Consider the following 121896-nt stretch of genomic DNA (forward strand, 5'->3'; position numbering starts at 1 on the left):
CAAAGAGACACATCTCAACATTAACTGTCCAAAGGAGACTGAGAAGCAAGCCTTTATAGCTGAACTGCAGCAACCAAAAGAGACTTGGTTTGGGTCAAGCAACCAAAGAACTGGACATTAGATTAGTGGAAATCCATACTGTGGCCTGATGAGTCAAACTTTAAGATTTTTGGTACCAACCGCCATGCCTTTGAAAGATGCAGAAAGGATTGGATGGTTTCTGAATGTGTGGTGCCCACAGTGAAGCAAAGAGAGGGAGGAGTAATGGTGTGGGAGTGCTTGGCTGGTGACACTGCTGGTGAATTTTCCAAATTCAAGGCACACTTACTCAGCATGGCCACAACAGCATGCTACAACAACCTGCAATAACATCTGGTATACATTTTGTGGGATCAAAATTTGTGTTACAACAGGAAAATGACTTAAAAACACACCTCCAAGCTATGTAGCCAAGAGAGAGGGATGTAGTGCTGCATCAGAGGACATGGCATCTCCCATCACACAGCCTTAGCCCAACTGAAATGGTTTGGGATGATTTGGACTGCATAGTGAAGGCAAAGCAGCCAACATGTGCGTAGCACCTCTGGCAACTTCTTAATGCTGTTGGAAAGCCATTCCACGTGACTACCTGATGAAGCCGTTTGAAAGAATGCCTAGGAATGCACAAAAACGTTATGACATTTCAAGATGTTTTACGCCAGGTTTGAGTTATAAACACATTGATGAATGGAGCCTTTTTGTTGTTGGTAGATCCAAGATTTATGAGCTTTTAAGTTACAAAATCCTGCGCTCCTTCAGTCCTGGGAAACATTAATCGGATAGCTTGGTTTTGAACAGTCCAATTATTTTGTTCCCTTGCTAGGATGATGATTGGTCCTAGGCTCAATGTCTGAAAAATGCTCACCAACTCATGCTGAAATCACAGATCAGTTTTTTTCCTCATATGTGAAAAATGGTCAGTGTTTTTTTCAGGGTGCTGGACCAATTTTCATTCCATGTGTCAGCTTTTATAATCCTTGTTGCATCTGATTTTCCCTTAAGAAAAAAAAAACATTTTTTAGTTTCGCCTGCCCTTGAAATAGTAAAATACAGACATTACAGAGATGACAGATTAACCGCTCTTTTTTTTTTCAAGGGGCCACTGACTTGCGTTGGCGAGTTTCATTTTGTACAACCTATTTACAATCCTAAGTAGTGTAGCAATGCAAGGTAGGCTAGCGTTAAATCCTAGCTCTGCAGGCTTTGATTAGTACACCTGGCTAGCTCTGCATATAAACAGGCTAAGGCCACAGGCCCCACTATCAGTATTTGGTATTTTTTCTCTGGAGTGGGAGCACAGGCTGTTGGCACCAAACTGCAAGTATCAGTGGTTGCTATGGATGTAGCAGCTTTGTTTAACCGAACTGGGGATAGCTCAGCGGTTTCTCAAGTAGTCAGGGTCTATATTGTTTAGTTAGCACATGGGCAAGGCTAGGGATTTATGATTATGAGTTTGCTTTGGTGTTGTGGAAAACAATAACAACTGCACATTTGGACCAAAACTGCATTGCTTGTGTGAATGCTACCTAAGGCCTAATGCCTACCAGAGAGAGTAAATCCCTACAGTAGGTTAAGCGTGATTTCCAGCCGGCCCTCTATCTAAACATTATGTTTTCTGGTTTTAGTTTTTGTTTTTTTATCAACATAATTTTTATTTGATTTTTCGAGACACAAATACATAACATACATCAAATCTGGTACATAGTGAGGTTAAAGTGCCGTACGCAGACTGGGTCTATAACAACTCTATTCACATATTTAATTGGAATAACAGATATGACAAACATCAAAATGAATTAGTTGACAGTATGTCTTATATCTCATTGAAGCCATCATGGATAACTAATGCATTTATATCTATGCCAGAAGTCCTGGCCCATTGATTGTTCTCCTCACCTTTCTCTTCTTCATTTTAAGTTAAACGAAGTGGACCTAAGTTGTTTTTGAGATCTTCCAGTATATACCATGCTGTAGATGTAACGGGTTCTACCATTTTCCTTTTGTCCTCTATTGAACAGCAATTTATAATAAACTGTTTCCATTTTAGAAGGAATTTGCCTGCTTGCTTCTCTTTATTACGTAGGGCATCTTGTTCTACCTCCATGTAATGCTTCATTTGTGCTATTAGTTCCGCAATGGGTGGGATATTGGGATCTAGCCAATGTTTTAGGAGCTGTTTTTTCGCCAGTATAAGCCAGGTATGTAGTAACTTGGGGGGACTCCCCATTAATTTGTTAGGGTTATTTAAGTTAATCCAAAAATGCAGCAAGGCTAAACATGGAGAAAGGACATATCCTGGTCCCCATGTGGTGTTAATCATGTCAGCTACCTGGTCCCAATAGGAAACCAATGCAGCACAGGACCAAAAGCCGTGTAGGAGGTCAGAGTGTGGATGTTGGCACTTGGGACACCCAATTAGTCCATTAGAAAGTGGGTCTTTTTTTGGTAGATTAAAGGCGTATATCGCACCATGCATGATTTGGAACTGAGTTTCTCTCCACGATTCATTTATATGTTTCCTGAATAACCTCCAACCCGTTATAATCTTCTCGGGGATATCTATATAATCAAATTGTTGTTTCCAGTACTTAAAAGGTATCTGGGTGTGTTTCCACAAGGTTAGGTTTCATTGATGAATATAGTCTAGATATTGAGGGGGTACCTATTGGAGATGACAAGATATTATCCAGCTCGTTTCGGGAAGTTTCAAAGGTAACATCCCTTAAGTTAGCCACGACGGAGAGTTTGATCTGTTCATATTGGAAATAGTGCTGTGGGGGTAGTTAATATTTTCCCAAAGTTTCTGCACATGTTAGCCATCTCTGTTTAATTGGGTGAAGAAGGTGAGATACAGTCATATGAAAAAGTTTGGGCACCCCTATTAATCTTAAGCTTAATGTTTTATAAAAATTGGTGTTTTTGCAACAGCTATTTCAGTTTGATATATGTAATAACTGTTGGACACAGTAATGTTTCTGCCTTGAAATGAGGTTTATTGTACTAACAGAAAATGTGCAATCTGCATTCAAACAAAATTTGAAAGGTGCATAAGTATGGGCACCCTTATCATTTTCTTGTTTTAAATACTCCTACCTACTTTTTACTGACTTACTAAAGCACTTTTTTTGGTTTTGTAACCTCATGGAGCTTTGAACTTTATAGCCAGGTGTATGCAATCATGAGAAAAGCTACTTAAAGTGGCCACTTGCAAGTTGTTCTCCTGTTTGAATCTCCTCTGAAGAGTGGCATCATGTGCTCCTCAAAACAACTGTCAAATGATCTGAAAACAAAGATTATTCAACATAGTTGTTCAGGGGAAGCATACAAAAAGCTGTCTCAGAGATTTAACCTGTCAGTTTCCACTGTGAGGAACATAGTAAGGAAATGGAAGAACACAGGGACAGTTCTTGTTAAGGCCAGAAGTGGCAGGCCAAGAAAAACATCAGAAAGGCAGAGAAGAAGAATGGTGAGATCAGTCAAGGACAATCCTCAGACCACCTCCAGAGAGCTGCAGCATCAACTTGCTGCAGATGGTGTCACTGTGCATCGGTCAACTATACAAGGCACTTTGCACAAGGAGAAGCTGTATGGGAGAGTGATGCGAAAGAAGCCGTTTCTGCAAGCACGCCACAAACAGAGTTGGCTGAGGTATGCAAAAGCACATTTGGAGAAGCCAATTTCTTTTTGGAAGAAGGTCCTGTGGACTGATGAAATCAAGATTGAGTTGTTTGGTCATACAAAAAGGCGTTATGCATGGCGGCAAAAAAACACAGCATTCCAAGAAAAACACTTGCTACCCACAGTAAAATTTGGTGGAGGTTCCATCATGCTTTGGGGCTGTGTGGTCAATGCTGGCACTGGGAATCTTGTTAAAGTTGAGGGACGCATGGATTCCACTCAGTATCAGCAGATTCTTGACAATAGTGTTCAAGAATCAGTGATAAATATGAAGTTACAAAGTGGATGGATCTTTCAGCAAGACAATGATCCAAAACACCGCTCCAAATCTACTCAGGCATTCATGCAGAGGAACAATTACAATGTTCTGGAATGGCCATCCCAGTCCCCAGACCTGAATATCATTGAACATCTGTGGGATCATTTGAAGAGGGCTGTCCATGCTCGGCGACCATCAAACTTAACTGAACTGGAATTGTTTTGTAAAGAGGAATGGTCAAAAATATCTTCATCCAGGATCCAGGAACTCATTAAAAGCTACAGGAAGCGACTAGAGGCAAAAGGAGGATCTACTAAATATTAATGTCACTTTTCTGGTGGGGTGCCCATACTTATGCACCTGTCAAATTTTGTTTGAATGCAGATTGCACATTTTCTGTTAGTACAATGAACCTCATTTCAAGGCAGAAACATTACTGTGTCCAACAGTTATTACATAGATCAAACTGAAATAGCTGTTGCAAAAACACCAATTTTTATAGAACATTAAGCTTAAGATTAATAGGGGTGCCCAAACTTTTTCATATGACTGTATGTTCACAACACCTGCTTGTTGCCATTTTATAAAGAATTTATTTTCACTACCTTGGGGGAATTCTGGGTTGTGCCATAACAGAAAGTGTTTTGAGATTCTGAATGAAAGGCCATATTTTTTCCTGACTGCTTTCCATGTAGAGATAGTATCTCTAAAGATCACTGATTTCTTGATTACTAATGGTAGCGAGGTAAAACGTGAGTGGAGGAGAGCTGTTAAGTTGTAGGGGGATGCATAGTCAGAATCTAGCGAGTAGTCCGAATATGTATGTCTTTTATGAAGCCAATCTATTATATATCAAAAAAGGCAAGCTAGGTTGTAACTTCTAATACATGGAAAGTTGATGCCTCCCTCTTCCTTGGAGGCTATGAGTTTATTCATACTAATTCTAGGACGTTTTCCCTTCCAGATGAACTGACTAAAAGCTCTATTAAGTATAGTAACGTCCGAGTGTTTTAAAAGTAATGGTAAGGTTTGTAGATGATACATGAGCTTTGACGTACTTATCATCTTCACCAAGTGTGCCCTACCCATAAAGGATAAGGCTGAGTTCACACGATGCGTATTTAATGCGTTTCCGCTGCGTTTTTGCAGTTGCGTAAACACCGCGGAAATGCATGAAAAACGCATGGTAGAAGGGCAGCAATGTTCCCCAATTGAAATCCGCATGTGCTGTGCCCATGATGCGGATTTTTCTGCAGCGTAAACGCTGCGATCAAAAATCCGCAGCATGTCAATTAATTTTGCGTAAATGCGGCGTTTTCGCCGCCATTGACTTGCATTAGAACGCGCCAATTCCGCAAGACTGCATCTGTACTTGCGTTATTGGCGCGTTCTAATGTGCGGATGGTACCCGAGTGTGGAGAAGAGGAGAGTCTCCTCCACACCCAAGTACCATTAAAAAAGCTGTAAAACAAGAATAAAATAAAAAATATATATATACTTACCACCTGTCGGCCCGCGCAGCGCTCCTGCTTGGTTCCCGGCACTTGCAGTGAGTTGAAGGACCTGCGCTGACGTCAGAGTCATGTGACGGGTCACGTGACGCTGACGTCGGCAGGTCTTTCAATTCAAAGTTGCCGGCAGCCGGGAGAACGGAGTGTAAAGCAGGACAGCGCGGGCCATCGGAGGTAAGTATATACACTCTCTCGGGTCACACTATATAAATCCATGCTGTTTGCATGGATTTATATAGTGTGACCTAGTTGTCAAGCACTTTCCAGGTGATGCTAAAATCGCCTGTAAAGCGCTTGTCAATCTGCATGCGGAAACGCATGTGAATCCGCATGTGGATCCGCATGTATTCTGCAGGAAAAACGCATGCACAATCTGCATGCGTTTTTTCTGCCAGGGAGATGCAGAAATGATGCAGACATTTTCTGCTTCATTTCTGCATCGTGTGCGCACATACCCTAAGGGTAGATCTTGTCAGGCCTTTAGCTGATTAATAATTTTCTTAATAAGGGGGGGATAGTTTAGAGTGTATAAAGACGAGGGCGAGCGACCTATCTTGATACCCAAGTATGTAATATATGAGGGGGCTAACGTTATGCCACCGAAAGATCCACTTGGGAATAATTTTATTCGTCTCTCGGTTAGGGGGAGTATTTTGCATTTTTTGACATTTATTTTAAACCCGGAGTAAGTGCCGAAGATTTTAAGTAGTTTGAGAACTTTAGGCAAATGCTGAAAGGGATCAGACATAAATAAAATTACGTCGTCAGCAAAAAAGGCTGCCTGTATTGATCTTGTGAACTGTATGCCCGAAAAGGTGTATGGATCTGATAATATGTGGACTAAGGGTTCCAGAGCTAAACTGAACAGGAGGGGGGACAATGGACAGCCTTGTCTCGTTCCCTTTTCAAGGGGAAAGGGAGTGGACAAAAAGCTTGGAGTATAAACCTGAGCCTTTGGAGATGCGTATAAATTACATACGTAGTTAAAGAAGGGGCCTGTTAATGACATTTTTGTTAGTACCTTATATAGCCATTCCCAATTTATGTTGTCAAAGGCCTTTTCCGCGTCTAATGAGATGATTGCTGGGGAATTTTTTAAGTTAGGTGAGGTGTGGATTTTATCTAGAACCAATAGTACTTTTCTTATATTCAAAGTAGCCGAGTGGCCCTTAATAAAACCCGCTTGAGCAGGACATATCAGGTTGGGCAATATGGAGGCCAGTCTATCGGCCATTATTTTGGACATGATTTTGATATCCGAATTAATGAGAGAAATTGTCCTATAAGAACTGGAGGACAAAGGGTCTTTTTCTGGCTTTAATAATAGTTTAATGTATGCCATGTTTGCTGAAGGAAAAATGGGATCACCTTGATATATTTTATTAAAGATCGGCAGCAACATTGGGGAGACTTCTACCACCAGCGATTTAAAGAATTCATTAGTATAGCCATCAGGGCCGGGGGCTTTGTTTAGACTCAAGTTTTTAATTGTATTGGTGACCTCCTCTGAGGATATAGGTTTATTCAACATGCACCTTTGTTCCTCTGAGAAGGTGGGCAGCTTAACCTTTTCCAGGAGTGTAAGGCTATGTGCCCACGATGCAGAAATGCTCTGGATTTTTCCTGAGCGTTTCTGCATCTCCCTGGCAGAAAAAACGCATGCGGATTGTACATGCGGATTGTACATGCGTTTTTCTGCGGGGACAAGCGGATGTGAAGCGTTCTTCACATGCATTTCCGCATGCGGGTTATCAAGCGCTTTCCAAGCGATTTTAGCATCACTTGGAAAAGTGCTTGACAACTTGGTCACACTATATAAATCCATGCAACCAGCATGGATTTATATAGTGTGGCCGTAAAAGAATGGTAAAAAATAAAAAATAAATATTATACTGACGTCATGGCAGGTCCTTTAGTGTACCGCGAGCTGCCGGCAAGCCAAGACAGATCGGATAAGGACACTGGGGGCCATCAGAAGGTAAGTATAATGTATATTTTTTATTTTATTCTTTTTTTTACAGGTACTATGGTACCCAGGTCTGGAGGAGAGTCTCCTCTTCTCCAAACCAAGGTACCATCCGCACATTGAACCGCATGATATCCGCATGTGCACATGTAGTGATGCGGATGTCATGTGGTCCAATGTAAGTCAATGGCGGCGAATACGCCGGGATTCTGCAAAATAATTGGTAGTGCTGCGGATTTTTCCGCAATGATAAATCGCTGCAGAAATCTCCGCAGCATGTGCACAGCACATGCGGATTATCATTGGGGAACATGGCAGACCTTCTACCAAGCGTTTTTTAACCATTTTTGCAGCGGAATTGCTGCTGCGGAAATGCTTAAAAAACGCATAGTGGGCTCACAGACTAACTGTGGAAGAGGGGGTTTGTTTTGCGTTTTTGTATAGGTCTTTATAAAACGAGCCTAAGATCTCATTTATTGTTTTAGGGTTGGTGTGAATCTCTCCTTTTGAGTTTCTTAGCTGGAATATTCCTTGTGGTTTCCTCATTCCTTTAGCTAAATTAGCCAGCATCCGTCCTGGCTTATTTCCAAATCTATAGAAGTGGGTTTCTGATTTAGAAAGATAAAATGTTTCCCTCAAATCTGCATAGAGATTAAATTCTGTTTGTTTTTGTGACCAATGTTCCTTATTTATGAGGGATGGGTCAAGTAAGAATTTGGTGTAGGCCTGTTTTATTTCAGTGGAGAGTTCCCTATAATTTTTAAGCATTTTTTTTTTTCTGAGAAAATGTATATGCCAGAATTTTCCCCCGAAGTACCGCCTTCGCCGTCTCCCATAAAAGTATAGGGTCATCCTGGTGCACTGAGTTATCCGAGAAGATCTCCTGCCACCATAGTTTGTGAGAAAAGATGAACGATTCATCTTTGCAAAAGTAGTTAGGAAATCTCCAAAGAAAGTCAGAGCCCCGGGGGAAGGTCTTGGATAACTCTATAGTTACTGGGGCATGATATGATTTGACTATGTCATTAATATGTACCATAATTAATTTGGATACCATAGAGGGGGAGACAAGTATATAGTCGATCCGGGACCATGAATCATTTGCGTGTGAAAAGTGAGTATATTCTCTGTTACTAGGGTTGAGAAGTCTCCAGGAATCCGTCAGCTGACAGGCAGACATAAGGGGCAAAAGCTCTTTGTCATGCATAGTTATTGTTTGAGGGGCACCTGTGATATTTTTCCTATCTTCAGGAACTGAGGCCACCGAGTTGAAGTCGCCTCCACTATTTTATTAGGGTTAGAATCCAGTAGGAGTCTAGTCTCCAGTTGTTTAAAAAAAGATTTGTTCCCTGCATTGGGGGCATAAATGTTGTAGATAGAGAAAACTCCCTCCGGCGTAGATATTATTAGGTGGGCCAGTCTACCCTCACTGTCCGTTTGTTGGCTAATGATTTGGTGTGTGTAATGTTTATTAATGAGGATTAGGACCCCAGCCTTTCTGTCCACTGAAGGGGAACCATAGACACTACCCACCCACAGTTTCTTCATCCTGGGGAAATCAACTTCCGGAAGGTGTGTCTCCTGTAGGAGGGCTATGTCAGGTTTTAGGCGTTTTAAATGCCGAAGGATTTTCATGCGTTTTTGGGGGGATCTCAGTCCTTTAACATTCCAAGTCACAATAGTCATATTCAGAGTTGAAGTAGATAAGCATAACTGAAGAGACAATCATATGGCGATGATGGCATGTAGTTAGATTACATAAAAGAAAGCAAAATCGAACAAGAAAACGGACATAGAATTCAACCTTATATACTAAATTTTAACAGTAAGTAGCGTTTATAACACAACATATTAGTCCCAGCAAGAGCGGGAACATCTTGCTCCGACTCTCCGGGAAGGACCTTTTTCCTGGGCTTCTCTTCTGCCCGACCATGTGTATATAACTACTAGTAATTCCGTCCTTTCCATTATGTTCTATTTCTTTTCTTTCCTTTGTCCACGTTTTTGCCTCACCCTCACCTCTCCCCCTTCCACCAAATGCAATATGTCAGCAAAGCCCCAAAAATTCGGAGATGAAGGAGACGAAAGTTCAGATAATCTCTGGTTTTAGTTTTACCAATTTGTGTTTAAAAAAAAGATTATGACTAGTGTTGAGCGATACCTTCCGATATCGGGAAATATCGGATCGGATTGGATCGGACCGATACCGAAAAAGTATCGGATATCGCCGATTCCGATACCGGAAACCAATGCAAGTCAATGGGACATAAATATCGGAATTAAAATAAACCCTTTCTTTCCTTGTAGGTTATTTCTACATGAAGGAAAACAACTAAGAATAATGTAGAATGTATTGGGGGAGGTGGGGGAGACAATAAAGGCATAGAGGTTTAGCCCAGTCAAATGGAATAGCAGGAATTAATATTTTTTTATTATGTTCTGAGTTACGGAAATATTAACTATGTTAAGTATTTTTATATTTTGTCAGATATTTATGTTTCACTACTTCCATGCTCTTCACCTTCTTTTTTACTTCTCCCACACTTTCTCCTTCATCATCCTCAGCATCTTTTTCATCCACTTCTTCTTCACCTTCTTCTTCTTCACCTTCTTCGTATTATTCTTTTTTTTACATTCTTCATATTCTACTTCTTCATCTTCTTCATATTCTTCTTCTTCATCATATTCTTATTTGTGACAGGCATTCCTGTAGTTGTTATCTATAAAAGGTTGGACATTACACCTTTCGTTCTGCCCGTCACAAAAGATTTACAACAGGATTTGTCCGCGTTCAGTTTGGCCTGCAGCAGCAGGTCTTTTCCAGGGGCACCACGAGGAGGAACGGACTCACCCCCATACACTGCTTAGTCATCTTCTGCTTATAATTTAGATATTATCTTTTGCTCTGATTTTTAGTCTTATGCTTAATGTTCTTCCGCTTTTTGTTCTGCAGCTTCTTGTATTTCTGCTTCTTGGTTTTCTGTCTCTTGTTTTTCTGTATCTTGGTGCTTGTCTTCTCTTCTTTGTCTTCTTGGTCAACTTCTTCAGGGTCATCTTCTTGGTCTTCTTCGGGGTGGTCTTCAGGGTCGTCGTCTTCGGGGGTCCTCGTCTTCGGGGTCCTCGTCTTCTTCGGGTTGGTCTTCTGGGTCCTCGTCTTCGGGGTCCTCGTCTTCTTCGGGGTGGTCTTCAGGGTCCTCGTCTTCTTCGGGGTGGTCTTCAGGGTCCTCGTCTTCTTCGGGGTGGTCTTCAGGGTCCTCGTCTTCAGGGTCATTGTCTTCGGGGTCCTCGTCTTCTTAGGGTTGGTCTTCAGGGTCCTCGTCTTCAGGGTCCTCGTCAGGGAGATCCAGAGTGATTACCAAGAACCATTTCAAAAAGCTTGAACTTGGAAATGTAGCAGAAGGTACAAGAAAGCTGAGGAACTACCGAGGACCAGCTGACGGTACTGGAACCCGGATGGATAGCAGAAGGTACAAGAGCCAATGGAACTACCGAGGACCAGCTGATGTTACTGGAACTCGGTTACTAAGCAGGAGGTACCTGTGCCAGAAAGCACTACCAAGGACCAGCAGACGTTGGTGGAACTTGGATACCGAGAAGGAGGCACCTAATCCAAAGGCACTGCCGAGAACCAGCTGACGGTACTGGAACCCGGATGGGTAGCAGAAGGTACAAGAGCCAATGGAACTACCGAGGACCAGCTGATGTTACTGGAACCCGGATGGGTAGCAGAAGGTACAAGAGCCAATGGAACTACCGAGGACCAGCTGATGTTACTGGAACTCGGTTACTAAGCAGGAGGTACCTGTGCCAGAAAGCACTACCAAGGACCAGCAGACGTTGGTGGAACTTGGATACCGAGAAGGAGGCACCTAATCCAAAGGCACTGCCGAGAACCAGCTGACGGTACTGGAACCCGGATGGGTAGCAGAAGGTACCCATGTAAAAAAAAAGTTCAAGGCCGCGAGCCGGCCGCAGTTACCAAAACCCACAGTCCTACAGAGGGTGCTTGTCCTATTGGCACTATGGAACCAGCCTTCATTGCCAGATCCCGCAGCCCACATAGGAGTCACCTAAACTGCAGGCACCATAGAGTCGGCTAACCCGACCGCAACACGACAGGACAACGCATTGGAGGCAAAGTGACGTTGACACTACCCGGAAACAGCTGGCGTGCTGGAACCAGGCTGGGCAGGAGGGAGTACCCGTGCCAAAGACACTGCCGAGAACCAGCTGACGGTACTGGAACCCGGATGGGTAGCAGAAGATACAAGAGCAAATGGAACTACCGAGGACCAGCTGACGGTACTGGAACCCGGATGGGTAGCAGAAGGTACAAGAGCCAATGGAACTACCGAGGACCAGCTGATGTTACTGGAACTCGGTTACTAAGCAGGAGGTACCTGTGCCAGAAAGCACTACCAAGGACCAGCAGACGTTGGTGGAACTTGGATACCGAGAAGGAGGCACCTAATCCAAAGGCACTGCCGAGAACCAGCTGACGGTACTGGAACCCGGATGGGTAGCAGAAGGTACCCATGTAAAAAAAAAGTTCAAGGCCGCGAGCCGGCCGCAGTTACCAAAACCCACAGTCCTACAGAGGGTGCTTGTCCTATTGGCACTATGGAACCAGCCTTCATTGCCAGATCCCGCAGCCCACATAGGAGTCACCTAAACTGCAGGCACCATAGAGTCGGCTAACCCGACCGCAACACGACAGGACAACGCATTGGAGGCAAAGTGACGTTGACACTACCCGGAAACAGCTGGCGTGCTGGAACCAGGCTGGGCAGGAGGGAGTACCCGTGCCAAAGACACTGCCGAGAACCAGCTGACGGTACTGGAACCCGGATGGGTAGCAGAAGGTACAAGAGCCAATGGAACTGCCGAGAACCAGCTGGCGGTGCTGGAGCCCAGGGTAAATACTAAAAACAGAAGAGCCAGAGGTGTATTTGGAGGAGGTTTTAAATCCGTACTACAGTGGATGTGGACAAAGCAGGAGAATTTGCCGGACACACAGCTGGGGATCAGCTGACGTTACTGAATCCCAATAACACTGGAGCAAGCGTTGACTGTGCAGACGGCACTTCTGAGCAGCAACTAGCGGTATTGGAGCCCAGGGTAAATACTAAAAACGGAGGAGCCAGAGGTGTAATTGGAGCAAGTTTTAAATAAGTAGCACAGTGAATATGGACAGAGCAGGAGAAATTGCCGTGAACACAGCAGGGGAACAGCTGACGTTACCGAACCCCAATAACACCGCAGCAAGTGTTGACTGTGCAGACGGCACTTCCGAGCGCCAACTGGCGGTGCTGGAGCCCAGGGATAAGAATGAAAACAGAGGAGCCAGAGGTGTAATTGGAGCAACTTTAAAATCTGTAGTAGTGAGAATGTGGACAGAGCAGGAGAAATTGCCGTCCGCACAGCAGGGGAACAGCTGACGTTACTGAACCCCAATAACATGGTAGCAAGTGTTGACTGTGCAGACAGCACTTCCGAGCGCCAACTGGCGGTGCTGGAGCCCAGGGATAAGAATGAAAACAGAGGAGCCAGAGGTGTAATTCGAGCAACTTTAAAATCTGTAGTAGTGAGAATGTGGACAGAGCAGGAGAAATTGCCGTCCGCACAGCAGGGGAACAGCTGACGTTACTGAACCCCAATAACACGGCAGCAAGTGTTGACTGTGCAGACAGCACTTCCGAGCGCCAACTGGCGGTGTTGGAGCCCAGGGTAAATACTAAAAACGGAGGAGCCAGAGGTGTAATTGGAGCAAGTTTTAAATAAGTAGCACAGTGAATATGGACAGAGCAGGAGAAATTGCCGTGAACACAGCAGGGGAACAGCTGACGTTACTGAACCCCAATAACATGGTAGCAAGTGTTGACTGTGCAGACGGCACTTCCGAGCGCCAACTGGCGGTGCTGGAGCCCAGGGATAAGAATGAAAACAGAGGAGCCAGAGGTGTAATTCGAGCAACTTTAAAATGTGTAGTACAGTGGATGTGGACAAAGCAGGAGAAATTGCCGTCCGCACAGCAGGAGAACAGCTGACGTTACTGAACCCCAATAACACGGCAGCAAGTGTTGACTGTGCAGACGGCACTTCCGAGCGCCAACTGGCGGTGCTGGAGCCCAGGGATAAGAATGAAAACAGAGGAGCCAGAGGTGTAATTCGAGCAACTTTAAAATGTGTAGTACAGTGGATTTGGACAAAGCAGGAGAAATTGCCGTCCGCACAGCAGGAGAACAGCTGACGTTACTGAACCCCAATAACACGGCAGCAAGTGTTGACTGTGCAGACGGCACTTCCGTGCGCCAACTGGCGGTGTTGGAGCTCAGGGATAATACTGAAAACAGAGGAGCCAGAGGTGTAATTGGAGCAACTTTAAAATCTGTAGTAGTGAGAATGTGGACAGAGCAGGAGAAATTGCCGTCCGCACAGCAGGGGAACAGCTGACGTTACTGAACCCCAATAACATGGTAGCAAGTGTTGACTGTGCAGACAGCACTTCCGAGCGCCAACTGGCGGTGCTGGAGCCCAGGGATAAGAATGAAAACAGAGGAGCCAGAGGAGTAATTGGAGCAACTTTAAAATGTGTAGTACAGTGGATGTGGACAAATCAGGAGAAATTGCCGTCCGCACAGCAGGAGAACAGCTGACGTTACTGAACCCCAATAACACGGCAGCAAGTGTTGACTGTGCAGACGGCACTTCCGAGCGCCAACTGGCGGTGCTGGAGCCCAGGGATAAGAATGAAAACAGAGGAGCCAGAGGTGTAATTGGAGCAACTTTAAAATCTGTAGTAGTGAGAATGTGGACAGAGCAGGAGAAATTGCCGTCCGCACAGCAGGGGAACAGCTGACGTTACTGAACCCCAATAACATGGTAGCAAGTGTTGACTGTGCAGACAGCACTTCCGAGCGCCAACTGGCGGTGCTGGAGCCCAGGGATAAGAATGAAAACAGAGGAGCCAGAGGTGTAATTGGAGCAACTTTAAAATCTGTAGTAGTGAGAATGTGGACAGAGCAGGAGAAATTGCCGTCCGCACAGCAGGGGAACAGCTGACGTTACTGAACCCCAATAACACGGCAGCAAGTGTTGACTGTGCAGACGGCACTTCCGAGCGCCAACTGGCGGTGCTGGAGCCCAGGGATAAGAATGAAAACAGAGGAGCCAGAGGTGTAATTCGAGCAACTTTAAAATGTGTAGTACAGTGGATTTGGACAAAGCAGGAGAAATTGCCGTCCGCACAGCAGGAGAACAGCTGACGTTACTGAACCCCAATAACATGGTAGCAAGTGTTGACTGTGCAGACAGCACTTCCGAGCGCCAACTGGCGGTGCTGGAGCCCAGGGATAAGAATGAAAACAGAGGAGCCAGAGGTGTAATTCGAGCAACTTTAAAATCTGTAGTAGTGAGAATGTGGACAGAGCAGGAGAAATTGCCGTCCGCACAGCAGGGGAACAGCTGACGTTACTGAACCCCAATAACACGGCAGCAAGTGTTGACTGTGCAGACAGCACTTCCGAGCGCCAACTGGCGGTGTTGGAGCCCAGGGTAAATACTAAAAACGGAGGAGCCAGAGGTGTAATTGGAGCAAGTTTTAAATAAGTAGCACAGTGAATATGGACAGAGCAGGAGAAATTGCCGTGAACACAGCAGGGGAACAGCTGACGTTACTGAACCCCAATAACATGGTAGCAAGTGTTGACTGTGCAGACGGCACTTCCGAGCGCCAACTGGCGGTGCTGGAGCCCAGGGATAAGAATGAAAACAGAGGAGCCAGAGGTGTAATTCGAGCAACTTTAAAATGTGTAGTACAGTGGATGTGGACAAAGCAGGAGAAATTGCCGTCCGCACAGCAGGAGAACAGCTGACGTTACTGAACCCCAATAACACGGCAGCAAGTGTTGACTGTGCAGACGGCACTTCCGAGCGCCAACTGGCGGTGCTGGAGCCCAGGGATAAGAATGAAAACAGAGGAGCCAGAGGTGTAATTCGAGCAACTTTAAAATGTGTAGTACAGTGGATTTGGACAAAGCAGGAGAAATTGCCGTCCGCACAGCAGGAGAACAGCTGACGTTACTGAACCCCAATAACACGGCAGCAAGTGTTGACTGTGCAGACGGCACTTCCGTGCGCCAACTGGCGGTGTTGGAGCTCAGGGATAATACTGAAAACAGAGGAGCCAGAGGTGTAATTGGAGCAACTTTAAAATCTGTAGTAGTGAGAATGTGGACAGAGCAGGAGAAATTGCCGTCCGCACAGCAGGGGAACAGCTGACGTTACTGAACCCCAATAACATGGTAGCAAGTGTTGACTGTGCAGACAGCACTTCCGAGCGCCAACTGGCGGTGCTGGAGCCCAGGGATAAGAATGAAAACAGAGGAGCCAGAGGAGTAATTGGAGCAACTTTAAAATGTGTAGTACAGTGGATGTGGACAAATCAGGAGAAATTGCCGTCCGCACAGCAGGAGAACAGCTGACGTTACTGAACCCCAATAACACGGCAGCAAGTGTTGACTGTGCAGACGGCACTTCCGAGCGCCAACTGGCGGTGCTGGAGCCCAGGGATAAGAATGAAAACAGAGGAGCCAGAGGTGTAATTGGAGCAACTTTAAAATCTGTAGTAGTGAGAATGTGGACAGAGCAGGAGAAATTGCCGTCCGCACAGCAGGGGAACAGCTGACGTTACTGAACCCCAATAACATGGTAGCAAGTGTTGACTGTGCAGACAGCACTTCCGAGCGCCAACTGGCGGTGCTGGAGCCCAGGGATAAGAATGAAAACAGAGGAGCCAGAGGTGTAATTGGAGCAACTTTAAAATCTGTAGTAGTGAGAATGTGGACAGAGCAGGAGAAATTGCCGTCCGCACAGCAGGGGAACAGCTGACGTTACTGAACCCCAATAACACGGCAGCAAGTGTTGACTGTGCAGACGGCACTTCCGAGCGCCAACTGGCGGTGCTGGAGCCCAGGGATAAGAATGAAAACAGAGGAGCCAGAGGTGTAATTCGAGCAACTTTAAAATGTGTAGTACAGTGGATTTGGACAAAGCAGGAGAAATTGCCGTCCGCACAGCAGGAGAACAGCTGACGTTACTGAACCCCAATAACACGGCAGCAAGTGTTGACTGTGCAGACGGCACTTCCGTGCGCCAACTGGCGGTGTTGGAGCTCAGGGATAATACTGAAAACAGAGGAGCCAGAGGTGTAATTGGAGCAACTTTAAAATCTGTAGTAGTGAGAATGTGGACAGAGCAGGAGAAATTGCCGTCCGCACAGCAGGGGAACAGCTGACGTTACTGAACCCCAATAACATGGTAGCAAGTGTTGACTGTGCAGACAGCACTTCCGAGCGCCAACTGGCGGTGCTGGAGCCCAGGGATAAGAATGAAAACAGAGGAGCCAGAGGAGTAATTGGAGCAACTTTAAAATGTGTAGTACAGTGGATGTGGACAAATCAGGAGAAATTGCCGTCCGCACAGCAGGAGAACAGCTGACGTTACTGAACCCCAATAACACGGCAGCAAGTGTTGACTGTGCAGACGGCACTTCCGAGCGCCAACTGGCGGTGTTGGAGCTCAGGGATTACAGTTCAGGTGGTAGAAACATGAACAGAACAGGAGACCTGGATACTGTTGCCAACCAATTATTTATTCTGGAAGAGGACTGGCAAATTCATGAGAGATCCAGGCCTTGTTCATTTTGAGAAAAGTAAGCCGGTCAACGTTATCGGAGGATAGTCGCATGCGACGGTCTGTTAGTACACCACCTGCGGCACTAAAGACGCGTTCCGATAATACACTAGCAGCAGGGCAAGCTAGCACCTCCAGTGCATACTGACTAAGCTCTGGCCATGTATCCAGCTTACAGACCCAAAACTTGAAGGGAGAAGAGCCGTCTGGGAGTACACTAAGAGGGCAAGACATGTAGTCTGTCACCATCTGACGGAAACGTTGCCTCCTGCTGACTGGAGCTGTCTGTGATGGTGTAGACATTTGTGGCGGCGGGGACACAAAACTTTGCCACATTTCGGCCATACTGGTCTTGCCTTGTGCTGAGGCGCTGCTTCTGCTCCCTCTTTGTGCAGAGCTTCCTCCACTGCCTCGACGCACTGAGCTGCTTTGTAAAGCACTAGCAGCACTGCTCTCGGTTGGAATGGAGAACATGATGGAATGCACCAGTGCGTCTTGGTACTCCCGCATTTTACGCTCCCGGTTCAATGGTGTTATGAGGCTTTGTAAGTTGTCCCGGTAGCGAGGATCTAGGAGGGTGGACACCCAATAATCAGCCGTGTTGAGAATGTGGGCGATGCGGCGGTCGTTTCTGAGGCACTGCAGCATGAAATCAACCATGTGCTGCAGACTGCCAACTGGCCAAGAAACGCTGTCCCCTGCTTGAGGCGTGATCTCTGCCTGCTCTGCATCACCCCACCCTCGCTCTAGATACTGACTACTAGAGCATTGTGTACCTCCCTCCTCTGGACAGATGTCTTCCTCATCCATTGACTCCTCCTCATCCTCCTCACAAAGTGTCCCCTGCCTAGGCCTTTGTGAGGAACCACATTGCGCAGACTGTAGAGAAGCAGATGGCATTTGTGACTCCTCATCCTCCACCTCTTCCAAAACCTCGTCCCTTAGTGCTTGCAGTGTTTTTTCAAGCAGGCAGATAAGGGGGATAGTCATGCTGACTAGTGCATCATCTGCACTCGCCATCCGCGTGGAATAATCGAAGGCACGCAAAACGTGGCAAATGTCCTTCATAGAGGCCCACTCAGTGGTGGTGAAGTGTGAACGGCGCGCACTGCGACTTGTTTGCGCCTGCTGCAGCTGGTACTCCATTACTGCTGCCTGCTGCTCACACAACCTCTCCAACATATGTAACGTTGAATTCCACCTGGTGGGTAGGTCACATATGATGCGATGTTCCGGAAGACATAATCGGCGCTGCAGAGCTGCAATGCGTGATCTTGCATTGCTGGAACGCCGCAAGTGAGCGCACTCTATGCGGACCTTGTGAAGCAGTGCATCAAGATCCGGATAGTCCCTCAAAAAACTCTGCACGACCAAGTTGAGCACATGTGCCAGACATGGGATGTGAGTGAGGTTGCCTAGGCCCAGAGCTGCCACCAGATTTCGGCCATTGTCACACACTACCATGCCTGGCTGGAGATTCGCTGGCACAAACCACACGTCACTCTGCTGCTTGATGGCATTCCAGAGCTCCTGCGCTGTGTGGCTTCGATTCCCCAAAGAAATTAATTTTAATACGGCCTGTTGACGTTTGGCCACGGCTGTGCTCATATCGGTCATCATAACAGGTAACCGTTCACGGGTCGATGTGGAGGTAGACCGTGACGGCTCCTGCAGCGCTGATTCAGAGGAACTGGAGTATGAGGAGGAGTCAATGTGTACAGACTGGATTCCTGCAATCCTTGGAGTTGGCAGAACACGTACAGCGCCACTCTCAAGATCTGTACCCGGCTCCACAACATTTACCCAATGGGCAGTGAGGGAAAGGTATCGTCCCTGTCCATGCTTACTGGTCCACGCATCAGTGGTCAGGTGGACCTTGCTACTGACGGCGTTTTGTAGCGCATGTTTAATTTTTCCCTCCACATGATGTTGCAGGGCAGGGACGGCTTGCCTGCTGAAATAAAAGCGGCTGGGCACGTTGTATTGTGGGACTGCCAATGCCATAAAGTTACGGAATGTGTCAGTCTCCACCAGCCTGAATGATAGCATTTCAAGGGCCAGTAGTTTAGCAATGCCAGCATTCAGAGCCTGTGCTCGGGGGTGGTTTGCCGAGTATGGGCGCCTTTTCTCCCATGCCTGTGCTAACGATGGCTGTAGACTGGCCTGGGAGTGTGAGGATGACTGGGAAAGTGGTGCTGTGGGTGGAATTACACTGTGTCTCTGTACAACAGTGCCAGAGATTCTTCCATGGCGATCCTGTGAGGAAGCCGAACCAGCTGTGTGTGAGCTGGAGGAAGAGGCTACAACACGAGCTGAAGAGGTGGTAGGTGGCGCTGTAGGTTGGCCTAGGTCTTCAGTGTGTTTGTGTAACTCCACCACGTGCTTGGTCCGCACATGTTTCCACATATTTGTGGTATTGAGGTTGCTGACACTTTTCCCTCTTTTCACCTTCTGATTACACAGCTTGCATTTGACAAAGCAAATGTCATCTGCAACTGTGTCAAAAAAGGACCAGGCACTGCAAGTCTTGGGAGCGCCCGCTTTGGATTTTGGAAGAGCCATGCTCCTAATGGGTGCCGAAGTGGAGGCTACAGGCAACCAAGTCTGCCCCCTCCCTCTCCCTCCTTTTTGGGCCGTTCGGGGAATCTCTTCCTCAGAGCTGCTCCCACCACCTTCCTGTCCCTCACGCCATGATGGGTCAAGGACCTCATCATCTACACCACCCTCTTCAAACAACTGCTTCTCCTGGGTAGTCTCGACAGCACAGTACGCACCAGAAAGTGGCACCTGAGTCTCATCATCAGATGCGTACTGAGGTGTGCTGCTGACCATAGGCACTGGCCCACCCGCCTCTTCAGATTCAGAGAGACAAAACGGTTGCGCATCACTGCATACTACCTCTTCTTCAAATTCTCGAATTCTGCTTGGCTGGCCCCCTCTTTCCAAGCCAAGAGATTCAGAGAACAGAAGTAGAGATGGCTCCTGTCCAGGGCTCTCTGACTGCCTGGGCAATTTGGCAGGTGGTGAAGAGACAGATGGGTGCTCTTCAGTGCTCAGGACCTGAGAGGATCTGGAACTAATTGAAGTCGATGCGTTAGCTGCCATCCATCCGACAACGGCTTCAATTTGGTCCTCGCGCAGCAGTGGGGTACGGCTAGCTCCTACAAAGCTGCGCATAAAGGACTGTTCCCTGGTAAAACTGGGGGATGCTGAGTCACTGGTGCCCGCAGCAGGCACAGAATCCCCACGTCCTCTCCCTGCAGGCACAGAATCCTCACGTCCTCTCCCTGCAGAAACTCCACGCCCACGCCCACGACCACGACCACATGCCTTACTCCCTGCCTTCTTCATCTTGGTAGACTGATAAAGATAGGCAGAAAAGTACTAAGGGCTTAGTGTGCTTATTCCTGAACAGCTGCTAACAGGTATAAGAAACACTAATTTTATAAAGTGTGGACTAGACTTTAATATGAGCTAATGTGGCCTACACAACTGTAAAGTGGAGTGTTTGGTGAACTTTATTTAGGTTTTTTTTGTCACAAAAAGACACTGGATGTGCCTAAAGATGTAATAACGATAGTATCACAAACTTTTTGTAGCTATTACAATGTAGGAAGGTAACCTACAATGCAATAGATGAGGCTGCAAAAAATAGGCTAATACTAATCTGGCTGGGGCTGCAGGGCCCAATGCTGCAGAAAGGCTCCTCTATCTACTCCTATATAGTGTGTTTGGAATCAATTTAGCTGAATATGGATGGAACCACCACACTAATAGGAGATATCAGGAAAAATTATGAATTGGCAATAAAGGACAATGTATGAGGCAGTGACACACACTGAGTGCACTACAACCAGACGGGGTTGAAGCACACACTACAGGGTGAGCTGCACTCACACACCAGACCTTGCAGACAGCGGTGAACAGTACAGATGCAGAGCACTGTGCACTAGTGCTGCAAGACGGAAAAAAAATTCTCTATCTACTCCTATATAGTGTGTTTGGAACCAATTTAGCTGAATACAGATGGAACCACCACACTAATAGGAGATATCAGGAAAAATTATGAATTGGCAATAAAGGACAATGTATGAGGCAGTGACACACACTGAGTGCACTACAACCAGACGGGGTTGAAGCACACACTACAGGGTGAGCTGCACTCACACACCAGACCTTGCAGACAGCGGTGAACAGTACAGATGCAGAGCACTGTGCACTAGTGCTGCAAGACGGAAAAAAATTTCTCTATCTACTCCTATATAGTGTGTTTGGAACCAATTTAGCTGAATACAGATGGAACCACCACACTAATAGGAGATATCAGGAAAAATTATGAATTGGCAATAAAGGACAATGTATGAGGCAGTGACACACACTGAGTGCACTACAACCAGACGGGGTTGAAGCACACACTACAGGGTGAGCTGCACTCACACACCAGACCTTGCAGACAGCGGTGAACAGTACAGATGCAGAGCACTGTGCACTAGTGCTGCAAGACGGAAAAAAATTTCTCTATCTACTCCTATATAGTGTGTTTGGAACCAATTTAGCTGAATACAGATGGAACCACCACACTAATAGGAGATATCAGGAAAAATTATGAATTGGCAAAAAAGGACAATGTATGAGGCAGTGACACACACTGAGTGCACTACAACCAGACTTGGCTGAAGCACACACTACAGGGTGAGCTGCACTCACACACACAGACCTTGCAGATAGCGGTGAACAGCACAGGGAACTGTGCACTAGCACTGCAAGGCACAGTGATTTAGAAAGTAGCTTGGGTAAAGCAGTATAGAGCAAATAGGTAGCTAAAACTGTCCCTCAGAACAACAGCGTCCTATCCCTAACTGAATTCACAGCAGAGTGAGCTCAAAATGGCGGCGGTGGCTTTTATAGTGCATCATGACATCATTTCAGCAGCCAATCACAGCCATGCCATTAGTTAAGATGCCTACATGCCTAACAGGATGTGCCCACACTTCTTAGGATCCTCATTGGCTGAATAAAATGAAAATGTCTCATTGCATTATGGGAACTTCCGATTCCGGTATACGATATTGCAATAGTATCGGAATTAAGTATCGGAATTCCGATACCGCGAATATCGGCCGATACCCGATATTTCAGTATCGGAATGCTCAACACTAATTATGACCAACAATACTTCATGTACAGCACTATCTTTTAAATTAATAGCAATTTACAAATTAGAACATTTGGATAAATAGTAAAATGTGGAAGGTCCTAATGTAGCTTATTTAAAGGAGGCAGAGATCTCCTTCATCTGACATTCACTTCCATGCAAAACAGCAGGAAAGGAATCTTCGTGTTTGCTCAGCAGTTACGTGATGACAATTTACTTTCTTTATTCAGACAAGTAGGTTTCTATAAGATGCATTTAAAAAAAGATTAGAGTCATCATCAGTTTCAGCAAAAGAAATGAAGGGTAGTAGCGTTTGACTATACCAAAACTGACATTTCAGTTTTGTAAGCGTTCTCTAAAATTAAGACTAAGAAATGGGTTTTACAGAAGAATATGAGGTTGTCAGATCTGCTTTTTGCAATCATTAAGAAAAGCAGTGAAATATTTTCCCTGCTGGAACTATTGCATTTCATTTTCTTAGAATATTTGCTTAAAATGAACCCTGGATAATTATTGCAGAGACTTTAGAATCAGGAATTGTTGCAAAAGACGTGAGGAACATTGTGATCTCACAAAAGGCAATGTGCATAGATCCTAAAATGAAGCATTTACCTAAATCAAACATGTCACACCATCATTATAAGCAGCCATGTTACCCCTTGTAGTCTCAGCAACCTTGAATTATGTGTAAAAGGTAAACTGGACCAAGATGGAAGATGCAGCGATGAAGATTTTTTTTTTTTATGTGGTCTTTCACAGAACATCAGAAAGACTCGGGTAACATCTTGTTTTTAAAGAGGTGGTCCGGCACCTAAAATGTATTTTCTAACTATCTTCACAGCCTAACCACTTTTGTAATTTCCTTTATTACACAATTCTCTACACTTTCCCTATCTACCTAATCTCTAAATGTGTTTGTTATTGTACTTCCTGTGATGTTTAGGTTGAGTGGAGTCTCAAATGTGACGTCATAGGAAGCTGGGACTGCACTCACTCCACGAAGCACCCATTGCCCCTTTTGGAACAGGATGTCATAGGAGGCAGCACTGCAGTTACTCACTAGTTTCTTGCATTGTTGCCCCCTCTGAAAATGTTCTGGATCCTGGGAGATGGATGCTGTGGCAGATGCAAGTCCAGCGCTGGCTTTCTGCTTCTGTCTATTCCAAGTTATGAAAAATCACAGAAAACCCCTTTATTTATGCTCTGGTGGAGGAATTTCAACTAGCCAATAACAGAATTCCTTCCAATTCTTTTAAACCCAGGATGATTTAATATGCAAATTGCCTCTTCAAAGAAAATGAAGACTTGAACTTTATAGCTCCACCTATTGGAAGCAGCAATCCTACAAGTCACAATCAACACTTTAACGAGTCGTGCAATAGGACTTAGGATAAAAGCCAAATCAGAATCTCAATTTACAGACACTGTTTCAGGCTCTTGGCCCTCATCAGTGCAAAGTATGAGAACTGATTTGGCTAGGTGAGTGGCTCGGGACTGAGGTCTAAGGGGTAAAGTTTCTTCTTGTGGAGAGTGACATACCGTCCCTGCCATGTCAAGGTAAGGAGGCTTATTCACCGTGCAATGCTCCTCTGGGAATTTAATATGCAAATTGCCTCTTCAAAGAAAATGAAGACTTGAACTTTATAGCTCCACCTATTGGAAGCAGCAATCCTACAAGTCACAATCAACACTTTAACGAGTCGTGCAATAGGACTTAGGATAAAAGCCAAATCAGAATCTCAATTTACAGACACTGTTTCAGGCTCTTGGCCCTCATCAGTGCAAAGTATGAGAACTGATTTGGCTAGGTGAGTGGCTCGGGACTGAGGTCTAAGGGGTAACGTTTCTTCTTGTGGAGAGTGACATACCGTCCCTGCCATGTCAAGGTAAGGAGGCTTATTCACCGTGCAATGCTCCTCTGGGAATTTAATATGCAAATTGCCTCTTCAGAGAAAATGAGGACATGAACTCTATAGCGCCACCTATTGGAAGTCCTCATTTTCTCTGAAGAGGCAATTTGCATATTAAATTTCCAAGAGGAGCATTGCATGGCGAATAAGCCTCTAGACCTTGACATGCCAGAGCTGGTATGTCACTCTCCACAAGGAGAAACGTTACCCCTTAGACCTCAAACTCAGGATGAAAACTCTTTTAAAAAGGTGTTATCCCATCATCTGGAATACAAGTGCTATACTCCCCAGGATGCAGTACACTCCTGATTGACAGTTTGGACTAATGGGGCAACCAGAGTAAGCTTTTTCTGTCGCATTAGAGGAGTGCAGTGACACTGAAAATGGCCAGCTTCAGAGCCGCACTTACAATCTCTATAGCAAAGAACTTGTAAGCGTTGCTTGTTAAAGGGGACCAGCCACTTCGGATAGACTGCGGAGGTGGCTGGTAGCCTAGACAACCAGCGGTAAACAAAAATAAAAAAAAATACCTCTGTTCTTAAAAACAAGGAGGATTTTTACAAGTAAATAGCAAAGAACTTTACAAGTTTACTCTTTTCAAGTTGATAAAACTTTTTGGCTTGGCAAAAAAAACTATTGCAAAAATGTCAGCTCTATGATAGCTCTACAGTACATTACCGGCTTCAGCTATATTACTGTATAGAAAACTCCATATCTTTTTTGATCCACAAACCCTAATTCACTCGGTTCAACTCTCAGAAGAACAGAATAATCACAATGTACAGTCTAGGAATGATTTAGTTTAGAAAGATCTTTCATTTTCTGGATTAAGCAATAACTACAATGTTATGAGATGTCACAGAGCAATAACTTGTGTCGTATATTATATTTATATATATACACCCCTTCACCAGTATACAGTACTGCTACGCAACCCCTAAGACGCGCAAGAAAAATCTCTTGTATATATTATATCACTGCTTTGGTGTCTAGATTCGTGAAATAGTTTGTCTTTTTATTCCACTGAGTAATCTCTCTCTTCCTTAAAGATGTACGTAATAACTAACTGAAATAACCCAAAAGAAACACACATTCTACTGGACCTTTATCGAATGGAAAATAAAAATATTGGTGAAGTTAAAATGTTGATAAAAAAAAAAAAATAAAATAAACTAAAAATGGACAGAATCCTTGAATGCCACAATGGCTCCGGCAGAGCGGCGGCAGTAAAAGCTTCATTATAGGATCACCATCGAGCAGTTACATAAACAGGGGTTAAGGTTCACTTAGTTTTCTAAAATAATCAAGGATATCTCCTGAGTACAGCTGCAGAATGCTTGTGCCCAATATGCTAATAAGTTGGCAACCAACACCATGCCTCACACAAAAGCCTTAAAGCTGGCATATTTATGAGCTCAGCATGCTCCCCCGCCCCTCCAGAGTGTGATTGACAGGCCATTTTTCAAGCCACAGCATCACAACCTATGAAAGAATTACAAATTCCAGTTACAGCTCAGCAACTGTTGGAGAACCACAGGCTGGAGACCACACACACGACTATAAAAGGTGCAGAAGAGCAGCAAAGAGGCAATAATATTTCTTTCCGTGATGCAAGGTAGATTCAAAAGGTAAGTTATCACTTTTTTTTTTTTAAATGCTTAGACTTTATGTTTAAAGGTTTACATATAAAATGTATACAATTAAATGGCGTTATTTTTATACCTTCCTTAGCCGCTGGGGGCTGCCATTTTTATTTGCTGTTGTGTAAATGTCTGACATTACACACCGTAAATACGGCACCCCTAGGAGGCGGCGTTGGTGTCCAACCCTATGTCCTACACTAGAGGTCTCAAACACGTGGCCCTTACGCAGCCTCTGAGGCTCTGTCGTGTGTCCCTCGGGCCCGAGACAATCGCGTCAAGCAAGCCATGGACCCGCAGACGTCAGCACTTCTTTTTCAACTGAACACGCGTCCTCGGACACCTATTCAATAGAAATGTATTGTGACACAGACCGGCTCTCTGCACCGCAATACCAATACCAGCCACTGGCCAATCAGAGGCCAGCAGCTGACGTCTGTGTTCCAATGCGGCCGCAAATGACGTCATTGCTAAGCGCCCCGGCTGTGGAGGAGGAAGAGGACGCTGTTAGCTGAGGGAGCGAGGCCAGGTGAGAAGAATATTTTGTGTGCATGTAAACAGCAGCAGAATTGGGGACATTGTTACAAGAAGGGGACACGGATGGGGACATTTCTAACATTAAAAAAAAAAAATAAATAAAAATTAATTAAATTAAAGAATAAAAAATAAATAAAAAAGGGAACAATATTTGCCCACTAAAAATGCTGTTTTATGTAAAAAATGTAAGTCAAACTGAAGACCTGTAACATAACCTATGTGCTAAACACCATTAAAAAGGATTAAAAAAAGATGGCAAAAAATAATGATCAAAAAGTCATATAGAAAAATGATGGTAGTCACTGAAAACTTTCTCCCACAAAGAACACGGCCCTTCATTTTAAATTTTTTTCTGTGTGTGTATTTACCCGGCTGAGTTTGAGACCCTGGCTTATACTGTGGCTGCCTCAGCTGAGAACTGGGCACGCACCTTGGGATGTCCAGTTTACAACTGTAGGTAGAGCCCTGCGCTGTGTACATAGCTACAATTTGCCCCGGTCATTGTTCATGAAGTGTTCAGCGGCAATGATGACAGGAGGTCCGGGCAACTTTGGAGAGCCTGAAATCATCAAGCTGCTGCAGTCTAAACAGTGACTCTGCTCAGTCATTGTAAAGCCTCATTCAGATGTCTGTCTCGCATAGATGTCTGAATGAGGCTTTACTGCTGCATCAAAAGATGAATTTGTACAGTGAAGTTGAATGTGCAGAGCGTTGTAGCCAATGACCAAGTGCAGGAACCACAGACAAAGTCATCTCTTCTGATGCACTTTGCTGACAGCAGCAGTAAAGCCTTATTCAGAAGTCCCTCCATCACAAACATTTGAAGGAGGCTTTAAGGCCCCGTCACACTTAGCGACGCTGCAACGATACGACCTGTCAGGGATCGTTGCTGCGTCGCTATGTGGTCGCTGGTGAGCTGTCAAACAGGCAGGCTCACCAACGATCAGGGGAGCAGAGACATCGTGGAAAGAATCTTTCCACGATGTCCTGCTCCTGGTTACCAGCCTGCTGAAGCAGGAGCAGGCTGGTAACCATGATAAACATCGGGTTACTAGGGGCACACGCACACCTAGTAACCCGTTGTTTATCATGGTTACCACTCTGCTAAGGTGAGCGGGAGGTTACCGCTCACTTTAGCAGGCTCGTAACCATGATAAACGGGTGCCCCTAGTAACCCGATGTTTATCATGGTTACCAGCCTGATCGCTGCTCCCGCTGGTCACACACAGCAATGTGTGCTGACCAGCGGGAGAGCAACGACCAAAAAATGGTCCAGGACACTTTGCAGTGATCAGCGACCTCACAGCAGGGGCCTGATCGCTGCAAAGTGTCACACATAGTGACATTGCTGGTGAGGTCGCTGTTGCGTCACCAAAACCGTGACACAGCAGCGATCTCGCTATGTGAGACGGGGACTTTACACTGACTGAGCAGAGCCATATATCTAACCCTGTGTGTGATACAGTCTGCAGTGCCATGTATATAATCCTATAATGCACAATATAGTGAGCAGCACCACACCTACCAACAGAATTGGCGCTGCAAGCCATCCTCTGACACCGTCTACATGTCAGTATCACATTGCCGTCACCAATGTAATGGTGCTGATGATGGTGATCCTAACCTCATCCTCCCTTACCCTTTTACAAACACCCAGAAGGGAGGGGGGTGAGAAGAGTGATATACACAGGTGAGCAGATCCTGACCACTTTTACTGCAGTCGTAATGTGTCCTAGCAATACACTGGGGTTTTCATGATAAAATTTCAGCAGCTGCTCCCCCCCTAGTGTTTAAAATATAAAATCTGAAAAATAATTTAAAGTTTTGCTAACACTAAAAAATTTAACATTAATACTTTACATTTTTCAATTGTTCAAACATTTTTATACCATTTCCTGTGACATCAGTGGGGGTTCAAACATCTTGGATCCTACCATTCCAGAGAATAAATAGACAAACGCTACATCAGCTTTACTGCTGCACAGCAGAGCTACTGGCCTACTGTAGTACATGAAGCTACAACACATATCCTAGCGATACGCCATCACTTCTTCTGAGGGTGCAGTCAGATGGCCGAATTACTCACGCCCGCATCGCAATCCCCGGACTGGGAGTCAGCCCTCCTGACCTGACAAGTATTTCTATGCAGCAGTCACGCTCAGGTCAGGAAAGCAGACAGCCAGTCCAAGGATTGCGATGTGATCCTCATGCGAGTAATATAGCAGTGACTGCACCCCAATAGCTTCTTAAAAAGGTTTTTCTAAATCAAGTGCAGTATTTGGGCTTTGGCACAGATTGAAAACACCAAAAAAGAAGCTGCAGAAGGTTGTGCCCTGGTTTCAGAAATTTCTGGATCGACTATGCCCAAACTCAACAGCATTACAAACCTTTGAGCTCAAGTCAGATGCCCTTAAGTCAGTCTATAAATTGAGGTCCATACACGGATATGGACCGCGAAACAGACTTGTATTTTTTAGAGCGTTCCTTTGAAAAACCTTGTTTCAGTCACAAATTTTATTCACCTTTTTTTCTCACTTGCCAAAGATGACTTTCCTCAGACTTCTACCTTGTAAAATCTGCTGTTGGACACATTCTCTCCAAATTTTCATATTATAGTCGATACAAAATGCTCGATCAGCCGATCAAAAATTGCCATTTATGGCGCACTGAGATGACCGACAGGCTAGAAATACCATATCCAAGGGAAGTCATTAGGTCTGTTTAGCTAAAACTGCCCTTTAAACCTCCTCCATAGGTTGTAACAGCATAAGTAACCATCTACACATTTGGTCAAGCAGCCCTCTAAGGATATGCGACCTGATCTCATTATTGGTCATTCCCAGTTATACACGTTTTCCCTCCCTGATATTAAGTTATTATAAAAATAAAAAAGAAACATATCCTCCAAACTGAAGCTATGGATGCTTTTCTCTTAACTTGGCAACCATAGACGGTCTTCTTTGATTCTCCATGTCTAAAAAGAGCACTATGGCACTATGCAGTTTAACATATCTTCATATATGCATCTGTACTGAAAGCACCATGGATATGTACCAGTCTTCTCCCATGTTAAATGTATATTAGGTAACATTTTCTCCAGGTATCTTTCCGAATCTGTGCTTCTCAAACTAGGAGACTGGCTTCACCAGTGCGCTGCCCACTAGTTGTCCGTAAGGCACAGCTGGGGCGCATTTATGGAAACAATTAAGATTGCACGGGTCTTAACTACTGTTTAGTAACATTATTGTGCTTTTATTTTATTGCTATACAGAGTTTGGGAGACAAAAAGGTAAATCGAGAAATCTTTTTCATTTTGGCATGTTGCATGGGCATCAACATCTGTGCTGTGTCTGGTGAGGCACCAGAAGAAAAAGTGAGAAGCCCTATATTTCAAGATTGCAGAAAGTCATTATGTAACCATCTTTCTTTAAGACCCTGCCAGAAGGAATCTTTTTAAACTCCTGGTTAAAATTTTAATTAAAATCTTTGAAACCAAAAAGCACCTCCCCCATGGAAAAGACCGTAGAAATTAGCATTAAATAAAAAGCCCCATATATCTGGAACCGCACTGCAGATTTAAAATAAATAAAATACTCAAGGTGCAGTGGGAATGACAATAAGCAAAATCTAGCCATTTACAGTGTCGGCAGGTCCTTTTTTAAGCATTATGCAATGCCCACTTATATCAATACACTGTGTAACGAAGAACTTTGTAGCCAAGAAAACCATGAACTGTGGATCCCCCACAGTTTCCTCGAAATTCCCTTGCAGGGAAGTGCATGGTTATCACCACAGTCATAATTAATACAACAATAAAACACGCACATAAAAAGGTTGTCTTTTATTTAATAGAAAAGCAACTTTCTGGTTACAACAAATCTGGTATACATTGTATACAATCACACAATTCTTCTTTTCAATTTTCTTTGAGCCTAATAAAGATGAACATGCATTTCATATTGAAATATATTACGTTTGACAGGCCAACAAATATATTCATTTTCTACATACATGCACAAAGAATTTTAAAAATGCAAAAAAAAAATAAAAAAAAATTAGGGACACAACACTTGTCCCATGTACTTGGCTGAATACATTCTAAAGACAAGACATCAATATGTAAAAGCTACAGTTCATCCAGGCTGCTATATGAAGATCAGAGATCATGGAATCATCTACAACATTATTATGTAGGCACAGCAAGAGGTCAGCAGACGCCATGCCCCATCACATAATGGGGGCACCGTCAAGATATATACATTGAGAACAAACTAATGTGCTTTACACTCTATTCACACATCTGTGCGTCAATGCCCAAACAGGTTTATGCCTGTGAGACTGCTGAGATGGGGTCAGTAGACAAGCGGGCGGTCCGTGCTTGGACCAGGTCATGTGGATGTGTGAAATCAGGCAAAGACTGATCATAAATGATGTGAAGGAGTTTTTAGAACAGATTTTCTGCCCCACAGCAAACAAAAAAAAATAAATAAAAAATAAAACTGTGACCGATATAATATGTAGAAATAAAGAGAGGGCTTGGTATTTCTACATCACAAGAGGTTCTGCAGGTGCTCGGTCTGGCTCCTACTATACCTTGCTTGAACATGGATTACAGGCCTTAAGAAATTAGGGAGCATTACATCCATACATCTCACTGCATCCCAAACCACTGCTCCTGATCTGCCCACTGAGCCGCTTCACTATCACTTCCTTCCAAGTCTCCTTCTTCTCCGCTACCCTCCATGTCGTCCACGTCTTCTTCCTGAGTGGCATCTGTTGGGCTTTCTTCCTTCTCCATTTTCTGCATTCCCTCCAGTGACTTCTGATCATTTGGATCCAGGCTATGAATAAGCAGAACAATTATTGTAGAGCGAAATCCTATGGAAACATCTTTCAGTCAACAGTTTGTTAAACTCCACAGAGATTCGCTGAAGAAAAAGACTTTATGCCCACAGCTCTAAAGTGGGACTCTACAAAAGCCCCAAAGAACGGGCCGTTTGTTAGTGGGGTGACGCCTCTATAACAGTAAACCTGGCCTTCTTACCCAGAGCAACCAATCTCAGCGCAGATTTCAGTTTGTAGATCAGTTTACGAAATGAAACTCGAGACATAACTGGTTACTAAGCTAGGCTTACTATTACAGTTTTTATAGATTAGGCCCTAAGGTTTTTAAAATAGTTATAAGACACAAATTTGGGTTTCCATGGCCAAGTAGTTTCATTGAATCTGGAGATTACCAACACGACGCACAGATCCGTATAAGTGACAAGCAGCACTCCATTACCTGGACGCTTGAGCAGTCACATTGCATCTCAGGAGCTGGGCTTAGGATGTGGATAATACCTCCTTCCCAAATGCATAATGCCAACACAATGTTTGGTGGAGGAAGAATACTGGTCTGGTCTAATTAATGGTTTGCCAAAGTAGATGACACGAGCTGCTGAGCTCAGTGATTGACTGCAGTGCTGCTGATATGAGGTCGCAGCTGCATACTGAAAAGAATCACTGGAGCCGCCATGGAGAAATGGCGTTGGACCCAGGGAGGGTGAATACCAGCCGTACTGAGACAGAGTTTTTAGATTTAGCAATGCAGCAGAGCTCAGAAAGCCAACACCACCCACACCAGGTTCTGTATATACAGTGTTTATAGACAGTGAGCTGCTTATCACAGGAAGGGGCGGAGCCAGACTTGGAAGCACATGGCCAGCTAGTCACAGCAATGTCAATCACTAGGTGATTAAAGCTTCAGTCAAAGTAAGTAACACCACACAGCGGACATGTGACACATAGTTGAATTCAATGTTTTAACCCCTACCTCATGCTGTCCTCGGTTTACATAGCAAAAACCTGCTGACAGATTCCCTTCACAATAACTAATATACCTCAGAAGGACATATATGTTACATAGTGTTAATCATCCTACGTAGTGCAGTGTGCTTCATATGCAATCAAAGGCTCTCAGGTCCAAGTTCCCTTATAGGACTAATAAAATATTGGGAAATTAAAGAATTTTAAGTTTTTTATTTTTATAAAAATAAAAAAAAGGAACAAAGTAACACTCTTCAATCCCAATTACTACAATAAAAAAATACATCCCCAAAAATGACATATTTGGCATTGCATGCCTGTAATGACCTGTACTATAAAATGATATAATTTAGTCCCCAAGATGTTTGAAACAACATCCCTGCAGAGTTCTTTCAAAAACTGTGCAAGTGTATCTAGAAGAATGGATGCGGTTTTGAAGGCACACCAAATATTGATTAGGTTTAGATTTGTAATAAAAGTTCCCCATTAATCTTTTTTTTTTTACCTTTAAAAAAAGAGGCAGACTATGAAATAAAAATTACACAAAAATACCTCTCCCCAAAAAAGATTTCCATTTACCAAAAATACGATAACAGCACAAACAAATTAAGTTCTGTTACAGCCATTAAATGAACACATACAGAGATGTGTGGATGGTGTCTGGACCTGAACTGGTTAGCATTTTAAACAGTAAAATGAGAAGTGGATGTCTACTAGGAGAAGTGCTAATTGCTGTACTGCAGAGGGCGATGCAATGCACATGCTCCACACTCTGCTGCAGAATGGTGCATTACAGCAAGACATTAAATGTCAATTTTACATAGGGAAACAAACCCATTCTCTGCACAGCCAAGAGCTATACCGGGTCACATTTACCATCTCTGTTCAGTGTCTAAATCTCCTAAGCAGCTCATCACAACGGCGCATAAATCCACACAATTACAAAAAGAAAGATCTTTTAACCATTTCAAGAAAAAGAAAGAAAGGTAGAAGATGTCCACAAATGCGATGCATGATGGTATTTGACCATCTCCCTCGCAAGGAAATTTAATTTACGCTTTTGACCTTGATTACTAAATTTTTTTGTTTGAAAAGGCTTACATAGTTAACAAATCTCCCAGTTTTACTTAAACGAACTGTAAAATAATAATGTAGAAAAGAAAATCCATATGAAGAGATTCTTATAAAAGTAATTAGTATCCAGAGAGCAGTTACCAGCAGTCCTACATGTAAGCTAGAGATATTTGAGATACAGTAGGGACAGACAATCTGGACATGTTCAATCCTGTAATATCTGGTCCTGTCCAATAGTAGATTCATATTCACCATTGACCAGACTAGTGTTTAGCTCAGCAGGACCTCCCACCAGGTCCAAAAACACTGTCGAAAATTCAGAGAAGCCGAGGCACCAAGACCGCAGGTTCTTGATGAAAATGTGAACTTTAGTCCATATTTGTTAAAACAGGTAGACCATGCAGGCAACGTTTCGGCCATAATTGGCCTTTCTGAAGCCTAAAAATATACAGCTCTGAGAAAGGCCAATTATGGATACAGTTCTGAGAGGCTAATTATGGCTGAAACGTTGCCTGCATTGTCTACCCGTTTTAAAGAATATGGAATAAAGTTCAAGTTTTTAATCAAGAACCTGAGGTATTGGTGCCTCGGCTTCTCTGAATGTTTTGTAATATATAGTCCAGTAATTATTTTTACAATGGGGTCCTATGCAAGATGTATGTGCGTCTATAGATTGAGTCTTCTGTTGGAGGATTTCCTGTCACCTATTACTAATAGAAGGCTAGAAGTGTGAACAGAGCCCAACATCCTGCAGACTACTGATGGAGAGGAGGCCATGCTTGTTGTACATGTAGAGAAATGCATATAGTGCAGGTACCTGAGAGCAATGCTGTACTGGTCCATCGCTTCCTGAAATTCACTCACAGCAACAAGGAAATCCCCCAGCATACGATGCAGGACACAATCACTTTGGTTTGCCAGGGTGCTTCGTAGCAGAGCTATACCTTCATCATATTTCTGTTCTCGACCTGCAAGTATTAAACTTCTATTGTACTTCATTATGATATGGAGAAGACATACACAGACACTTTACAAACAAATGGCTTGTCATTCCGCATAAATGTGCTTTTAAAAATATTGTAATACATTTCCAAAGACAACCGTCTTTCTGAGCCACCCTAACAGCTCGTTCAGACAAGAGAATAATAAGGACGAGTGCTGCCCGAGTATTAAAAAAAAAAAAAATAATAAAAAAATTGGACTGCACACTGATGCCCGAGGACAACCTGACAGAACGCTAGTCTTGCCATATTGACCAAGCAAACAAGAGAACTCCCCAAGAAAGAAGGTATTGCTTCTAAGGGGTTTTCAATCCTCTCCCACCCCCATGTAAGGGCTAACAACTCTTGTTAAGGTGTATCTGTAAGGAAAAACAAAAACCCTACAGACACCTGAAACAATGGTTAAAATTACAAGTTCAGCAGAAACAAGTGCAGACGTGAAAAAGTGTTGAAAGCTATGGTTTCTTCTTTCGTACAGTAATGGTGTTTTGGGAGGATGGAGAGGAGGCTTACACCACCTTTTGACCCAAGTTTCAAAATTCTCACTCCATTACGAAAATTAATTTCATGGGGCTGAAATTTGGAGTCCTTTGTGTTTCCTCCCCAAAATGAGGGTTGGGGTGCCAGTAGTGCCACAAAATATGTGGGACATGCCTTACTACAGCATTACACACCACAATCCATGCTGACTGTGTCCAAAATGCCCCAACCCCCCCCCACACACACTTTTACGAGGGGGGGGTGTTAAGGGTGTTTTTACCCTTTGGTGGCTTTTGACAGGTAACCTGATAATGCAAATTGGTTAGGTCAGTAGATATGAGGAGATTAACATAATTTTTGCCTGTTTGCATAATATGACATTTTAGGGGGTAAATTCTAAGCGGTACACATGCAAAACCCCTGAAAATGGGGATAAACATTCTGAATTCCTGACAAGCTTCCAGACGTTTTTGGGAACATTTTGAAAGCATACTGATTCAACCAAGGTTATCATTATTGCCCCATTTTCAACCCTTTTGGGAGGGTTTAAGTTTAGGGGTGCACCGGAGAGGTAGTTTTTATCGTAGGCGGTTAAACTTGACAGGATCATAAATGATTGTTGATTGCCTATCACTGACGAGATTTTCGAACCAATCCATCCGACAATTTCAGAGAAAAGTCAAATTCTTTGGAATTGTTCTAGCCACTTTCCAATTTGGGGTGTTTAGAGGGTTGCAGCCCCTAAAAAGGATTTGAAAACAGCAAAACAAATTTCTGTATCATGAAATTCAGGGTCTGGTCTACAGACATGCATTATTTCGTTTCAATCCATCCATTTCAAAATGAATTTGGAAATATTGATGCTTTAAATTTTTCACAGGAGTGTATTTCAAGATGGAAAACTTTTAGAACTACACTGGATAGAAAAATCCCCCCCGACGATAGATGAATTGAAATCCAAAATAATTAAATGTCTTATGTATGGAAAGGGGAACATATATTAAAAGAAATGCCCTCAAAACATTTATAAAGCTATGGGAACAATGGTTAACTACTCTGGGGATTGCATCGAAAAGCCTTCTCAGAAACACCATGACAGACAGTCTATATATCTCCTTGTCATAAACATAAAATCTCCTGACCCATCTCAAGTCCCTTACACACCCAAAGTGTTAAATCTTGGAAAACAAAAGGGTCATAAATAATTACATGAAAATGCTGTAATTCTCTGTCTAATAATGCAATACACAAGCAGTCAGATGGTATTCATTTATATTTGCATTCATATATGTAAATTGTAGTAAGCAAATGATAATACCGATGAACGCTAATAAGAACAGGTTTGTATTTGGTTGACTTGCATGTTTTTTTTATTTGTGTGTTTCTTTCTAAAAACAAATGAAAATGTGAATGGATCTTGATATCTTTCACAATAAAAAATGATCTGTTTGAAAAAAAAAAAACCATGCGTCGGGGCTGGCGCCATTCCAGCAGGAAAGGTCATCCATGGGTACATGCAATACAATCATTTGTGACATATTCTTTGCCTTGCACATGTATGTATTTTGCTATTCTGCACTGCCCATATATTGCTCAATATTATATGCTATGCACCTTACTCGGTTATGCACATTTGTATAATGCCCTCTCTTGTTGTGCAGGTCGCATTTCACCTGTTTTAACCATCTTTTGGACCTGTATGTATTTTTTAATAATAGATTCTGATTTTCTCTATTTTATGAGGCTTAACACCATTTCTTTCAGTCTTTGATATAGCCCTCCAACACACAGTATGATGGCCCCACAGCCCTCCCACACACACAGTATGATGGCCCCACAGCCCTCCCACACACACAGTATGATGCCCCACAGCTCCTTACACATTATGATGGTTCTCACAGCCTCCCCACACAATATGATTCCCACAATAAGATGGTCCCCATATACCCCCCACATACATGGCCAGAGAGCCAGATGTGGCCACTTTGCCCTGGTCTGCCCTAGAGTAACCTAGCCATGTCTTTAGATCCTCACTGGCTAATTTCAGCATTTCCTGATTCCAGCTGCTCCATAATTATGCCTCTGCTCAATGAGAAGTGGGCGGTCCTTCAGCGCTGCCCATGTGACCACTGTAAACTACACTTCCCACAATCCCAGTTTGTTCTGCAGACTTGCTGCTCTCCCTCATGTACAGATAACCATCTGTTATAGACTGAGGTGACAAGAGGAGACATGGTGCTGTGCATAGTTTCTAATATATCAATAAACAAAATGGCTGTCCATCCTTACTGTCCTGTATAAAGACTTCTAGTATTTCATCCTCCAATTCTGTATGCGTTTCAGATATATTTCCCCTATATGTCCCATCCGGACTCCAAAAACTATCTTTGTTGTACATAGGAACCAATCAGAGCAGTTTTCATTTTACCAGAGAGGAGTAAAAAAAAATAATTAAAGCACTCTGATTGGTTGCTATGGGCAACAGTGTTTCTCCCCCACCTCCCCCCCAACAATATAGATAAAAAAGGTCCAGTTATACTTTTATTGCATTCATAGGTAGGAAGAGTCTATTATAAACAAATATGGCCAGAAATATTCATGCTCCTAAGAAAAAGCATTGATGGTTTACAGACGGGTAGTACTGCGTTTGTTCAGCTTGTTCCATCACACGTCCACGCAGCGCAGTCATGGAGGGGGATAGCTGCTCCTTCTTAGACAGCAGCAAGCACACATTGCCCATGTCCACCCTGTGCAAAGCGACAAGAGGATACCCACTATAGAAGACTAGCCGGCATCTACTGAGCATGTGCAACCTGTTAGGATACCATAGGATACCATATAGGCAAAAGCCCTTGACGTGGGTTTTCAGGGAGTGATATCCTGAACAGACAGCACTTTTAGATATTGATTGCGTTTGACAACTTCATTTATTTCAAGATATTAAGCCACCGAGCTGTGAATTATATTGTGGAATTAACCCTTTAACGATCCCTCCACAATACACTTTACTCCGGGAACGACAGCAAATTTCATATGGACTTTTGCTTGAATATATTATGCGATCAAGTATTCCACACACGATTAGTGAGCTGACCTAGTTACTTACTGAGTAGTTCAGCTTTCTTTACGACAGCCTTTATGTAATCTGGCCTTTGGAAAAGTGCTTTGTCTAGAAGTGTTTTCGCCTTTTCTTGAGTTACTGGATCTTCCAGGCACACGGTTGCCAGAAGCGTCAGTGTCTGTGCATTGGCTCCAAGGGTTTTGTAAACATTATTGGCCATGACCATGGCTTCCCGGACACTATTAGATGCCAGATAACATTCAATGAGCCCTGGTGAGAAGAACAAGTGGGCTCTGTCAGATGAGTGTTTGCTTGGTAGCAACTCTATGCAATAAATGGTTAAGGCAGCAGTGCCAGGTCTCTACAATACATGCCAAGCGGAAATAAAAGAAAAAAATTATACAGTACAGACCAGCAGTGCAGAACAAAGTCTTCACCATTCAGCGGGTATGTTATCCTGCATGCAGAACAGTCTACACTGTAGACTCTACACACGAAGATGAATGGCATTCTGACTTTCAATAAAAATGTCAGATGCATTTTAAAGACAACCAAGAAACTTTCAGATACATCAATTGGGCTAGTGGATCAACTAAAACCCTCCATTATTGATTTATGCCAACATTTTATAATTAGACAAAAGACCATCAACACTGCCCCCATGTGGCAGACAGGGGCATAAATAGAGGTGCTTTTCATATTATAATGAATATATATATATTCATTTTAAAAAGTACCTCTGCTTATGCTCCTGACTATCACTGTATTGAGAGGAAAAACACTATTTTTAATTTGGGATTTTTATTTTTCAATTACACTATATATTAAAATAAAATTGGCCCCTGAGCCTCATAATAGACTGAAACTTCCTGTTCTGTAGATATAATGAGAAAACTGCTTAAAAATCATCATCACAGACCGGATTGAAATGAAAAGCTGTAGGCAAATAACATGGGATCCACCACTGAATGACTTCTGCAGAACTCACAGTGCATGCACGTCATCAGGTAATCAGGGGGCGGCGCTGGTGTCACTCACAGCTTCCATCCCCGCCCCCTGCTGACGAATTGTTTGAGGGTGGTGCTAGAAGCTGTGGGTAGGGACTGGTGCCACTCACTGCCTCTATCTCCACCCCCTTATGAAGTCTTCTTTCACAGTAGCCAAGGCAGCAATAAAAGCAGAGTGCCGGCGCTGCACTCACCTCTCCCACTGCGTCCATCACCCAGGACAACTTCGGAGTCTGCGGCAATGCAAGAAACTAGTGAATAACTGCAGCGCTCCCCCTGTGATGTCCTGTTCCAGGATGGTCGATGGACGCTGCAGGCAGTGAATGCAGCACCTGCCTTTTGTGATGTTACGTTTGAGACTCCTCTCAAATATAAAAGTCAAAAGAAGTGAAGAAAAAAAAACCCCACCACATTTAGGAATCAGCTAGATAGTGAAAAGCGTAGGGCATTGTGCAATACAGCAAATTATAATAGTGGATGGGGAATAAAGATAGATATTTAGAAAATGCATTGCAGGTGCCGAACCACCTCTTTACCTATTCATCTGAGCCATAGCAGGGTAGCTCAGAGCTCACGTTTTCAGAATCTTCATACCCTGCTGTGTTCGGTGCTTATATAAAGGAGGAGGCTTACAGCACAAAAGCGTGGGTATGGAAGATGAAGAAATCCATGCATCAGTCTCCTTTTGGAATACTTCACACAGTTCGCATGATGCATATTGCTTGTTAAGCTAAGGCTGTGCATATGATGTAATCTGCTCTGATTGGGGGTGTTAGGAGGGCACATCCTCTAGAGAAGCTTATAAGCATCACGCTTCATGGATTAAGTACAAAATATGGAACTGCCATTTCAACAATCCACCGGATTATCCACCAGCAAATTCTACCTTCTAGACGTTTTCTCTCATTTCCCTGCTGAACCTCTGATTCCAAGGATGAATGTGTGAAAGACAACAGTACTGCAGCATTGAGTCACCTTTTTAGGGCAGCCACCGAATATCCATCAAGTTTAACCAGTTCGGGAAAGGGCCATAATTCCCCGCTGTTAACCAGGGACATTTTTTGTCATTATCGTACATATGCTTTTAAGAGGCACTAAAAAAAAAACTGTTGCGTTTGGACATTCAAAATACTTGCGATATATGAGGCTTAATATTCGGTCATTTTTATAATACTTTTTTTTTTTTTTTTTTGCAGATACTGGGGGGAATATTTAAACAAAAACAGGAATTCCAGGGGCAATATATTAAAGGTGTTTATCATTGCCAGTGCTATACGCGGCTTTGTTCCCATTGACCCTCTGAAGTCAGGTGTACGTGTCCCGGCTTCAGAGTAACACTGCGCATAATCGGAAGTCTTCTGCACTTCCGATCATGTGCGGTGTGCCTCTCTGATGCCTGGATGAGTACATCTGACTTCAGAGGGTCAATGATGTGAGGGAAAAAAGCCAGGAACTTTCGTTTTTTAATGGTTTTTTTTTTTTTCTCCTTACTTTATTTTTACTTTTTATTTCACACACTGAACACCCCATAAGATCTCTAAAGACCTTTGGGAGCATTTTAACATAATACATTCTTATTGCATATTAACACTGCAACTGGAGTTGTTATATTAGTCCCATTTACAGGGGAAATTCAGCCTCCTGCCTGCACAGCAGATCTGACTGTGTCTCTTAGGATCAAGCAACTCCTGCTCCCTCTCTACACTTGGAATGATCACTCTAGAGAAGGAAGAGCTGTCAACGCTTCCTAATGTGTATACACAAGCGGTACTTCAGTGCCATGTATGCTGTGATCTAAAAGGTAAACATGGTAAAAAACCATGTTTATCTTTTCTTTGGGGAGTCCGGCTGTGGCTGACCACCGTGTCCCCATCCCAGTAGTTGCACAATCTCCTGCAAGCAGCTTACTCAGCATTGATGTTTTAGAATGTCAGTGCAAAGAAAAATGTGGACAGCCTGGACGTTAGTCACAGAGCAGGTGGCGATACAAGTGGGGCTCTTCTTCATTTCATATATTTTTTTGCCTCATCCACGGGTCCCTTTCTACACATCTAGCTCGTCTTTGGGCCTATCCATTACAGCAGTAAATATGATTTGTTATTTATATGCTCATTGAATATTTATGTTTATTGCTGTTTGGACTAGTTGAGATTTGCATGATATTGGTGTTATAGGTGGTGTTCTATTAACCGCTTACTTATTTAGGTGTGGATAAAGGATATTGAAACGTTAGTGCTGCGTACTATAACAGATACAGTTACAATTTTACAATGATTTACCTTCGCAGCAGTCCAATCGACAGGGAGCTAGACGGATTGCTTCCCGAAAGTGAATGATTGCTTCTTGCACTCTGCCCATGTTTCTCAATGCTGCCCCCTTCAATAACAAAGCCTGTACACTGTTGCTATTGAGTTGGATAGCTTTGGCTCCCAAATACAGAGCTCTGGAATGTCGCTTTGTGTAGAAGCTGTGACATCTGGAAGTGAAGGGAAAAATGGCAGATTAAGAAAAAAAAAAAAAAAAAGGGGGAAGGGAAATTAACACTTCTTCCAGATTCCAGTACCAGATTCTAATAATTCCATTTTATTTAAAAGAAAAATTAAAAAACTTGCAAAATGCAATAACATGATTTAAGGCAGGAAATACTTTGATACATTTATATTTTGGCTCATTCGTTAGTAAAACTGAAAAATGTAACAAGAAATACTCTGTGTGTCCCAGAAGATAAAAACAATGAGGAAGAAATTGGACAAACTCATACATAAACTAAGACCACTGGCTGCAGCAGGAGCCTCCCCTCACCACTCTGTTTGCAATATGACATAAAAATGCCCCATAACTGAAGCCTCCCCATACACTTTAGATAGCGGTCAGTTGATCGTTAGACCAGCAGCTATCTCGTCTGACTTTCTTGTACACAGGTGCGCTCGAAAAGGCTAAGTGCTCCAGTGTTCTCTATAAGAGAATCACTGCCAGACTCCCATGGCTGCAGCTTATCTCTTAAGAGAACAAAAGGATTGGTAGTCCCAAATCGGACATGCCAGATCCTTATATCCCTTACATCATCAGTCAGGGGTCCCCATACAGATTGTTGGCCACGTCCATTGATATTGCTAGGTTCAGCCTTATGACAAAGGAAATCCGTCATAAGGTAATTGCTACCCCCATCTGAGAGCTGCATGATGTAGGGTAGAGAACATTTACAGCGATGTATCACTTACTGGGTTTAAAAAAAAAAAAAAAAAAAATTCCTTGCTGCAGATCCACCAGTTCTCTGAATGCTGAGCTCTGTATAGCCCTGTCAACACACCATTGATCGGCACATTTCTGTGTACACTGTGCATAGGCAGAAAGTTGACAATTAGTACTAGGGGCAGGGTTACACAGAGCTTGAATGTGTCGTGTGTGTGTGTGTGTGTGTGTGTGTGTGTGTGTGTGTGTGTGTGTTATTTAGCCCTTTACTTTAATTAGGTTTAGTAAAGAACCCTTGTCATCACTAAACAAAAAGGGCTAGGTGTCAGCTAATCCAATAAACCCAATCTCATTAGCATTTCCATCCAAATCTGGGGCAGCCGAGAGCTGCTATTTTTTAGCCTAGGAAGGTGCCATTAGGCAAACATGTTCCCTGGCTATTAAAAGCTCACAGCTGTTTTGTTAGCTGCTACATCCCCACGATCAGCAAACAGCAGTACTTTGGACGCAGCGTTTTTTCGCTGCGTCCAAAATGCTGTGTTCTAATGCCGTACTTTTGTTAATATATGCGGATCCACCGCATATAATGACATTTCAATTGGTCAAAATCTGCAGTGGAGACTAGCGTCTCCGCTACAGAAATTGACATGCTGCAGGTGAGTTTGGGTACATGCCCACGATCAGGAGCTGCTGCGGGTTTAAAGTTGCGTGTTTATGTAGAGTCAAACCCGCAGCGTCCAGATGTTACAGCATAGTGGATGGGATTTCTAGAAATCCCATGTCCACTAAGCGTGCATCTGAGGCTGCGGATCACCTGTGGATACTGACATGTGGCGCGTCTTTCAGGACCGCAGCATGTCAAATTCTCTTGCGGAATCTCTAGTCTCCGCAACAGAAATTTGACCACTAGAATGTATTGAATGTGGTAAATCCGCATGGTTCAGTGAGTGGGATTTACCGGTGTTGAATAGAACGCAGCGTTTGACGCAGCGTTTGACGCAGCAAAAATATGCTGCGTCCAAAGCACTGCTAGGTCTGGATCGTGGGCATATAGCCTAAAATAAAAATAAATAAATAAAAAAAAGGAGTGGGCTCCCGCGTCATTTTCATAACCAGCAGAGGGAAATCCGACCGCTGGGGGCAGATATTAGTAGCCTGGGAAGGGGCCATTAGCCAAAAATGTTCCCTGGCTATTAATTTCAGCCCAAAGCTGTTTGCTTAGCCTTTACTGGCTAGATTACAGGGGGACCCCAGAAAAAAAAATTGATGTAGAGTCCCCTATAAAATCTAACCAGAAAAGGCTAAACAACCAGCTGCGGGCTGATATTAATAGCTAGGGAAGGGGCCATGGACCCCGGTCCCCTCCGCGGCTAATAAGATAATCTCTCAACAGTTCCATAAATTGCACTTAGCTTTCGCTCTTGCCACTGCCGTGTTGTGGTGGCGACTGGGGTAATAGGGTTGGGGTTTAAGTCAGCCTTGTATTGGCAGCGGACATGAAGCCCAGGTTAGTAATGGAGGGAGTCTATAAGACGCCCCCATTACTAACCCCGTTGTGAAGGGTTTTGACGATTTTTCAATAAAGACAAGATCAGAATAAAGTCTTTTATTGAAATAAAATTACACACGATTTTAATAAATTTATTTAAAAATAAAAAGCCACTGTATACTCACCTAATGACTAGTCACCGAATCCCTCGTCTCCTGTAAGAAACCAAAAATAAAAAACAACCATATCCCTCATCGGTCCGCCGTCATGATGCAATCACAGTGTCCCACGGTGATACGGGTCACTTCTACAGCAGTCACACCAGCAATCACTGATGTCACTGCTGTAGAAGACAGCACTATACACTGACAGGAGTGTAATCACTCCTGTCAGTGTACATCACTGCTGCTAGGGCTGAGTTCACCCAAGTTCATCAGCTGAAGATCTGCTGATCAGCCCCAGTGGCCTCATTTACTGCATCAGTGTTGGTGGGAAAATTCCCATGCAGCACTGTTGCCGTAAAGTAAGGTCCCGGAGCTCTCAGCTGATCTTCAGCTGATGAACTCAGTCCCAGCAGCGCAGCGATGTACACTGTTGGGAGCGAGCGCGCTCCAATCAGTGTATCACCGGCAGCTGGGTGATCGGGTCGCCGGGGGACAGGTGAGAATAAAGTGATTTTTATTTTAATGTAGATTTTTACTTTTTTTTTTCTCTCCTCAGCCGTGCCTGCTCACACTTATCAGTGGGAGCGGCGGTTGGATGATGGGAGGAGTAGTCTTCTCCCCCGGCCTGGGTATCATTGTTTGTACATTTTTGCGGCGTATTTGACTAATTGACTTGAATTGAGTCAGTCAAATACTCAGCAAACAACCACAGCAAATCTGCAAATATATTTATACCTGCGGGTTTGCTGCGGTTCAATTGAAATCAATGGGCAGGAAAAGCTACAAAGAATGGACATGCTGCAGATTTAAACGCAATGATAATCCTGTCAGGAAAATTCCTGATCATGTGCACAGCACATCATGATTGTCATTGCATTAGCTGGCACACAGATTACCAAGTGGTTTCGGTGCATTTCCATGCGGAGAAAACACATCAAAAAAGCACAGTGTGCACATAGCCTTAAACTCTGATTTTTGTCTGGGGAATGGCAGATGTGCAAAGTGATCAGCAGGAAATTAACCTCTTGGTTCTCTGTAGGATTTTTAAAAGAGCGCATGAAGAAAATCCTGTAGACTGACAACGTTTGGCAAGTTTGTCTGCAATTGACTTTCATCACTGATTGCATCCCTTCGATTTCCTTCAAAGCAGTAGTTGTGCTCTAGATCACAATCTTATACTACCGATGGCAAATTTCTCAGAAAGAGGAATTTTATCAGGCAGTTGTGCAGCACATTCAGATCACTAGATATTCCCTCTATAAATGTAATAAATCTTACATACTCCAATATTATACTACAATCAGTACATTTGCTATACAAATGTGGTCCATCTTCAAGACAATGTACATATTCTTACCCTGACACCACCCAAGGCTCAGCGTGTTGGTCAGATATGTTGAATAATCTACAGCCAAGATTCTCCACATCCTCCAGCCGCCCTTCTCGAGCTAACAAGTATCCATATATATCCATTCCTACACACAGATCAGACAAGTAGGAAAATTCAGAATGTAAGAGGAGTTCAAGTTGTGTTAGACATTTAAATATAAGCAACCCAAACTTCCAAATGGTAAAATATAACATGGTTTTCGGTCATTTTCTCTTCTAAGAATGAGACTGTGTAAGGTACATAGACTACAAGCTTCTAAAATAGTGGTGCTCACATAGTTTGCAATGTACCGGTCATTTAGCAGAGGTTGCAATACTAAGGAAATCCTGAAAACATGATCTGTTGGTGGGCCTTGAGGATTGGAGTTGGGGAACCCAGATTTAGCAGATCTTGATGTTAGTCCAGACTATTCTCGTGTTGGCCTCAACCCAAGCAGAAAAACTACATTTATAGTGAAATAATTACTGAATCATGTAAGGGCTTGTGACACACACACACACACACACACACACACACACACACACACACACACACACACACACAAAAACTTTAAATTTTAGAGCAAGGGCAATAATTAAGTAACCATGCTGCTACAGTGGCATGTAAAAGTTTGGGCACCTCTGGTCAAAATTACTGTTATTGTGAACAGTTAAGCAAGTTGAAGATGAAATGAGCTCTAAAAGGCCTGGAGTTAAAGAGGCCATTTCCTTTGTATTTTAGGAATAAAATAAAAAACACACACCCCCCCCCCATCTTTTAAATTTTAAAAATTACAAAAAGGAAAATGGGCCGATGCAAAAGTTTGGGCAGGTTTGTGTGCTCAGATAACCTTGGTCAAAGTTTTCAGCCAGTCTGTTAGAGTTATGGCTTGTTCACCATCGTTAGGAATGGTTAGGTGATGCAAATTTCCCAGCTTATAAAAAATCCAGCGTCCTCTAACCTTGTGCTAAACAGCAGCAGCCATGGGTTTTTCTAAGCAGCTGCCCAGCACTCGGAAAATAAAAATGGTGGAGGCTCAAAAAGCAGAAAAAGGCTATAAGAAGATAGCAAAGCAAAGCAAAGATAGCAAAGCATTTTCAAGTTGCCCTTTCCTCAGTTCGAAATGTAATTAAGAAATGGCAGTTAACAGGAAGAATGGAGGTCAAGATTAGGTCTGGAAGACCAAGCTAAATTTCAGTGCGAGTCGCTTGTAGGATTTTTAGAGAGGCAAATCAGAACCCCTGCTTGACTGAACAAGACCTTCAGAAAGATTCAGCAGACTCTGGAGTTGTGGTATATTGTTCTACTGTTCAGAGAACAGACACCTGTACAGATATGGCCTTCATGGAAGAGTCATCAGAAGAAAACCTCTTCTGTGTCCTCACCATAAAATTCAGCATCAGAAATATGCAAAAGACAACATCTAAACAAGCCTGATGCAGTTTGGAAACAAGTCCAGTGGACCAATGAGGTTAAAATAGAACTCTTTGGCCACAATCAAAGGTATGTGTGGAGAAAAAAAAAAGGACACAAAGGTTTCAGAAAAAGAACATCTCACCAACCATTCAGCATGGGTGTGGATAAATCATGCTTTGGGGTTGTGTTGCAGCCTATGGCGAGGGGAATATTTCACGGGTAGAGGGAAGAATGGATTGAAAATGTCAACAAATTTTTGCAAACTTAACACATCTGTAAAAAAGCTGAAGTTGAAAAGAGGATGGCTTCTACAAATGGATAATGATCCTAAATGCACATCAAAATCCACAATAGACAGCCTCAAAAAGGTGCAAGCTGAAACTTTTACAATGGCCCTCACAGTCCGCTGATCTGATCATCATTGAAAATCTGTGGCTACACCTCAAAATAGCAGAGCATTCAAGATGACCAAGAAATATCATAGAAGTGGAAGAAATTTTCAAGGAAGAATGGACGAAAATCCCTCAAAAAAGAATTGAAAGACTCTTGGCTGGCTACAAAAAGTTTATAAGCTTAGATACTTTCAAAAAGGGGGTGCTACTAGGTACTAACCATGCAGGGTGCCCAAATTTTTGTATCGGCCTGTTTGGATCCCAGAAACTCACTCCGCTTTCATGCACACACACTGATTACAAGCAAACAGGTCACAGGTGAGGATGTTATCTTTAGTAGCCATTCCAACCCATGTGTGTCAAATTCTGTGCATGTTATCAGGCCAAAATCACCAGGGTATGTGAACTTTTGATCAGGGTCATTTGGGTGTTTTTGGTTATCATTAAGATTTAAAAAGAGAAAACACAGTTAGACAATAAATGGCTTCACCGAACCAATAACCATGAGTGTAGCAAGTGTTTTTTGCTATTCATATTCTCTGAAACAATGCCAAGAAAGGAAAAATTCTGCTGGGGTATGTAAACTTTTGATCACAACTTACAACTGATAGAGGCGCATTTCACAAAATTAGAATATCAAAAAGTTAATTTATGTCAGTTCACTACAAACAGTGAAACTCGTATATTATAGAGTCATTACAAACAGTGATCTATTTCAAGTGTTTATTTCTGTTACTGTTTATGATTATGGCTTACAGCCAATGAAAACACAAAAGTCATTATCTCACTAAATTAAAATAATTTACAATAAATACCTTCAAAGGCTTCCTAAGCGTTAAAAAAGGTCCCTTCGTCTGTTTCAGTAGGCTCCATAATCATGGGGAAGACTGCTGACTTGACAAATGTCCAGAAGGCAGTCAGTGACACACTCCACAAGGTCCCAGAGCTCCAATTTTTATTTGGAAATCAAGGTCCCAGAGTCTGGAGGAAGAGTAGAGAGGCCACAATCCAAGCTGCTTGAGGTCTAGTGTGAAGTTTCCACAATCAGTGATGGTTTGGGGAGCCATGTCATCTGCTGGTGTAGGTCCACTGTGTTTTATCAAGACCAAAGTCAGCGCAGCCGTCTACCAGGAAATTTTAGAGAACTTCATGCTTCCCTCTGCCGACAAGCTTTTTGGAGATGGAAATTTCATTCTCCAGCAGGACTTGGCACCTGTCCTCACTGCCAAAAGTACCAATACCTGGTTTAAAAACAACAGTATCACTGTGCTTGATTGGTCAGCAAACTTGCCTGACCTTAACCTCATAGAGCATCTATGGGGTATTGTCAAGAGGAAGGTGAGAGACACCAGACCCAACAATGCAGACGAGCTGAAGGCTGCTATCAAAGCAACCTGGGCTTCCATAACACCTCAGCAGTGCCACAGGCTGATTGACTCCATGCCACGCCGCACTGATGCAGTAATTGATGCAAAAGGAGCCCCGACCAAGAATTGAGTGCATTTACTGAACATACATTTCAGTAGGCCAACATTTCGGATTTTAAAAACATTTTTCAAGCTGTTGTTATAAAGTATTCTAATTTACTGAGATAATGACTTTTGTGTTTTCATTGGCTGTAAGCCATAATCATCAACATGAACAGAAATAAACACTTGAAAATAAATAAATAAATAAATAAATAAATAAATAAATAAAGGGAACACTCAAATAACACATCCTAGATCTGAATGAATGAAATACTCTCATTGAATACTTTGTTCTGTACAAAAAATCATCAATGGAAATCAAATTTATTAACCAATGGAGGCCTGGATTTGGAGTCACCCCCAAAATTAAAGTGGAAAAACACACTACAGGCTGATCCAACTTTGATGTAATGTCCTTAAAACAAGTCAAAATGAAGCTCAGTATTGTGTGTGGCCTCCACATGCCTGTATGACCTCCCTACAACGCCTGGGCATGCTCCTGATGAGGTTGCGGATGGTCTCCTGTGGGATCTTCTCCCAGACCGGGACTAAAGCATCCGCCAACTCCTGGACAGTCTGTGGTGCAACGTGACGTTGGTGGATGGAGCGAGACATGATGTCCCAGATGTGCTCAATCGGATTCAGGTCTGGGGAACGGACGGGCCAGTCCATAGCTTCAATGCCTTCATCTTGCAGGAACCGCTGACACTCCAGCCACATGAGGTCTGGCATTGTCCTGCATTAGGAGGAACCCAGGGCGGGGGAGTGGCCTGCAAGACAAGGTGGCAGCAGCTTAACTGCATAGCTCCAGCAAGCCAGGATTAAAACCAGCATAAAGCAACACAGCATCGTTTTACAGCCTATTACCCAACACCCGGTGGCGGCAGAACACCCAGGGCCCATGATGACCAGGGGAAGGTCTCAAAAAAGAGGATCCCCGGCGAGATTGGAGGCTTTCTTCCAGAGGGGACAAACAACAAGAACAGTGAGATGGCACCCGCTTCCCCTGTAACTTCTTCACACTCCTCTAGAGGCTCAGGGGGAGGGGAAGCAGAGAATGAAACACAGCAGCAGGGATAATGAACACACAGCAACAATGACAAGGGCAGATATGCAAGAATTTCTGGCTGCAATTCGCTCCTCCATGAGGGAAGATATGCAGGCAATGTTGCAGGAGATAAAAGGGGAGATTACTTCCATTGGGGATCGCACTTCCCACATTGAAAACAAGATGGAAGAATATGCCAGAACGATCAATGCCTTGGTAGATGAAAATGAGGCACTCAGGGAAGAGATGTCTCGGGTCACTGATAAAGTTTATGACTTAGAAGATAGATCCAGACATAACAATGTGAGGCTTAGGGGAATCCCTGAAGAAGTGCCAGATAAGGATCTCTCCGAGTTCATGCGACGCTTCTTGGTGGCTGTATTACCTGAGGTTGCCCCTAATGAATTACTGGTGGACAGGATTCATAGAACACCGAAGCCCAGACACGTAGACCCTACCCTGCCTAGAGATACCTTGGCATGTATTCATTTCTTCACTATGAAGGACATGTTCCTATACCAACTAAGGAAAACCCCCAGGCTGCCTGAGGAATTTCAAAATCTGCAGGTCTTCCCAGATCTTTCTGCGGCTACCCTGGCAAAGAAGAAGAGAATTTGCCCATGTGTGCAGGGCATTGAGAGAGGCCGGCATACGGTATAGATGGGGATTCAACCCAGTAAAACTACTAATACTCCGTGACAGTGGCGTGGTAGCGTGTTTTACCCCTAAACAAGCGGAAGAGAAGTTGGCATCCTGGAAGATTGCCTATGCTCCTAGACAATCTGCTAAAGGCAAGAAAATTGCACAGGAATGGGTATCGACCTGAAAGAGGCGAGGACGCTATCCTGGCTGAGATGGAGCTGTTAGAGGATTGCTGACCTTTTTTTTCCCTTTGTTCTTTTCTGAACTCTGAGCGCCTTTTGGCTTATTGACTGACGGTTCTCTGTTGTTCGGCGGAAGCCGTCTGGTTGGTGATCCTCTGGACTGAGAAATCTTGCTGAGTGACAGCGAGATTTGAAAATCTTACGGGACCCCGTGGTCAGATTTATGTCTGAAGAATTTACTTTGACTGAAGTTTTCTCTATGTTTTTTTCTGCGGACTTTTTTCCGCTGTGTTTTTTCTTTCATTTTACTGTTTAATCAGGTTTTTTTTTTTTAATTTAACTTGAGGTATATTTCCTCTATTGACGTAACTGCTGATCGTTCTAAGGACATATGTGCTTTTTTCAGTGAATTGCTCATGAGGGGTGGTGTGGGGGAGAGAGAAAAATTGGATTTTTGTATGCGGCTCATAACAATTTCCTCCTTTATGTGTAATTATGAGTATACAATTTCTCTCGTTGAATGTGAAAGGGTTAAATTCACCTGCCAAACGCTCTATGTTGTGGAGGGAGGTGAGGAAATCGAAGGCAGGCATTGTGTGTCTGCAAGAGACGCATTTATTGGCAGCTGATAATCATAGATTGCATCAGGCATAATTCCCCCATATATTATTTGCAAATGCAGAGACTAAAACAGCAGGAATCTGTATTATGATAAAAAATTCGGTGGCCTTCCGGATCATTCAGATGTGTACAGACCCCATGGGTAGATGTGTGTTGGTGTGTACATTGAATGGGACCCCTCATACGATTTCAGCACTATACGCCCCAAATTCTGCCCAGCTCCCATTTGTGCGAAAAGTCCTCTCTACCATTTCAACACTTAAACAAGGGGAGGTTATTGTATGCGGGGATTTTAACATGCCAATGGATGGTACTTTAGACTGCTCATCTAGATCGGGTCGCCCTCGGAGAGAATTGGACAAGTTGGTCCATGAATTTGGTCTGCACGATTTTTGGAGATACTCTCACGCCAGTGAAAGGGACTATACTTTTCATTCTCTCCGACATGGGTCATATAGTAGGATTGACTTATTCCTAGTAGACAATAGAGCTCTCAATAGATGTATATCTGCGGAGGTTGGAACGATTACGTGGTCTGACCATGCACCGATCTACCTACGTGTACATCTTGCGCACCAATTCAACCCAACACCACACTGGCGACTAAACACCTCTCTATTATTGAATGACTCTATAATGACAAAAGCAACAGCAGAATTGACATCTTATTTTGAATTAAACGACAATGGCACAGTTTCCGACGAGACTTTATGGACAGCGCACAAAGCGGTGATACGGGGAGTCTTCTTACAACAAGCGTCACAATTGAAAAGAAAGAGGGAGCAACACAGGAATGACCTCCTGACTGAGTTGAAAAAGCTAGAAATATTAAATAAAACCTCCCCTTCCCCGGCTACCACTGAGGCCATATATCAGCTCAGATTTAAACCGCGCTCTGATCTGCTGGCAGTATATGAATATAACCTCCGCAAGTTCAAACTTAGTCACTACACTATGGGAGATAGGCCGGGAGCCGTTTTGGCCAGGCGGGTCAAGAAAAGGGCTGCTAAATCCAGAATAGATCATCTACGGGACTCGAAAGGGTTGATAGCCAGAAGTCCGAAGGACATAGCTGCAGTCTTTACTGCATACTATAAATCTTTATACAACTTAAAAGAGGATGTTGATACCCCACAGCCACAACAGTCAGATATTGATCAATATTTGAGTGATTTGAAGCTCCCGAAGGTTTCCCGGGAACAGTTACAATTATTGAATGCCCCCTTCACAGAAGTAGAACTGAAAGATGTTATTGATTCATCCAAATGTCATAAGACCCCTGGCCCAGACGGCATAGCTAACGAGTACTATCGTGGTTTCCAAAAAATTCTTACCCCATACCTTATAAGGTTATACAATACCTGGAGAGACTCGGGAAAGGTAGCAGTACCTAATTTGGAGGCTACGATCGTCACATTGCCTAAGCCTGGAAAGACCCCTGATTCTCCAGGTAATTTTAGACCAATAGCACTTTTGAATAGTGATGTAAAGATCTTTACCAAGCTCTTGGCTGTTAGACTAAATCGTGTCGTTCCTTCCCGGATATCCTCGGATCAAGTTGGTTTTGTAGCTGGTAGGGAAGCTAAAGATGGTACGAGGAGGATGTTGGATCTGATTAAAATGGCAGAGTTAAGCGGCCTCCCCAGTGCACTCCTGTCGCTAGATGCTGAGAAAGCGTTTGATAGGGTGCACTGGGGATACCTTAAAAGTGTTTTGCTTAAATTTGGACTAAAAGGACCTATTCTGTCTGCAATTAACGCATTGTACTCCACTCCTTCCGCTAAGGTTTTGACGTCTGGTTTCCTCTCTGAATCCTTCCCCATAACAAACAGGAAAAGGTAGGGCTGCCCCTTATCTCCAGTCATATTTGCTTTATGTATGGAGCCCTTGGCTGAAAAGATTAGAAAACTCAGATTTCGGGCATCTTGGTGGGGGGGGGTCCTCCACAAAATCGGTCTATATGCAGACGAGGTGGACTGATCTGGACAGGTCCTTCTCTGCCATTATGTCCGATCTCAAAACGTTTACAAACATCTCGTATTATAAACTGAATGCAGCCAAGACGGTTGTCCTGCCGATTTTTGTTCCGTTGTCACTTAGGCAAAGACTGGAAGGAGCATACCCTTTTCAGTGGGCGCAGGAAGGAATGACGTATTTGGGTATCACCTTAACCCTTTCAAAACAATTGAAGGAAGTAAATTTTAGTAGACTGATAAATACGGTGCGGGAGGAGCTGGCGGTATTACAAAACGTTGTTGCATCGTGGATAGCCAGGATAAATATTTTTAAAATGAAGGTCCTTCCAAAAATTTTATACTATTTTAGGTGTATCCCAATTAAAATCCCTTCTAAAATCATAAATACCCTTCAAAGACTGGCTAATAATTATGTTTGGGACAATAGGAGACCGAGGGTGTCTAGTAGACTTCTGTATTATCCATATGACATGGGAGGGATGGGCATGCCCAATCTCATAGCCTACTATAGAGCGGCGGTCTTGACGGGAACCAGGGACTGGTGGAACATGGACAGCGACCACAAATGGTTGCAAATAGAGTCCTTACTTGCCCGAAACCATTCTACCAGATTGATATTGGAGACAGAAGTAGTGAAGCGAAGCACTATGGTCGCCGTGTTACCAACATCGGAGGCTACTATGCATTGTTGGAGGAATTTGGCATCCAAACTGCTGTTACTCCCCAGGACTGAGATCTCTTTACGAGCTCTAGAATATCATATTCCATATATTAACCTTCAACGTTGGGTGACAGCTGGAGTTCAATCGCTAGCAGACCTGTTGGAGGACAATGTAATAATTCCTTTTGATAAACTAGTTATGAGATTCCCAGACCTACGGCCCTTGTTTTACCAGTATTTGCAAATAAGGCATTTACTCCACTCTACACAGACATCCCCCTTTTTTGCTCTACCTAAGGATAAAAGAGCTATGGGTTACTTTCTCCACTCTAAGACCGGTTCTAAGGGGGTTTCTATACTTTATAGGGCTCTAAACGACCCAGATCTGGACGATAAATTGACGTATATGACTCGTTGGGAACGGGATCTAAGAATTTCGACGGACCCTCAGGACTGGCGGGATGGTTTGGATGAGGTCCAGCGAGTTTCGTCGTGTTTAAACCACCTAGAGCAGCTTAAAAAGATGCACATGAGATGGTACTACTACCAGGCACAGATGGTACACTTCGGGTCTGAATCATCATCTTTATGTTGGAGAGGATGCAATGGGGAAGGCTCGTTGGGCCACATGGGGTGGTTTTGTCCAAAACTTCAATCACTATGGGGGGCATTGGATAGTTTGATATGGGATGTACTGGGGACTCACCTAGAGATAACACCTAGTATGGGAATACTTCATATAGGATTAATGGATGGGAAGTTAGAGGAATTTTGTCACATATTCTGATCGCAGTTAGATCAGCTATCGCGGCTAAATGGAAAGGAGTGGGCATCCCTACGGTGGGGGAGATAGTGACCAGACGAACACGAACTGTCAATATGAAAGGGCTCTGGCACACACACACTCAAGGCAAAGAAGAAAACTGATAAAATATGGGAACCTTGGTTAGGCAGCCCATTGTCTATACATGGGGAACGTTGAGGAAGCGGGATATTTTGTATGCTGTTCTGAGTTTGGGTGACGCGCTGGACGATTCTGGGCCCCTCTCCCTACCTTGCATGGCTCATATTTACACTATTGCAAGATCGGAGGTGCGACATTCACAGCACTTACGGATATAAATTATTTCTCACAACCATCTAATATATGGGGAATTTAATGTAATTAATCCATTCTTTTTTCTTTTATGTATATGTATTTTCCTTTTATTTTATTTTTATATTGTTCATTTTGTAAGCCCAGAGGTTGGGGCACAGTTTTGGGCATCTGTTGGCCCTATAGATTGTATGTTCTGATTTTTGTGCAAAATTCAATAAACACTTTTTTTTTTTTTTTTTAAACAAAGGAACCCAGGGCCAACCGCACCAGCATATGGTCTCACAAGGGGTCAGAGGATCTCATCTCGGTACCTAATGGCAGTCAGGCTACCTCTGGTGAGCACATGGAGGGCTGTGCGGCCCTCCAAAGAAATGCCACCCCACACCATTACTAACCCACTGCCAAACCGGTCATGCTGAAGGATGTTGCAGGCAGCAGATCGCTCTCCACGGCGTCTCCAGACTCTGTCAAGTCTGTCACATGTGCTCAGTGTGAACCTCATCTGTGAAGAGCACAGGGCGCCAGTGGCGACTTTGCCAATCCTGGTGTTCTGTGGCAAATGCCAAGCGTCCTGCACGGTGTTGGGCTGTGAGCACAACCCCCATCTGTGGACGTCGGGCCCTCATACCACCCTCATGGAGTCGGTTTCTAACCGTTTGTGCAGGCACATGCACATTTGTGGGCTGCTGGAGGTCATTTTGCAGGGCTCTGGCAGTGCTCCTCCTGTTCCTCCTTGCACAAAGGCGGAGGTAGCGGTCCTGCTGCTGGGTTGTTGCCCTCCTACGGCCCCCTCCACGTCTCCTGGTGTACTGGCCTGTCTCCTGATAGTTCCTCCAGCCTCTGGACCCTACGCTGACAGACACAGCAAACCATCTTGCCACAGCTCGCATTTATGTGCCATCCTGGATGAGCTGCACTACCTGAGCAACTTCTGTGGGTTGAAGAGTCCGTCTAATGCTACTACGAGTGTGAAAGCCCAACAGACATTCAAAAGTAACCAAAACATCAGCCAGAAAGCATTGGTACTGAGATGTGGTCTGTGGTCCCCACCTGCAGAACCACTCCTTTATTGAGGGTGTCTTGATAATTGCCAATTATTTCCATCTATTGTCTATTCCATTAGCACAACAGCATGTGAAATGGATTGTCAATCAGTGTTGCTTCCTAAGTGGACAGTTTGATTTCACAGAAGTTTGATTTACTTGGATTTATATTCTGTTTAAGTGTTCCCTTTATTTTATTGAGGTGTGTGCCAGCGGCCGCGACCAATCAGCGATATTGGCGCGAAATTTAAAACACCGCTGTCCTGAATTTAAAGTAGTGCACAACCCATTTAAAAACACTGCTTCGCTGATTAGTCGCGCCCGGTTGGCCGCATACATATTCTAGAATACCCGATGCGTTAGAATCGGGCCACCATCTAGTATAATATATTATACGCAATATATATTGCGTGATCCGATGTTTTGTCGGATCGCACTTGGACTAAAAACATGGGTCATCTGCACCTGCTCTTAGAGAGTGGTTGAAAAGAATTCAATAAGGAGCGGCATCACTGAACATTGCAGATTAACAGAAACATAATAAGGTCACTTTTAAAAAAAAAAAAAGTAACATAAGCTGCCACTGAGCTTAGAATAAAGCCCATCCTGTTAAATATTCTATTGCCTTTGATTGGGAAGAGAGCAAGAGATGGGTTGCAAGCACTGTGAAAGCTTTGATAGTTTTGGGGCAGATCAGAAAGGGCTCAGGCGCTGGGCAGAGCTTGCATGTAACAGAAAGCTTGTCTGCAGCATGCATGCGCACAGCAAATGATGGCAGAAAGCCCCGCCCACCTGCATGTCACTCAGGGAGAGCCCAGCCCACCCACAGAAGAGGTTTGTGACTATCCATCCGAAATCAAAGCCTGAAACACAAGCTAATCTGAGGCAGCATCACAGGAAGTAATAAGACTTCAATGCCTTTGCCCATGTGAACAGTGTTTCAAGACACATTATGGAAATGAAGGCATGTGGGAAAGTATTCCTCTAATAAAGTTATGACAGATGACAGTGTGTTACAATATCATGGAAAGCCACTTTAAATTTTGACATTATTTCCAATATACATCACAGGAAAACAACTTATTGTAAACGATGCCTAACGTTTGGGCTGAATCCATTCTATACAGCATAAGGAAGGAGTGCGGAGAAATTAAAAGATAAGATGTGACGTTTTCAGTATCTCCCAGTGCATCTCAAAAGGATATCTGATCTGACAAGTTGCCACCGATTAGGATATCTTTTTGCCAGTTTCAGCATTTATGAACAAAGTCCAATCTCTTGTGTGAATGTCCATCATGTCAATCAATCAATCAATCAATCAATCAGTACAGTACGATGGTCAAACACTATAGAGCTCAGACAAAAACAGAGAGACATAAAAAGTGCTTGAAAGAAGCGTTCCCTACCACGCAGGACTCAATAGTCCTAGCTGGGAGCAGTTGTTAGCAAGAATTGAAAAGTTGTTTGTGCCAATAGTGAACTCCATCAACAATCAGGTCACAAATTAGGCTGTGTGCCCACAATGCAGAAATGAAGCAGAAAATTTCTGCAGCATTTCTGCATCTCCCTGGCAGAAAAAACGCATGCAGATTGTACATGCGTTTTTCCTGCCAAATACATGCGGATTGTACATGTGTTTTTCCTGCCAAATACATGCGGATTGTACATGCGTTTTTCTTGCTAGGGACATGCGGATGTGAAGTGTTCTTCACATGCTATTTCTCATGCGGGTTGATAAGCGCTTTCCAAGCGATTTTAGCATCACTTGGAAAGTGCTTGACAACTAGGTCACACTATATAAATCCATGCAACCGGCATGGATTTATATAGTGTGACCTTTAGAATGGTAAAAAATAAAAAAATAAATCTATTCTTACCTTCCGATGGCCCGGCGTGTGTAGCTGCACGCGTTCCTGGCTGTCAGCTGATCGCGGGACACTGCACTGAAGGGCCTGCGGTCACATGACTGTGACGTCACCGAAGGTCCTTCAGTCCTGCCTGCAAGCACAGGGAAGGAGACCGGGGGCCGTCGGAAGGCGAATATAATCTTTATTTTTTATTTTATTCTTGTTTTTACAGGTACAATGGTACCCAGGTCTGGATGAGAGCCTCCTCTCCTCCAGACCTGGGTACCATCCACACATTGAAACGCATATAATCCGTGAGTACAAATGTACTGACACGGATTATATGCGTCTCAATGCAAGTCAATGGCAGCAATTACGCCGTGCTTCTGCAAAATTAATGGACATGCTGCGGATTTTTGAGAGCAGCATAAACGCTGCGGAAAAAAACACAGCATGGGCATTGACAGTGCGGCTTGTCATTGGGGACCATGGGGGGCAGATTACCAAGCGTTTTTGAAGCGTTTATGCTGCGGAAATTCTGCAGCATAAATGCTTGAAAAACGCATCGTGGGCACGCAGCCTAAAGGCAGAAACCATCTAACAATTGGTGGCATTTGAAGTCATTGTTGGCCAGAATGACAATCTATACTGACTGAACATAGACAAAAAAAAAAAAAAATTAACTGTCCAAGTATTATAGGGCATTACAACCTTAAGAGCATCACAATAGTATAGTACAGATATATAAATATAATATAGAAAGTAGGAAGAGGGGGGAAAACAGAAAAAAAAACTCACATAAAAAGGACCTGGTAAATACCTTTAATCAAATAAGGGTCCAACATCTGCGCCTGCTCAAACTTCAGAATGGCATTTTTATTATCGCCTACCCGAAAATATAGGTCAGCCAAACTCCCCAGTAGGTCCACATTGTCTCTCAGCAAAGATTTCTTCTCTAAAGAACTGGAGGAAAACAAGTTTAAAGTCAATAACTAAATAAAATGCAAAGTAAAGAAGAATCCAAACATTAAAAAAAAAAAAAAATACAAAATATTTTTGTTGGCCCTTAGAGTATAAGTTTTTTTTTTTTATTAATACATCAAGAGAATGCCAAGAGTGTGCAAAGCAGTCATCAAAGCAAAAGGTGGCTACTTTGAAGAACCTAGAATATAAGACATATTTTCAGTTGTTTCACACTTTTTTGTTAAGTATATAATTCCACGTGTGTTAATTCATAGTTTTGATGCCTTCAGTGTGAATGTACAATTTTCATAGTCATGAAAATACAGAAAAATCTTTAAATGAGAAGGTGTGCCCAAACTTTTGGTCTGTACTATCTATCTACATACATACATATATATACACACACACAGTGGTGGCCAAAAGTATTGGCACCCCGGCAATTCTGTCAGATAATATTATCATTTTCAGGAAGAAACTGAGTAATACCAAAGAATTTGTGATTGCAATTTTCATTTAATTTGCTTGCAAGGAAAAAACACAAAAAAGAGAATGAAGCAAAAATCAAATCATTGATCATTTCACACAAAACTACAAAAATGGGCCAGACAAAAGTATTGGCACCCTCAGCCTAATACTTGGTTGCACAACCTTTAGCCAAAATAACTGCGAACAACCACTTCTGGTAACCATCAATGAGTTTCTTACAATGCTCTGCTGGAATTGTAGACCATTCTTCTTTGGCAAACTGCTCCAGGTCCCTGATATTTGAAGGGTGCCTTCTCCAAACTGCCATTTTGAGATCTCCCCACAGGTGTTCTATGGGATTCAGGTCTGGCCACTTTAGAAGTCTCCAGTGCTTTCTCTCAAACCATTTTATAGTGCTTTTGGAAGTGTGTTTTGGGTCATTGTCCTGCTGGAAGACCCATGACCTCTGAGGGAGATCCAGCTTTCTCACACTGGGTCCTACATTATGCTGCAAAATTTGTTGGTAGTCTTCAGACTTCATAATGCCATGCACACGGTCAAGCAGTCCAGTGCCAGAGGCAGCAAAGCAACCCCAAAACATCAGGGAACCTCCTCCATGTTTGACTGTAGGGACCGTGTTCTTTTCTTTGAATGCCTCTTTTTTTTCCTGTACACTCTATGTTGATGCTTTTTCCCAAAAAGCTCTACTTTTGTCTCATCTGACCAGAGAACATTCTTCCAAAAAGTTTTAGGCTTTCTCAGGTAAGTTTTGGCAAACTCCAGCCTGGCTTTTTTATGTCTCGGGGTAAGAAGTGGGGTCTTCCTGGGTATCCTACCATACAGTACCTTTTCATTCAGACGCCAACGGATAGTACGGGTTGACACTGTCGCACCCTCGGACTGCAGGGCAGCTTGAACTTGTTTGGATGTTAGTCGAGGTTCTTTATCCACCATCCGCACAATCTTGCGTTGAAATCTCTCGTCAATTTTTCTTTTCCGTCCACATCTAGGGAGGTTAGCCACAGTGCCATGGGCTTTAAACTTCTTGATGACACTGCGCACGGAAGACACAGGAACATTCAGGTCTTTGGAGATGGACTTGTAGCCTTGAGATTGCTCATGCTTCCTCACAATTTGGTTTCTCAAGTCCTCAGACAGTTCTTTGGTCTTCTTTCTTTTCTCCATGCTCAATGTGGTACACACAAGGACACAGGACAGAGGTTGAGTCAACTTTAATCCATGTTAACTGGCTGCAAGTGTGATTTAGTTATTGCCAACACCTGTTAGGTGCCACAGGTAAATTACAGGTGCTGTTAATTACACGAATTAGAGAAGCATCACATGATTTTTCAAACAGTGCCATTACTTTTGTCCACCCCCTTTTTTAGGTTTGGTGTGGAATTATATCCAATTTGGCTTTAGGACAATTCTTTTTGTGTTTTTTCATTGAAGACAAATTAAATGAAGATAATAATACCAAAGAATTTGTGATTGCAATCATTTTCAGGAAGAAACTGAGTATTATCTGACAGAATTGCAGGGGTGCCAATACTTTTGGCCACCACTGTGTATATATATTATTATTCACATACACACACAGCTCAAAAAAAATAAAGGGAACACTTAAACAACACAATGTAACTCCAAGTCAATAACACTTCTGTGAAATCTACCTGTCCAGTTATGAAGCAACACTGATTGTGAATCAATTTCTCCTGCTGTTGTGCAAATGGAACAGACAACTGGTAGAAATGATAGGCAATTAGCAAGATGCCCCCTATAAAGGAGTGGTTCTGCAGGTGGTGACCACAGACCATTTCTCTGTTCTCATCGTTTTTGGCTGTTGTTTTGGTCACTTTTTCATTTTGCCATTGCTCTCACCCCTAGAGGTACAGTAGCATGAGGCGATGTCTACAGTACAACCCAAAGAAGTTGCTCAGGTAGTGCAGTTCATCCAGGATGGCACATCAGTGCGAGCTGTGGCAAGAAGGGTAGCTGTGTCGGTCAGCACAGTGTCCAGAGCATGGAGCAGATACCAGATGTGGAGGGAGCCATAGGAGGGCAACAACCCAGCAGCAGGACCGCTACCTTCGCCTTTGTGCAAGGAGGAACAGGAGGAGCACTGCAAAATGACCTCCAGCAGGCCACAAATGTGCATGACTGGCAGTAGCCTGACTGCCATTAGGTACCGAGATGAGATCCTCAGACCCCTTGTGAGACCATATGCTGGTGCGGTTGGCCCTGGGTTCCTCCTAATGCAGGACAATGCCAGACCTCATGTGGCTGGAGTGTCAGCAGTTCCTGCAAGATGAAGGCATTGAAGCTATGGACTGGCCCGCCCGTTCCCCCGACCTGAATCCGATTGAGCACATCTGGGACATCATGTCTCGCTCCATCCAGGAGTTGGCGGATGCTTTAGTCCAGGTCTGGGAGGAGATCCCACAGGAGACCATCCGCAACCTCATCAGGAGCATGCCCAAGCGTTGTAGGGAGGTCATACAGGCACGTGGAGGCCACACACAATACTGAGCCTCATTTTGACTTGTTTTAAGGACATTACATCAAAGTTGGATCAGCCTGTAGTGTGTTTTTCCACTTTAAATTTTTTTGAGCGGTGTGTGTGTGTAAAATATTATATTATATATTACACAAACACACACACACACACACACACACATATATAAAATCTCTCTATCACACAATCTATTTTTATTTTGTAAAAAATTCTACAATATTTTATTTTTTTTTACTTAGTCCATCTGTGGGACTTTCACAGTTCTGATCGCTGTTATAAACCATTTCAATGCACAAGCATTGCAATGGTTTATAACTGTCAGTTCTGCACTGACACAAGCCTGTTAGAGCATGCACAGAGCATGGTTTAAGAGGCTTCCAGTAGCCTGGTGACCCAGATGTGGTCATGATGACCTTAGGTCACCATGGCAATGTTCGGGCCCCTGCGATGAATTCACGGAGGTGCCAATCGGAGGGGAGCCCCCTCCCTTTCTTCTAAATGCTGCGATCGATATCGATCGCAGAATTTAGAGAGTTAAACTGCTGGGAGCGGTGCGGGCAACACTCCTGGCAAGGAGAGCTGGGTGTTAGCCATCATATATGCTGGACACCCAGCAGCGATCGCACGCGCACAGCTCCTGTGCGTGCAAAGTCGCCAGGACGTACCCAGTATGTCCAAGGTTGGGAAGTCATTCCCAACCAGGATGTACTGGGTATGTCCAAGGTCATGAAGGGGTTAAAAGGAGTATTCTGGCAAGAAGTATCTATCCACAGAAAAGGTGATAACTTCTAGATCATTGGGGAAATGCCGGTGGGGGCAGACTAGTGGGACCCCCACAGATCCCCAGAATAGGGCACTTCTATCCTACATAGAATGGAACATGCACGACCACTTCTCCATTTATTCTCTATGGGACTGCTGCACTCCGCTTTCCCTGACAGACCCCTTGGGATTGATGCAAACCTATTTTCTTAGCTTGTGATTTCAGTTTTCCACTGGTGACTTACCAGATTGTATTAATGGCTCTTGTGTTGTCCCCAGTGTGCACAAATGCATACGCTTTGATCCAGGCAGAGAGCCAGTCCAAATTGGGAATGCTCTGAATAACATTTAGTGTCATAGAAGCTACTTCTGCGCCTTTTACAGAAAGAGACAGCAAACCTGCAAATAGAAGATAGGTGACATTTTATAGCACAGGTGGATGATGCTTCCACATACTACGCACAAGGTGATATAATGGTATTTATCTTTATATAGCGCTGACATACTCCATAGCACAAGAGAATGTCATCTTGGCTAAAACAATCTTGGATACACTTGATCATGTAGAATTAGATTCCTATGCTGCCCTAGAGCGGAGCCTGAGGAAGGAGCCCGGAAACTTTCAGCATTCACTTTCACAGGCTGCTGTGTTTGCCGTTACATCCACAATGCACGTGGGCGACTTATTTCCATTAGTACGAGGCGTTGCTTTCTAAAATTACATTGACTGATGGGCAATCAATACACAGCATCTTCCCAACAGTGAACGCTCGTGTCCAACCCCACTGGGCAGCAGATTGCTCAGATCCCTCAATACCGCACAGCTTCTCTCCAACTTTAATTACAAGGCTGAATTAAAAATATTTTATTTTTTTCTCTTCGTGCAGACAAAAATATCCATCTGAAGAAGTAGTCAATAGTTCCCAATTACAGCTTTTGTTCAATTTGAGTTGAAATTCGTGGCTTGCTGTGAGGGTTGTACTAAGGCAGCACGGCCATTTTAATCTTTCCAAAACAAAAGAAATGTAACACTTATTTTTAACTTCTCGAAATGCAAAAAATGTGCCAAGAAGGAATTTAAACCATGTGGTCGTCATTTTTAGCTAGATTTGGACAATCAGGGATTTTATTATTGTAGATTTCACAGAAAACCTGGAGTACAATTTTATTCAAGTGTGGATTCAGTGGAGATTTAAATGGGTTTTCCACCAATTTAAAAACTCATTCTGAATGGGCGCAGGGTGGTGGGAAAATTAAAAGTCGATACTCACCTACCGGACCAGTGGCACTCCTTTCTACGTGCCCCCTGCAGATCTCCTGACTAGTTCATGTAGGGGATACATTGGGGTGTATGGAGGAGTGTAGGCGAGTAGATCGATTTGTTTTCTCATCACTCTAGGCCACTTGTAGCAGACAAGCCCTTTGACCACATCAAGTTTAAAAGGTGTAATATTCACAGTGAAAATAAGACCCATTTCTGCAACCCATACAATATGCTGTGGATATGAAAATCAACAACTGCGGATCAGCCACATCTCAATTCACGCTTGGATCTTCAGCTGTGGTTCTACAAAAGATGAAGACACCAAAGGGAGGCTTAGGCTATATTCACACACCCGTGTGTCTAGGTCTGTGCACGGACCAGTCATGGGTCTCCTGACCTGGACTCAACAGCTGTAAAGTGCGGGTCAGGGAACCCTCGGTCGATCCATACATCGTGGTCTCTGCACGGACTGGACACACGGACGTGTGAATGTAGACTTATCCTAAACTTCAGTATCAAATTTGATTTGTCTGTTAGATCAGTTGTCACATTGTCGGGGTAAAAGACAATATATATATTTGTAACTTTTATACTTTTGTAACTTTTATACGCTTTTTTGCTAATGTACTAACCACCATTTTGAGTTCTATAACAATAAGCTTTCCTTGCTACGTATTATTCAAATCGAAACTTAAACTAAGACAGTTCCAGTGTTGCCAAGACTTATTTCAGAGAAACGAAACAAGATTATAAGCTGACGGCTGCAATAACTGCCCAGAGACTGAGATAAGGAGATGTGGACCAATCAGGAGTGGCCAGACACTGGACTTTCATGGCTTACCCCGCCCCGGACAACCCCTATCCCCTCCCCATTATGTAGTGTATTTAGGTTTGTGTATGTAGGAATAAACACAGAACATTGCTGAGAACATTGTCTGTAGTAGTCTTTTGAGCGTGCTCCGAGTTTGAACCAGCTTGTTGTCTGACTCATTCTTTGAATGGTTGACCCATGCTCATAGCCTTAATTTGGAGTGACTGGAGGACGAGTGGAATGTCATCACGACCCACACAAATTGTGCTCAACGTGCGGCGTGGTTAGCGGTACGCCGCCCTCCCGGACCCATATTGCTGACTTCCCTGGTGGTGACCGCGGTGGCTGAATTTGAGGCCTGATCAACCTCCATCGAACACGGTAAGTTGAGATGTATTTTATATGTCTCACTTGCCTGTGTGTCAGCCGCAGCGGTTTCTGTGGGGCTGTCAGGTTGGATCTGGGTGGGTGACCGGTCGAGTGGTGAGACCTTAGGCGTCCCGCACCACGTCCTGAACCAGCAAGTGTTAAAACGAGTGACGTCGCATGCCTGCGCGTGCTCGTGTGAACACCACCTCCTCCTCCCCCGGTCACTGTACTTTTCTTAGATAGCTCCCTCCCGTAACTGATAGTCGAAGTTTCAAAGCATTCCTGAATTGTAGTGTAAGGAGGTGTTGTGCTGTCAGAATCTGTGACGAATTGAGAAGTGCTCTTCGTCTACCACAGAGACTGCTGTAAAGTCAAAGTTAGGAAAGGAGATAGATTGAGGTGTACTCTCTATCTCATCAGTGTATTGAGGTGTACTCTACACTGACGGGTGGTGCCGTAGTAGGAAAGAAGACGGATTGAGGGGTACTCTTCGTCTTATACAGAGAAACCTCATAAGGAGGGGTTCTGCTGTCAGTCAGGGTGCCGTGGTGAGTCGTACTGTAAAGTCGCCATTCAAGGTTAGGGAAGGGATAGATTGAGGTGTACTCTCTGTCTTATCAGTGTATTGAGGAGTACTCTACACTGACGAGTGGCGACCTGTAGACTGCACCAGTGATCTGAGTCGCGACAGATCATTGCATTCTATAAGAAAATGTTGCGTATATTCAAATTTGAAAGATCTTGTAAGTTGTGGAATGCTGCTGTAGGAGTTAAGCCAATTAGTGGAGTTACGGGAAGGCAAGAAGGCAAGAAGAATGTTAGGAATTTGTATAACATGAAAAGTTTATCCAGTACAGGCAGGCTTTAGTTTTCAGTGTAGAAAGAATGCGTCACACAGAGAAAGGGAAAGTTGAGTGATTTAGGACTTCTGCACCAGGCTCAAGCACATCTTAGAGTAGCGAGTGATTTGAAGTCTGAAGGCTGGAAAGAAGTGGATGGTGTGGGGGGGACAGAGAATGCCGAGCCTTTGTTCGGATACATGAAAGCTGCAGACTGTGATTTGTTATGTGCTTCCAAAATGGCCGTTGCACCTTTGATGCCTGTCACTACACCGAGCCCTCAGCCACCGCCCTATAATGGTGCCAACAACAAATTACCGGAGGGGTGGACGTGTCGGGTGTGTGGAGAGCAAAACCCACTTTGGGCGGAGTTCTGCTGTGTCTGTGGGGCGGGCCGCCCATGGCACGATGCCCAGCCTGCCTCCAAGAACATTCCCACTCCCACTCTAACTCCTCCCTCCAACGGCCATCTTACTACACCTTTTCCTGCCTCCAAGAACATTCCCACTCCCACTCTAACTCCTCCCTCCAACGGCCATCTTGCTACACCTCTTACTTGTTGTGGGAGGCCCGGAAAGCCCCAATCCGGCCTATATCCACTACTAGATCCGTCCGGTGCATATTACCAGCCACCAGCACAGGTGGAAAAGCCCGCAGTCCCAGAGCACCCATCTGAAACTAATGTGACACCCTCTGCTCCAGTCCACGATGCTGAGACGCTTCCCTCTGTTCCCCATGGGAGTCACCCACAACCCTGGGGATATCCTCCTCAACTCCCCAGAATTTCAGGCCAGACTGCTCTCCCTCCGCCAACATATTTCCTCTCCACTCACAGTCCCTGTGTCTGCAGGACCGTTCACCGGAGTACTCACAAGATTCTTGGTCTCTGAAACTTGCTCTGTCAATCTGTTGGGAGCCGATCTCTTAGAGCGGATGAAGGCAACAATTACCTTCGGAAACCATGGTATGGAGCTTCTTTTGCGGGACCCTCATTCCGAACAAGGGACTGAAGACCGCTGTGTTCTTAAAGCCTTCCCTCTCATGATGATGACCATACAACCTCACACTCTTCTTGATACCTCACAGTTCCCTCACTCTCTGTGGTCCAGTGGGCCAGAGGACGTCGGCCTCCTGCAGGTTCCCCCGGTCCGAGTACACCTCAAGCCTGGACACAGGTACCCACGGTTGCCACAATACCCCCTCAAGGCTGCACAAGAACAAAGCTTGGGTACCCAAATCGCTTCCCTCCTGGAATCAGGAGTCCTTGTCAGATGTGTATCTCCATGCAATACACCCCTCTTTCCTGTAAAAAAAAGAAAACCGCTCCGGGAGAGCCTCCAAGATACCGGTTGGTTCAGGATCTCAGAGCCGTCAATGCAGCTACCATTTTAGAAACTCCAGTGGTACCCAACCCAAACACCCTCTTGTCTCAGGTGCCTCCAACGGCCACCTTGTTTACGGTGTTAGATCTGGCCAACGCCTTCTTCAGTATACCCTTACATGAAGATTCGTGGTTTCTTTCTGCCTTTACCTTTCAAGGAGCACAGCTTACATGGACCAGGACTCCGCAAAGAGCCCAGAACTCTCCTAACCAATTCACTCATTCTATGAAGTCTATTCTGGAGCCATGGGTTCAAGAGAACCCTCAGGTCACCTTTCTACAGTATGTGGATGATCTTTTACTCTGTGGCACTGAAGAAAATTTGCCAGAGATGTCAGTATCCCTTCTCTGGTTTCTTCACTCAGCTAACTGTAAAGTCTCGAAAGGCAAAGTCCAATGGTGTCTGCCCAAGGTCATTTTCCTCGTATATTGTATATCACAAGGTACTAAACATCTGACTGAAGAAAGAAAACAAGCCATCATGGAAATCATTTTCCCAACCACCTACTCCGCTATGCAGACTTTCCTTGGCCTCATCACTTACTGCAGGCAATGGATCCCTGATGCCTCAAAGCTCATGCAACCTCTGTACGACTGTCTCAAGAATGAAGGCTCAGTTTGGCTTCATGCCGAAGATCCACGTGTTTCTCATCAACACAGACTATGTTTTGACCGCCTTAAACAGGCTGTTGTCTCTGCCCCGGCCTTGGGCTTACCAGACTATACTCAGCCATTTCACCTTTTTGTCTCGGAATCGGAAGGTCATGCCTCTGGAGTTCTAGCACAACGCTATGATCTTAAGTATCGGCCTTTGGGCTACTACTGAGCCCGCCTGGACCCTGTCGCCCGAACTGCCCCCACGTGCCTTAAGGCGGTCCACGCTGCTCACATCCTCCTTGACAAGTCAGCTGATATCGTCCTTGGACATGATCTAGTTATACAGGCCGGCCATGATCTCTCAGCTGTTCTGCAACAAACATCTCCGAAACATCTCACAACCAAAGACACCTGCGGCTGCAGTGTTCCCTATTGTTGCCCTCCAATATAACATTTACCAGATGTCTGACTATCAACCCTGCCACTTTGTTTCCACCTTCTAGGGGGGAAGGTGAAGAGGGTGAAGGTCCATTGGTGGAACCTCATGATTGTATAAAAATTTTGCAGGAAGAGACTTCTGCTCCAGAGAATATGGTGGCACATCCGCTCGCAGACCCTGCCTTGCACCTATGGACTGATGGATCCCGTTTCGCAGACCCTCAAGGGAAGTTCCACACGGGATATGCTGTCACAACAGACCTAACAGTCCTCAAGGCTGAAGCTCTACCACCATACATGTCTGCACAAGAAGCTGAACTTGTGGCTCTCACAGAGGCCTGCCACCTGGCAGCAGGAACAACGGCGAATATATATATATACCGATTCCAGGTATGGACATGGAATTTGCAATGATTCTGGACTCTTGTGGAAGTCTAGAGGATTCATCACAGCTGCAGGTACACCAGTGAAACATGTCTCATGGATTAAGGCCCTAATGAAGGCCCTGGAACTACCCATTCAGGTTGCTGTTATCAAGGTCAAGGCTCATGGAAGACTAGAATCCAGAGAAGCCAGGGGCAACCACCTAGCTGACCAAGCAGCCAAGACTGCAGCAGTGGAGAATGTGTCAAAGTGGCAGGAAAAGGAAGAAGAGATGGGGGGAGACCCTGCAAACCGTAGCTGTGGCGCTCACTAGAGCAAGAGCCAAAGAACAGCCGGCGGAAGACCATACAAGTCCAGCGGAGACACGAGTGGAATTCAGGGGGGTCAGGATGGCAGGTCGCAAAGATTCAAAGGTCAACTCAACTCTTTGCCAAGTGGATGGGAAGCCTTGCTTGCCTAGACGCATGTACTCAGCTGTGGCAGCATGGGCTCACGGGCCTACACACAGAGGAAAGAATCAAGCCTTGGCATGTATCAAGAAACTGTACTTTGCACCCGGAATCTCTTCCACTGTGACTGCGTACTCAAAATCCTGCTCTGTCTGCGCTACCTGCAACCCAACGTGTACGGCACGGGTCCCTCTTCAACACCTGGCTAAACCAGACTACCCTTGGCAGAGAATACAAGTCGACCATATCCAAATGCCTAAAGCAGGAAAATAGGAGTACGTTTTGGTAGCCGTGGATATGTTCTCAGCCTGGCCCGAGGCCTACCCGGTTGTCAACATGACTGCTAAAGTCACAGCCAAGAAACTGATCACCGAAGTTGCCTGCAGATTTGGAGTTCCCCAAGTCATAGAATCGGACCAAGGACCAGCTTTCACAGCAAATATCTACAAAGAACTCTGGAACATGTTGGGAACAGATTTGGGCCTCCACACTCCATACCATCCTGCCAGTTCAGGCAAAGTGGAAAGGATGAACTCCACACTCAAGACCCAGCTCTTGAAAATGACCCAAGATCATCCCCTCCCCTGGCCCGACCTACTCCCCATAGTACTGTATCATATCAGACACACCCCACAAGCTAAACATGGGCTAACTCCCTACGAAATTCTGTTTGGGGCCCCGCCCAAGATAGGAGAGATTAGGCCCCAAGAATTGTCCGAAACAAATGATAGAGTGGTAAAATTTGTGATTGCTCTGTCTAGAGAATTGACTAACACCCGCTCTCCAGTATCTGCTTCTCTCCCAGAATCTACAGGTGATGCAGTACATGATTTCATCCCAGGCGATCTAGTGTATGTGAAGAAGTTTGTCCGGAAAGACTGCCTCCAGCCGCAGTTCGAGGGACCGTACACTGTGCTTCTCACCACCCCGACGGCTCTGAAGCTTGAGGGCAAGAGCACCTGGATTCACGCCTCCCACTGCAAGAGAGACAGAACGAGTCTATAAAAGATGACTACCTTCTTCTATATCCTTTCCATATGCTTACTGTCTGTCCCAGGGTGGACAGCTACCACACAGGGGTAGATACCTCCTTCTTCTCAGGTTGGTTGGGAGGGCTCAAGGGATTCCTCCAACAAGTTTGTCTAGTAATGGGAGGTCTACTAGTATTGGGCCTGGTGGTCCTGTGCTGCATAGTTCCCTTATAACAGGAAAATATAACCAATGCTGTCCCAACCTCCGGGACCTTTCTGAATCAAGAGAAGATATGGAGAAATACACTCCTTTGAACAAGCCTGACCAGCCCCCCCCCATGATAAAGTTCAATTGAGAGATTTAGTTTAGGGTCAGTTGGGAGAACTCCATGTGTCACTCAGGGTAGGGCTCAATTGTCTGGGGGCGTCCCATAAGGGGGCAGCTTCTAAGATGATTGGGTGAAGAAATCCACCTCCCCTCTCCCCACACATGGACAGTCTCAAAGGCCCCGAAGCAAGGGAAAGCTTAGTGTTTAGGGGGGAATGTCGGGGTAAAAGACAATATATATATTTGTAACTTTTCCCCCACAACATGGAGGAGAAAAAAAAAGAAATAAAGAACGAAACAAAAATTGAAGTAATAATATTAGGTTATACCTAAAATGGCATCCAGCGCCAAAGGACACTGTCTCAACACCTCCTTGTAACTTGTCACAGCGGATCGTTCCTGCCCAGCCTTCTTGTACAAATTGGCAAGCATCATATTAATCTTTAAAAGGAGAGAAAGAGTTATATTTTGTAGACAAAACTGCAATGCAATTATTAAAGGGAACCTGACATAATTTTTATTTGTATAGCGCCAACATATTCTGCAGCACTTTACAATTAAGTGTGGACATGTACAGACAATAAATTCAATACGAGGTAAGACAGTTTAAACAGTTACATTAGGAGTGAGGTCCCTGCTCACAAGCTTACAATCTAAAAGGAAATGGGGGGACACAAAAGGTGAAAAGTGCTTGTTATTTCAGGTCTGGCAATTATAATAAATAGGGATTTTCATATAAGGCTGCATGATCCGATCAGCCCAGTATGTTTAAGTGCAATAATCAAGTACCGAGTGTAGTTATCTTGTGCATGCAGGGTGTGGGGACAGATGAATAGTAGGGAGCAGATTCTGAATAATATTTAGAAGGAGGGAACAGGGGAAAGTTAGTTTACTGAGTAGTTGAGGTGGTAGGCTTGTTTAAAGAGATGGGTTTTTAAAGCGCGCTTGAAGACATGGGGGCTAGGCATCAGTCGATTCGTCTGGGGTAGAGCATTCCAGAGAACTGGCGCAGCATGAGAGAAGTCTTGGAGACGGAGGTGAAAGGTTCGGATTATGGGGGATGTTAGTCTTTGGTCATTTGTAGAATGGAGGGCACGTGTAGGGCAATAGACAGAGATGAGAGAGGAGCTATAAGGCGGTGCAGAACTGCGGAGAGCTTTGTGGGTGAGAGCGATGAGTTTATATTGGACCCTGTAGCGAATGGGCAACCAGTGTAATGACTGGCACAAGATGGAGGCATCTGTGAAGCAGCTGGACAGAAATACGACCCTGGCTGCCGCATTCAGGAAAGATTGGAGAGGAGAAAGTTTGGTAAGAGGGAGACGGATCAGTAGAGAGTTGCAGTAGTCCAGACGAGAGTGAATAAGAGCGACATTAAGAGTTTTAGCAGTTTCAAATGTGTTAAAAGGTCGGATTCTGGAGATGTTTTTAAGATGCAAGTTGACATTAGTAAATATGACATGTTGAAAATAGTATCTGATCTGCAGAACGCATGCTATAGAAAAGGAGGAGCCGATCAGATTGATGGACATTTTTGTGGGAAAAGTTTCAGTGAAGCCTGTATTATATCCATTGAAATCCCTGGTGTTTGTATGCACAAGTCTGGTGGGGCTATTAAGTGATTGACATTCATCCTTTATGACCATGCATGCAAAGATAGCTCTCAATTATGGAGTAGGACCACCTTCCGGACTCGTATGTATACAAACATATACAAGTTATACTGAATATTTTCCATCATATATATCATTCTACTCAGCTTCTCCTTCTCTACACCATGATGTCCACAGATCGGACTGTTTCTATCAATGAAAGGAACCAAACCCTACTAGTACTAAAGTCCCACTTAGTTATGTTAAACTCTTTTCCACCTGCTTGTTGAAAACATGCAGTTTATAGCAGTGTATGGATGCGAATTTATTATGTCCATTTAATCACAAACTTGTGTGGAAGAGTTTTTTGCTTGCATCTAGTTACCTTTGGAGTTCTTTGCCGGGAAGGGATTCCGTCTAATATGGCGACAGCATCTTTATCTTGTTTCAGCATTGTGTAACATTCTGCCATTTTATACTTTACTTCAATCTCAGAGGGGAGACTCTGTAGACACCAAAACAGGAGAAGATAACGTGACCGTACAGTACAGGGAGTGTACCACAGAACACAGTGGCTGGAAGTGTAACGTAAGGGGCCGAGTCACCGGTTACATCCACAACTAGAGGGTAAAGTCGCTCCTCATCCTCCATGTCAGTCACATTCGCACATCTAAGCTGAAGTCACCCAGCGAACATGGCGCTGTATGGACAAAGCCTTCTAGGCCTTGTAGTACAGAGCAGTACAGCCTCAGTCACCATGTACAAAGACGTTGGGCCTAATTCATCAGGACCGACGTTGTTCACACCAGTCTGAACTGAGGGGGCGTGCTGGAGTGAGACTTCTGGCGTCGGGAGCGCCACAGCCCATAATGAATTAGACGAGCTGTGACATGACCCCGCCACATCCTATCCCAGCTGCGCCCATTTAGGTGAACACACCAAAAGGAACAAAATTTAGGGGCAATGCAAACTTTTCAAAGCTTTTACATCACAATTCTGTTAGGAAAGCTTTGATAAATTGGGGCCCATTGTTCCTTAGAAATAAATGCTTCTTGGGGAGGATCGCGCTGAACATGGCATTCAGTGGAAAATTATACAATTTTTTTTTTTTTGCCATATTCCTACTGAGTCTGACAGAAAAAAAAAAGTTATGTATGACATAGGGGTACAGTAGAGGGTTCATGCTCCTCTATGATGGAGATTTATGGAGCTGGCAGGTCTTTTTGACCAGCTGGAAGACTGCTTCCCAAATACATTTTCTGCCCATGGGAGATCAGGCAGGATTATGTAAAGATAGATAGGAGATGAGAGTTGCCAAAGAGAAGAAAGATTGCCCTCCTGATAAAGAGGACCGGTCATGTCCCAAGAAAAAGCTAAAGTTTCACCAAACCATAAGGATTCAGCCACAAGATCTCACAAGACCTAACAACATACCTCACAGGGAACACGCAGGGGGGATCCAGGAGGTACAGCACATGCACGGGGGAGATCCGAGAGGTACGGAACATGCAGTTCGGAAAACAAGAGAACAACAAGACACCAAGAGGACGCAGAAGCTCCAGTTCAAACTGGTCCTATTAAAAGGGGAGTCTGTCAACACAAAATGACTATTCAACCAAGTACAGGGGCTCGGTGAACCCTTGGCAGAGCCAATCAATCATGTGCACCTTTCGCACCTACTTGTTTTCCCCATCTACCTCCGCCTCTTCCTTGACGGACAACTCTGACTTTACTGGAGCCAGAGTCGGGAGGAGTTAGATAGAAAACAGATAGATGGGAAGGTGCCCTAAATTATTTGGTGAAGCCAAGGGTGCACAGAGCGCCTGTGCTTAGGTTTTAACAGTTAGTTTGAGCTGACAGAGTTCCATTAAGCACAACTATTGCTATAGTACCTGATTTTGGGGCGTTGTGGCAGGATTTCCGGTTGAAGGTCTCACTTTAGACGTCTTGGTTAGTGCTTTCTTCTGCTGCAGAGCCATGGTGTACTTGCTGACGGCATTTCTGTACTCTTTGTCATGAAAGAGCGAGTCTGCGTGGTATACTAGAAGCTGGTACTTCTGCGAGGGTGAAAACATTTCCCTAAATGAAGGTGAGAAAATCCATGTATGAAATGATATTCCAGAAATCTCCTGGTTTTTCTCCACATCATAAATCATACAACCAGCTTATGTCATGATGGATCTCCTGCAATACAAGCACGAGCGACATTTTGTCTTATAGCATGGACTCACAGGATGCAATGCACCAGATTATCTGACATAGAAGCTCACTCAGAAAAAGGAGGACTGCAAACAGCAAAAAAAGCAAAAGCATTTTGCCAAGAATATACACAGGGTGAAATAAGTATTGAACACGTTACCAATTTTCTTAAGTAAATATATTTCTAAAGGTGCTATTGACAAGAAATTCTCACCAGATGTCGGCAAGAACCCATCCAATCCACACAGGCAAAGAAATCAAACCATAGATGTCCATAATTAAAATTATTTGTAATAATGAGAAGTTAAAAAAAAAGTATTGAACATGCTCACTGAAATTTAATACATACTTCGTACAAAGGTCTTTGTTGGTGATGAAAGCTTCAAGACACCTCCTGTATGGAGAAACTAGCCGCATGCATTGCTCAGGTGTGATTTTGGCCCATTCTTCCACACAAACAATTTTCAAATCCTGAAGGTCTCATGGGCTCCTTCTATGAACGCTGAACTTTAGTTCCAATTTGCACATAAATTTTCTATTGGATTTCGTTCAGGTGATTGGCTGGGCCATTCTAGCAGCTTTATTTTTGGTCTCAAACCAATTGAGAGTATCCTTGGCTGTGAGTTTGGGATCTTTGTCTTGCTGAAATGTCCACCCTCGTTTCATCTTCATCATCCTAGTAGATGGCAGCAGATGTTTAGGTCTCTGTACATTTGTCCATTCACCCTGCCTTCAAATTACATGAAGCTTGCCAGTGCTGTATGCTGAAAAACAGCCCCACACCATGATGTTCCCTCCTCCAAACAACTTCATTGTTGGTATGGTGTTTTTGCGGTGATATGCAGTGCCTTTTGGACTCCAAACATGGTGTATATTATGGCATCCAAAGAGTTAAATTTTGGTCTCATCTGACCGGACTGTTTTCTCCTAGTATTTCACAGGCTTGTCTAAATGTTGCTGAGCAAACTATAAACGCGCTTGAACGTGATTTTGTTCAGCAATGGAGTCATGCGTGATGAGCATGCATACAGGCCATGGAGGTTGAGCGCATTACTTATGGTTTTCTTTGAAACAACTGTACCTGCCGATTCCAGGTCTTTCTGTAGCTCTCCGCAGGTGGTCCTTGGCTTTTTGACAACTCTTCTGATCATTCCTTTCATTCCTCTGTCTGAAATCTGGTGGGGAGCACCTGGTCGTGGCTGTTTTATGATGAAACTATGTTCTTTCCACTTCCGGATTATGGCCCTAACAGTAGTTTAGAAATTCTTCTGTAACCAATGTAATCAATAGGTTATGCAACAATAAGGTTGCGAAGGTCTTGAGACAGCTCACTGGTTAAACCCATCATGAGATGGTTCTTGTGTGGCACCTTGGAAATGAGACACCTTTCATCAGTTGAACCAGCTGATATTTTTCACTAAGGGTAAGTGCCACAATTAGGAATAGTAGCATTTTGGACGCAGCATATTGTCGCTGCGTTCAAAACACTACATTCTACATAGCAAGCACAGTGGATGGGATTTATAGAAATCCCATGCCCACTGTGCTTCTTTTTAACGCTGCGCAAACTCACCAGCGGCGCAGGTTTATGAGCCGCAGCTTGCGAATTTCTGTAGAGGAGACACTGGTCTCAACTGTCTATTTTCCCCAACAGACTGTCATTACATGCAGTACCTCCACACAGTAACCTAAACACATGTGTTTTACAGAATGCAGCATCCAAAACGCTAGCATTCCTGATCGTGGGCACGTACCCTAAGTGGCAGAATTGATTTCTAATTACTGATAGATTTCAGCTGGTGTCATGACTTTCCATACTTCTCTTTCTTCATGTGCTCAATACTTTTTCCCTGTGTCATTTCCCGTTATTCCACATAATTTATGGACATCTATGATTTGATTTCTCTGCCTGTGTGGATCGGATGGGTTGTTACAGACGTCTGGAGAGAATGTCATGTCAATAGCACCTTTAGAAATATATTTTATTAGAAAATTGGTGACGTGTTCAATACTTATTTCACCAGCTGCATAGCAAGTTTCATTGTTTGGGGAAATGTAACTAAAGAAAAAGATATGCAGGGAAAATCAGTAAGACAGGAAATCAGGAAATGCGAGACCACCCGCGGCTGCCCATCGTGATGGCCAGTTACCGCATAACTAATTTACAATCGTGCAGCCCGTTGTGTGTGGACAAAGCCTCAGAGCGTGGCGCGAGCAGTCAGCTGTAGGTTAAGGCCACAACCTAAGGCTAGGGATCACACGACCATACTCTCTCATCCGAGAAAATCGATCTGATGATGCTAATCACACTCTGACCAGAGTTTGATCACAATGTGATTCAATTTTCTCGGATGAAGAGAAAATGGAAAAAAATAAAAAAAAATAAAAAAAATTCTCCATTGTCTTTATCCTGTCAGTCCGTGAAAAATCAGACTGCACTCAGATGTCATCTGAGGGCAGTCTGATTTTTTCCACAGACTCACTGAGTTCCATGGCCGAGTAGGAGTCGATTTCCAGATGCAAACTGTGCATGTTGCAATTCTTTTTTTCCAGACAAACTCGGTCCAAGAAAAAAAAAAAAAAAAAAAAAAAAGGGGACATGTGCACAGCTCTATAGAATAACATTGGTCCTAGCGCAATGCGATGTTTTGTCGGATCGCACATCATTGCTCAAGCTCACTGTTCAGCAGCTGAACACCCGTCTTGATGAATCAGGACCATTGTTTCTTGGCTGTTCCTCCTACGAATAAACGCTCAACTATTCGGGGGCTGTCCTGACTCAGAGTTCGTCCAATCAGTGCTGGTAGTGTTAGACTGCAAGGATACACCCATATGACAAAGGGAATGGCAACAACCAGTTGTTAACTGACTCATACATTTCTAGGAGGAAGAATGGCACAATGCAATGAGATGATCTAGAATTACCATAATTATATCCCCAGGAGAGGCGACAGGATCAGGTTTAAACGTCAAGGAAGCCTGAAGCTGTCATTATCAGAAACAGGTGAGAAAAATAAAAGCAGAAATAAAACAGATATTTTTTTTAGATCTTTGTTTTCAGGTGTCAGAACACATCACAGCGTTAGGGTAGGTTCAGAGGGTTGTGTGTGAACATGCCCCTACAGCTCTGAGGTCACTGTATAAAACCAGTCACAACTTTTACATCATCCAAACTACTATGAAATAAGAGAAGCTGTTCTGTAATTGGTTGCTATAGGAAATGCCTCCGCTTTGTAATGGCGGGTTCTAGTACAGGAGCGGAGGAATGAAGAATGGGTACAAAATCCAACATCACATGACACCGCTGTCTGCTGAATGGCAAAAAAAGTTATAAAACTATATACATACAGGTGCTTCTCACAAAATTAGAATATCATCAAAAAGTTAATTTCAGTTCTTCAATCCAAAAAGTGAAACTCATATTCTATAGAGACATTACAAACAGAGTGATCTATTTCAAGTGTTTATTTCTGTTAATGATTATGGCTTACAGCCAATGAAAACACAAGTCATTATCTCAGTAAATTAGAATAATTAACAAAAAACAGGCTTCCTAAGCGTTTAAAAAGGTCCCTTAGTCTGTTTCAGTAGGCTCCACAATCATGGGGAAGACTGATGACTTGACAGATGTCCAGAAGGCAGTCATTGACACACTCCACATGGAGGATAAGCCACAAAAGGTCATTGCTAAAGAAGCTGGCTGTTCACAGAGTGCTGTATCCAAGCATATTAATGGAAGGTTGAGTGGTAGGAAAAAGTGTGGTAGAATAAGATGCACAAGCAACTGGGATAACCGCAGCCTTGAAAGGATTAAGAAAAGGCCATTCAAAAATTTGGGGGAGATTCACAAGGAGTGGACGGCTGCTGGAGTCATAGCTTCAAGAGCCACCACACACAGACGTATCCAGGACATGGGCTACAAGTGTCGCATTCCTTGTGTCAAGCCACTCATGACCAATAGACAACGCCAGAAGCGTCTTACCTGGGCCAAGAAGAAAAAGACCTGGACTACTGCTCAGTGGTCCAAGGTGGTGTTTTTAGATGGAAGTAAATTTTGCATTTCATTTGGAAATCAAGGTCCCAGAGTCTGGAGGAAGAGTGGAGATGCCACAATCCAAGCTGCTTGAGGTCTAGTGTGAAGTTTCCACAATCAGTGATGGTTTGGGGAGCCATGTCATCTGCTGGTGTTGGTTCACAATGTTATATGAAGACCAAAGTCACCGCAGCCGTCTACCAGGAAATTTTAGAGCACTTCATGCTTCCCTCTGCCGACAAGCTTTTTGGAGATGGAAATTTCATTCTCCAGCAGGACTTGGCACCTGTCCACACTGCCAAAAGTACCAATACCTGGTTTATATACAACAGTATCACTGTGCTTGATTGGCCAGCAAACTCGCCTGACCTTAACCCCATAGAGAATCTATTGTCAAGAGGAAGATGAGAGACACCAGACCCAACAATGCAGACGAGCTGAAGGCTGCTATCAAAGCAACCTGGGCTTCCATAACACCTCAGCAGTGCCACAGGCTGATTGCCTTCATGCCACGCCACATTGATGCAGTAATTGATGCAAAAGGAGCCCTGACCAAGTATTGAGTGCATTTACTGAACATACATTTCAGTAGGCCAATATTTCTGATTTTCAAAACATTTTTCAAGCTGTGGTTATAAAGTATTCTAATTTACTGAGATAATGACTTTTGTGTTTTCATTGGCTGTAAGCCATAATCATCAACATTAACAGAAATAAACACTTGAAATAGATCACTCTGTTTGTAATGACTCTATATAATATAGGAGTTTCACTTTTTGTATTGAAGAACTGATACTTTTTGATGATATTTTAATTTTGTGAGAAGCACCTGTATGTATATATTTATTTTTACCCATCCAATACTCATATTTATATGGATCAAGTTGGGGAAACCTGAGGACCCCCAGATCAAAAAAAAAGAAAATAAAAAAAAGTGGTCACCGCTGCACTAGGCCATCATCACTGCTGGTTAGTTGCTATGGTAACATGCCCCCCACTATCGAGACACCAGGTCATCAGCCCCTAGAGAACTAGCTCTGGCCGGATGACATGCGCGGAGTCGGTGGCAGTTGCCGGTGTACCGGTCAGGGTCGCTGTATCGGGTGGGATGACACTCACGGGTTGTTGTTGCTCATGGTCAGCAGCAGGCTGCTCAGTAGGCGCACATTGGAGTGCAGTCCAGCCACAGCCATGTCCCGTACATGATCTATCACACTCATCCCGGCCTGTAGATCCCGCAGTACGTCAGCTCCACCCAGAAGCGCCGCTCGCATTAAATGATGGCGCTCACTGACGACCTAACTGGAAAAATAAAATAGGTGTCCGCACACCGCCTGCTCATTTTACACTGAGGTGATGATGTCTAAACTCCATATATGCTTACTGGCCGTTCCATTTTAACACTGTATTGCCCACTGTAAAACGTTTATATGCCTGATTACTATCTGCAAATGTAAACAACACAGGCGCTCCAGGCCATCTATTCTGGGGAAAATGGTTACTTCTGCTGCGGCCGTGCGTTCCAAGGCCGAGGCGGGGCTTATGCGTTCCGGAGAAAAGACTGAAATCTATAAGGGCGGAAGTGGTGCAAGGCAAGGGGGTGAGAAGGGAGAATTGCGGTGACAGGTTGTCGGAGGAGAGCGGGGAGCGGTGCAGTGGTCACAAGATGTCAGAACAGTCTGTCCTTCTGCTCAGGAAGCAGCTCGCAGGTGAAGTTCTGCTCTCATGGCGGGCCTTTGTTTTACTATTGTTCTGAAAGTGTTGTGGGCGGCTCGTGGTGGAGCTCCGGGTTCCCACCACGAGGTGTCCAGCAGGAACCGTACACTCCTCGGCCCCAGTAGTGCTGTAGGACTAAAAGTCTCAGGCGTCCTGGCCTCTGCCTCCTCCATACAGTAGAGGGGCTCCGGTGTACTCCACTGAGAAGTGTGCCGTATAGAGGGGCTGTTCTAGAGGGGCACTAACCTTAACCTGTCCTCACACAATGAAGGGGAGCAGCAGACTGCCTGGAGGAGGACATATACACACAGGAATGTATACAGCAGGCTGCCAGGAGGTGATGTATATACACAGGAATGTGTACAGCAGGCTGCCAGGAGGGGATGTATATACACAGGAATGTATACAGCAGGCTGCCTGGAGGGGGACGTATATACACAGGAATGTATACAGCAGACTGCCAGGAGGGGGACGTATATACACAGGAATGTATACAGCAGGCTGCCTGGAGGGGGAAGTATATACACAGGAATGTATACAGCAGGCTGCCTGGAGGGGGAAGTATATACACAGGAATGTATACAGCAGGCTGCCTGGAGGGGGAAGTATATACACAGGAATGTATACAGCAGGCTGCCTGGAGGGGGAAGTATATACACAGGAATGTATACAGCAGGCTGCCTGGAGGGGGAAGTATATACACAGGAATGTCTATACAGCAGACTGCCAGGAGGGGGACGTATATACACAGGAATGTAGACAGCAGACTGCCAGGAGGGGGATTTATACACACAAGAATGTAGACAGCAGGCTGTCAGGAGGAGACATATATACACAGGAATGTGTATAGCAAACTTTCAGGAGGAAAATGTATACACATAAGAGTACAGCAGGCTGTGTGTGTGTGTGTGTGTGTCTGTGTGTGTGTGTGTGTGTATATATACACACAGGAATGTATGCAGAAGACTGCCAGGAGGGGACCTATATACACAGGAATGTATACAGCAGGCTGCCAGGAAGGAAAATGTATACAGCAGGCTGCCAGGAGGGAACATGTATACACAAAGAATGTATACAACAGGCTGCTAGGAGGGAAAATGTATACAGCAAGCTGCCAGGAGGGAACGTGTGTACACACGGGAATGTATAGAGCAGGCTGCCAGGAGGGAACGTGTGTACACACGGGAATGCATAGAGCAGGCTGCCAGGAGGGAACGTGTGTACACACGGGAATGCATAGAGCAGGCTGCCAGGAGGGAACGTGTGTACACACGGGAATGCATAGAGCAGGCTACCAGGAGGGAATGTGTGTACACACGGGAATGTATAGAGCAGGCTGCCAGGAGGGAACGTGTGTACACACGGGAATTAAGCTGAAAAAGAGAATGGACAGCACCTCCAAAAACATACGTTGATCTAATGCCTCTCGGCAAAAAAATATATAAAACTGAACATGAGGTTCTTGGTTTAACATTCTGATCAGACTATATGAAGCCCACTGCCACGTCACGGCAAACCTCATAGTGGGTCCTAACATTTCCTGCCTGAACGGGAGCGGAGCCGTGCACCAACCACCACGGCAGCAACAATGCACCAGCAGGGCGGGCAGCCTGGTGCCTCACAGCACCCATGCTGCAAGGCCGAGTCCCCATGACTCCAGGCCGCGCCGCCCCACAAGCACAAAACCACAGCAGCAATGGCCGACACACTGCACCAACACCACATGAAATGAGCACTGTGACTCACCTTCCTCAAGCTCTCAAGTGAGAGCAAAAATAGGCTGGACCCTCTTTGCTGTCTCCTGCTAATTAAAATCGCCTGTGCCAAATGGGAGGAGTGCATATCCGGAAAAAAAGGACAGATCATGCATACACACGGGAATGTATAGAGCAGGCTGCCAGGAGGGAACGTGTATACACACAGGAATGTATGCAGCAGGCTGCCAGGAGGGAACGTGTATACACACGGGAATGTATGCAGCAGGCTGCCAGGAGGGGACGTATATACACAGGAATGTATACAGCAGACTGCCAGGAGGGGACGAATATGCACAGAAATGTATACAGCAGACTGCCAGGAGGGGGACGTATACACACAGGAATGTAGACAGCAGGCTGTCAGGAGGAGACATATATACTCAGGAATGTGTATAGCAAAGTGCCAGGAGGAAAATGTATACACATGAGTACAGCAGGCTGCTAGGAGGAAATGTGTGTGTGTGTGTGTGTGTGTGTGTGTGTGTGTGTGTGTGTGTGTATATATATATATATATATATATATATATATATATATATATATACACATACACACATACACACACACACACACACACACAGGAATGTATGCAGCAGGCTGCCAGGAGGGAACGTGTATACACACGGGAATGTATGCAGCAGGCTGCCAGGAGGGAACGTGTATACACACGGGAATGTATGCAGCAGGCTGCCAGGAGGGAACGTGTATACACACGGGAATGTATGCAGCAGGCTGCCAGGAGGGAACGTGTATACACACGGGAATGTACGCAGCAGGCTGCCAGGAGGGAACGTGCATACACACCGGAATGTACAGTACAGACCAAAAGTTTGGACACACATTCTCATTTCAAGATTTTTCTGTATTTTCCTGACTATGAAAATTGTACATTCACACTGAAGGCATCAAAACTATGAATTAACACATGTGGAATTATATACTTAACAAAAAAGTGTGAAACAACTGAAAATATGTCTTATATTCTAGGTTCTTCAAAGTAGCCACCTTTTGCTTTGATGACTGCTTTGCACACTCTTGGCATTCTCTTGATGAGCTTCAAGAGGTAGTCACCGAAAATGATCTTCCAACAATCTTGAAGGAGTTCCCAGAGAGGCTTAGCACTTGTTGGCCCTTTTGCCTTCACTCTGCGGTCCAGCTCATCCCAAACAATCTCGATTGGGTTCAGGTCTGGTGACTGTGGAGGCCAGGTCATCTGGCGTAGCACCCCATCACTCTCCTTCTTGTTCAAATAGCCCTTACACAGCCTGAAGGTGTGTTTATTCTCATTGTCCTGTTGAAAAATAAATGATGGTCCAACTAAACGCAAACCGGATGGAATAGCATGCCGCTGCAAGATGCTGTGGTAGCCATGCTGGTTCAGTATGCCTTCAATTTTGAATAAATCCCCAACAGTGGCACCAGCAAAGCACTCCCACACCATCATACCTCCTCCTCCATGCTTCACGGTGGGAACCAGGCATGTAGAGTCCATCCGTTCACCTTTTCTGCGTCGCACAAAGACACGGTGGTTTGAACCAAAGATCTCAAATTTGGACTCATCAGACCAAAGCACAGATTTCCACTGGTCTAATGTCCATTCCTTGTGTTCTTTAGCCCAAGCAAGTCTCTTCTGCTTGTTGCCTGTCCTTAGCAGTGGTTTCCTAGCAGCTATTTTACCATGAGGGCCTGCTGCACAAAGTCTCCTCTTAACAGTTGTTGTAGAGATGTGTCTGCTGCTAGAACTCTGTGTGGCATTGACCTGGTCTCTAATCTGAGCTGCTGTTAACCTGTGATTTCTGAGGCTGGTGATGTGGATAAACTTATCCTCAGAAGCAGAGGTGACTCTTGGTCTCCCTTTCCTGGGGTGGTCCTCATGTGAGCCAGTTTCTTTGTAGCGCTTGATGGTTTTTGCAACTGCACTTGTGGACACTTTCAAAGTTTTCCCAATTTTTCGGACTGACTGACCTTCATTTCTTAAAGTAATGATGGCCACTCGTTTTTCTTTCTTTACTTAGAATTTGTATTATGGCAAGAAAAAAGCAGCTAACAGTCCATTCAGTAGGACTATCAGCTGTGTATCCACCTGACTTCTGCACAACACAACTGATGGTCCCAACCCCATTTATAAGGCAAGAAATCCCACTTATTAAACCTGACAGGGCACACCTGTGAAGTGAAAACCATTTCCGGTGACTACCTCTTGAAGCTCATCAAGAGAATGCCAAGAGTGTGCAAAAGGTGGCTACTTTGAAGAACCTAAAATATAAGACATATTTTCAGTTGTTTCACATTTTTTTTGTTCAGTATATAATTCCACATGTGTTAATTCATAGTTTTGATGCCTTCATTGTGAATGTACAATTTTCATAGTCATGAAAATACAGAAAAATCTTTAAATGAGAAGGTGTGTCCAAACTTTTGGTCTGTACTGTATACAGCAGGCTGCCAGGAGGGAACATGTATACAGCAGGCTGCCAGGAGGGAACGTGTATACACACGGGAATGTACAGGAGGGTGTTATGAACTGCTACAAGCACTAAGGAAAGATAGGAAAACTGTCCCTACAATAGGACTAAGCTGATTCCCTACGATGCAGCGGGGGACCTGTTCCTTGTGAACAGACCCGCCTAAGTCCTCGGCTAGTCTGAACGCAGACCTATAGATATAAGGGAGGTGTCCCTACAAGAACTAAGGACTGGGATATAGTTGGACACCTCCTAGCAGAAATTGTAGCAGAGCAAAGACAAACAAACAAAGTACTAGTGGTCCAAAGACCAAGCAAACTACAGAGTTAGGTACACGGCACCTGGCTAGCTTAAGAGTAAATGTAACACTGAAGGCCAGCAAGGCCAGAAGGGCGGAGCTGGATTATATAGGCAGAAAGTCATGTGACCAACAAAATAGAAAAAGAACTAACAGGTGGGTTCTAACAGTACCCCCTCTTCTAAGACCTGGGCCTGGAGGATCCTCAATCAGGAAACCTCCTGTGAAATGCTCTGATAAGTCTTGGAGCAGAAACATCATCCGCCTTTACCCAGGATTTATCCTTGGGACCGAAACCTTTCCAAGCGACGAGATACTGCAATCTCCCTCTATGCCATCTAGAATTAAGAATGCGAGAAATTTCATATTCACCGTCTTCCACCACCGGAGGAACAGAGACAGTGGCGTCCCTATCCGAAACCTCAGCTTTTTTCAATAAGGAAACATGAAACACCGGATTAATCTTCCAGGAGGTGGGAACCTCCAACCTAACAGCAGATTGGTTAACTACCTGAAGTACCTTAAACGGCCCTACAAATTTCCGGCCCAATTTCTTAGAAGGAATCCTCAACCGCAGATTCTTAGAGGACAACCAAACCATGTCACCAACCGTAAACAAAACCTCTTGACGTTTCCTGTCAAAGTACCTCTTAGATTTTTCGTTAGCCTCTTGAAGGTTACAACGTACATCAGTCCAAACTCTCTCCAAATCACCGGAAAAATTCTCCTCCGGCACAGCCGATACCAATTTGGAGAATGACCCAAACGACTGATGTCTCCCAGTACAACAAAAAAAGGAGAACACCCAGCAGAAGAGGATGTATGGTTGTTAAGAGCAAATTCAGCAAGTGGCAGAAACTCAGACCACCCCTCTTGATTGTCAGCCACAAAACAACGCAAAAACTGTTCAACATCCTGGTTCTCTCTTTCTTTCTGTCTGTCCATTAGACTCAGGATGATATCCAGATGAAAATGACAAATGAACTCCCAACCTGTCACAAAAGGCACGCCAAAAACGAGCCACGAACTGAGGTCCCCTATCGGAAACAATGTCGGTAGGAACGCCATGGAGTCTGACAATTTCCTTAACAAAAGCCTTAGCGAGTGTCTTAGTGCAGGGCAGTTTGATGAAAGGAACCAAGTGACACATCTTGCTAAAATGGTCCACGACCACCCAGATGACAGTGAAACCCTCAGAGGCAGGAAGGTCAGTAATAAAATCCGTAGCAAGATGCGTCCAAGGTGCACTAGGAACCTCCAGAGGGCAAAGCAACCCCGCAGCAGGAGCATGTGAAGCCTTAGATCTAGCACACACAGTACATTGACGCACCCACTTAATGACTTCCTTCTGACACCCAGGCCACCAAAAACTGCGACCTACAAGTCTCTTAGTCTCAGAAATTCCTGGATGACCTGCCAACCGAGACTCATGACACTCCACAAACAAATCTCTCCTAAAGTTCCTAGGCACAAACAACCTCCCATGGGGAGTGTTAGACGGGGCATCCTCCTGGGCTTTCAGAATCCCATCTTCCAAAACGGAGTCCAATGCTGCTATCACAACACCTTCCTGTAAAATGCTCTCCTCCTCCTCGGTACCAACCATGGGAGAAAAGCAGCGAGATAAAGCATCAGCTTTTACATTCTTGGTACCCGGGATGTAAGTAACAGAAAAATTAAACCGCGAAAAAAAAAGTGCCCACCTAGCCTGACGGGCATTCAAGCGCTTGGCAGCATCAAGATAGATCAGATTCTTATGATCAGTGAAAACCTGAATGGGAAATTTAGCACCTTTCAAGAGATGACGCCAATGTTCAAATGCGAGTTTAATAGCCAGCAATTCCCGATTACCAACATCGTAATTAAGTTCGGTCTCAGAAAATTTTTTTGAAAAAAAGGCACAGGGATGTACTCCCATCCTTGTTTTCCTGAGACAAAACAGCCCCGACCCCCACCGAAGAAGCATCAAACGCGACCAAAAAGGCTTGGTCTCATCAGGCTGCATAAGGAGGGGGGCAGAACTGAACCTCTCCTTGAGATACACAAAAACTTCAATGGCCTCCGTAGTCCACTGAACCGTATTCGCACCTTTCCTGGTGAGATCGGTCAGCGGCTTAACAATTATAGAAAAATTCTTAATGAATTTTCTGTAATAATTGGCGAAACCCAAAAATCTCTGTATCGATTTCAAACCAATAGGCCTAGGCCATTCCTGCACCGCCTGAACCTTCACCGGGTCCATCTCAAAGCCCTCGCTGGAGATAATGTAGCCCAAAAAACAAATTTTCTGCACAGCGAACTCGCATTTCTCCAGCTTAGCAAAAAGCGAATTGTCACTTAACAACTGCAATACCTCACGTATGCTCTGCCAATGAGACTCCAGATCCGGCGAATAAATCAAAATGTCATCCAAATACACCACCACATTCTTACCAATCAACGGTCTTAAGATGTCATTAATAAGGTTCTGAAAAAACGCTGGTGCATTGGTAAGACCAAAAGGCATAACCAGATTCTCAAAATGACCCACCGGAGTGTTAAAAGCAGTTTTCCATTCATCACCTTCCTTCATACGTAACAAATTGTATGCCCCCCGGAGATCCATTTTAGAGAACCACTTGGCCCCCACTAACTGGTTGAACAAGTCAGGAATTAATGGCAGTGGGTAGGGATTGCATACGGTAATTTTATTAATTTTGCAAAAGTCCAGACATGGACGTAAACCGCCGTCCTTCTTTTTTTTTTTTTTTTTTATTACAAAAGAAAATCCAACAGCCACAGGAGACTTAGAAGGTCTAATGTGACCGGCGGCCAAGCTTGTCTGTATGTATTCCTCCAAGGCCTTTCTCTCAGGGATAGTCAGATTAAATAAGAGACTCTTGGGAAGAGTAGCTCCAGGAACAAACTCAATGGTGCAATCATAGTCCCTATGAGGAGGCAAAACTTGCGACTCCTCCTCAGGATTTTTTGAAGGTTTTTTTCTGAATAGGTACAGGTAATTCCCCTCTTTCCACAGCAGCAATGCGACCGTTACAACATTTATCATGACACTTAGGACTCCAAGACTTAATTTCATGGGTAGACCAGTCCAGTACAGGATTGTGCAATTTTAACCAAGGTAACCCCAAAACCACTGGAGAAGGCAAATTATTTAATACCGCCAAATCCAAATTCTCTTGGTGAATACCGTTAATGGTGAGGGGAAATTCAAAAACCTTGTGAGTAATAAATTTCAAGGGAGAACCATCAACAGCAACCACAGAAATAGGAGATGACAAAAGTTTGGATTCTAATTTAAATTTTTCCAAAAATCCCTTATCAATCACATTGAGTGTAGAACCACAATCCACAAATACCCGAAATTCAATCAACTCCTCCTGGAATGAGGTGCTTCCAGAAAGAAATACTCCTTTTGAGTTTAAACAAGCTATATGGGCGTAACTGACCTCCTTTTTTTTTTTTTTTTTTCTTTGTTCAAACGAAGCACACAGTTCTTAATAAAGTGGTCAGATTTACCGCAATAAAAACACAATCCCTTAGCAAACCTGCGGTCTTTTTCCTGAGAGTGGAGTGACATCGCCCCAATCTCCATCGGTTCTCCACCTTCCGAGCAGACCCTCTGAAAACTAGGAGCTGCCATAGCATAGAATCATAGAATGGTAGAGTTGGAAGGGACCTCCTGGGTCATCTGGTCCAACCCCCTGCTCAAAGCAGGATTCACTAGATCATCTCAGACAGATGTCTGTCCAGCCTCTGTTTGAAGACGTCCATTGAAGGGGAACTCACCACCTCTCGTGGCAGCCTGTTCCACTCATTAATCACCCTAACTGTCAAAAAGTTTTTTCTAATATCTAATCTGTGTCTCCTCCCATTTAGTTTCATCCCATTGCTTCTAGTCTTTCCCTGTGCAAATAAGAATAAAGATGATCCTTCTACAATGTGACAGCCCTTGACATATTTGTAGACAGCTATGAAGTCTCCTCTCAGTCTTCTTTTTTGCAAGCTAAACATTCCCAAATCCTGCAACCGTTCCTCATAGGACATGGTTTGCAGACCAGTCACCATTCTGGTCGCTTTTCTCTGAACTTGCTCCAGTTTGTCTGTCTTTTTTAAAATGTGGTGCCCAAAACTGTACACAGTATTCCAGATGAGGTCTGACCAAAGAGGAGTAAAGACCGATAATGACTTCACGTGATCTAGACTGTATGCTTCTGTTAATACATCCCAGAATTGTATTTGCCTTTTTTGCTGCTGCATCACACTGTTGACTCATGTTCAGTCTATGATCTATTAGTATACCTAAGTCTTTTTCACATGTACTGTTGCTTAGCTCTATTCCTACCATTCTGTATATGCTTTTTTCATTTTTATTGCCCAGATGTAGTACTTTGCATTTTTCCCTGTTAAAAACCATTCTGTTGGTTGCTGCCCACTGCTCCAGTTTATTTAGGTCTTTTTGAATCCTCTCTCTCTCTTCTCTAGTATTAGCTATCCCTCCTAGCTTTGTGTCATCAGCAAATTTAATCAGTTTACCCTCAATTCCTTCATCTAAATCATTGATAAAGATGTTGAACAATACAGGTCCCAGGACGGAGCCCTGTGGTACCCCACTTGAGACATTCATCCAGCTGGATGTGAAGCCATTTACAACCACCCTTTGAGTCCGATCACTAAGCCAGTTATGAATCCACCTAACAGTTGCCTGGTCCATTGCATACTTGGTCATTTTTTCAATAAGGATGGTGTGAGATACTTTGTCAAATGCTTTGCTGAAGTCAAGGTATACTATATCTACAGCATTTCCCTGATCCACCCAGTCAGTGATTCTGTCATAGAAGGAAATTAAGTTAGTCTGACATGACTTGTTAGTTACAAACCCATGCTGACTCTGGTTAATCACTTCATTCTTATCCATGTACTTACATACATGTTGTTTAATAATTTGTTCAAAGATCTTTCCTGGTATAGAAGTCAGACTCACCGGCCTATAGTTCCCTGGGTCCACCTTCTTCCCCTTTTTGAAGATAGGAACAACATTTGCTCTTCTCCTGTCTTTTGGGACTTCTCCTGTTCTCCAAGAATTTTCAAAGATTATGGAGAGTGGTTCTAAAATTTCTTCTACGATCTCCTTCAGTACTCTGGGGTGTAATTCATCTGGACCTGGAGACTTGAACTCATTTATGTTAGCTAAATATTCCCTCACAATCTTTCTGTTTACAGATAACTTGGATTCCTCTATTCCTTTAAAAGGACAGTGAAGATCAGTTGATGTTACATTTTCTTTCTGAGAGAAAACAGATGCAAAATAGGAATTAAAAAGTTCGGCCTTCTCAACATCCTCTTACCATTTCTCCATTTTCATCCTGTAAAAATCCTATAGCATCTTTGACTTTTCTTTTACTTTTGACATACCCCCAAAATCCTTTTTTATTGCTTTTGACATCTCTTGCAAGCCTTAATTCATTGTCAGCTTTAGCTAACCTGATACGTGCCCTGCAGGATCTGCAGACTGCATTATAATCTTCTTTAGATATGCCTCCCTCTTTCCATTTAATAAACATTTCTTTCTTTCTTTTTAGCATGTGTTTAAGTTCTGTGTTCATCCATCCTGGTTTCCTTAAATGCTTCCCATTCTTCCTACTTTTCGGGATTGTTAACGATTGTGCTTTGAGAATCTCATTTTTAAAAATTTCCCATCCTTCCTGGACATTTTTGTCCTTAAGGACATCCAGCCATTGGATCCCTCCTATTCTCTTTCGGAGTCTCTTAAAATCTGCCTTTCTAAAATCTAACCTTGAAGTCTGAGTCTTCACATGTCTTCCTCCTCTAGTTATCCAAAATTCTATAATAGCATGATCGCTGCCTCCTAGGGTCCCAGCCACCTTTACCTCCTCAACCATTTCCTCCCTGTTTATAAGGATTAGATCCAAAGTAGCAGATCCCCTTGTTTTCTCCCCTACCTTTTGGAAGATAAAGTTGTCAGCAAGAGAGGATAAGAATTTGCTTGACCTGTTAGTTTTACTTGAGAGAGATTCCCAACAAATGTCTGGATAGTTGAAATCTCCCATGACCACTACGTCATATTTTTTGGAGAACTTGGTCATTTGATACATAAAGAGTTCATCCATATCTTCAGCTTGCCCAGGTGGCCTGTAGTAAATGCCTACAATGGTGTCCTTTCCGTTGTTCTCTCCTTGTATTCTTACCCAAACAGTTTCCACAGAACTCCCAGTCTCTGAAGCTTCAATCTCTGTGCAGATATACGCTTTTCTAACATACAATGCAACACCTCCTCCTCGTTTATCAAGTCTGTTTCTTGCAAATAAGTTGTATCCTTTTAGCCTTTTATTCCAATCATGTGTATCGTCCCACCAAGTTTCAGTGATTCCAATGACATCATAATCCTTTTCCTGCATTAGTAGTTCCAATTCTCCTTGTTTGTTGCCCATGCTTTGTGCATTTGTATAAAAACATTTTAGTTTGTGATTGGTTTCTCTTCCTCCCATATTTTTATTATTTAAATTGTTTTGTCTTTGTTCTTCCTTTCCACTTCCAGTAGCAGAGATCTCAATAGTATTTGTCAGCTGTATGGCTTTTTCTGGCCTTTTGCTTCCCTTCCCACATTGTTCTAGTTTAAAGCTCTTCTGATGAGTGTAGCAAGGCGACTTCCAAATACATGTTTTCCAGTCTTCGTAAGGTGCACCCCATCTCTAGCAAGTAGTCCATCGTATAGGTAATTCATTCCGTGATCCAGAAATCCAAATCCTTGTTGACGGCACCATCGACGTAGCCAGTTGTTCAAAAGGTTTACCGATGTCCTCTTTTCAGCTCCAACAGCCAAAATCCAGTGTTCTTTGAGCTCGCGGAGACTCTTCACTTACCCCAAAATGCAGTGGGAATATGCAAATTATCTCCTCAGGACTCCTCCCCTGGTTTACCGATGTCCTCTTTTCAGCTCCAACAGACAAAATCCAGTGTTCTTTGAGCTCGCGGAGACTCTTCACTTACCCCAAAATGCAGTGGGAATATGCAAATTATCTCCTCAGGACTCCTCCCCTCCCAGTAGATTTCTCCTCATTAATCCTAGCACGCAGTCTCCTGTCCACACGTATAGCTAATTGCATTGCCTCCTGCAAGGTTCCAGGTTTTGGGAAAGCAATCAGCAGATCCTTAACCCTTCCACCTAGACCAGCAAGAAACAGACATTTTAATGCTGAGTCATTCCATTCCACTTCCGCCAACCATCTTCTGAAGTATGTACAATAATTTTCCACATCACCTGATCCCTGCTTCAAACGTCTTAATTCCGTTTCAGCAGATGAGACTCGATCAGGATCATCATACAACAACCCCATAGCAGAAAAAAAATCTTCCACAGATCTAAAACACGAATCATTAGGTTGTAGAGAAAAGGCCCATCCCTGTGGTTCTTTACGCAAAAGTGACATTATAAACCCAATGCGCTGTGATTCATTCCCCAGGATCTGGGTCTTAAACGAAAATATAATAAACAAGCGTTTTTAAAGGAAAAAAAATCTTGCTGTTTACCATAAAAAAAAAAAAATCTGGCAGTCCTACCTTCGGTTCGACAAAATGCGCTCCAGGACAGCTACTCGCGTGTTGCTGGAGCTCGGCCACCTCCAAAGACAGTCCCTGCAGGCTTTGAGCCAACTCCTGAACCGACACCATGCTGAATTCTGGATTACTTTCCTTTAGAGTGTTTTATTTTGGGCTGGACTTACTGTTATGAACTGCTACAAGCACTAAGGAAAGATAGGAAAACTGTCCCTACAATAGGACTAAGCTGATTCCCTGCGATGTTCCTTGTGAACAGACCCGCCTAAGTCCTCGGCTAGTCTGAACGCAGACCTATAGATATAAGGGAGGGGTCCCTACAAGAACTAAGGACTGGGATATAGTTGGACACCTCCTAGCAGAAATTGTAGCAGAGCAAAGACAAACAAACAAAAAGTTCTAGTGGTCCAAAGACCAAGCGAACTACAGAGTTAGGTACAAGGCACCTGGCTAGCTTAAGAGTAAATGTAACACTGAAGTCCAGCAAGGCCAGAAGGGCGGAGCTGGATTATATAGGCAGAAAGTCATGTGACCAATAAAATAGAAAAAGAACTAACAGGAGGGTTCTAACAGAGGGAGCGTGTATACACATGGGAATGTATACAGCAGGCTGCCAGGAGGGAGCGTGTATACACACTGGAATGTATACAGCAGGCTGCCAGGAGGGAGCGTGTATACACGCGGGAATGTATACAGCAGGCTGCCAGGAGGGAGCGTGTATACACGCGGGAATGTATACAGCAGGCTGCCAGGAGGGAACGTGTATACACACGGGAATGTATACAGCAGGCTGCCAGGAGGGAACGTGTATACACACGGGAATGTATACAGCAGGCTGCCAGGAGGGAACGTGTATACACACCTAGGAGTATACAGCAGCTGGCAGGAGGTGAAATACATACACACAGGAGTACACAGCAGGTTGCCAGGAGGGGACATGTATACACAGGAGTACACAGCAGGTTGCCAGGAGGGGGAATGTATACAGCAGGTTGCCAGGAGGGGACATGTATACACAGGAATGTATACAGCAGGTTGCCAGGAGGGGACATGTATACAGCAGGTTGCCAGGAGGGGACATGTATACACAGGAATGTATACAGCAGATCGCCAGGAGGGGACATGTATACACAGGAATGTATACAGCAGACTGCCAGGAGGGGACATGTATACACAGGAATGTATACAGCAGACTGGCAGGAGGTGCACCTCCCGGCACTCTGCTATACACATTCCTGTGTGTATCCATATCACCTCCGGACAGTCTAAGGCTATGTGCCCACGATGCAGAAATGCTCAGGATTTTTTCCTGAGCGTTTCCTCATCTCCCTGGCAGAAAAAAACGCATGCAGATTGTACATTCGTTTTCCTGCCAGGGACATGCGGATGTGAAGCGTTCTTCACTTGCATTTCCGCATGCGGGTTGACAAGCGCTTTCCAAGCGATTTTAGCATCACTTGGAGAGTGCTTGTCAACTTGGTCACACTATATAAATCCATGCAAACGGCATGGATTTATATAGTGTGACCCGAGAGAATGGTAAAAAATAAATATATACTTGCCCTCTGATGGCCCCCGATGTCCTACTTCCCTCCGTTCTCCCTTGCCGGCAGCGGTACACTGAAGGACCTGCCGACGTCAGCGTCGCGTGACCCGTCACATGACTATGACGTCAGCGCAGGTCTTTCAGTCCATTGCGAACTGCCGGCATGCGAGGAGGAGCGCACCGCGGGCCGCCAGAAGGTAAGTATATATTTATTTTTTATTTTATTCTTTTTTTTTTTTACAGGTTCTATGGTACCCAGGTCCGGAGGAGAGTCTCCTCTTCTCTAGACCTGGGTACCATCCGCACATTAGATCGCATGGAATGCGCATCTACATATACAGTGATGCGTAATCCATGCGGTCTAATGCAAATCAATGGCGGTGAAAACGCAGCACTTCCGCAAAATAATTGGTAGTGCTGCGTTTTTTTCCGCAATGATAATCCGCAGCGGAAATTTCCGCAGCATGTGCAAAGCACATGCGGATTATAATTGGGGAACATGGCAGGCCTTCTACCATGCATTTTTTTAAGCGTTTATGCAGCGTTTTTGCCTCTGCGGAAACGCTTAAAAAACGCATCGTGGGCACACAGCCTAATAAATATTTATACAGTAAAGTGCCAGTAGCTAATATGTATATAGGAGTATGCAGAAGACTGCCAGGTTTTATTGTGTTAAAGTACTCTGCACTCTTCACACCAAGCCTTGGTCCACTTTGAGATATGCTTGAGATCATTTTCCTGTTGGAAGGTCTAATGACGCGGAGAATTCCACTTCCTCAGAAGACATGACCTTTTCTCCTAGGATTTCCTGTGATTGAATCCATCTTGCTCTCCACACACTACAGGTTTCCAGTGCCAGAGGGAGCTGAGCTGCCCCAGAGCAACACTGAGCTGCCAACATGCTTCGCTGTAGGAAGTGTGTACTTTTCAGCAGATTCTTGATTTTTGATTACCGCTCATCTGTAGGCCTGAAATGTTAGTTTTCTTTCATTGCTGCACAGAACAGAATGCCATAGGTCATCAGTATTGGATCGATGGAAGTAATACACCTGTCACCCCCACCAATTAGTTGTTATACGCAGCTCTTATTCAAGAGAATAGGAGCTGAGCTACTGTATACATGGAACCAAGCCTTTCTTTTCATGTTTACATCTGGCCACCTGCGGAGCTAATAACTGCTGATCGGGGGGAGTGTCGCTGAGTTTCAGACCGGATCTGATATTGATTACCTATCCTGAGGATAGATCATTGATCTCAATTGGCTGGATAACATATTTTTAAGATAACATACAACTATTTTATGAATTTCTTTTCAGAACTGAACAAGAACCCCGTTGAGGGATTTTCTGCTGGGCTGATAGACGACAATGATATCTACAAATGGGAGGTGCTGCTTATTGGGCCACAGGACACTTTATTGTAAGTGCTTGTTCAATGTTTCTATATGATTTTTTTTTTTTACCCTTTTAAATTATAATACTACTTTAAAAATTGAATTGCATAGCTACCATGCTCCTAATACACTGGGACCTCCAAAGGTTATTCCCATGTTATGAAGTGATGTTATAGCTAGAATGTGCTGTCACCTTATGATCAACAAAGGGATTTTTAATTCTTTAGCTCGTTACATTGGTGATTGGCCACCCTGAAGTTTTGGTGGACGGTTACCTAGGTAATGAGAGCGCGCCACTTGTAGGGTCTATGCTTTAGAGATCCAGCCAGCTTCAGCCCCCCCTCCCCCTCCCCTTGCGCTTCTCTCTTGCGCTTCTCTCTTGCTGCAAAGGGATAGCTGCCTCTGTTAGCTGCACGGGAGTGTGCACAGTTTGGACCAGCAGCACGACCGTGCTAACATTCTGAATAAAATCAATATTTAGGAGTGGACCGCCCCTGGTAGGGAGCTGTGTGCTCTTGGAAGAAAAGAGAATAAACCTTTAAACTGTCAACTGTTACTTTTCTCTTTTTAGTGAAGGAGGATTCTTCAAAGTGCATCTTACATTCCCGGTGGACTATCCTTTGAGACCTCCCAAAATGAAATTTATAACAGAAATCTGGCATCCTAATGGTAAGTCATGTCTTTGTTTTCTGATAAGCTGAATGCAGTCTGTTGTTCTCAGTTAGCAGCCAGTCCAGGATAAGCTTACTGGACCTTTTGAAACCCTTGGACTATGTCCACACATGTCTGATAAGCAGTACTTCTTTTCTTTTCTAAACTTTTGAGTGGAAATCTTGTGTTGTCTCACACGTAACTATTAGTGCGGAGTCCCATTAGCTTATGGCATCCGATGCGAGAGCCATGGACGTGTTATGCTAATGACGCTCGGCTCATGCTGTGCTGCGAGCATGAGCCGAGTGTCAGTGCTCCGATCTTCTCGCATGAGAGAATCTCGGCACAGCTGCGGAGGAGACGGAGAAATTAATTTCTCCATCTACTCTGTTGCCGGAGTCTGCGGGAATCGCACTGCAATCGGGTGATATCTGTGTGCAGTTTGATGTTTCACACGCACCCGTAGACTTATATGGTTGCGTGCGATCCGATTCATGGATGCAATCGCAGCATGCTGACATTGTTTCGCATGCTGAATCGGCATGAGAAAATAATTGCATATGTGAACTGCACCATAGGGTAACATTATGGCAAATGCACTCGTCCGATTGCATCACAAGTGGGAGCAAGCCTTAACTCTGATAGTGGTGGATCTCAAGAAGTTGGCAGTCAACAGTCCCTTTAGGTTAAACCAATAACGCGGAAGCTGACAGTCAGTAGTAGGCTAATGAGACTTGTTTGTACTGTACAGCTTATTGGCACCTTATTAATTATTTTTTATTTTATTTTTATTTTTTTTAATTAACAGTCGCAAAGAATGGTGATGTTTGTATATCCATTCTTCATGAGCCCGGTGAAGATAAATTTGGTTATGAGAAGCCTGAGGAACGCTGGTTACCCATTCACACTGTGGAGACCATAATGATAAGTGTTATTTCTATGCTTGCTGACCCAAACAGTGACTCCCCAGCCAATGTAGATGCAGCAGTAAGTACGGCACTACCTTTAACTCTTGATGTGCTTTTCTGCACAAAACTTTCATTATGCAAACCTCCATTATTTCAGGTCACAATTCCTCCCAATGTAACTGCATGATTGTGTGATCTCTCCCCATGACCCAGCAGTGTTGTCTCCCTCTGGCAAGATAACATTTTTAAAAATTGCAATATGTCCAATCAGCTGCCATGTATTGAAAGTGTTTCCTATTAGAAGCAGTATTTCTGGAGAAGGCATGTAATATGGTGGTATATGCAGCAAACAATACTGAACACTTCTGAATTGTGCACCATATTGTGGTTTATATTATATTTAGTACATAATGTACAGACATTTACAGTAATCTGGCAATAGACATTTAACAATTCACATTTGTCCTTTAACAGAAAGAATGGAGGGAAGATCCAAATGGTGAATTCAAAAGAAAAGTTGCTCGCTGTGTTAGGAAAAGTCAAGAAATGGCCTTTGAATAAAGTAGTGAGTATTAATCAAGGTTTCCTATATTGATTATCTGATTTGTCATAAGGGTGCAGTGCGATGGCTTTATAAATTGGACTGCAATGCACGGACTGGCCGGCGGCTCTCCCCACCTGAGCATAATATCTTTATTTATTTCTATGCAGCTGTCACGCTCAGGTCGGGAGAGCCACTGACTGGACCGCACTGCTCGGACTATCTTGGCCCGACTAATACGGCCGTCTGACTGCACCCTAAGGTGAACCGGTCACCAATTTCCCAGATCTAAATTGCTGCCACCACTTGGTTTGTGCCTAGTTAAGCCACACAATCTGTTCCTCGCAGCCCGGCATATATGGAGAAATCAACTTTATACATCCCTCTGCTTAGTAATCGATGCCAAACTGACCAATGGTCACGTATGGACCAACTTCATTGCTTGCTAACCCAGCCTATCAATCAAAGGCAGGAGGGCTGACCGCAATGACTGAGGTAGGTCTGTACCCACCTATTGGAATACTTGGCACTGATGGAAGAGCAATATATAATGTTCATTACTCCTGGTTTCCTGAGCTGCAAAAATGTAAGTAATCGTTAGGATCCTAATACACAAAAAACGTGGTGGCAGCAGTTTACATCTGAGAAATTTGGTACCACCTTTCCCATGTTTTTTTTTGCCTGCAGAATTCAATCAAAATTTGTTCCGCTTTGTAACAGTAATGTATTTATTTTCCATTGTAGTGGATGAAGAGCCATCTGAAGAGCAATAGCATTCACAGGCAGAAGCAGAATTGGGTGTTTTACTGACCTCTGTTTTACCCTCAGTGGGCAGTTTACTTACTGGTTTATTTTATAAATTATATATGATAGACTTCACATTTTTAACTGCAAAACCTGCAGATTGGTCTTCAATCCCACCTGGAGTTCTTTATTTATTCAAATATATATTTTTGCATATGTCTGTTTTCTTTAATAAAGCTGAAGTGGCTTCCTTTACAGCACTAGTCTTTGCATTGTGAAGGGGGTCTTCAAGTGAAACAATGACTTTCACATTTGGTTACAGGAAAACTTGCCACAACCATTGGCGAAATGCCTTTTGCCAATAACAAAACTCGTGGTTCGGCTACTAATATCAGCTGGAAGGTTAGTCCTGATCTATACCACACTGGCTTTTGCTACAGTTAATGGAGTCTTGGATGTTGCAACCTTTTTAATAGAAGCGGGAAGATTCATGGACCGCATTTGGACCTCTTGATAGACTAGACACTTTAAAACCTCTTTTATATTAACCCTATGCTGTATAATGTCATTTTGTGTAATGTTTTTCTTGTTTTGTGAAACTATTTGGTTACAGAATTAAACTATTTTTGAGATGTTTTGATAATTGTTTTCTTATGTGTAGTCTTTATTGTAAATTTCAATGTAATGAATCTGTGCGTGTGCTGCATAGTAAGTGTATATGTGCTAGGTTCCCTGACTATTTATATACAAAATGGAATACAAACTTGTAATGGGCATCTGTGTTTTGGGTCAAGCACCCTAATTTGGACCTTTTTTATAACCATATAGAATGTTATTTATTTTTATACATCACTAATTTACATAAAAATGTAATATTTTAGAGAAATCCACTTTTCTTTTGCTGTACTGCTCATTCATTCTTGAAATTCTCAATTCACGGGTAAATTGTGTTCTGTGAGCACAGATTTTCCATTACTGAGATGATGACACTTGGAGCTCAAAGTTAGAGATCTATAACCATTGTTTATGGGGAACTTGCAACAGTAAGTCTCTCTACTGCTACTCTCTAAATATTGACACCTTTTAACATTAGAGAAATGCATGTATTTTGGCTAAAAATCATATTGGTGATTGGGTAGCTTCAGTACATGGTATGCTGCAGGTTGGCTGTCTTTAAGACTTTGCCTCAGTCTCAACTTAATCTTCTAAAGTCGATTTTTGATCAAAGCATAGCTCAAACTTTATTGTAAATCTGCAGATGATCATTATATAATGCTCCTCTGCCTATAAGACCCACTTAGGTGGCTGTTGGCCGACAGTCACCCTTGCACCCTCCCCCCCATCCCTATATAATTGTTCTCAGACCTAGCAGTGGCTCTATCTCCCTGAGAATAAAAAAATCTGCTGCTGGAAATCTGACATGCTGGATCCTTCTTTCCCCAGCAACATAATTTGTCAGTGGAGTTGGGAGAAGCCATAAACATTAGACTGCCTGGCCATCCAGGATAAGGTGTAGTTGTGAGGCAACCTGTTTTTGTACTGGATAGTCCCATTTCTTTTTCAGACATTCATGGCATATCTATCATATCCTGGCCATGGAGTCGGCAGTCTTACTAAACCCATGCATCGCACTCGGATCATTCGTGTGCCTGACCTACAACCTGGGTTGACAAAACTCCTGCTTACTGATATGAGAGCAGTGCCTGTAATTCAAATGTAGCAAAATGAAAGTGGTGTAGTGTCCCATCCTGCATGTAACTTAATTCAGGGAATTCTCCTTTCTTGCGTAGTATGCGGGAGGTCTGTTTTGAATAGATTTGTGTAACGTGACTGCTAGAAATAGTAGAGCGCTGTACTCTGCAAGACTGGGCTCTACACAACCCTGTTCTCGGGATTGCTGGGGGCCTATGGGGATAACTGTCAAATCTTGGAATATCCCTTTTAAAGCTATAAGTAGTATACTACCTGATCATCTTATGTGACTTTTACAGAAGTTTCTCTTATGCGAAGGAGAGGAGTCCTTCCCCACCTATTTGAATTGATGGTTGCTATGTTATCTAGAGGTGCTTTATCGCATCACAAAAACCATTGGGAATCTAAAAAACCCCACTGGGGGCCTAAACCTGTTAGAATAACACCGAGGAAACACCTGAAGAAAAAAAAAAAAAAAACATTTCCTGGAGAGTCTTCTGCTTAAAAAAAACTTGGCTGGTTTGGCATAGTTTAGGGATTCTGTGAGCCCAGAATGGCTTTTCAAAGCAAGTACAGGCACTTGGTGCAGCCAAACATAAGAGGGACTGTGCAGGTTTTTGCTAACCTCAGCTGAGAGCAGCATAGACCCTGAATCCAAGGATGTATCACTTTGTTTACTGGGTGCAGTAGTTGTGACAGTTCTTGGATGAAGCGACAGTGAATGGTAATCAATGAGTGGAACAGGCTGCCACGAGAGGTGGTGAGTTCTCCTTCAATGGAAGTCTTCAAACAGAGGCTGGACAGACATCTGTCTGAGATGGTTCAGTGAATCCTGCATTGAGTAGGGGGGGGGGTTGGACACTGACCCTGGAGGTCCCTTCCAACTTTAACATTCTATTCTAAGCCGAGCTGACCCCGCCCACACCAGCCTCTGTATGTAAATTGTCTATTGACAGTGAGCTGCTTATCACTGGAGGGGGCGGAGTTGGACTAGTCTGCACATCAGACCTGGCAATAATAATGTCCTAGTGATAGATCATTCACTATAAGTAGACAGCAGCACACAGCTTAATAAATGACATCCTTGAATTCAGTGTTTTTAACCCCTACCTCATGCTGTCCTTATATAGCGAAAACCGTCTGACTGATTCCTTTAAAGTACACCTTTCCACCTACTTGTTTTCCCATATATCTCTGCCTCTATAAAGCCAGAGCTGGCAATCAACAATAGAGGAGGTGTGAGAGAGGGAAAACAGGTAGGTGAAGTGCACTCAAATGTTTGGTGATGCCAAGGGTGCACCAAGAGCCTGTACTTGGTTTGAACAATCATTCTGTTCTGACAAACTCCCTTTAACAGTATTTTTAGAACAGTCTGCTTAAAGGGGTTTTTCCGGGCCAGGCATGTTCTTGTGTTTAGTCTGACTGCAGCTTGCAACATCCTGACAGTATACAATATACACACTGAGGATTCTGCACTCTGTCTTCTGAAACCATTGTCATGCGATCGTTCATATGCAGTTTTTGTACTTGCAGTCACATGCGACTAGCTCCAGTTCCTGCTTCTCTCAATATTTTACTGAGAGAAGCAGGAATGCAAGTCACATACAAGTGGACACGGGACCATGCATGCTGTAGTCAGACTGCACAGAAAAACATGCCTGGCCTGGCCACCCCCTTTAACATTGCAACGCTTTATGTGCTGTATGTATTCAAATGTGGCAGAAAGTTCTCCAACTGCCCATTCACAATACTTGGCCTTATTTACTGAAAATGGTCAGAATTAGTAAAATGTAATTTTCATATGTGCCTTTTTAATGCATTGAGCTTAATAAATAATATTTACAGGAGAAACACATTGTACAACTCTCCTGGCCATAGTGATGCCATACATGTGTGCATTGTATAGCACCAGGTTTCCATGCATGTCCTCCCTTAGCTTCTAATGTAGCCTCTGAATGTAGATATTTAAGTAAAGGCAAAAAAGTAAATCGGGCCAGGGGAAATTAATAATATAGGGCACGAGAGCCTGATTATAGAGATGTGTCACTTACTAGGCTGTGTGCTGTAGTTTTAATACAATCAGTATTTTATCTGCAAGAGATTATCACTAAATGACTAGGCATCTCGTGCCTCCTAGTCAATTTAATCTGTGTAATCTCGCCCCCACTGATTGGCAGCTTCATGTGAGCAAGATGTTAATCAGTGATGTGGGCTGGGTTATACACAGATCAGCCTTCTGAGCACTGCTATATCCACAAGAGAAAAAAATGGGATTATAGCAAAACTGCACCAAGCAGTCCAGTAATTGATACATCACTGGAATGAGGCTCATTGTCCCTACATTATGCTGCTCTCAGATAAATGGAGCCAGGCGTGAAAATGTTAATATCAGACCTGCGCATACTGATGCCGTTTTTAACATGGCCATTGTGGTGTTTCTGCAGCATTCTAGGTGTAAAAGTATCTTGGTGGCTCCAGCCTGGGTGCCACAAATGGAACCTATAATAATTGGGTCAATGTCAGAACTGAGACCACAAGCTGTTCATTACTGTCAGATCTGGACTGTAAGCAGCAGAGACTGCAATAGTCGGCAGCTTTGTGGACAGGGACACTGCTAGCCGCTGCACATCTATGTTACATGGTTGGACAGGGGGGAACCAGAACAAGCCAATGTCAGGGTAAATATAGACTATTTATTGGTAAACAGGAGAGGATGTGCATGGTAACAAATCACTGTTCCAACCAGTGGAGATACAGCAAAAGCACAAAATCACCAAGCAGTAATCAAGAAAGGATTTCCCAATTTTATTAAGCACCAGCTTAACACTGAATATTCGCCCAAATATTACTGGCTTTGTTTGGCTGCGACTTTTCATATTACAATACAGTATAAAACGTTTGCTCAACAACAAAATAGGTCAATGATTTTCAGCTTCTTTCTTTCTTTATTGCCCAGGACCAGACAGAGATTTATTCATGAACTGTCTCTTTACAAAGCACATCCACCACTGGAGAGAGAAAAGGAGCACGTTAAAAACAAAAGAAATAAGATTGTGGAAAGAAAACATTACGCCCAAATACACTGCCCAGATGTATGCTTAAAGGAGGATTCACGCATCCGTGTGTCGTGGGTCCCGCAACATGGCAGCATCGCCTGCAGGGGGTCTGCGCTCCCGCAACATGGGGGCATCACAAGCAGGGGGTCTGCGCTCCCGCAACATGGCAGCATCACCAGCAGGGTGGTCTGCTCTCTTGCAACATGGCGGCATCACCAGCAGGGGGTCTTCCCTCCCGCAACATGGCGGCATCTCCAGCAGGGGGTCTGCCCTCCCGCAACATGGCATCGTCAGCAACTAATGAATCTGAATCATACAAAATAAGAAATAGGATGTGCCATCTATACAGCTGGCAATGTAGTCCAGCCATTGTCAGGTGTTCGGATGCTGTATGCCATCCAGTGGTTCACACGACAGATTACATTCTTGCACCCACTATATATACTCAATCATGGGTAAGAAATGGCATTTTACCTTGCTGGGCTTGTCTGTCTGAGGATCAAACACCTTTTCGCATAGCCTTAGACCGGTCTCCTGCCTCAGCTGCTGCAAGTAGGCCCTCATCACCTCTGACAGAAGGATAAAGCCAAATGAAACATTGTGCAGAACTGGCAATCTAACAAGTACACATTTTTTTCAGCAATGATCACACAGCATTAGCCACTGATGCATTAGCATCTGGTCTAGTTTTAAGATGCAAAGTTAAGACAGCATTAATAACCAGGCCACAAAGCAGATTTTTAGTTGTTTTTTTTTAAATGTCTGTATAACAACAGTGCAGCAGTGTGTGCGCTTTATGGCAGCTGAATAATTGGGATCTTTCTTACAGAATACTGAGCCTCCAGGTACTGATGAAGTACAGCTAATTATCTTGGGAAATAAAGGGAGGTGCATCGAGACCTCTATGTGGGCTTTGTATTGCTGCCCTGCCTCATCGAGGGTCTGAGCGGCACAGGAAAATTGTCAAGTAATCAGCTCCCTCCAGACCATGTGCCAGCAGCAAACGTGGAATATCAGCCTATAGTGTGAGCGCTAGTGGCAAGTGGGAAAATTGGGGAATTTCAAGCTTGTTTGTTTAATTATTTATATAAATTATTGTTAATACCCGATTTTGTGGAGGACTCGTCAGCAGGACAACAGTGGTCAGCTTTTGCTCTTATTTTATTTCCACTCCTGCCCCAATGATACAGTTTTTTTTCTAATCCGCCGTATAGTTTCAGAGATTTGGGTCTTTTTAGTTACCTTCTGTAGCTCCTTCTGGTCCCACAGGACAACAGGTCCATGTGATGCTACCAATGTCTGCCACGGTGGCCAGTCCACACAGTGCAGCGGCCTACCAGGAATCTGCCCGGTCCGGCAGATGACCAGTCTGGTCCTGCCTGTTGCTGGAGAGCTGATTCAACTCCACACCCAGAACTGTGAGGCTGCAGCCGGATGTGAATCTATGTTCTCAACTAAGTTATATTCAGCCACATGACTGGAGGGAGCCCCAGAAGCACCACACACACACTGGGAGCAGCGCGCTTCCTTATACTTCCATGGTTTGCTCCTCCATGACCTGGGTCCCTCCCTTATAATCTCACAGAAAATGAATGACGTCCCACCGCCTAACAGCCACCGCACAATCGCTCTGCTCTGTCCCTAACTCAGCATTCAGTCTCATGCATAAATATATGCAGGAGGCAGATTTTAGAAAGAGCAAAAATGTAGAGGTGTTATTGTTGGCTCAGTCTGGAACTGCATGTTTTATTTAAAAATAAATAAGTATATATTTAAAAAAAACAATAATACTTGAGGGAGCAGCGGAAATAAAATAAGAGCAAAAACTGGCCACCTGGGACTGATCCTTGAAGGGAACATGTCAGCACATTTTTACACATGACAGTAATGGCTGTGAAGGCACTTCTTCCCTAGTAAAAATGGTACCTTTCTTTTTTAGAGATTCGAGGTGCTAGTCTTGAGATATCTAGCTTAGAAGCTTTATACAAATGAGGATGGAAGTGCAGTGGGGGCATGTCAGGGCACTTAGACTATTTCTTTATGTGAATTGACACGCCCCCAGTGCACTTCTACAATGGATTTTTCATGTCTGGCATCAGAACTCTACAAAAAAGGTATTTTTATTGGGGGACAAGCGTCTATATAGCTGTACCACTAATTCCATATAATGTGTGAAAACGGATTGCATGCGAACGTAAGAAAACCGACACCCAGATGAGCTTATAGAAAATTGTTTAACTTTCCTGGATGAAACTTTCATACGCTCGTCTGACCCTGGCCTTATAGTGAGGATGTTCTAGAGGATCTACTTCTCTCAGACTGTGGTCACACATTGTAATCGTAAATAGTTTTAAGGTGGGTTCAGTGCTTTCTTTTTTTTTAATACGGTTTTACAAAATGACTGCACCGTAGTTCAGCACTGCAGCCTTGCAGAAACTGGGGTCCTGGGTTTAAATCCCACCAAGGACAACATCTGCAAGGAGTTTGTATGTTCTCCCCTTGTTTGCGTGGGTTTCCTCCGGGTTCTCCGGTTTCCTACCACACTCCAAAGACATACTGATAGGGAATGTAGATTGTGAGCCACAATGGGGACAGTGCTGATATTATCTGTAAAGTGCTGTGGAATTAATGGTGCTATATAAGTGAGTAAAATAAGTAACTAAATATGTTTGTTTCCAGTTTTATTCCCTTTAAAAAGCTCTGATCACTCTTGCACTAGATGACAGAAGAATTAATAGTCAATATTGGAGGGGAAGGATCATAAAGGATTACAACATCTGTCACATTCGTCACATATCCCGTAAATACAAGGAAGCAATCATAGCAAACAAGAACTGAGTCTTACCATCTTCCTGTTTGCTGGAGGGTTTCACATACATGGCATTAAGAGGGAACCCTGGTTCTCCAGGAATGGGGAAGTTTGTAATTCCTAAAGTGTACATTTCTTTTTCACCCTGTCCTTTAGAATTACACTAATTCAAAGAAAATAAAACACATCAATTACCAAGGTAAAATAATCTATTACCACGTATTATGTTCCTTCAGTCTTCAGGAGCACAGAAACGAAATCAGTATGTACACCTATTAAATATAACATTAATGCAGGAGAGAGCCGACACATTGACAAGCAGATGTGCTGGAAATAGGCTGTTACTCTGCGAGCAGAAGAACGTATGACTGCGTCACACGGACCAAATAATGAGGTCAGTCTATAGATGAATTTATACCATAAAATCCTTAATGAACTGAAATTAGCCTAATCTTCACTACATGATCAACAAGCAATATTACTGTTTTTTTAGACATTTTTAAAAAATTTCTTGCCCTTGGAAACTTAATACTAATGTGTGACATGGAGAATGGTCCTGCTGGATATTTATGAAGGGCATTTTAGATATCAGACCTCCCCTTTAACACATTTTATTATGTTTTAAAGCCTGTTTTTACCATTTCTTGGCACAGATTAGACATTTTTTTCTTACAATACAATATTTTCTTTGGCTAGCTTTGTAAATCTGAAGAATGAAAAGTAAAACGTATTTGTGGTATTTCATGCAACGTCTCACCTTTTGGAGCTTTTTCAAACACTCGGAAATATAAAGGGTGATATAGATCAAGGTCCGGTCAGCTTCATTCTAAAAAAAACAAACAGAAAAACAGGACAACTGAATAAGCTGCACCAACACAGGGCACAGCTACACATTAGAACTTAAAATCACTTGCCTTAATTTCATAGTTTTTGAAGAACACATTGGCCTTGAAATAATAAATGGCTTCATCCACAATATCGGTGTCCTTGGCTAGGAACAAAAAAACATTACAGAAGCCATATTAGTCACTTATAATAATTAGTGTTGAGCGAGTATGTTCTGTTAACCCTTTCGCCGAGTATGCTCGGGCCGAGCTCCGAGTATTTATAGCTGCTCGGTGATATGGTTGAATCGCTCCCGTGTACATGATTTGCAACTGTTTGACAGCTTTATTACATGTGAGGAATGTGTAAGAAATAGACATTCCTCACATGTAATAAAGCTGTCAAACTGTCGCAAATCATGCATGCGGGAGCGATTTAAACATGACACCGAGCAGCTGTAACTACTCGGTGCTCGCCCGAGCATACTCGGCGAAAGGGTTAACAGAACATACTCGCTCAACACTAATAGTAATACAATATTATAAAAGGGCAGTAATAAAGGGTTATTCCCACGGCTGTGGAGTCAGAAAGCCAAACCACTGACTCCACAGCCCTGCCTCACTACTGAGCGTGTACATAAAGTGCAGCACAGATTCATCTCAACTAAAAAAAACTGAGATCCTTAGATCAGGAACAGCACAGACATTTATAGGACATTTCGTAACTTTCCCAAATTCTTATGGAAACATTTACAGCACATCCTGCATTGTACTACTGTACCCAATTTATTATATATTTTTATGTTAATCTCGATTTTTTGGAGAAGAGGAGCACACAAGCAGTCAAGGATGGAGAAGGCACAGGGTACATATTTTATCTCCTATCAGCTTGTGCTAACAGAAGAAGTTGCGGGGAGATGCAGCAACTACAAAGGAACTTCTCTCCCTGCGCTTAAATCGGCAAAGGGTTGCTCCTTTCCAGGTGTTAGGGGGTTAACATCTGAATTGTGGAGCAGGCATGTAGTGAAATGACTAAATTAATTCAATTAATCGTCCTGCCCTACTTTGAATAGTGTCAGGGCACATGCACGGACAAGGAAAAATATTCACATGGATTAGGGGTAAACCAATATTCCCCTAAGTCTGTAAGAATGGAGAAAAAGTGCAAGCACGTACAAATACTGGTACAAATGGAACTAGAGTTCACCAACAATAGGATATTGAGAGCACCAAGAAGATACAATGCAAATATTGGTACAAGTCAGTCCAAGTGGACTCAAATAATATTAGCAGTAAAGTGTAAGGTGGAAGCCTTAACATTGGTGCCCTCTAGTGGTCAATACTTATATTAATATGCATGATGAATAAAGTGAGGCCTGGAGAGTATGGGACAGAAACCCCAACGCGCGTTTCACATTAGCTTCTTTCTGGGTGTCGTATACGTACACACTTGCATTTTTTCTCCATTCTTACGGACTTCGCCACCATGGAATATTGGTTTACCCCTAATCCATCTGAATATTTTTACATTTGGGCTTACGGAGTCCATCTGCTATCTTGTTTGTCATTATTTATATGCATGTCCTTATCATATTTCTGTCCATACATCATGGTCCTGGAGCGAAGGGATATCTGTTGTCATATTCTCCTCTCACCTATCTTATTTACCTTTTATTCTAATAACGTTTATTCCTTCATTCTTATATGGGCGGTTTGGCTTCCCATTTATTTTGGCATTTCACAGTCTTATTTTGATTGGGGAGGTGTACAGTTTCTGACATGTTCTTTTTAATATTCTTGAACCACAAATTAATGCTTGGAAATAACCAGAATATAAAGAAATGTCAGACTGTACTTAAAGTGCATTAATGATTATGAAATTATTTACATTTTTACATAAATCTACAACAACTCATGTTAATCCCTCATACGTCCTATCTACGCCCCCACCCTGTGGAGGGAATATAGAGGCAAACGTTTCCAATGTCCCTGCACATGCAGCACGCCGAGACTTGTGCCGTCCTGATAGGAATGTCAGCGAACACTTACTTTCTCTGGGGGCAGGACCTTTGAACTGGCTTCTAATCGGCAGCAATGCCATGTTTCCAATTAGTTTGGTGTCCGATTCCATTAACGTAGAGTGGTAGGCCTAGAACAGATAAAATAGATTAAAAAATATATTAAAAGAAAATCCATGTATTACTTATTAAACTACAAGAATAACATTACCAAATGAGGAAATGTATAATGACTGTCCCATTGGTAGGAAATCATTCTTTACATTAAAAAAAATTAAGTGAACAACAAATTAAACAGAATCCCAGTGGTGAACGTCTCCTGGTGGGCTAGAGACAACACACATAGATATGCAAAAAAAAAGGCCAGAATGGAGAACGGCCCAAAAGGGACCTTAGAGGTGAAAATTTGGAGGTCAGGTTAGCACCGTCACTTGGCGCATACATTGGATTTGCACATAGTGTTACTTTGTAGACATAATTGTAGATTTAGACTTTGGCTCTTGACTTATCAATGTCTTTGTGCCATTTTTTTCTGGAGTAAAAATGCTGCTAATAAAGACTTTTAGGTTTGTGACTAATTCAGTAATTATTTTGCACCTTTTTTAAATTAATTAATTTGTTTCCTTTTTTCTTTTTTAATGAGGAGGGGTAAGAGTTGTTGGGTTTGGAATTATTGTACAGTTGTACCCCAGTACAGTTGAAAATGAATGAACAACATTTTACAGGGTCAAGCAACTATTTGCTCTAACAAGACACAAACAAAAAGTCAAAGACAGGATAATAGGAACATCTGTGATTTGTTCAAAACTCATCAACCCATCTGCACCATTTTGAAAGATTTGGCGCCAAAAACAGCAATAAATTCCACAAAACAAATAAAAGTCACCTAAAAAAAAAGCCCCACAAAGAATGAGATGGGACCCATGTGCTGCGGTCTACAAACAGCCGGGACCAGGACGCTCAGGACCCCCATTCTAGAGCAGTGGGGTCCCACAAATCATTCTATCAATAGGCGATGAACTTTTTAAACCCCATCAAGCTTTACCATGTGTGATCCTTTACTAGATGCTCATGGTTTGGGCAGTATAGTACAATAAGTGCTTGTACATTGTGATACTAGGGCAGGCCGGGCGGCGCGCCTCGAGGGCAGGCCGGGTGGCGCGCCTCTTATGTCCTTGTAACTGGATAAAAGGATTTCCTACACTGCTGAGAAGGACAGCAATATGTTCTCAGTGTGACTGACAGGAAGAGCTACGAGAGGAAGGACTCTGATGGAAGCAGCCTCATATGTAAGCTATGATAGCTGCTGGTGGCGGCTTCCCGTTCCGGCAATCAAAAGCAGAAGTCCACAGTACAAATGGTGCAGAAACTCTTTGTGACTGGAGTTCTACAGTTCTTGGTGTTCAGAAATCTAAAAATGCTAGAATCAGACTTTGCACGGCCCCTGGCGGTCTGACAACAGGAAGATGGCTCATCACATAGTTGTCAGTGTTGTTGCGGCTGTAATGACTATTAGTAGAACAGATAGAAGTCAGAGGAACGTGCACAGAAGCCACATCCTGTTCCCTTCAGCCCAGGCCTCATCAGACTTCTGCTGCGTCTTCATACTTCAAGATCTAAAGCATTAAAGGGGTCGTCTGGGAATGTAGTAACTACCCCGAAAGCTGAAAGATAAGCACTCCTCGCACGCGATTGTCCGCCGCTCCAGGGCTGCTGGTCTGTGCTCACTTGTACTGCAGCGGTAACGTCACCTACATCCACATGATCATTGTGGCCAATCACAGGCCTCAGCTATTCCCTGCCAAACATATAGGCATCAGCACCAAGACCAGTGATTATGTAGGATGCATTAAAAGAGGCATAGATGCTCATGAGGAGAACATAATTTTACCTCTATACAAGTCATTAGTGCGACCACACTTAGAATACTGTGCACAGTTCTGGTCTCCGGTGTATAAGAAAGACATAGCTGATCTAGAGCGGGTGCAGAGAAGAGCGACCAAGGTTATTAGAGGACTGGGGGGTCTGCAATACCAAGACAGGTTATTACACTTGGGGTTATTTACTTTGGAAAAACGAAGGCTTAGGGGTGATCTTATTACTATGTACAAGTATATGAGGGGACAGTACAAAGACCTTTCTACTGATCTTTTTACTCTGAGGCCTGAGACGGGGACAAGGGGGCATCTTCTACGTCTGGAGGAAAGAAGGTTTAATCATAATCACAGACGGGGATTCTTTACTGTAAGAGCAGTGAGACTATGGAACTCTCTGCCGCATGATGTTGTAATGAGTGATTCACTGTTAAAATTTAAGAAGGGCCTGGATGCCTTTCTTGAAAAGTATAATATTACAGGTTATAAATACTAGATTCCTTGATAGGGTGTTGATCCAGGGAACTAGTCTGATTGTCGTATGGAGTCGGGAAGGAATTTTTTTCCCCAATGTGGAGCTTAGTGTTTGCCACATGGTTTTTTTTTGCCTTCCTCTGGATCAACATGTTAGGCTATGGGTTGGACTAGATGGACTTAGTCTTCCTTCAACCTTAAAAACTATGTTACTATGTGGGTGGATGGACGAGGGGCTTTTTTTTTTTTTTTAAAGTCCACTTATCGCCTTGTGGTATGCAATGCTGGTTTTTCTTTTTTGCCAAATTCTTCACAATGGCGCACAGGGTTCATTAATCTGGCGCAAAACCAAAAATGCTCTCTTCTGTCTCTGACCCGTTTTGTGACCTTTTAGAGTAAAAGTTGCCCGTTTTGCTAAACTTCGTGCCAAAACTTCGGACGTAGATAAAATCACTCCAGGGACGAGGACTGGAGAACGTTAGCGACATCTGAAAATCCCAAATCCCTCTCACTGTGGCAAATGTTTTAAAACAAATGCAAAAAAAAAAGAGCAAATTAAAAAGACACCAAAAACAGACGTGAATGCAACACGGATACAAAAATCATGAACCAAACGCGTCATATTGATTAATTTTTCACAAATAAACATCCGCAGATGATGAATCGGGGCCATCTTGTACCTTACATTCACCTGAGGGAGTGACCAGTCCCCCGGAGCTGTAACCATAGTGGCTGTCACCTGTCATTCTAGCACCGATGGCAGAGGGATAAGGGCAGGCTGCTAATGGGCACAATAGCCCAAGTTCTGTGCCATGTCTCCGGTGATGCCACCTCCTGGTGCAAGTAGATCGTTGCCTTCGGGCCTCACCCATCTCTTCCTGCCCTGCTTATACCCCGAGCACCAGGCCATGGTGCACACTACTGATCCCAGCCGCCCACTTACCGGCATGATTACGGTACCGTGGCAGGAGACGATCTACACCGGCGATTCTGCTTCACACTTCCGCTGTCCCACCCAACGAGCCAGAAGCAGGAAGTGAAAAGGTTGTGATTTAGCTTGCGACCACTAGAGGCAGCAAAGAGGCTGTCTAATGTGTCAGAAGGGACGGAGTAATTCAGCTTGTGGCCACTAGGCGGCCTGAGTTCACCGCACAGGGAATGAACACAGTACACATAGGTAGACATTACCCAAGAGACTGTGGTAAATCCGGCCATGATCTGCTGGACCAGGAGACCGAAGAGCCTGGAGGATAGAACACATCGACTACTGTTTATTTAATGAGACATTAAAACGGGCTAGACGTTGTAAAAAAAAGATCTATAACTATATTTAATAAGGTTTACATTGTACTGCCTTTTTTATTCAGTACATACAAAAATTATAGTTCACTTTTTTTTTTGGGGTTCCCTCCAGAAATGTTAAAAAGACGTCTACATTTATTTACATTCTCACCTACTGAGCCTGCTCCACACCTGCTTTGTGACGTAATCGATTGTCAGGTAGCGGGAAGGAGTTAAAACCGTATATGTCAGACGCATTGGAAGGTTCTACTTTACATGTCAATATTCTTCCCATTAAAAATAATATAGAAAAAAAAAAGTATTATTTTATTGAATATATAGCATTAAAATTAATAAAATACGTAGGGGGGGGACACGGAACCAAAGTTTATGAAAGAAAGCATCAGATAAGGGGGCAACATTCATGGCAAGTACAAAGCCTATGTGTGATCAAGGTTAGATATTGAAACAGAGTATTAGTGATGAGAAGTGATGAGGGCAAGTGCTCGTTACTTGAGTTTCCCTAGGGTGCTTGGGACTGCACCAAGTATCGCGGGTGCTCGAGTGATATGTTCGAGTCTCCGCAGCTGTTAGCCACAAAACATGCAGAGATTGACTAACAAACACGGGCAATCCCCGCATGTTTTGTGGCGAAACATGCAGGTGGGAAGACTCGAAAATGTCACTCGAGCATCTGCGATACTCGGTGCAGACCCGAGCACCCTAGGGAAACTGAAGTAACGAGCACCATGTGAAAACTACATACAAGGTATATATGTGGCAAAAAAAAAGGAATAGGTGCAAGTGCAAAGTGGAGTGAAGGAAAAAATCCACAACACCACATATTAGATCAATAAGCTTTACGGTTTCCATAGAAGTAACAGCAATATCATTGTAAAGAAATCCTACAGACTGACCAGAGAGGACCCTACAACACCAACGCATGTTTCACCTTTGCTCTGAGGCCACATCCACACATTCAGTATTTGGTCAGTATTTGTAAGCCAAAATCAGGAGTGGAAATCAGAGGAAAAGTATAATAGAAACGCGTCACCACTTCTGTATTTATCACCCACTCCTGGTTTTGGCTTACTAATACTGATGTAAAATACTGACCAAACACTGAACGTGTGAAAGTGAACCTGATAAAATGTAGAGAAACAAAAAACTATTTCTTTACTATGTCTCGCCCATTTTAGTCTATGGATATGCCGCCATATATGTACACTGCTCAAAAAAATAAAGGGAACACTTAAACAACAGAATATAACTCCAAGTAAATCAAACTTCTGTGAAATCAAACTGTCCACCTTGGAAGCAACACTGATTGACAATCAATTTCACATGCTGTTGTGCAAATGGAATAGACAATAGGTATGAACAGGAGGAGCACTGCCAGAGCCCTGCAAAATGATCTCCAGCAGGCCACAAATGTGCATGTGTCTGCACAAACGGTTAGAAACCGACTCCATGAGGGTGGTATGAGGGTCCGACGTCCACAGATGGGGTCTGTGCTCACAGCCCAACACCGTGCAGGACGCTTGACATTTGCCACAGAACACCAGGATTGGCAAAGTCGCCACTGGCGCCCTGTGCTCTTCACAGATGAAATCAGGTTCACATTGAGCACATGTGACAGACGTGACAGAGTCTGGAGACGCCGTGGAGAGCGATCTGCTGCCTGCAACATCCTTCAGCATGACCAGTTTGGCAGTGGATCAGTAATGGTGTGGGGCGGCATTTCTTTGGAGGGCCGCACATCCCTCCATGTGCTCACCAGAGGTAGCCTGACTGCCATTAGGTACCGAGATGAGATCCTCAGACCCCTTGTGAGACCATATGCTGGTGCGGTTGGCCCTGGGTTCCTCCTAATGCAGGACAATGCCAGACCTCATGTGGCTGGAGTGTGTCAGCAGTTCCTGCAAGATGAAGGCATTGAAGCTATGGACTGGCCCGCCCGTTCCCCAGACCTAAATCCGATTGAGTACATCTGGGACATCATGTCTCGCTCCATCCACCAACGTTACTGTAACGGGTCTGGGAGGCGGAACCTCTGAGCTACTATACAAGGGGGCGGCCCTTGTAAGGGAGCGGGTGGCAGTCTCTGGATGAACGGACAGGGAGATACGGCAAGTGATCAGGGCAGTCTCTGGGTAAAGGGTAGGTACGACCTGTGATGGCAGAGCCTCCGGGTAGGCTAGCAGGCAGATGGTAGATGTGTGCTCCCAGGTGAGCAAGCGAGAGTCTCTGGAATAACGGGTGGTCACGGCATGTGACGGCGGAACCTCCGGGCTGGCAAGCAGGCAGGTAACGGAGAAGCGCTCCCAGGTGAGCGGGCAAGAGTCTCTGAAGTAGCTGATGGTCACAGCACGTGACAACGGAGCCTCCGGGCTGGCAAGCAGGCAGGTAACGGAGAAGCGCTCCCAGGTGAGCGGGCAAGAGTCTCTGAAGTAGCTGATGGTCACAGCACGTGACAACGGAGCCTCCGGGCTGGCAAGCAGGCAGGTAACGGAGAAGCGCTCCCAGGTGAGCGGACAAGAGTCTGAAGTAGCTGATGGTCACAGCACGTGACAACGGAGCCTCCGGGCTGGCAAGCAGGCAGGTAACGGAGAAGCGCTCCCAGGTGAGCGGGCAAGCTGGTCCATAGACAGACTGACCGGAGTTGTAAGGCAGACCGTCGGACCTCAGGAAAGTAGGCAGGTAGCTGATGTGCGCTCCCAGGTGAGCGGGCAGGCTGGTCCTTTAGACAGACTGACAGGAGTAGTAAGGCAGACCGTCGGACCTCAGACTGGCAGACAGGTAACAAGTATTCAGGCAGGAATCAGGCAGGTAACTGGCAGGAAACTGGCAGGTAACTGGCAGGTAACTGGCAACGGGACCTGAGGGCTGAAGCACAGGTGAGACACAGGTGCAAACAACATTGCTCGGGCACCTCCATTTTGGAGGAGGTGCCTTATATATGATGAAGTCCTCCGGCCATTGGCCGGGGACTCCTTAGGACGGCGCGCGCGGCCCCTTTAAGAGGAGGGGAGCGCGCGCCCTAAGCACAGGGGCCGGGAAGGAGCGCGCGCTGAGAGCAGAGCGGGAGGAGGACGCCGGGAAGGAGCGCGCGCTGACAGCAGAGCGGGGAGAGGACGCCGGGCACGGAGCAGAGCGGTGAGGGGAGCAGCGTCCCTGCCTAGCAGAGGGCAGGGACGCCAGCGCTACAGTACCCCCCCCTTTAGGCCCCCCCTTTTTTAGGCCAGACAGAAAATTAGCTAGGATGAGAGGGGCATGGATGTTCTCCCGGGGCTCCCACGTTCTCTCCTCAGGACCAAACCCCTTCCAATCTACCAGAAAAAAGGTCTTTCCTCTTACCCTTTTGGTGGCAAGAATGTTCTCTACCTCAAACTCGTCCTCAGCAGAAACCGGAGCAGGAGGCGTACCTGTAGACTTGGAAAAAGAGTTAAGTACCACAGGTTTGAGGAGAGATACATGGAAGGAGTTAGGGATCCGTAAGTTGACCGGGAGTTTCAATTTATAGGCCACCGGGTTGATCTGACTGATGACCTCCAGTGGGCCGATGAACCGAGGCCCTAACTTATAGGAAGGGATCTTGAGCCGGACATATTTGGACGAGAGCCAGACTTTATCCCCAGGACGGAATTGAGGAGGGTCCAGACGTTTTTTGTCAGCGTGTCTTTTCATACGCTCGGAAGACTGAAGGAGTGCGGATCGGGTACTCTCCCAAATGGAGGAAAATTTGCTAACGAGAGATTCCGCAGCCGGGTTGTCCACCGAGGTGGAGACAGGAAAAGGAATCCGAGGATGCTGACCAAAGACTACAAAAAACGGGGATTTGGAGGAGGATTCGCTCTCGTGATTATTGTAAGAGAACTCGGCCCATGGTAGGAGATCCACCCAGTCAGAATGGTGGGCATTAACGAAGTGCCGGAGGTAACTGGTCAGGTTCTGATTGATCCGCTCCACTTGACCATTGGACTGTGGGTGGTAAGCGGAAGAGAAGTCCAGGGTGACGTCTAGTAGTTTACAAGTGGCTCTCCAGAAGCGTGAGGTGAACTGTACCCCACGATCCGACACGATGTGGAGGGGCAGGCCATGAAAACGGAAGATGTGACGAATAAAGTCTCTAGCTAGCTCGGGTGCAGACGGGAGGCCTGGCAGGGGAACGAAATGAGCCATCTTGGAGAAGCGGTCAGCGACCACCCAAATGACCGTACAACCGGCAGAGAGTGGGAGGTCAGTTATGAAGTCCATTGCAATATGCTGCCAGGGGGCAGCAGGTACTGGGAGCGGAAGGAGGCGACCGGCTGGCAGATGTCTCGGAACCTTGTTGCGGGCGCAGGACACACAGGCAGAAACAAAGTCTAATACATCCTTGTGCAGGGTAGGCCACCAGTAGTGCCGGGAAATAAGCTGGAGGGTCTTCTTCTGACCAGCGTGGCCAGCCAGTTTAGACGAGTGACCCCAGTGAAGGATCTTCTCCCGATCAGGTACTGATACGAACGTCTTTCCGGGAGGGAGACGATTTAGACTCACGGGAGCCACCTGCATTACTCTGGCGGGATCGATGATGTGTTTCGGATCTTCCTCGAGATCAGATACCAGAAAGGATCGAGACAAGGCGTCCGCCTTGACGTTTTTGTCAGCCGGGCGAAAATGAAGGACAAAATCAAAACGAGCAAAAAACAAGGACCACCGGGCTTGGCGCGGGTTAAGTCTCTGGGCATGCTGGAGGTAAGCCAAGTTCTTGTGGTCAGTGTAAATTATTACCGGGTGAAGAGCCCCCTCAAGCAGGTAACGCCACTCCTCCAATGCCAGTTTGATGGCCAATAATTCTCGATCTCCTATGGAATAATTGCGCTCTGAGGAGGAGAAGAGTTTAGAGAAGAAGCCGCAAGTTACCATCCTCCCGGAAGAAGATTTTTGAGTAAGTACCGCTCCAGCTCCAGAGGAGGAGGCGTCCACTTCCAGGAAGAACTGCTTGTTGCCGTCCGGGCGATGCAGCACCGGGGCGGAAGAGAAGGCCTGTTTTAAGGAAAGAAAGGGTTCTTCTGCTTCGGGCGGCCACTCTTTGGGATTAGTACCCTTACGGGTGAGCGCGGAAATTGGGGCAGTCCGGGAAGAGAAGTGTGGTATGAAGAGGCGGTAGTAGTTGGCGAAGCCCAGGAACCGCTGAATGGCCTTCAGCCCCTCCGGTCGAGGCCATTTCTCGATGGCAGACAGTTTCTCTGGATCCATTCGTAGGCCGGTCTGAGAAATAATGTAGCCCAAAAACGGAAGCGAGGTCTGCTCAAAGAGGCACTTCTCGTATTTAGCGAAGAGGTGATTCTGCCTGAGCCTGAGCAGGACCTGACGAACGTCCCTCCGGTGAGTCTGGAGATCAGGAGAGAAGACCAAGATGTCGTCCAGGTACACCACTACGCAGGAGTAGAGAAGGTCCCGGAAGATGTCATTGACCAACTCTTGAAAGACGGCAGGAGCGTTACAGAGACCAAAGGGCATTACCAGGTATTCATAGTGGCCGTCCCGGGTGTTGAATGCCGTCTTCCATTCATCCCCTTGACGGATACGAACCAGGTTGTACGCCCGACGGAGGTCAAGTTTGGTGAAGATTCTAGCCCCCCTCAGACGATCAAATAATTCTGGAATGAGCGGAAGGGGGTACTTATTCTTCACCGTGATCTGGTTAAGGCCTCTATAGTCTATACAGGGACGGAGAGAGCCGTCCTTCTTTTTGACGAAAAAGAAGCCTGCTCCCGCCGGGGAGGTAGATTTCCGGATGAATCCCCTGGCCAGATTCTCCTCAATATATTCGGACATCGACCGGGTCTCAGCAGCGGATAAAGGATAAATACGCCCACGGGGAGGAGTAGTACCGGGTAACAGGTCGATGGGACAGTCGTATGGTCTATGAGGGGGTAATGTCTCTGCCTCCTTTTTATTAAAGACATCAGCATAAGACCAATAAGGAATTGGAAGTCCAGGTAGATTAGCTGGGGTAGGAGAGGGACGGACGGGATGGACGGGAACCAGGCAGGTCTTATGACAGTCTTGTCCCCAGCGAAGGACTTCTCCGGTTTGCCAGTCAAGCACGGGTGCATGTCTCTGGAGCCAAGGCAGACCTAGCAAGAGGGCGTGAGAGAGTCCAGGCAGAACATGAAAGGAGATACTCTCAGAATGCAGCATTCCCACCTGCAGAGTAATGGATTCGGTGATGAGTTGGATGGGGCGTGGTAAGAGCCCCCCATCCACGTCAGCCACAGACAAGGGTACAGCCAGAGGTTTGGTGGGGATGCGGTATTTCTCTACCAGGGACTGTGAAATAAGATTCCCGGCTGCTCCAGAGTCCAGTTGGGCTAGTTCGAAATAACGGTTCTCCCCGTAGACGATTGAAACTGACAACAGCAGGGATGGAGAGGATTTATTCTTGTCTAGGTGGACCTCTCTGAGCGAACCTAGACACAGGCGTTTCCCGACCTCTCCGGGCAGGCACGGATCCGGTGCTCCTTACTGCCACAGTAGAAGCAGGTCCCCTCGGCACGGCGTAAGTCCTGACGGGTCTTGACCATCTTGGTCTGGTCGACCTGCATAGGCTCAGGAGGGTGTACCTGGTTAGAGACAGAAGGAGTGACGGGTTTCTGAAAAGTAGGAGCTAGACGTGGTAACCTCCTCTCACGGGTGACCTCTCTGGCACGCTCCTGGAACCGTAGGTCAATCCGGGTGGCAAGAGTTATTAAGTCATCGAGAGTGGTAGGAATGTCCCGACCGGCAAGTTCATCTTTAATACGGCCGGACAGACCCTCCCAGAAGACGGAAACCAGAGCGTCGTTATCCCAGGCCAGCTCCGAGGCAAGGGTACGGAACCGTATGGCATATTGGCCCACGGTGAGACTCCCCTGACGGAGGCGTAGCAACGATGATGCAGATGAGGTCTTCCGTCCGGGTTCGTCGAAGACTTTCCGGAAAGCCGTGAGAAAAGCAGGCAAGTTGGACACCAGGGGGTCTCCTCTCTCCCATAGAGGATTTAGCCAGGCCAGGGCCTCCCCGGTGAGATGGGACATGATGAAGGCAATTTTGGCCCGGTCGGAGTTAAACTGGTAGGACAAAAGTTCAAAATGCAGGGTGCACTGATTTAAGAAGCCCCGAGCCTGGACGGAGTCGCCTCCGAAGCGAGGAGGTGCAGAAAGCCGGGGTCCGGGGTAGGATACCATGGTATTAGTGGGCAGCGGAGCTGCCGGATTGCAAGATATGGCACTGGCGGAGGTTGTTGGTGGATCAGACAGAGTGTTCAGGCGAGTATTAACATTCCGCAGGTGACCCAGGATGGACTCCTGTTGGGACCTCTGACGGGACAGTTCAAGACAGAGGTCCGAGAGCGAGGGAGCTTGGGTGCCACCGGGTTCCATGGCCCGAGCAAACTGTAACGGGTCTGGGAGGCGGAACCTCTGAGCTACTATACAAGGGGGCGGCCCTTGTAAGGGAGCGGGTGGCAGTCTCTGGATGAACGGACAGGGAGATACGGCAAGTGATCAGGGCAGTCTCTGGGTAAAGGGTAGGTACGACCTGTGATGGCAGAGCCTCCGGGTAGGCTAGCAAGCAGATGGTAGATGTGTGCTCCCAGGTGAGCAAGCGAGAGTCTCTGGAATAACGGGTGGTCACGGCATGTGACGGCGGAACCTCCGGGCTGGCAAGCAGGCAGGTAACGGAGAAGCGCTCCCAGGTGAGCGGGCAAGAGTCTCTGAAGTAGCTGATGGTCACAGCACGTGACAACGGAGCCTCCGGGCTGGCAAGCAGGCAGGTAACGGAGAAGCGCTCCCAGGTGAGCGGACAAGAGTCTGAAGTAGCTGATGGTCACAGCACGTGACAACGGAGCCTCCGGGCTGGCAAGCAGGCAGGTAACGGAGAAGCGCTCCCAGGTGAGCGGGCAAGCTGGTCCATAGACAGACTGACCGGAGTTGTAAGGCAGACCGTCGGACCTCAGGAAAGTAGGCAGGTAGCTGATGTGCGCTCCCAGGTGAGCGGGCAGGCTGGTCCTTTAGACAGACTGACAGGAGTAGTAAGGCAGACCGTCGGACCTCAGACTGGCAGACAGGTAACAAGTATTCAGGCAGGAATCAGGCAGGTAACTGGCAGGAAACTGGCAGGTAACTGGCAGGTAACTGGCAACGGGACCTGAGGGCTGAAGCACAGGTGAGACACAGGTGCAAACAACATTGCTCGGGCACCTCCATTTTGGAGGAGGTGCCTTATATATGATGAAGTCCTCCGGCCATTGGCCGGGGACTCCTTAGGACGGCGCGCGCGGCCCCTTTAAGAGGAGGGGAGCGCGCGCGCGCCCTAAGCACAGGGGCCGGGAAGGAGCGCGCGCTGAGAGCAGAGCGGGAGGAGGACGCCGGGAAGGAGCGCGCGCTGACAGCAGAGCGGGGAGAGGACGCCGGGCACGGAGCAGAGCGGTGAGGGGAGCAGCGTCCCTGCCTAGCAGAGGGCAGGGACGCCAGCGCTACAGTTACGTTGCACCACAGACTTCCAGGAGTTGGCAGATGCTTTAGTCCAGGTCTGGGAGGAGATCCCACAGGAGACCATCCGCAACCTCATCAGGAGCATGCCCAGGCGTTGTAGGGAGGTCATACAGGCACGTGGAGGCCATACACAATACTGAGCCTCATTTTGACTTGTTTTAAGGACATTACATCAAAGTTGGATCAGCCTGTAGTGTGTTTTTCCACTTTAATTTTGGGGGTGACTCCAAACCCAGGCCTCCATTGGTTAATAAATTTGATTTCCATTGATGATTTTTGTGTGATTTTGTTGTCAGCACATTCAACTTTGTACAGAACAAAGTATTCAATGAGAATATTTCATTCATTCAGATCTAGGATTAGTGTTGAGCGAGCACTAAAATGCTCGGGTGCTCGAAGCTCGGGCCGAGCTCGCCGTGATACTCTGGTGCTCGACCCGAGCAACGAGCCCAATGTTAGTCTATGGGAGACCCGAACATTTTTGCGGCGGCTCCCCCGGCAGTCTGTAGACAGCCTAAAAAGTGCCCAAAACGATAGTGACAGTGCTCAAATGACATGGGGACAGCATGGGGATCGCCCCTGGAAGCATTTCTGACCCCCAGGTCACTGCTGTCAACAACGTGGTCAGAGGTATTAAGCCACTTTTACAGGCTCACAATAAAACGTTCAAAAACGAAAGTGAAAGTGCTTTCCTGTGAAATATGTTAACCCCTTAACGACCATGGGTCTTTCTGTTTTTGTGTTTTCCTTTTTTGCTCCCCTTATTCCCAGAGCCAGAACTTTTTTAATTTTCGTTCAATATGGCCATGTGAGGGCTTATTTTTTGCGGGACGAGTTGTACTTTTAAACACCATCACTGGTTTTACCATATCGTGTGCTGGAAAATGGGAAAAAAATTCCAAGTGCAGTGAAACTGCAAAAAAAATGCAATTCCACAGTTGTTTTTTGGGTCCTTTTTTTACCACGTTCACAGATTGCTAAAACTGACCTGCCATCATTATTTTCCAGGTCGTTACGAGTTCATAGACACCAAACATGTATAGGTTCTTTTTTATTTAAGTGGTGAAAAAAAAATCCAAAGCTTGCTAAAAAAACAAAAAAAAATGACGCCATTTTCCGAGACCCTTAGCTTCTCCATTTTTCGGGATCTGGGGCCAGGTGAGGGCTTATTTTTTGCGTGCCGGGCTGACGTTTTTATTGATACCATTTTGGGGTAGATCCGATGTTTTGATCGCCCGTTATTGCATTTTATTGCAAAGTTGTAGCGACCAAAAAAACTTAATTCTGGCGTTTAAAATTTTTTTCTCGTTATGCCGTTTACTGATTGTATTAATTCTTCTTTTATATTGATAGATCGGGCGATTCTGAACGCGGCGATACCAAATATGTGTATGTGGTTTTTTTTTTATATATATATATTTTATTTTGAATGGGGCAAAAGGGGGGTGACTTAAACTTTTATATATTTTTTATTTTTTATTTTTTTTTTAAAACTTTTTTTTACACTTTCTGCTTGCTTCTATAGTCTTCAGAGGAGACTAGAAGCAGCAGTTGTCTGATTGCTTCTACTGCATACAAGCGATGAGCAGATCGCTTGTATGCAGGAGAAATGCTCACTTGCTATGAGCGCTGACCACTAGGTGGCGCTCATAGCAATTGAGACATGACAACCACAGGCGTCTGCTGCAGACCCTGAGTTGTCATGCCCACCCATTGGTGACCCGCGATCACGTGACGGGGTCACTGATGGGCGGGGCTTAGGACTCCCGGAAGCGCGAGTTAAATGCCACTGTCAGAGATTTAACATATTAACAGCCGCGGGTGGATTGCGATTCCAATAATCAGCTGACATGTGCTCGCTTCAGTGCGGACTCACCGCCGGAGCCCCCGCTGAACCGGCCTTCCCGACCTGGTGCGTACTATTACTGACCAGGTCGAAAAGGGGTTAAGGAACATCCTTTCCAG

General features: G+C 44.5%; 3 protein-coding genes across 5 annotated transcripts; 1 reads left to right on the forward strand and 2 right to left on the reverse strand.

Moving 5' to 3' along the window:
* Positions 1-30214: 30214 nt before the first annotated feature.
* Positions 30215-79095, reverse strand: ANAPC7 (anaphase promoting complex subunit 7). 2 transcript variants are annotated; one of them, XM_073676302.1, is made up of 11 exons: positions 78909-79095; positions 73450-73636; positions 71943-72062; positions 70295-70406; positions 62380-62533; positions 58250-58392; positions 45022-45139; positions 41099-41295; positions 37858-38082; positions 34088-34238; positions 30215-31229 (listed from the first exon to the last, which is right to left on the reverse strand). In XM_073676302.1, exons 1-11 carry the CDS (start codon positions 79061-79063, stop codon positions 31040-31042), a joined length of 1752 nt encoding a protein of 583 aa, XP_073532403.1. In that variant the 5' UTR covers positions 79064-79095; the 3' UTR covers positions 30215-31039. The 2 variants fall into 2 exon arrangements, with proteins under 2 accessions (XP_073532403.1, XP_073532404.1); XM_073676303.1 differs by lacking the exon at positions 37858-38082.
* A 189-nt stretch (positions 79096-79284) lies between these two features.
* On the forward strand, positions 79285-98024 carry LOC141262599 (ubiquitin-conjugating enzyme E2 G1-like). Of its 2 annotated transcripts, none has more exons than XM_073676308.1 (6): positions 79285-79498; positions 94461-94563; positions 95109-95206; positions 95997-96175; positions 96571-96661; positions 97704-98024. In XM_073676308.1, the coding sequence occupies exons 1-5, from the start codon at positions 79456-79458 to the stop codon at positions 96655-96657; spliced, it is 510 nt and encodes a 169-aa protein (XP_073532409.1). In that variant the 5' UTR covers positions 79285-79455; the 3' UTR covers positions 96658-96661; positions 97704-98024. The 2 variants fall into 2 exon arrangements, with proteins under 2 accessions (XP_073532409.1, XP_073532408.1); XM_073676307.1 differs by having other exon boundaries at positions 79286-79498; positions 97382-98024.
* A 3830-nt stretch (positions 98025-101854) lies between these two features.
* Positions 101855-111221, reverse strand: ARPC3 (actin related protein 2/3 complex subunit 3). Its single transcript, XM_073676305.1, has 7 exons — positions 111072-111221; positions 107812-107911; positions 105853-105929; positions 105696-105764; positions 104975-105101; positions 102604-102698; positions 101855-102081 (listed from the first exon to the last, which is right to left on the reverse strand). The coding sequence occupies exons 1-7, from the start codon at positions 111075-111077 to the stop codon at positions 102019-102021; spliced, it is 537 nt and encodes a 178-aa protein (XP_073532406.1). The 5' UTR covers positions 111078-111221; the 3' UTR covers positions 101855-102018.
* Positions 111222-121896: the final 10675 nt, after the last annotated feature.

The sequence above is a fragment of the Phyllobates terribilis genome, unplaced genomic scaffold (genome assembly GCF_046119375.1).
Source record: "Phyllobates terribilis strain yellow unplaced genomic scaffold, ASM4611937v1 Scaffold_1__5_contigs__length_1240528914, whole genome shotgun sequence".
Classification (NCBI taxonomy): domain Eukaryota; kingdom Metazoa; phylum Chordata; class Amphibia; order Anura; family Dendrobatidae; genus Phyllobates; species Phyllobates terribilis.

Excerpts from the sequence above, each read along its gene's own strand:
- ANAPC7 (XM_073676302.1), bottom strand. The coding sequence starts at position 79,063 with ATGCGAGCGGCGCTTCTGGGTGGAGCTGACGTACTGCGGGATCTACAG. Across the intron at positions 58,393-62,379 it reads AGAGCCATTAATACAATCTG|TTCTTTAGAGAAGAAATCTT; the intron begins GTAAGTCACCAG and ends GTTTTCCTCCAG. Across the intron at positions 31,230-34,087 it reads CAGTACAGCATTGCTCTCAG|CCTGGATCCAAATGATCAGA; the intron begins GTACCTGCACTA and ends GCTTATTCATAG.
- LOC141262599 (XM_073676308.1), top strand. The coding sequence starts at position 79,456 with ATGTCAGAACAGTCTGTCCTTCTGCTCAGGAAGCAGCTCGCAG. Across the intron at positions 94,564-95,108 it reads GGGCCACAGGACACTTTATT|TGAAGGAGGATTCTTCAAAG; the intron begins GTAAGTGCTTGT and ends TTCTCTTTTTAG. Across the intron at positions 95,207-95,996 it reads AGAAATCTGGCATCCTAATG|TCGCAAAGAATGGTGATGTT; the intron begins GTAAGTCATGTC and ends TTTAATTAACAG.
- ARPC3 (XM_073676305.1), bottom strand. Across the intron at positions 105,930-107,811 it reads AGGTCCTGCCCCCAGAGAAA|CCAAGGACACCGATATTGTG; the intron begins GTAAGTGTTCGC and ends TTTTGTTCCTAG. Across the intron at positions 102,082-102,603 it reads AGACAGACAAGCCCAGCAAG|TGGTGGATGTGCTTTGTAAA; the intron begins GTAAAATGCCAT and ends TTCTCTCTCCAG.